Source organism: Furipterus horrens, unplaced genomic scaffold (assembly GCF_987537825.1).
Source record: "Furipterus horrens unplaced genomic scaffold, mFurHor1.1.pri manual_scaffold_2, whole genome shotgun sequence".
NCBI lineage: Eukaryota > Metazoa > Chordata > Mammalia > Chiroptera > Furipteridae > Furipterus > Furipterus horrens.
In genome coordinates, this window is record NW_028327172.1 from 194,530,167 (window position 1) to 194,674,345 (window position 144,179).

A 144,179-nucleotide genomic window follows, 5' to 3' on the forward strand; every position below is an offset into this window, starting at 1 on the left:
TGATTTTTCTCCCTAAGATTACCCTCCTTGTCATTAAAGGGGCTGCATTAGGTCCATTTTTAATTTATCCTGTTCCTTTGTATAAACACAACAACAGCAGAAAATGATCACTTATGATCTTTAGTTCCACTTTGCTGGAACTTACACAAGGAACATTTAGGGTGACCTTCAGTCTGCCCTTCAGGGCACAGAAGCAGAACCACATACCTGGCATTCAGCCTTGCCTGTAAACACCTGTCTTTTCCAAGTCCTTCTGGTTTTCTATTGTGCCTTAAGGTCCCTTCTAGCCATCTTTCAGGAAAACAACCTTCACTCCTTCCCTGGAAAGATTACCATAAACCGCACATCCAACCGAGGTACCAGGCCTTTTATCTCGTGGGCTTTTAATGCCTTTGAAAGTCAATCCCAGTTCCTCAGTGCTTTTTGGTAACAACCAGAGCCCAAGCATGTCTCCTTTAGGCATGACATTCCAGTCAAAGTCTTAGTCAAAAAAACCTCTATTAACAACTGGTCTTATTAGTTTTATGCAAAGAAACTTATGTCATTACTTACTTGTTTAGAATGCCAAACTCTGGAGGGATCGGATAGGGATAAAAATATATAGTGTGAAGGAAAATCCTTGTCCTTCTAATATTCACCGAACTTGCATTTCCATTCCTTATATTTTTATGTTTTCCCCCACTAAAATTTTGTTTGTTTTTCCATTACAGCTGTCCCACTTTTTCCCCCTCTTGCTTCCCTGCACCCGCCCCCCCTTCTCCCACATTCAGTCCCCACTCAGTTGTTCATGTCCATGGGTAATTTATACATGTTCTTTGACTAGACCCTTCCTCTTCTTACCCCCTTCTCTCCCTCCCATCTCCCCCTTTGTTACTGTTAGTTTATTCCTTGTTTACCTACCTCTGGTTTAATTTTGCTCATCTGTTTGTGTTGTTCATTAGTTTCCCGTAATAGGTGATAGCATAAGGTATTTTTCTTTCATTGCCTGGCTTATTTCGCTAAACATAATTCTCTCTAGTTCCATCCATGTTGTTGCAAATGGTAGAAGTTCCTTCTTTCTTTCAGTACTTATTCATTGTCATTTTCCCCCTTTGTACTCGTGTTCCTCTCTGCCTCTCTCTGTTTCTTCATCTTCTTAAAGCAGACCCTTTAGCATCTCTTGCAATGCTAGTTTGGTGGAGATTTATTCTTTTAGCCTTCTTTTGTCTTGGAAACTCCTTATTTCACCTTCCATTTTGAATGAGAGTCTTGCTGGGTAGAGTATTCCTGGTTGTAGGCCTTTGTTTTTCATTGCTTGGAATATTTTTTGCCATTCCCTTCTGGCTTGTAGTGTTTCTGCTGAGAAATCTGATGATAGCCTTATTGGAGCTCCCTTGTATGTTATTAGTTGTTTCTCTCTTGCTGCTTTTAGGATTCTCTCTTTGTCTTTGAATGTTGCCATTTTAATTATGATGTGTCTTGAAGTGGGCCTGTTGGGGTTCATCTTCATTGGGACCCTCTGTGCTTCCCGGACTTGTGTGACTCTTTCTCTCCTCATGTTAGGGAAGTTTTCTGTCATTAGTTTTTCAAACAGGTTTTCTATCCCTTGCTCTTCTTCTCCTTCTGGAATTCCTATGATATGGATATTATTACGATTCATGTTGTCCTGCAGCTGTCTTAGAGCCTCTTCAGTTTTGTTCAGTCTTTTTTCATTTTGTTGCACTATCTGGGAGTTTTTGTCTACATTGTCTTCCAGCTCGCTGATATGATCTTCTGCTTCCTCTAGCCTGCTTTTAATTCCTTCTATTGTGTTCTTCAATTCAGAGATCGTATTCTTCATTGCCTCCTGGCTCTTATTGATAGCTTCTATGTCCTTTTTCATGCTGGTGTAATTCTCAGTAAGTTTCTTGTAGTTTCCCTGGAGTTCTTTGTAGTTTCCACTGAGTTCATTGAGCTTCTCCATAATCCATGCTTTCAATTCCATATCTGATAGTTGGCTCCCCTCTATTTCATTTAGCACTCTTTCTGGGGATTCTACCTTTCCTTTTGATGGGGGGTTGTTTCTCTGTCTCCCCATTTTTGTGACTCCTATTGTTTGTTGGTGCTTCTTAGAATGATCTGCACTTCCTGGATCTGCCCCTGGTGGCATCAGATCCTGTACCAGTCTGGGCCTAGGCAGCCTGTTGGAGACTTCCAGGGATCTACTGCCTTTGTCTGACTTCTTTAGTTGTTAATCTATTCAATATATGATTAACTGTCAGGCTTAAGGACTGTGGGTGTGGCAGCTTAATTCCTGTAGGCTGGGCTTTTGCTTCCCCTTACGTTGACACCACTTGGTGGGGGGAGGGGAAGGTCTGCCTGCAGTACTGGGGATGGGTCAGCACTGGGACCCCGTTGGCTGCTTCCCCAGTTCTCCCCTCAAAGCCAACACACCAAACTCTCCTCAAGCATCTCTAGTCCTCTCTGCCTTCCCTCCGCTTGAGCCCAGGGTAAGTGGGGGCCAAAATATTTTAGTATGTGATCCGCTTAAGAGCTCTTTTTCTCCAGCTGTTTCTTTCCGGCAAGAAACCCTGTGGCTTTTCGCTTTTCACAGCTGGATACTATTTTACTTTCCACTCTGTTGCTGTAGTCTGGGAAGCTCAGCTGGGGGTTTAGACCCTGCCCTTCTCAGGGGGAACCCCCGGCTGTTTCTCAGTCCCTTCAGCTGCCACCCGTGTGAGCCCAGCCAGCCCTTCTGCGTCTCTGCACTCCCTACCAGTCACGTTGTGATGTAGCGGCCTTTTCTGTCTCTCCGTGGTTACCCTGCCCAGGCTCTGTAGCTTCAGCTTCACTGGAGAGGACACTCCAGCGTCATCGCAAGATGTCGATTCAACACGGGAGGAGACAGATACCGTGTCACTCCCGAGTCGGACTGCACAATCATTCTCGGCGGTGCAGATAGACTCTTAAGAAGCTACACCATCGTCTCTCGAGACGGACGGCTGCCGACGACGACGACGACGACGTGGTTATAAGACTTCTCTCCAGCTACTGTTCGGTTGGTTATTCCAGATGATTTCTCCAAATTAAGTTGTAAATCCAGACTAGTTCTGGGAGGAGGTTAGTGTAGCTTCCACTTACTCTTCCGCCATCTTGTTTCTCCCCTGTCATTCACTTTTAAAAGAATAATTATCTCTCTTATTCTTCTACATGTTTCTATTTTATTTTATGATTAAAATTTTGATATGCACTAAATGGGTGCAGTTAAGCTTAAAGCTTTGATTCTAGGAATCTAGCTTGTTTGCGATGATTAGTTTCTTTTACATTTCCTGTTAATGTCTACAAATCTATTGATGCTAAAAAATCTGATGTGAAGAAATTATACAAGTCTGTTCCTCTCTGCCCCATACATAAAAAGTCTAAAATTCCTGAAGAGGTAGAGCAACATTTTCATCAGTTAATCGTTTTCTAGACTTAATAACAGAAACATTTCAGAAAATTAAAATGCAAGTTAAAAAAAGGAATCTTTAATTGATTTTTCAAATAATTTTTTTCCAGATTGTAAATAAATTGCTTTGATGTTTTCTATTTGGCTGTTTCAGGAGATACACAAGTGAAATACACAACACAGACCAATGAAATGCCTGTATGGAACAAAGGCAGTCTGTTCTATCAGGGGAATAAAAACAAATGCAAAGGAGGGATTTTCCACAGTTGGAAAATTATGGGCTTTATTTGCCCTGGACAGAGCCACTGGGCAAGACATCCTGTGACCATGCCTGCAAGGATGTCTGAAATAGAAGCATCACACAGCACCCCCATCCAGAACGAGCATATGGAGTTCATGAAGAACAGGGCCCATTGGCAATGCCTCTCCTGGCCAAAGGCTCTTCCGAGCAGCCTCTCATGGATCAACATACCAGTCAGCCAACCCACACATCAGTATTTTCTGCCCCTTAGAAGCAATTATAGTGTTTGCTACTGGTGACTATGATCTGTGTATTCACAAAACAGTCTGACTAAACTATGTAGATTAAAAAATGCAGTCCTGGGGTCTACTGTGTTGAAATCCCTTTAATTTTCTATTTGAAGACTTCCAAGATTCGTAATTATGCTATGATGGATCAATGGTTATAAGAAGTCAATTTTAAACTAAATACTCTGTAGTATCGCCTTTCATATACATTTTCACCCCATATACAAAGATTGGGATAAAAAAGTTCAGAAAGGGTGGAAAAATAAAATACACTAAAGGGTAGAACATTTTAAACCATTAATTTCCCTTATTCTTCACATTTTTTGAGATTTAGTAAATTTATTAGTATTCTAACACAATTTAAGAATTATTATAAAGCCTCTTTCAGAATATCTGTCTTTATTGGGGTGCGATCATGTTCTTCTATTATGAGCATACAGTAGGAGCTCAATAAATGTTTATTTCAAAAAGGAACAACTCTAAAGAGATACTTATGTTCCCCTTTTACTATTATAGCTTAATCTATAAGTAGTGTCATCTTTGTCCATGACATTTCTGTAACAAAACTAAGTTAGGTAAATACAGTAAAGATTAAAATTAAAGAAAAACAAAGTAATGCTACAAGAATAGAAAATTTAAAGGTGGAAATTTAAAAGATTAAAAAAAAAGTCTAAGGTGTGCCTATGAATTTCTAAATATAGCATGCTTGACCAGGGAAATGGTAGTGAGTACTTGTGAATGAATTACAGATTAAAGAAAATTATCACTATAAAGCTGTGTACGTTTAAATTAACATGAAGAAAACACAATTTGCTGTAAAATAACCATATACACTAAGAGAAGTGATATTCTCTTTAAATTTGCATTTTCAGTACTGTCTGTGCAAAATTGCTTGTAGTGTCCTCAAATGGGTGCCTGTGGCCAGACGCATAGAAAGCATTGCCTTCAAAGATAAATCAATCAAAGCAACGTGGCCTGCTGTTTCCTCTTACTAGATGGAGTCCGGCCAGGTCATGGCTGTGCTTCTGAACAACTGGTCTGGATATGTGAAACCTGAAGAACAGGCAGCAGCAGCTGGAAGGCATCCTGGATGTATGTGGTGCTATTGCAGCCCTGTGAGGGAAGAAAAATGTCGTTCGAGGGTTGTTTTCATAGTTCAATTCTGACAATTCTTCCAATTTGACAATGTTCCCTCTCATCAAGCCCCACAATATTTTATAGTATTTTCCCTGTAACATTGGTGCTTAAAGCAAATGCAAAAACATTCCTTGGGATGGAGTGCGTCCAGCTCTTAATGATCTATACTAACAGAGAGAAGAACTCACTCAAAATGAGGGGAACCATTTCCATAAACTCTGTGCTTATTCATGACCCAATATGTCCAGTCTCATCTACCCCTTCCCAGATCAACCCCCTGTCCTGAAATAACACAAAAGCATACTATGAAGGGGGCTGTAGTTTGCCCTAACTTATAAATAAGTTAAGAATGATCGGCATAAAGCGAACTGGAAATACTGTGCAGTTATTCGTGGCAAACTTTGAATGCTAGCATCCTCTCATGAGCATTGGTACCTTACTTGGTTTGGATATTTGATGTTGTCTGGCATGTTTTGTGGTATCCCAGCATACAGCATTAGAGGGAGAGGCCATGTAAAGTTTCAGGTAACTGAAACATGAGAAAACTTCCACCGGGAGAATGAATAAACATTTGACCTCATATTCTCCATGGCTGACATGGTAAATTAATCTGCTAATGCCTTCTGGATGGCCAGGGGAGAGATTTTCTTGTTCCATATTCTGCCTCTGATTGCTTGGGTTTCCTCTTAACTGTGCCTGTTCCCTGAGAATGCCTTATCCATTCCGGCTGACTCTACATGTGGCTCTCTCCTATACAGTAACACTTGGTGCCACCACTTTGTTACTTTTTTTGTAATAGCTTGGTAGTTTTCCTTAATAGTAAGGCATGACTCCTAAAAATGTTGCTATATATATAATAGGTAGCCCTCCCTTACCTGAAGTTCTGTAATTCTCAAATTTTGCAATTGACACCTACTTCAGGCTGCAAGAAGCTACTGTCTATGCATTGCCCATGTTTAAACGTAATTTGTTAGTCCCTATGGCTTCAGCTGGGTGCCCTGTGGCTACAGATATGCCTGTTTCTTATCGTGTAGCCCCTAATGGAAGGCTCTCCCTCACCAACCACAGGCAGGGCACAGTGCCTTATGACTCAAGAATGTCCCTGAACTTCTCTTGCATCACTGTTTCTGGCAAAAACACTGAGGTGTCAGGGCAGTTTCCTATCTATGCTACGAAGTCCTGGTGACCAGACAGGCCATGGAGTGAATGGTTGCAGAGGATGGTGCCTCTGGTCACTGAACGGGCAGACTTGTCACTCTGACAGTCTGGAGCTTAGACCCAGCTAAACCAAAGATTTTTGGGAATGAAGGGACATGCCCATTTTTAGGAAAATCACAGTGGCAAATCTGGTGTCAAACTTGGCGACAGAAATCTGCCTCTCCCGGAGAAAACAGTGACAGGAATAGCATGCAAGCTTTGCGTTTCACTTTATAATCAGGAATTCTTGAAAATTACATATTGTTGCTTCCCCTGAGGATTTACAGCTGGTTGAACTCCACAAATGTACTCAAAAAAAGACTGTTGATGATTGACTTAGAATTGCAGTAACACCTGCTGCCTGGGGAAAAAATGTAGCTTTAACATTCACTTTGATTCAGAAGCACTTTCACCCCAGGGCACTTACCTCTAACAACACACTATTGATCATGGGGTTAAGGACCTCGGCCTTCTTGTCGCTCTGTGGAATCAAAAGGATGAAACTGACAGATTAGGTGCTCATACTACAAGGTTTGCCGCATGCAATGTCATACACTGACTTTGTTGAGGGATCTCTTAGAGAGGGAGGAGAGAAGTGGAAAGCTTACACTAGACCAAGCTTCAAATTTGCTGCTTCCCCTAGATGATCCCACTTAATTTTGATAGAAATCCTAGGAGGTAGGTAGGTAGGTAGGTACCATGATAACCCTAATTTAAAGATGGAAAAGCAGCAATCAGGAAGGTTGAGTAACTTGTTTCAGGTCACATAACTAGAAATGTAAACTCAGACCTTTTTAACTGTTGAAGACTTGTAGCAGGTCTGGGGGTAGGGTGAGTACAGTGAGGCTGAGTTGTAGCAGTGCAGGGTTGGGACCTGTCTCTCCCTCAAGTTGTTTGGCACTCATCTGGATTTTTAAAAATATTGCATTAAAATATTTATCTAGATAACTGATGCTGTTTCTTTGTCTTTTAGGGAAGCTCCGTTAAATTCTGCAGGGGTGTTAAGTACTTTTGTTGCCTACATTAGTCCCAAGCCTATTCATTAGTCTTTTTTTTTCCTTCTTCATTTAAATGAAAAATATTGATATTTGGTTATAGGGTGTTTCTTCCAAATCAGCAGAAAAATTAAAACAATCTTAAATATAACTTGCAAAAAGGTCTGCAGATCCCAGTTTTCAAAATGTAAATATATGTAAAGCACAGAATACAGAGCCTGATATAAAGTAGGTATTCAAAAAATGAGAACTAGTGTTAGTATCATCATTATTATCTCCACTATGGATTTATCCATCAACAGTCTTCCTATCTAAAGTGTTCAATCTATTTTAGACAATAAATAATTAAGGGGACTGGAAAGAGAGAGGGCAATCTTAGTAGATGGTTTTCCCTTACTGTACCCAGAAGACTTTATAGTAAACAAAAGTACAATATATAAATGAAATATATCTTCCCAGAACAGCCCACTTTTACTGACATTACTCTACTGGGAAAACTATAATAAAATTTTGGTGAAAAAAAAAAATCTTTAAAAGCCCAATCATTTTAGAAAGTAACCAGAAAATCCATTATGGTATTTGCTTTCAGGTTTACTTGATTATCAATAAACCTCTAAAATATAATCAAAATGAGGACAATAAGATGACATTGGCTTTCAGAATCAATGAGATGTGCAAGCAATTTTAATAGAGTCTGGAGAGCAATATACGCTCATTAACTTCAAGTTATGAATAATGGCTGTTTTAGAGAAGAGAAACAATGCCTTGATGTAAATGATTCATCACAGTACAAGATGAGGATTGTTGTGTCAAGACGGCATTTCAGTGATCTCTATTTGGACTTAGCTTTTTCTTTCTCCAAAATAATAACTTGCATGTTTCTGATGTTCTGCATGCAAACATTTGTACCCATGTGTATATATACAGTTGACCCTTGAACAATGTGGGGGTCAGGGGGTCTGAGCCCCCCACACCGTCAGAAATCTGTGGATAACTTTTGATGCCCTCAAAACTTAACTACTAATAGCCTACTGTTGACAGGAAGCCTTACCAATTACATAAACAGTCAATTAACACATACTTTGTATGTTATATGTATTATATACTGTATTCTTACAACAGATTAAGCCAGAGAAAAGAAAATATTAAGAAATCATAAGGAAGATACATTTACAGTGTTTGTTGGGAAAAAAACTGGCATACAAGTGGACCTGAGCAGTTCAAACCTATGTTGTTCAAGGGTCAACTATATACACACATATAAGCTCAAGTACAACACCTGTCTGCTGAGCTTTGCTACTCAAAATGTAGACTGGGGGTCAGAAACATTGTCATCATGCGGGAGCTTGTTAGAAATGCAGAATCTCAGTCCTTCATGCTACAGCGACTGAATCAGAATCTGCATTTTAACGAGATCTCCAGGCGATTTGCTTGCACATTCAGGCTCGAGAAGCACTGGGCTGGAATACCATTATGTGGAAAGGAATGGAAAGCAACGAGCTGTCTGAAAACGCACCCAACCTCTCAGAGGTCTGAGATGGCAGTATCAGGACTCAAACTCAGTGAGGTGAGAGCCCTGAGCTGCCTGTCTGTGCTTAGAGAAGGCGCTCTTGGCCTAGTCTTAGCCAACATCCTGGCAAAACTTCTGCTTTGTGAAGCCATCAAAGGAGGCCCTGAATCTTCTACTTTTCCTCAGAGCCCCCATAGACCCATCTCCCCTAAAAAGGTGAAAAGAATTAGTATTACAATCTTACCCCAACAGTGGTTAAGGAATTTGTGAACTTCTTTGATAAGGAGGCTACTTCATCACACATTGCAGTAGTTAATCTGAAATTTAAAAATATAGTGGTTTTCAATAAAATAAAACAATGTTAAGTATCAAGACAATTACTGATATCAATACCGTATTCCACTTAAAAGAATGGCACACAAGTTTGAAGATGCTCTGTAGGAATGTTTTTTCTCAATAATGTTCCATGATTCACAAGCACAGTTTAAGCTAATCCTGGTTTTCTTTGCATGCTTAATTGAAGAATAATCACCTAATTCAGCCTACTCTTCTTAGAATCAAAACCTCATGCAGAAGAATACCTACCAGTCTTGAACTCCACATGTAGAAGGATTAAGATTCTTGCCAATTAGCATTCCTCCAGCTTTTTGATCATTTTCAAATGATAGTGAGCATTCATTGAGATACTATGTTAAGTACTTTTGTATAAATAATCACATTTAATCCTCAGAGTGACCTTACGGTTAACATTATTATCCCCATTTTATAGATGAAGAAACTGACATTTAAGAAGGTTAAGTATTGATAACTTGCTTAGGACCTACAGCAGTAAGTGGTAGAGCTGGGGATTCAAACTCAGGTGTCTCTTGATCCTTGATTGTTTTTATTAGATGCCTGAAGATAAAGATCCTGTAGAATATGTTTTTAAGACATATCAAAACTCCAAGTTTATTTCAGCCATTCTACTTCTAAGACTTTACCTCAAGAAAACAATACAAAATGGACACAAATATTTCACTACAGCAATGCAGTGATGATGACAAAAACGGAAAATAATCTAATGCCTAACAACGTGGGTACTGTCTGATTTAAAAAAATAATATATATGACTTTTATGAATAGTGATTAAAATGCTATTAGAAAAGCAGTAACTCAAAGTTAAGAAAAGATCTAATGCAGTAAGTAGAAGTAAGCTTTGTTTTGAGAAATAGGGGTCCTTGTCTGAGCTATGTATTCTGGTTTATTGAGAAATATTCATATTCATTCATTCATCCATCCATCCATCCAACCCTCCCTCCACCCAAAACTTCTCTGCAGAAAGGGTCAGGAGTAAAGCTGGGAGATGGCCCATGAGCCATTCTGTCTATGTTCCTAGGCACGTGGGTGGAGAGGCACTTACTATACAGACAAATGTGAGGTCTGGTTCCCTTTTGCTGAGCAGTTTGCTAAGGATGGGACAATCAGGACTGGACTCAGAAGGAAGCTAAGAGCAAGGTCCTGCTACATGTACACATGTTGGAACTTCAGCCCTCCTTTTTCAAGTCAGTACAGCAAATCTAAAATAGTACTTAGTGTTTTAAGGTTTTCCTATTTCGCCTTTTCCTCTTCCTTCTACATATTTAAGTAAATAATATTCTTTCCTACTACCCTGGCTGGTTTGGCTCAGTGGATTGAGCGTCGGCCTGCGAGCTAAGTGTCGCTGGTTCGATCTTCCAGTCAGGGCACATCAGAGAAGGAAAACTCTGATTCCAAAAAACCTCTGCTGCCTTGCGGCATACCTCTTCAGGGGAAAGGCTAAGGGAGTAAACCCCGACAGAAAATTCGGAGCCGGAGTCCCTAAGGCGGTTTGACATTGTAGTCAACACCGGCAACTCCTGCGGCGCACCTGAAGCCAAGCTGTATTGACTCCGTCTTTCCCTTGGACCCTTCAGCTGCGAAGAGAGGGGGGTCTGCTGCATGGGCAACAGCAGACCCTCCATATCACCCTGCCCAGGCTCTGTAGCTTCAGCTTCACGGGAGAGGACACTCCAGCGTCATCGCAAGATGTTGATTCAACACGGGAGGAGACAGATACCGTGTCACTCCCAAGTCGGACTGCACAGCCATTCTCGGCGGTGCAGATAGACTCTTAAGAAGCTACACCATCGTCTCTCGAGACGGACGGCTGCCGACGATTCTTTCCTAGGTATATTAAAGGCAGGAGTGTACAGTTCCTATAACATCTTTGATTTTCACATGTTTAGATATGAAAATCTAGACTAGATGACACATCTCTACAAGTGAGGAAAAATGCCACTAATATTGACTTTTGGAAGGTCCTTCCACTAAAAATTTGCTCCCCAAACTACACTGCCAAATGCAGTAATAAGCAAAGCCTGGTTAGCTAGTGAAGTAATTGAGTGAATTATGTGTGTATATGTATCCACATATTTTTAGGAGGCTCTTATTTTGGCTCCTGTGCCTGTATAATAATGTGACACATATTTGGACCTGTGCTAATTTTCTCTACTACAACTCACAGTCATATGTATAAATTAAAAAATGGCTTATTTTTCCACTCCATGCCAACTATTTTAATGAACTCCATACCAACTATTTTCATGTATATAGAGTTACATATATACATTTTATTTCACTAAACTAATAATAACTTCTATTTATTGAAGAACATAACATATGACAGCACATATACACACACATGTACATGCAACCTACAGTGAACTGGCTTACTTTAGTGACCACCATTGGCAGAGTTCAGAATATTTAGAGCAGGTATAAATCCCTAGGTACAGTGGGGGTGTGTTTGCATGTTTTGGTGAAGCTTGCTGAGAAGTCACATTAAGGCTTCCTTTCAATATTTGTGTGGTACGTTGAAAATGTAATTATCCTCAAAGGTCTGTACTGCCAAGACTTATATCTATTAAAATAAACACTTACTTAGCTCTGAATGATTTAGGGTATCTTCCCTGAAATCTCTTCATAAATAATTCCTGAAATGTCTAATTAGCTATTATTATTCTTGCTAACATTATTCATTTCTTAAGACAGTCCTTGTTCCTTAAGATGACCATAAACACTAGAATTAGTTGACTTGAAATCTGAATCTTTAATAGCCTGTGTGTGTGTGTGTATTTGAATGGTGTATATGTGTAAAATTGGAAAAATAAGAATTTAAAATAACATTTACTTTATCAGAACTTTTGCTTGGTCCTGAGCTGGTTTTTCCTCTTCTTGTCCATGAAGAATTAATTCTGCTACTTTATGAAGCTGCTCGATACAGCGTGCTGTGACTTCTGCCAGACTTTCAATGGAAAGCATGTATACTTCCTGAGATGAGGAAATGCAAGTAAGAAAATTATTCATTGAGCAGACGCTTAAAAAAAAACTGTGCTATTAAAAATATATACATAATTCTTAAAAAAAATAAAAAAATAAAAAAGAACCCAAATATGACCTGAAAAAGTTTACCCAAAGACTCATGGGCATGTGTAAGACTTTCTAAGTGGAAATGCTGCCATACAATGGAAGTGCTGCCCGGTTTCCACAGACGTGGCAAGCCTTAGTCACAGCTCCGTCCCCAGTTCCCAGAGCAACACTGGGCACACAATAGGCAGGTGCTGAGGGAGGTGTGTGAAGGGGCGGTTGAATGGATAGGGCTCAAGAAACCTTTTTCTCAACATGAACTAATTTTAAAAATTACTTTCTCTAAAATTAAAATCCAATGTGAGAAGATGAAGTTATTGCAAACTCATTTTTGAACACAGGCAGGATATAAATTATGCACATATATATTTATTAAACTACAGAATCAAAACTAGCAATAAAATCTCTTTGAAAAACTTCAATTACCTCATTAATTATGAAGCATAAAGACATTTTATGATTTCAAATTTGTATAGAAGATGAAATTTCACCCTCAAGGTAAATCAACTATGTTCTTAAAGATCTTTTAAGTTGTGTTTGTAGAGCTATGGAGAAAAGCTATAATACCTATGTTAAGTCACAAGTTATCTTGGCATGGAGAAATTTTGGTGTTTATTATACTAATACTTATATTTCTCCAATAAAAATAAAATGGCTTTTTCTCACTTAAAATTAGGCTGCTAATAAAATTAACATAATATTATTGCTCTTCGGGTGGACAGTCTAAAATAAATTTACCTCCACTGTCTTAGTTTTCCTTTCTTCCTTTTTGTCTTCTTGGGGGTTTTCAAGTTTCTCTTCCTTTTCTTCCTGCTTAGTTTTTCCCTCTGACTCTTCTGCCACATCTACTGGCACAATGGTTTGATCATCTTCCACCCAGTCGTGAGCTTTTTTCATGGCCTGTGAGGGCCCCCAGCCAAAGCAAGACATTTATTGTACAAATATAGAGACTAAGAAATTCTAATCTCCAGACTAGGACCAAGTTTCTCTAAACCATCAAGGTGGGTTCTCTGTGTATTTAAAGAATGATGGGGCAATTCCATAAGCTCCTTAAAAACCCCTTGTTGTGGCTTTCGGGTGACCATGATGTAGGGAAAGGGGACACAATAGAAAGTATGGAGAGAACTATATACAAGGTTAGAGGATTTTTTTAAAAAGCACTCTAAAATGATACTCAGATAAGAAAAAGAAATGACAGTCACCTTGAAAGAGCGATAGTATATCTTTCACTGTCATGACCAACTGTAAAAGAATCACAGTACTTTTATAAGATATAGGTAACAGATTTAGCCAGGGTCATTGCTAAAGCAAATTTCCTCACACGATATGTCTCATGAAGCCAGGAAGATGAGAGATGACTCTTACCTTCTCTCATGGTGCTGCTGTGTCTTCTGACCTCACGGGGGAGGAGAGAAGGGCTTTTGGACAGACCAGGCACAGCTCTGTGACTGGTTTAATTTCACGGGAGTGCCTAAAAAGTTATGGCTAAATTGGACAAGCAGGAGCCATGCTTCCCTATCTGCTTTTCCTTGAATTTAGAAAGGGAGCTTTTATCATTCTATTTTAAATCGTGTGCTTAAGTGAGTGTTGTGCCTGAATTTATGCTAAACCTCTCATCTTAAAGCTTACATGTCAAAAGTTTAATATGTCAGGTGTTGAATGGCAAGTTAATGGTAAGAATATCTGGGGAGACAGAACCCAATAACACTAGCCCTGGTGCATCCTCATCGAGGAACCAAGGTTTACCTGACTATGTAAGTGAACCAGGGAGGCCCTGCACACTCTCCGAGCAGTGGCAGGCACTGCACGGAGATGGATGAGACAATTTCCCATTGTGTTCAGGTCACTGACCTGCCAGGATTGGTGACCTCTATCAGAGATAAAGAAATTACTCATTGTTCCCCCTCGCTGCCTCCTTCTGCCTTTCCTCACCCACCTTGATAAATGAGGGCCAACTACTGCTCGCTCAAGAGAAGAAAGGGAAAACAAAAGGAGAGAGAATAGGACAAATGACACAGCTTTAAGTAATTAATGATCAGTGTCCTTATTAAGAAGCTCCGCAGCAAGACCTTGCACTAACTTGCAGAACCTACTGTGGTACTATTAGAGGAACCTGGAAAGCTGCAGTGGGGATGTTCTGAGACATGATGCAGCACCAACATTCTAGGTGGGAGGGGGCAGGGGGGTGAGCTGGTGGGCCTGCTTCTCTCTGCCTAATTCTGGCCTGTCACTTTAACGGGGGAGGGAGATGGAATTTGAAAAAGCCCCTTGGTGATTTTTCTTCCCCCTATGCTGAGGATAACCCCTGCTTTGACATAAAATTCTATTTTGAGAAGAAGTGACTTGTTCAAGGTCATACGGTAATTACTACCGAAGTTGCAGCTAAAACCCAGGTCTCATGACACAGTCTAGCATGTTCTCTACCATCACATTTCATTATGCAGCCCTCCTCAAATCTTAATTACTGACCTCAGACTGCCCTCCACCCATGTGCCATTTGGGGTTTTTCTGTTTCAGGTGGATTTCTGGAATTTTATAAGTGAGACCTTCCTCTAAAAGACAAAAACTCCGACTCAGACGGTGCTGACCTTATTGAGCTTGTCAGGCGTGGCGGCAACATGTAATTCAAAGAGAAGCTCTGTAAGCATGCTAGCAAATTCCCCTCCCTTTTCTTCTGAGCCTAGAAACAGAAAATGAAAGAAGTAAGGAGCATGATTTATTTTTCATATTTCAGAATGTGGCAGCTCCCCCAACCTACAGCCTGCCCTCTGGCTGCCAGGCAAAGATGAGTTTTGCCCACTCATGACACCGCAGAGAGACAGCCTGCTGCTGCTGGGTGGGGGGCTGCTGGGTGAGGGGGCTGCTGCTCTAGCACTGGCTGGGACACCCCAGGCAGGTCTGGAGGCAACATGAGGACGGGAAGGAACTTACCCGTCTTATTTGCAGCTATAGGTGGTCAGTAGCTATTTGCTGAAAGAATGACTGAATGAACAAGTAAATGCCCTTTCTCAGGCCTGAGTGGCCTGGGAAGACACTGTATTTATGACTTAGAGTATTGTAATGCCTAGCACTGCAACCGCGATGACACCCAGGGTGCCCTTTCATGTCCACAGAACCACAGCCCAGAGGAAGCCGAATTAGCCTCAGTGGAGGAGGTGGTGGCTGAACTGAGTCTTCAAGAGTGAGAAGGCATTAGTCACACGGGCAAAGGGAGAGCTGGGAGTGGGTGAAGTCGGGGGACAGAGAGAGGGAGTTAATCAAAAGCTGAGGGTTTCTCTCTGCTGGGCCGAGATTGTGGTCTCATCCTCTCTAAGTAGGCAAAATGAAGGGGTCGGGGGCACGACTGAGCATCAACAAGCTCTCATTCCCAAATGGCCTGGTCCTTCTCATTCTGTAGGAGAAGGACCTACGTTCTGCAGTGTTACAGGGCAGAGAGACAGGGGCACCTCTGCTCATCACCTCCTTCCCAAACTGCCTGGTCCTTCTCATCCTGTAGGGGGCAGTGTTACAGGGCGGAAAGAGCCTGCACTGAGGCTTGGCAGGTGTAGGTTCTACCCCAACTCCAGCGTTTAACAGATCAGTGACATGGGGCCAGTCAGGGGCTTCTTAGCTTCCAAATCCTCCTCTGCACATTTAGGATAATAAAAACCACCCATTTCCTCTTTAGCAGTGTTGCAAGGCCCGAATAATATAACAAATGCAAAAGTATTTCGTAAGCACTAAAGTTTTATGTAAGTTTATTGCTAAGTGCTACAAAAATAAAACATGAGGAGATTAAAAATATTTAAGAGCAATCAACACTAAGCCAGGAATCAAGCATTTTGTGCAGCCCCAGCTTTTAAATGTTCATTCATTCTATGAAACAGGAAAATACACCAATAGCTTCTGCCAAATATTTTAGATAAAAATCAGAGAAAAATGGAAGTACACAAAAACAGATGATAAAAAAAATGTTGCAACAAAGAACACCTATTATTGCAACTCTTGGTCTGTGTATAAGGTGGGAAGACCTTCACCAAGGCTATAAGACCAGAAAATAGCCTTTTAAAATCTCTTCACAACAGTGGTAAACCAAATTAGAGACCCATTGCAGTGTGATAAAATTATACTCTGCTGGAAAGACAAACACATAAATCATTAGCTAACATTATAAAGTGCAAGGGAGCCTGATTATTCAACTTATCTAAAAATGACAGTTGATTATATTTTTGGAGACTGTCGAATGAATTATTTAGGTGTTAGGAAGCTTTTAGGAATGTAAGTGCTTACAAGAAAAAAATTTGATGACAATGTTCTAGTTTCTTCTCGAGTCTCGCTCCTGGGTTGTCTGCTCGTCCCCACTGATAAGCTGTAACACTCCATCAAAATTGGATGGATTAACGACAACCCTGCTATTTTTTTCTCCCAATTCTTCTTTAAGTGTTTAAATAACATTTTGTTATTAAATTAATTAAAATTAATAGTGGTTTGATAATCTGGAGAGGTCTTTTGGGAACATGGATATACTACAGGAGATTACATGTCTCTGTCACTTAAGGAGAGATGACAGATCTATGATTTCTTACCCATGCTATTCAGAACTTTAATTTTTTTTGTCATATTAAAAAAAACCCCTCAATTTACACTGAGACAGGGACACACTTTTTTCTACTGAACAGTATGGGATCAAATTTCCTCTCCCAGAAGTAGACTAGCTGAGAAAGCAATACTGTCTTAACATGCACTGGCAGAGATCTCTCTTTGATGTTATGGGAAATTTGGGATCCTCTTTCTATTCTTTCTGCATGACTCCCTAATAGGATCCTGGTCTACCTCAGGCATCAAGAAACTGAAGAGAAATAGCCTGGCTCTTTATGGTGATTGCTAATCTGAAAAATAGATGTCTATATTATTTCATCCTGAGTCCAGAACACATGACCTTCAACAGCTAGCATCTTCATTTCTTCATTATTAACCCAGAGACGAGGCTGTTGTCCTTCGTGACTTTGGAGAAACATACAAATGCTCAAAAACATAATTCTCCAACAGTCTCTTTGATATTGGCCTCTTTCTATGCTTTTGTATAATTGATTCTTCTATTTTGATGCAATGAGCATAAAACTCATTACACTGAAGGCGCATATGGTTAGTAAGTGGGGCTAAAGTGGGAGATGGTATTTAAATGACAGTTTGCAAATGCTCAGAATAATTTTGCCCTGAGCATCAAGGATGAAGCCTTGGGAGTGCCTGTGTTCAAGCTCTGATTAAAGGTGTGTAATACAGCTGGACACAAAACACTTCCAGAAACTCGACGGAATGAAGTCACTTTTATCACTCTTCTGTGTGTGGGTAATAACAAGGGCAACCATAAATAAAAGCCTCAACTTATTACACCTTTACTGTTTTCCTGGCATTGTGTGAGAACTTTAAATAATAACCACAGTGACCATTTTTGAGCGGTTCTGTGTGCCAGACACTGCGGTATATGTTTTTACGTATATTATCTAATTTTGATTCTCACAGTAGCCCTTGAAAATATGTATCCTCGTCACCATTTTACAGGTGAGATGCTGAGTTTCAGAAAGATTACATAACTTGTTCAAGGCTGTATAGCATGGAAACAGTGAAAATAATTCAAATGGGACTCTTTACGTGGTCCCAGAAGCCAGCTCTGTCTCGTCCGTGGCTGCTCAACCTCTCAACCTTTCAGCATAACCGCCTCGGACGCTGTGGTGGTAGTGCTTAGGGACAGTATGGGTGAAAAATCACTGTCCCTGCATGCAGCAAATGTTTTACTATATTCTGCTCCCAGACGGACAACTTGATCAGTACGCATGTCTACCTTTGAGGTCATTTTCCCCCCTCTCAAAGGAGCCTCGCTTCTCACAAAATAGGGCCCAGTGTGCTTGGGGTCATGTTCTTGTCTGGCTGGAGGATTATGGGGAGGGCACACCTGGCTCAGCTCAGGGGTTGACAACCTGACACAAAACACCGAAGTGCTCTGTGTGTCCTTGTATGAACTGTAATTTTTAGGTGGAGCAGAGGCCACTTACAAATATATCTGAACTCCTACACATATAAATTAAGAGAGGAAAAATATGAAAAGAAATCCATTGAAACAGCAGCCCACCCTCAACATCAATCACACCCAACCACCACATGCAGACAAAAGAATTAGACATCGGGGCCTATACTCCAGTCATCAGGCCCTGTTTGGTGTATGGCCTTCCTTTTCCATGTGGCCACACCTAGTCATTGCGTGTCTGTGAGGGGCCAGTGGTTGTGCTGGACACCGGAGAGGTAAAGATGCCTCCAGCAGGAGTTCCCGCCCAGCAAAAAAGGATCACAGACCAATGTGACCAGCTCCTGTGACCAGAGCAGACGCATGGAGCGTTTTGGAAGTGGGAAGGAGGAGAAGTGAGTGAGTTACATAATTCTGCCCTGTTCAAAGGGATGTGCTTATTACTAGCAGTGTCGTAAGGATTATAGCAACAGTTTGTCTTGCTATTAACTGATGATATTCCTTTACCTTGTTCTTCTTGATTCTCTTCATTCTCTAACTCTTTGGCTGCAAAGATGTCTTTAATGGAAATTAGGTCATTTTTTATGAGTTCCAGTTTCTCTCCATCAAATGATGCTAGAAATGACTGAACCTGAAAAAAAGAAATAGGTTAGCGTAACTGCCATCCTTTATCATAATAACATTACATGCAGGTGTCCCCAGTGCTCCCGGAACTGAGGTGATTCGTGGTGTGGGAGGTAACGCTGGGTTGAATTGACTATTAACTGTGAAACTTTGGGTAAGTTACGTAAGTTCCATAATTTCCCTTGGCCACAATTTTTAAATTTTTAAAGTGAGATTCACACTCACTGGTGTCCTCAGGGAGTACCAGAGATAACCAACGTGAAGTACGTTGCACAAGCACACACAGCAGGTGCTACATGGACCGTGGTGGTAGCTCTTCTGTGACAGGGTCCCAGACACACTTCTGTGTCAACCCTGCATTCAAGTACCAGCTCCTCATTTACTAAAGGATTGACCTTGGGTAATTTAATTAACTTTTCTATGCCTCAGCTTCCTTATCTGTAAAATGGGGACTAAATAGGATTTACCTTATAAGGGTGATTTGAAGGTTAAATGAAATAATGTAATTAAAAGTACTTAAGAGTGATGATTGAGAAGTTATACATACACACATGTAAATAAACACAAATAAATATTATAGAGATACATACACACTTGCTAGATGTGGGTTATTGCACTGGGATTGCAAAAATACACAAAACACATTTTTCTTCTCAGAGGTTTTATAGTCTAGAGGAGGGAGGCCCATGTTCACCAATAAAGAGGAGACAGTGGTGAGTGGAAGGACAGTGGGGGCACCAGGGAGGGAGCTGTCCATGCCCTGGGGAGGCGAGAGCGTGTGTAGGGAGACCTCACAGAGCTCTGATGTCCTCCCTGCCCATTGCCTGCAGATATCCTCTTTTGAAATGACCCTTTGTACACAATTAGAAATTACTTTTGCAGATGGCCAGTCATGCTCTGTGGGTCTGAAGATTGATTTCAATTTCCAAGATGGTCAAAGTGCACGGAGAACCATGTAAGAAGTGAAGTATGACTGTAGAATAGTAAGGTTTTTAATTTTTCATCCCGCAGGTCCAACACTTGCTCTGGAGGGAGAGCCAACGCAGGAGCCACCGTGCCCTTTAGAATATTTTAACGTTCATTGTGGTAGTGAATTCACACATCAGGATAAGTGAGAGAGATGGAGAGGGCATCGGGAGGCCAGGGCACCATCTTCCTAACGTTGCTAATGCAACCAGCGCCAAAGCTCTGGGCACAAGTCCTCACCACAAAACCCACTCACTGAGTTCAGCAGGTGAAAGCAAATGTGCCTTGCATGATGGCTGCTGCCCCTCCTTTTGGTCCTGACCCTTTCAGACTCTTTATTTCAGCTCATACACTCACGGTTAGGTCTCAGGGTCCTAGGTGTGCCCACGTCATATTCCTACACTTCAGATATATTTCCTAAACAGCAGTTTTCTAAGAGTGGAAAAAAAAAAAAGGTACTTGAATAAATGTCTTAGACTACAACACTTAGTGCAAATGTACACACTCATGAGGAACACCGTTGTTTTCCCGTGTCTTCTGGAGGGTAGCTGTCCTCTGGGAGTGACTGCAGTGGGGTTTTCTGCTTTGGGTATACCCTGGAAGGGGTTCTTTTAAGCAAAAGACTTTTGTCAGCATCTGTCTCCTATAGCAGCTTTTTTGCTTCCTCCTACTTAGTTCATTTGGTTATGCCAAGATAACGTGCATTGAATCTGTACTTCAAGCCAATAATAAAATATAAATAATTATGTACTCCTCAATAAATATTTGGGAATGCTGACTATATAATTGGCACTGTGCTTAAGTGCTGTCGGGAACACAAGGGTACAGTCTGCCTTACAAATCTTTTCTCTGAAACGGGGTTTGGGGTGCCATTTTGAAGATTCTTGTTTATTATTGGGTAGCCAAAAAATCCATTATGTTTTTTTTCAGTATGATGGCTCTAATAAGTTGTCTTTAACTTCATTCGAAATAATTTTGTTAGACTGTATGTATCATGACAGCTGTCATATGAGCTGTGCATTAAAAAAAATCTTATAAAAACTGGTGAATTTTTGTGCAGCCATTTTTAGTATTGAAGATGGAAGAAAATACACAACATTTTTGGCATTATTATTTCAAGAAAGTTAAAAATAAAACTGAGATGCAAAAGAAGATTTGTGCAGTTTATGGAGAAGCTGCTGTGACTGATGGAACATGTCAAAAGTGGTTTGTGAAGTTTCTTGGTACTATTGATATTTTTGCCAAATAATTCTCTGCTGTGAGGCTGTCTTATGCATTGAAAGACATTTAGCAGCACCCCTGGCCTCTACCCACTAGAATCCAATAGTGGGAGATAGCTGATATACTCAAAATATCCAAATCAATAAAGTTATTGGTGAAAATGAAAAATGTGTCTTTCATTTTATGGAAAACTACTAAAAGGCCAACCCAATTTTTGTTAAATATTGAGCATAATGGCAATACAATGATGACTTTTTCCTTAAAGATTTAGAGATTATACCACATTGCCATGCCAGCTGTCATCCTAGAATCAATCTAGTAGATAGTAATGATAATAAGGCCTTATATTTTATAATGTATTATAGTAGCCAGTGGAATGTTAGCAGAGGAGACAGAAATCATTTCTGGGTCAAGGCTTTTAAAATTGGGAGGGTCCCCTCTACACTTTCTCGCCTCACGCTGGTGGGATTAAGAAGACACTAGATGATGGTGAAAGCCAATACTCTAGACTTGGACACAGGGGAGTCCACAGGACCAAAAGGATGTGCCTGCCCAGGGCCCATATTCCCTCTTCTAGACCACCCTCCTCCAGCAGACTCTCCAAGTTCCCTTCCACGGCCTGAATGGACCTCTTCCCTAGACTGTGCTCCTTACAATGAGACTGTCTATTGGAGGGAGCACTCCTAGGTCCAAAGGATGACAAAGAGGTGGGTGTTGGCAGGGTGCGGGTGGAACTTGTACTAAGTCATCCTCACATGTGCACATGAGGCTCTGTGAGGTGAGGGGCAACTGGAGATAAAGGAGGGAGAGAGCAGGCAGAGGGGTGCAGTGGAAATCTGAGGAGTCTAGGAATTCTAAATGGGAACCTGACCTTCCAGGTCATTATGAAAGTGTATTTGTCAAGGGAGGATGACAGAACATATTTTCTTCAGCAGTCTGTTTCCAAAGGTTCTTTTACGTTTAAATATTTGGTTTGTGGAGGGTTGCCAAATAAAATATAAGGCATTTAGTTAAATTGGAATTCTGGATAAACAATGAATATTTTTGTAGTATAAATGTGTGTCCCAAATATTACACATTACATACTTATGCTAAAAAATTATTCATTTTTTTCTGAAGTTAAAATTTAACTAGTTATCTTGTATTTTGATTTGTTAAATCTGACAATCCCAGTATGGGTTTCCATCTGTATTCTTGCCAGAGGCCTATGAACATTAGGATGGGTCTAGTGGAGGCACAAGATGGACAGAGCCTGGCTGCTGGGTTCTTAAATGCAGGAAGGCTGCCTGCTGATCAGGCACCCCCACCTGATAGAACTGAGGATAACTCCTAACTAATGGTTTTGACCCATACATTTTTAGGACCCAGTAACTACCATTACTAAGCCAAGAAAAAATTCTGCCTTCCTTTCTATGAAAACTACAAAAATCTCCCAGTTGGGAAAAGAAAGCAGTGTGCAGACAGAGGGCAATGCATCTCTCCAAGGATCTAACCTCTCTCCTAGCAGCATTGGTACTTAGGGGCGCTTTTCTAGGGTCTTGAGGCCATTTCACAGCTGAGACCTGCAATGGAATGAGCCAGATTGAAATCTCTCTCTACCACCATGATAGCTTCAAGGGGCCATGCTTGCCTGTAATGCTTTTAGTAATAATAACAAATATATATAAGAATGTATATAAAAATAAAATGTTGATATATATATGTATATATATATATATACATATATATATATATAATGGCAGCTAACATTTATTGAGTGCTTGTTATGTATTAGGCATGCTGTGACTAACTTCACATGGGTTATCTCAATTATTTTAATACCCCTATGAAGTAGGTTTCATTATTATTCCCATTTACTAGATAAGGAGACTGAGGTAGGACAGGTCCAAAATCATACAGCTATTGAGTTATATTCGATCACGTAAAATTTGACGCAAAGCACAGTTTTTGTAAAGAAAACTCTGTGCTTTAGTGGGAAAATGCATTTTCTAAAGCACACCTTCCCAGATTACTGAATTCTGATTCTACGGGAGTAATTTTATAACTCTGGAAATCATAGATAGCCAATCTCAGAGCAAAACACTTCTTGTCCATGGACATGTGAATGAACTTTGCCCAGTGGAGGAACAGCCTCCTGTGGAAAAACCGGGCTTGTGTCCAGCTGCACATTCATTTCCAAATGGCTTTACTCCTTATAAATTTGTGCTCCTTTGGCTTTTCCTTTGCATCAGTTATAATAGCCCATTGGTTTCTTCATTTAATTAATGAGCTAAATAAGTTCTTTAATTCATGTTCATTTTGTATCTGTATAAGACTCATGATTTTGCTTAAAAAAGATACACCCGTTAACATTATAACCATAAGACTGTCACTGATGGCTCATGGATAACTAAAAAGGAAATAAACACAGATAGTAACTTGTAACTCAATAATCTTGTGAGTGGGGAGTGGGGATGTATGTCTCTACCTTATTTTGTTCTTGGTTGCCTATTAGGTGGCAATGTCATCTTCCCCTGACTAGGTGGCCATGAAGAATGTCTCAACCTCCTCAAAGTCCAAACATGAACGGAGAAGGCCTAGAGAGGGTCCAAGTCTTTTCTCCATTCTGAGACTCTTTTCCAAATTCAGCTTCCTGTCTGAGCACCTTTCTCTCCCCAGTGAATGGCCCACAGCTCCTCATAGCCCATAGCCTCTCCTGAGAGGTCCAGAGGTTACTACCCAGTGGCCTTCACTGGAAAAATACCCCAGTCATTCACACAAAAGAGCCGTATGTACAATTAAATGATTTAGTAGGTTTACTGTGCTTAGAATAGTGACCATATAGTGCCAGTGTGTTTGCTAGTGAAAGATACACACACACTCACACACACACACACACACACACACACACACAAAAGAAATCACCAAACCCTGCTGATTTTTGCTCTTCACGTTTGGTTTCTTGGGACCACAGCAGGGGAGATGTGACCATGCAGGGCTGCTGGGTAATTTATCAGGTTTCTGTTCAGGGGCATTCCCAAATACAACTCTAACTACCGGTAAGCAAATCCTGCCCTTCGTAGTTCAGGCAGTCTAACAAATGGGTGATTGAATACAATATATAAGCCATAACACTAAAAATATTAAAATTTTCATAGTCTCGAAGAAACAGCTGCTTTGTTTTCATTGGGTGAGAATGAAGAACGGCTTGGTAGGGCAGCTCTGATCTGGGTACTGTGTCACCAAAGGGAAGTGCAGGGCTAGGAGCCTGACAGATAAGCTTTTCGGTAGCCTTTTGCACCATCACATGAGTGGTGATGACTTATTGTGCTGGCCCTCTCGGGCACGAGGAGGAGCAATAGCTCGGCACAGCACAGAGAGGAAATAATATGGAGCACAGGCTGTACAGCATTTGTGACCTCATCATATAATGAGGCTCTGGAAATGAGCTGTTCTAATGGCAGATTTTCTAGTCTCTTTCCTGTTCAAGAAAACATATTGAGGAATATGTCATTTATAATGACCAGGGCAGACATACCTTGCTTTCACTTTCATTGGATAGAATTTCCAGAGCTTCCAGGTGTGACAAACCCTGATACTCATCAAACAGCAGCCCGTAGTGCGCAGTTCTCTCGGCCGTGAGCTGCTGCTGCGCCAGTCTCTGCTTCTCCTTCTCCTTGGCCTCCCTTAACATCTGCAGGAAGACATAACATTTGTACACTCTGTAACGCCTGAAAGCCCCATTTCCTGTCTAAGATGTACTGGGTGCTGAGGACGGACTTTGTATTGGTAGAGAAGGTTTCAGTCATTTTGGAGTTTATTACAAAATATGATCCTTTTGATTGATTCTACTGACAATTTTTACATACTATTCCACTGGAATTTTACATGTTCATTATGTACACAACAAAACAAAGCAAAAATTCAATGCCCAGGAACACGACTGGAAAGAAGCACAACAAAAGCTCAACAGTGGCTTCCACTGAAGTGTTTTTCAATGTGTGTGATTAATTTTCTTATTCTTTAAAATATCCACATTTTTTATAATGAGCAAATTTGTGTGCACCAGAGAAGTTTAATCTATTATGACAGAATTAATTGCAATGTCTGCACCTAGGAAGACTTGAAAGCAGAAATAAACAGACCTGATTTTATCTGTTACATTATTTAGAATTTTATGTGTATGTGATTATCAAATATCTTTGATTAAAAACTTAATAAAATATAAACTCATAATGTATTTCTTACTAGATACTGGATATAAATAAAAATGTTAGCTTATCAGTTCTTGGATTGATCATGAGAAATATGACTGTTAACTGAGTTCCTTTCCATTTTCTGTTGATTCACTAAAAAGACAACAAAATGAACCCAAATCCACCATCACTCCCAGGTTCCCACACTCACTTTCTTTGATTCTAAGCCTTGTTTTTTGTTTCCTTATCAAGTTTACTGGGGAATTAAATTTATAGTGCTTTGTAATATCTGTGAAGAGCACCATAAGTACACTGGCCACTATAAGGTCACAAAGGGAGGGTTATGGGAGAACAGATTTTATTTTTTATTATTTGTCAATAAAACAATCAGCTATTTTAGGTCCTGAGATTGTTGGCTGAACACCCACAGGGTCACAGACAGAATTCTCCCTCCTGTCTGTATTTAAGAGTGCAAGCTCTGAATTTTAAAGTTTTCAGAACAATCCCATTGAATCACTGGGAATTTTTGACACAATAAGATCTAGTGAAGAAGGGTGACAGAAAACATTGATTCATTTGAAATGTGGTGTCGGAGGAGATCTCTACAGGTGGACCCCCAGGAAGATGAGCAAGTGGGTCCCAGAGAAAATTAACCCTGAAACATCCCTGGAGGCAAAAATGACAAAACCGCAGCTGTCCTACTTTGGGCACATCATGAGAAGGCAGGGTTCTTTGGAAAAGAGAGCGATGCTGGGAAAACAGAAGGCAACAGAAAAGAAGAAGACCCAACAGGAGATGGATTGACACCATGAAAGAAGCCATCGGCGTGAGTCTACGGGAGCTGAGCGGGGCTGCTGAGCACAGGACATTGGGGACGTCATTCAGTCATAGGGTCACCAGGAGTCAGAGCTGATGAAACAGCACATAACACACGCGCCCCTCCCCACTCATCTCACTGGGTTGGTGGCAGTAAAATAAAATAAGCAAGTGATATTGAAATTGCTTCCTGTCTACATCAACTTCTATCTCTAAATATGTACTTTGGAATAGAGGTGGAAGGGCTGAAATGGAAGGTAAAGGGAAAACATCATCCTGGAATGAATTGAATTCACTCAGAAAAAAAAAAAAAAAAAAAAAATAGGAGAGTGCAGTTCAAGTTGCCTAAAGAAGAACTGGCTTTACCCAGGATGTTGGTTCCGTTTTCTCTCTGGAAAAGAAAAGGAGATGGATTTAAAGAGCAAGGAGTGATTCTGGGGTGGGATCCGAGAAATGTTCCTCAGAGTGTTTCGCTGGGACAGAACACGTGAGGAATTTAGGTTGTGCATGAATGAGCATTTCTGATTCCTGTAGTTACTTAGTGCAGACTAGGAAAAACCTAGTGGACTTCCCTGTCTCAGTCACTGGCATCTTCATCCGTCCAATTGCTCAGGACCAACACCTTGGAGGCATCCTTGCCTCCTCCTTTTAGCTCACGCCCTACATTCAACTCTTCAGGAAATCGGGGTAAGCCTTTGAACTCTGCCCAGAAGGTAGGCACTCGTGACTACCTTCATGGCCCCACACTCCTCCTGTTTAAGTCAGTGCAGTTGTCTCCTGTATCATTTGAATTTGAATCACGTGCTATCAAATGTCTCATAAAAAATGATATTTAAGAATGTATTTATTTTATTAACTGAAAGGAAAACTTGTGAAAGTATGTAATCCCACCTGAGATAAGGAAACAGTTCTTTCCATGAGCGTCTTGGTCCGCTTAAAGCCCGGGTCGCTTTCCGCAAGGACCGTCATGGTTTTCTTGCCTATGAATTCCAAAGCGTCAAGCCCACCTGTTAACACGCTTTTACCCTGCAGAGGAGATCATGGCAGGAGATCAGAGTTTTACGTTTTGCTCTTCCGCAGCCGTCAGCAACTCCTAGATGGCTCTATCTTCAAATATTAAAATCAATATAAAGTCACAATTTTTTTTTCATCAGGAGACTTATCATCCATTTAATCCTACTTTCTTTGTGTTCAAAGAGTATATGTCATATAATTTATAGGACATACAGTGTTACTTACAAAAGGATGGTTAGAGAAAAACCATATTTGGGATTAATTTTACCCAGCTCTGTGTGTATGAATAGATATGTCTCTGAGACATAAGATTAATAGGTGACCCAATTGCCACTTTTGCTCGAAAAAAATTTAATCTAAGTAAGAGTTTTTTTGGAGCAATCTATTAAAATGTCAAATACTCTGGCCAATTTAAGGAATTCTTTACTCTTGGGCCCTGGAGGGTAGGACCCTCAGGCTGTTTCAGATGGCTTGTGCATACTCTGAGAGGCTAGTAATAACTGCCTATAATTAGTATATTCATGAAATAAGACAGGCTGATTTCCATAAACTACTGGTTTTAGAAACTTCTATTATATAGTTATCCTTTTGCAAATCCCTTAGTCAGTCATTGTTTCCCTTAAAAAGAAAAAAGATGAAAACAATCAAGATTTACTCACATAAAATGTTCATATAAAGAGAACTGCTTCAATTCTTTGCAACTTATGTTCATATCCTTCAGCTACACAACTGCAATTGCAATATGCATATATCTGTGTTTTTTCCCATCTTACCTGAATTTTATACATTATACTTTATTATTATGTTATCACCTATATGCATTTTCCAATCTTCATCATTATCGCTTCAATAGTCATGTTTGATTTCACTGAGTTAGTTTACTTTATCTATCATTTCCATCTTGGACATTTAGACTTTGTTTTCATATGTGGGAGCCAACCATACCATAAAACAGATCTTAAAATACACATATGTTGGGAGGACTATGGAATATCAGCGATTCATACCTTTGCATAATTTGATTTCTTTTCTCCTAACATTCTATGGGGGATTGCTTCAGTAGAGAATAAAGTGGGAGAAGGAAAGTTGTAGGAATTTTGAGTAAGAGGAGACCTGCTGGGGGTGTCTGGAGCTTGGGAAAAAAGAATACAGTGCCCTCCAATCTGTGGTTCCACTTTCCATGGTTTCAGTTACCTGAGGTCAACTGCAGTTCAAAAATATTACATTGGAAAATTCCAGAAATAAACAATTTATAGTTGTGCGCCATTCCATGCAGTATAACAAAATCTCATGCCATCTTGCTCCGTCCCGCCCTGGATGTGACTAATCCCTTCATACGTTTGTCCAGCAGATCCGCACTGCATACGTTCCCTGCCCATTAGTCACTTGGTAGCTGTCTCAGTTATCAGATTGATTGTGGCGGTCTTATAGGGCTTATGTTCAAGTCACCTTTATTTTACTTAACGATGTCCCCAAAGCGCAAGACTAGTGATGTTGGCACTTCAGATATGCCAAAGAGAAGCCATAAAGGGCTTCCTTCAAGTGAAAAGGGGAATGTGTATAGGAAAAAACAAACAAATGATATATATAGGGTTCAGTGCTAGCTATGGTTTCAAGTATCCACTGGGGGTACTGAAACATAGCCCTTGCAGATAAAGGGGGAAATCCTATACCGGAAGATTGGAGAAATCCCAGAAAGGAATGTGAGGATGCTGAAGACAAACTTGGAGTGCCTTGTTCTACAGCTCAGGGAGACCATGAACTCATTTCTTATACCAGAGATATTGGAAGAGCTCCTCCCCACCCCAGCCCTATAAATTCCCCGGGGCATACTGGACTTGTATTGCTATTTGATACTGAAACACATGTGCTGCTGCTCATTCACCCTACTTAGCCTAGAGGTCCTCAGGAGTCAAGGAGAGGAGCAGCCATTTTCTATTTCTGGCATGTCCTGACCCCAAAGTCTGGGGGTGATGCCCTGTGTGTGTCCACAGCCCCCTCTCTTGCCATGGTGCTCTGTATTTGCCTGGTGAGTGGTCTGTCTCCCGGGATACTGTGCCCTCTTGTTTGTCAGCATATGCTCAGCATCTAGCATAGCTCCTGGTATATAATGAAGGCTAATCACCTTTTAAAAAAATGAATAAATTGAACATGAACCACATTTCTAGAAAAACTAGTTAGTTGGTTTTACATAGCAGAAAATAAATCTTTTCTTTTTGACCCTGAAGAGCAGCTAGCTGCCTCATCCTAGTTGGGGTGCCTCCCCTTTTTTTCATTGTTCATCTGTTTTGTTGCCAATAACAAGTTTCTTTAAGAGGTGGGCAGCTCCCCCAGCTGGGGGGGTCGGGGGGCATTGGGTAGGGTGTGGTGGGGGAAGCTTTGGGTTATTTGAGCAAGGGAGAGTGGAAATTGGGAGGTAGGAATGCAGGATGAATGTTGGTCTCTGTTATCTGGAAACACTTTAGAAACATCTTGGGGCTGTTGTTCCTGACCCTTTACCAGCATTTATTTTTACTTAAATGGCTTTATGATTTTTCGAATGGAAGGTCAAGGGCCACAGAGCACTGAGGGAAAACAGCTGTCCCAGCTCTAAGACAGAGCCCTCTCTCCCCCTAACCAGAGGCTGTCCTTGCAGCCATTGGAGGACACTGTTACATCAGACTGAAAAATGTGCCTTTTAAGCAGCTCCTTTCTTTTAAACATAAAATGCATTTCATTTTGCCCTTATTAGTTTGGTTCCAAGGTTACGCCTACTCTGCAGAAGAAAGCATAACAAAACCATTATCCAAAGTTGTGAGCAAGGCCATCTTTTCTCTGATGTATCTAGGTCACTGGTGAATAGAGATATCAGAAGAAGGTGCTGGGAGACCCCGGGGAGAATGGGGGGAGCAGCTGAGGACTTACTGTGTTGTGAACCGCATTGGTGATAGCTGACAGCATGCCCCGGGACCCCGATGACGGAGAAGTGGGGGGGCCTTCTGCAGGGCTCTGCTGTATGGCCGCATCGGCTATCAAAGAGAAAGGCATCCTTTCAGAGTTTATTTTGCTGATCTTAAATTCTTCTATTTGTGCATGTAGTGTAATACCACCCAAGTCCAATAAGCCCCCCAAATAAATACATCACTCACTTTGAGAGACGCTATTTTCAGTGTCCGTTTGGGCCCCTTCAGAAGAGCCGGCATCCCCACTATGAATCCGTAGAGTGGCCCCTGCTTTTTCCTTGACTGCTGTCAATCCATGACCTACCAGAAATAGAAATACGGTTCATGGGTACAATAGAAATCCATGGTCTGCAAATTCTACAGCTCACCTTCCAGTGTTGTGAGAAACACTGTTTACCTAGCAGCCTGGGATTCCAACTTGAAGATACTATCTGTGAATAGTGTCTCTGTCTTATTCTCTTCTCTCTTTTTCAGGTTCCTCCAGGCAGGTAAGCAACATTCAGTTTTTTGAGTCCTTGCAGGCCCAGCCCATTGCAGGTACTCCATTGTTATTTGGTGAGTTGAAATCAGTTGAGCTTTAACATGCTCTTTCAATATGTGAATTATTTCTTTAGTATGGACAGAGCGGGGTCCAGAGTTGATGTGTCAAAATCAAAAGGCAAGTCAATGGGAGAACCTGGAAGGGCACCCAACAGCTCTGACAGTTGTCTTAAGCAGTCACAGTCTAAACACAAGCTAAAAGAATAGTCAGCCAGCAGGAAGGGCATTGGTCTCACTCCATCTGCACAGGCACAAAACCTCTATCTCTTAGACCCAGGACAGTGGGTATTCAGTAACTACCCCTCAACACACACACACACACACACACACACACACACGCACACACACACACGCATGCACACACCCTTGGCTTAATAAATATCATTGTCTACATTTTATTCTGCAGGTTTTTTTCTTCTCCTTAGAGGCCCTCTTCTCGGAGTTCCCAAACTAAACAAAAAAGTTAACAGCCTGCTGGTGCTCCCAAGTGGCATTTGTCTTTGGAGAAGTGGCACAAGCTGCCATTATCCCAGCACTCACCTCTGCCTTTGCACTCTGGGGGAAAGTGGAAGATTTCACTGGGGATCTGGGCAACCTCAGGTTGCTAAACCCAAGGCCGCAGCAATATTAATACATGGGGGAAAAGTTGCAAGTCACAGCAGAATTTAGAGCCAAAGAGAAGTACCCGGTCTTACAAGGCTCTGCTAAAATGACCAGTTACCCACCTCCTGGATAAGAGAAAGACATGATGATTCCCAAACCCAAACTGTACTGAGTCAGCTGTAACGTCATCAGCGCTATCTTAACACAACTGGGACACTGACATTGACCAAACAGACATAGGACTAATTCTATCCAGTGAGAATCGCCTGTCACTATACATGATCTAGAAAACCCGAAACATTATTTATGCATACAACATTAATTACATACATAAACATACGTCTCTATTCATGTGCAGATCATTAAATACAGGTCAAATTCATTTTTGAGTAACTTGGGAAGAGAAGATACATGGTAACTGCTAACACTAATACTTGAATTAATTGTCTATAGCTTCCCATGAATTCCAAACATTTCAATGGGAACTTCTTGGAGTTGCAGGAACACATTTAAGTTACAGAACATAATCATCTAGCTTGTTTACACACTGAGTCCATACTGAGTCCATATTACTTGCCATCTTTTAAAAATGTATTTTTCAAAAGGAAATAATGTACATCCAGATCTGAATCTATGATTCTCACCTAGGTTTCTGAGAGCTAAAGTCAAGGAGTAAAAAGAGTTTGAGGAGGCTGGGAGATACCTGCCTCAGCTTCTTTGCATAAGCTGTAGAAGAAAGACGATTCCACATCCCTCTCTGAGACCACTCAGGGTTTATTTAACCCCATTGTGATGATCTCCTTTTTCATCTTCTCCACCCTTTGTGTCTGCCTAGGGAAGAACAGCTTCTCACCGTCTCAGAACACAAGTGATCACAGATAGGCATGCATAGGCTGCCTCTGGAAAAATCATTTTGTTTCTGAAGGAAATAACATTTTTATGTGCATATAAATGGGATGTGTCTGTTTAACAGACATGACAATAGGCTGCTACTCCAACTACACACACACACACACACACATGTACACACAGCTTTACTGATGTATAATTATATGTCAAGAATTGTACATATTTAAGGTTCCTCCAGTTATATATTCTGATAGTTCTTTTTTTCTGAATTCTTTTGTTGGTAAAAGTTCACCTTTGCCGCATTTGACTAGAAACCTAAAGCTATGGTTTTTCATACTAGGGTTTATACTGTATACCACACCCTACTTTGAAGAATAACTTCTAAAACTTTGCTTAGTGTGACATCTAGTGCTCAGAACAACGAAGTATAAATAAGGAGTCATTGTTGCCTTTTAACTGGGAGGGATTCATTCTCCAATATTGAGCAGTTCTACCAATAACAGAGAAAAACAACAAATACGAATAATACTATAGGGTAGAGTTCCTAGGTTAGTTTCTTGACGTGTCAGCACAAATCCTAAGTATCCTCAAAGAAATGAAAACCCTCCAATTTTCATGGTTCTGGAAATGGAATATCCTCTACTCCTTGACATATTGCAATATTGCCAAGAAGCTGAGAATGTTATATAAATGCTGTGATACTGTATAATTTTAAAACAAATGTTAAGTGATTGGCTGCTGTTTGATTTATCACGTATACTCTAGTGGAAAAGACCCTAAACTTAGGAGTCAGGTGTCTTGTGGAGGAATTTTGATTTCTTCATTTTTTAGCTCTGTGACCTTGGTGAGTTACTTAACCTCTCTTGAGTTTCTGCTCTTGTGTCTTCTCTGAAAGGAGGATTATAACATGTTCCTCCCATGGTTTTGTAAAGTCACGGAGAGGAAATATGAAGCTTTTGGTATGGTCTAATATTGAGCGTTAACTATGTCCCAGGCATGGGACTATTTTTATTTTTATTTGTTAATCCTCACTTGAGGATATATATTTATCAATTTTAGAGAGAGAGGAAGGGAAAGGGGGAGAGAGAGAGAGAGAGAGAGAGAGATTGATGTGAGAGAGAAATATTGATTGGTTGTCTCTTTATGCGTCCTGACAGGGGATTGAACCCACAGCCCAGATATGCGCCCTGACCTGGAATTGAACCTGAAACCTTTTGGTGTGTTGTATAGATGCTCCAACAAACTGAGCCACCCAGTCAGGGCGTGACTAAATATTTTTAGACCAGTAAATTATCTCACTGAATCTTCTCAACAAACTTATGAGAGAAGAGATATTGTTACACCCATGTAACAATTGAGAAAACTGAGACCTGGTGATGTGATGTCACTTGCCCAGGGTCCCAAAGACAATAAGTAACAGAGGCAGGATATGAACCTAATCCTTTTAACTCTAGAACTCACATGCTCGATCACTATGTTTGTTATATTAAAGTTTTACATGCCATTTATAGTTAATTAAATGCCATCTTAGTCCCATTTCTATAACTCCTTGGAAATTAGATCTTTGATTAGTAGCTTCCTCATTTCAAAAACATTGGTTTATGCTAAAATTAGCTTGATTTACCTCACCTTGACCAAACAGGAAAGTGAAGGTCATGCCTGCAGTGAAACTTTGGGGATCTAACCCCGCCCCTTTCAGCCATGCCTTGGACTGGCATAGCTCAATGTTTCAAGGATCAGGCTTGTGCTGGAGAGGCACAGATCACAAGACACTGTGATCTTATCCCTCCAGTTTAATTTTTCTTCTCAAAAAGCACTATGATTTCACCAAGCCCTCGTTTTGTCAGTTCCACTGAGATCAAACCCTATTGAAGGAGGCCTCCTCTTTATCTGGAGTATAAAAAGAATTTGCTGTAGGTGGGAGGGTCTCTCTGACCCAGAGGTAACTTTGGGGGTCAAGAGCAGTTCTAGACAGCACCCTGGATGCCTGGGTAGCTCTGTGGGTGCTCCCTACTGTTCCCATATGCTGAGTGAACCCCTAGGAGGGAACCAGCTAATTCACTCAGAGAATTCTCTAGTTTTAGATTGCTTTGATTTTTAATATAACATTCCTTCCTTTTCATCTCATATCTTTATTTTTTTTAAAAAAAATAAATATAAAAAAGAAAATTTGAAAAGATCCCATAATCTTACTTTCCTGATATATCTGATGGATTTTCAAAGTAAAAACATTAAAAACATTTGCAAATTAAAAGAGTATAGAAATATAGATGAGAGAAGGTTGTCTAGCCTCTTTCTCCCTAGAGAGAGTCCACTGGCATTATAGGTAATAGCGTCTATGTGGTGATAAGGGCCTATGGAAATATTTAAGGCCTGAAAAAATTATTGGTTATTGAAGACAAAAAAGGAAATTTCCAAATGAGAAATTGATTATTATTTCCTCAAGTGTATTCAAAGTGTATTATTAGGTCAACTGGTCAAATATTGTTCAAATAAATTCAATTCTTATATAATTACATGTAAATGATATAGTTAATAAGGGATATGGGCGCATTTTCTTATATTTGCTGCACTATATGAGGGACTTTCAAAAGGAGGGGTGTTTGGAGTTCTCAAAAGACTTAAAGTAGACCTGCCTTCCTAGCCTTTCCCCACATTTCCCTCTAATGATAACAACTCTAACATTGCTTCTTGTAATTCCTTTCAGGAAAAAAAAGTACGCGTAAGTGCTCTGCACTTGGCTGTTCCCACTTCACATTATACAATGGAGGTCTCAGCCATACAGATGATGGTGGAGGTTGTGTGCGGTGCTCGGCGTCACGGTGCTCGTTCTCCCGCTGCTGGGAGTGTTGTCCGCTGAGCGCCTCCGCTGAGCACTTCCCTGGCCCAAAGGGAACTGGACCCCCCCCTCCCCACAACTGTCCTACAATGACAGGTCCATGGGGGAGTCGGCAATACAAAGCCCTGGTCCTGTGCATTCATGTGGGACATCTCTGAAGAGTCGTCCCAACCCCCAGGCTCCTGATGGGATAGGCTGCGGTCTCCAGCGCAACTGCAGGGAAGGTCAGCTCCTTGCTTGGCGCTGCTCTGCTGCCCAAGCCCTCACTCCCTCGCACGGCCAACTGCTGAGAGTGCCGGACAGTGGAACTCGGCTAGCCCAGTAACCTCTGCCGCAGCCTCCTCCGGGCAGTTGACCTAGAATGCATAACTGCTTCATTCTTTCTAACAGTTGCACAGCGTTATCCCACTAGACTGGCTGTATCACATTTCCACATTCTCGGTAGGTGGACACTTGGGTTGTTTCAACGTTTTTGTATGTGTCTGCTTAACTCCCTCATCTCCTTCAAATCTTTCCTCAGTATGACTCCCTAAGGTCTATCTCTCACCACCATTTTTAAAGCCTTAACCTGTACTCCTGACCCCTCTTATCCTGCTGCACTTTATATTTTTGTAGACTTACCGCTTTCTAGCTCTGTACATAATCTTTCTATTCAATATGTGCATTGTTTATTGTCAGTCTCCTTCCCCTAGACTAGGGCTGGGGTCTTCGATGTATTTATTCACTGCTTTACCTCTAGTGCCTAGAATACTGTCTGGCATGGTAACTATTTGCTGAGCGAATTCCATATTGAACATTTTGTGCATATATATTAATGAATCTTTATGAAGGATCAACAGTAGAATTGCTGGGCTAGAAGTTATGTGCATTTAAAATTTTACAGATAGTGATAATTGTTCTTCTGAAAGTTACATCAATTTATACTCTTTTTTGTATGTGAGTTATTGAGAAATACAACAAATTCGAAAATATAGGGTGGGGCAAATGTAGGTTTACAGTTGTCATATGGAAAATAATACAATAATTAATAAATCATAATATAAGAACAAACCCAGTTTCGTGTACTTTCAACTGTAAACCTACTTTCGCCTCACCCTGTATTGACTGCATTTCAGACTCTTCTACCAATGAATTCAAGATGTTATAGAAAGTCGTAAGGAACAGTTGTTTAGAAAAACGCACAGATGGCATTGCTGTGCTCAACTACAGCAAACTTCAGAGCAGCAAAAAGAGGAGCGACCAGTCTTCCTTTGGAAAGCTCTCTCCTCTCCATGAGCATGTCTACTCTGTAACCAGACTGCCCTTGAGGGTCAAAATTGACAAGAAGTGTTTCTGAACTGATAGTGTTTGCTTAGCCATCAAATAGAAATTTATTAACCCCTGGGCCACATTCACAGATTGTCAAGGATTGTGATTCCTACTTTCTTTCATTTCTTTTTTATGTATTCATTTTTGAAAAAGAAAAATAAAGAAATGAATGATATCACAAAAGAAGGAAATGTCGTATTAAAAATTAAAGCAATCTGAAAAGGGGGAACCCCCTGAATGAGTTAGCTGGTGCCCTACTCGAGGGTCCTTTAGCACATGGGATCCATAGAAAGTGACCATTAATCAAATTCTAATCATGATTCTTGAGAATGCTTATCTCATCAGCAATGTTACATGAATTCATGGGACATGAATAGTGATTTACACAATTAAGAGTTCTCATTTTAGTATCATTTTGATAAGTTTGCCATTCTCTATAATAAATGCTGTCAATATTTCTGACAGTGCTGGTAGAAGGGTTTCGTTAGAATGTGCAGAAGGGAAAAAAAGGGCGTGTAATTTGGGAGAGGGTACAGAAGGGAACAATGGTAACTTTGAAAGGGAAACGTGCAGATCAACGTACCTCCCCCTCCTCAGGTCCTCCTGCAGAAGGTATTTAGACTCACAAAACTGCCAAAACTAGTATTTTAAATGAACACTTATGTCTTTTGTAGTATCTAGGAATATAGTGCTCTGTTCTACTATGGAACTTACTTTGGTATACATATTTGTATAGGTTTCAGCATTGTCGACTTTCATTCTGATTATTGGTCTGTCGCTCTTAGTATATTCTACAAACAAGTCAGGTCTCTCAGATGCTTGTGGGAGATCACATCTGGTTCTCACATCATCACTTTAAAATTGTCATGAAAATCTTTTTTTTTTTTTTTACATTTCACTTTTCCATTCTGGTTTCTAGATGGATCTTAAATAATAACCATTTTTTATGGAATTTTATGAACTTGTCCAAAGGCATTGGTGGCAGGTGATCAAGTCTCCTTAGAATGTGATGGCCTTGCAGCTGTGGGTGAAACTAATGCTAGAGTTATGGTTGTTCTAAAAATAATTGTTGGCTGAGAAATGTTTGATTTTAGAGAAGCATTGGGGAAGGTTGTTTTTTCTCATTTTTCTTTAACTTTGGGGTCAACATAGTGCGGCAAAGACAAAAGAGAAAAATACAGAGTAGCAAAAAGTCAGTCAATTTTCTGTCTTTCCCACTTAGCGCATTACTTACAAGTACCTTTCTCCTTCTATATACAGCTACAGAATAGGGAATCATCATATTCCAGAAGTCGGAAGGAATCTCAGAATTTGTCAAGCTCCCCCATCCCCAGTTTTCCAAATGGGAAAGCTGAGTCGCAGAGAGGGGAAGTGCATGATGTAGCTAGTTAGTGACAGTCCTTTGTGATCACAAGCTAGTAGCAGCCAGACCCTGGTCTCAGGTCGTATGCCTCCTGGTACAGTGCTCTTTCCAAGAGAGAACCACCTTTTAAGTGTTTCCGTTTTCCAATTACTCTCCTGCCAACTCTGAACAGTTCGAACTATTGTGACAGCAGTTTTTCAACACCGTAAGAGGTATTGCTTTCTCTTTCTAGTGCTGAATTGACAGCTCTGTGTTTTGTTACAGACTATGTGTTCTGCATTCCTGTCTGCAATTGGAATTACCCTGGGGGTAACATGATGTTACTGAAATCAATTGTAATGGAATACATGGTTATTTCCTTTCTTTATTTTCTACAGGCAATTTATAAACTTTCAAGAGCTTGTTTACTGCTCTGAGTGCTCTGTTTTCCAATAAGTTTCTTAGCCTTGTGATAATAAACTATTAATGCTGCAAAGGCCTGGTGGATATTATGCCTCTGTATAACAGAATGCGGGTCTCGCTTCCTTCTCTCGATTCCGAGGTAGCAGATCAATATAGAACACAATCCAGGATGTTACCCATAATTTTTCAAGCCTCTGTTCACAGATGGCTGAACCCTATTCCAACTCCGTTTCAGGCTGTGAGCCCAGCACTGGCACCTCTCCATATGTGGGACATTTGTGACCCCTATCATATTTTGGGACTCCACCACTACTTCCTATTTCCAGCTTTGGAACCCGTAATTTCAGCCTCCCCTTATGCTACATGTTTTAGTTCTCTATCAGGTCCCCAAAGATAGTTATCTAGTTTTAAAGTATACATTGGTGTCATTTTAGCTATGATTACTGTGTAAAATCACAGCACATCTGGACCAGAAATCTCCAAAATATGCCTCAGGGATAACTTACAGGTGGTATTCAGTTACATTGCTTTTGCGTGCATTGGGATTGTGGTGACCAGCGGCGATGAACCAGTTTGGTTCCTGTTTTTAGACTCTTAGGATGCGCATCAATGTTTCAAAATTTCTTTGATCTCCTTTATGTGCCCTTTGACCATTGTTGGTGCAAACAAGAGAAAACTGCCAAGATTCAAACGCTTTTCAAAATTCCATCATGTATCCAGAGCCATAAAATGGTACTAAGTTTCTAGAATTGGTGGTGTAACTGATGAGGATTTCAAACAGACAAGGGCAGTGACGTAGGCAGTCCTCAGAGATGGTCCCCAAGATTCTCGCCTGCAGGTGTACACACCCTGTGTAAACACCTCCCCATCTTGAGATTGTGGGCAGGGTTGTGAGTACAATGGGATTTTCTCTTCTGTGATTAGGTTACGTTAAATGGCAAAAATGAAGGGATTTTTCAAATGTGATTAGGGTCCTTAATCAGTTAGATTTGAGTTCATCAAAAGAGAAATCATCCTTGATGGGCCCGAACTAATCAGGTGAGTCTTTAACAGGAAATGGACTCTTCCTAAAGGGAGAAATTTAAAGTATGAGGGAGTGGGGACTCCAACAGGCCCTTCAGGTGGACTGGGAGTTCTCCCCTCCCCCTTACACCCCCCACCCCCTTACTCCCCCTTCCCCCTCCCCCCTCCCCCCTTCCCTTGCTCTTATGGGCCCATGAGTTGGACCGGGTGTTTCCCTTTTACCTCTAACCCCTTTTCTCCCTTCCCTCAATAAACCTAGCGTAAAGTCCTTAAAAAAATAAAAAATAAAAATAAAGTATGAGGGAGATTGTCCTCCTGGCTTTGAAGAAGGACTTGAGTGAAACTTCAAGGAGTTGAGAGTGACCCTTGGTTAAGAACCAGCAAGAAAACAGGGATATAAGTCCTACAACTGCAAGGAACTAAACTGTCAACATCTATATAACCCTGAAAGATGACCCTGAGCACAGGTGGGTGTGCAGTGGGCTGACACCTTGATTTCAGCCTGGTACGGCACTGAGCGGAGGACCTAGCTCTCTGGTGCCTGAACTCCTGCTCCACAGAAACCACAGGCTAACCAGTGTATGTTGTTTTAAGCCACTAAATGTGTGGTGACTTGTCACACAGCAATAGAAATGAATGCAAGAGGATACACCGAACACCATTTTGATATTTTGTAGGCCAATGTGCAAATGTCATACAACCTCGGAGAAATTGTATCTCCACCAACCGTGAGAGGGAAAGTGGCAACAGTGTCTGGCACAATGGTCATGCTGATTCATGGGCAGTTATCTCTTTAGGCTCTTCGGGATCAATTACTGCACAGGGCCCATATATGCTTTCTACCTGCATTTCTCTCTGTTTGTATTTGTATTTCAGTGCCCTGCTGATGAAGTATCTTTTATAGATACTTCCTAAGTGCCTTCTATAGATCCTTTTAGGGGATAGGTTAGTTGTAGATTTTAAAACATTTAAGTGGAATGATAAGCACAAAACTTTAGCAATATATTTTTAAAAGCCCAACTCTTATGTTTTAAGAGTCAATATAATATAGTTGCTTTTATATAAAAAGCCATACTACTTGGTTCTCAAGCCAGCTACTCCTGACTTTGGACAAGGTCTTTGCCTCTGTGATTTGGCTTCCTTTTCTGTAAAATGGAGAAAATAAGAGTACCTCCTTATAGGGTTATTTTGAGGAATAAATGTTTTAACATATAAGAAGCACTTATAACAGTAAGCACTGAAGATGATTATCATCCAATGGGCTAATGTTAAACTCTGTCAGCACATGGTATGACTGAACTATTATATCCGATTAGGCTTCTGAGCTTTATTTGTTCAAATGGAAGATGTAATGCTTACCTACTGTGGCAGATGCAGATGAGAGCAGAGATTTGCCCCAGGAGCCCCAGCCTGCCCATGCCCCTCCGCGTGGAGGGATATCCACAGCCTGTAGAGAAACAGATCAGCCACAAGGTCAGCAATTCATTTTAACCTTGAATGAAAAAATATGTATTGGCTTGAAACAAAGAGAGGTGTTTTGTTTTGTTTTGTTTTGTTTTTTAAATCACCAACAACCATGTTTCACTGGCTTCTAGTTTATAAGGGCCATAAAAAAATATATCAACCCATACTGCAATATGCACTTTGAAACTAAATTAATTAGTATTAGTGTTGGCTTCTGAGGGCTTGGCTAGAAGTGACAAGAATGGAGTTTGATGTTAACCAAGACCCAAATCTCCCATTACCTGGAAGACAGGGACAGGGCTGTAGGGGAAAAATGATTTAATATATTAGAGCACAAGAATGATTTGAAAAAGTTCAAGACAACCTTGACTCATGCAATTTATATAGAACTAAACAACTGTGCTCTTCAAGGCAGAGTTAACTTGCAAGTCTCGGGTGGTAGGAGGAGCTTTGCCATGAGTGATATAGGCCAAGTGTCTACAAAAGCATCAGTGAGCCTGGAGATGGTAGCAGCAAAAGGTAGCTTTTCAAGGTAGACACCTTGCAAAGTGTCCACTCCATTCACAATGACCTCTGTAACCATATCTCTCCTTGTCCGTGAGCTTAGTCGATTCAAACTTTTTTACTTAGGTATTTGAATTGGGGCTGAGAGACTCTGGTTGCTTGAGATGGTTGCTTGAATAGAAGAAGAAAACTAGGCAGTGTAGGGTCAACATATTCTATTTACCATGCAGACTAAGAAGAAGAGGAAGCAGAGTGAGCAGAACGAAGGAGATATATCAGAGAAGCTGTATGAATTCCTGATACCTTCTCAGCCCCTGGTACCTGTTTCTCTTCAAGGCTCTGCTGCTTTTCTATCTTTGGGTTCCATGAGATTCTTACATTGTGTTTGTGTGTGCGTGTGTGTGTAATGTGTTTCTTCTCTCCTCCTCTCCACTGATATGTCCCCAGAGCCAAGAAGAGCACATGGCATGTAATGAATACTTAATATATTTATTCATTGAGTAACTGAAACTCATCTGTTTTCTTAAATGTACAACAGTTTCTGTTCCTTGCAACCTATGTGTTCTGATCCGGTTAGTAAAATCTACCTTTCTCTTACTCTCTAGGAATACATTTGAGAAAAGGAGGCAAGAACACCTTAGGAATTGAAGAATCATAGCTCTTTCACTCCAAAAGAAAAAGAAAGGAAGTAGTTAAGGAAGAACTGAAAAGTTCCTACAAAGTTTGTATGTTCTATAACTTTTGACCCAACGCTGGCCCATCAGTCATCTCCAGCTCCCCTTTCCCTGCTGCCTGCCATGCTTGCACATAAGAGTGGACATGTGAAACAGTTTCAAACTAATGGGCTATAACAGGGAAACTTTTGCTTTCATAATATATTATACAGTTATGGCTGGTATCAGCTCTTTCTCCCTCCCTTTTTCCTGTCCTGAATGGGGACACAATGCTTGAAACAGAAGCAGCCATTTTAGTGCCATGAGAAAAAGGCCGGGGAGTCCCAGACGCTGGTCCTGGCACCGCTGAGCTACTAAACCAGCGTGAGCATCCGCCTATCTCCATTCTTTCTGTTAAGTGAGAAAAAAACAGATTGCTATTTTATAAGCTATATAAGTTGGATTTCAGTTACTTGCAACCAAATGCATTCCGAAATGATTAACCTAGTAAATATCAAACACCATTCATCAGTGCAGACTATTGATGAAGAGAAAAGGTTATGGGATTAAGTTGCTTGGGTTTGACTCCAGGCTCTGCCATTTTGGGCCACAAGTTGCCCAAGTCCTTTAAGCCACTGCTTACTTCATTACAGAACACAAGGTATGGTGGTATAAGAACCGAAAGTCTAAGAACCAATAGTCTCAGAGGTTTGTTGTGAATATCAAAAGAAGCAATTCTTATAAAGCTGCGAGCATAATGCCTGGCATTTAATAAATACTTCACAAATGTTAACTAATAGTAGTAATAATAATAATAAACAACTACATTTTTAATACTAGGACGTAAAAAGCTTTGAAAATTGAGCGACTTTTTTTCTGTTGGAAACAATGAGAAGCCTGTTAACACGAATGGAAATACTCATGATCCATGACTGTAAGCTTTCATTTTTGGTGTCTACGTTGATTTAGTTCACTTTGGCAATGGAAGCCAATGGCAATTTTATAGCCTTATGAAGACAGATGTAAGCTGATGATTAATATCATTCTTTTACAGGAAAAATCACTACCTATGTGATTAAGGAGAGTTAATACACTTAAGGGTGACAGCTTCTGACTCAAATTTATAATACTTAATATGCTCTGACAGCTGGTAATTGACTAGCAGATGGAAATAAGTATGAGATGAATCTAGAAGTTTTTGCAGTATAATAAGAGACAACTTCAGTTGATTTATTAATCAAGCTCCTTTGACACTGAGCTGTGACCTCCCGATCAGCTATAGAGAATATTTATCAGAGGCAAATACTCAAATGACTACATGTGCACATTTAATACAAAAACCATATAAAGTGAATGTTCAACATGAATTGTAAACCTATCTCATCATGAGTACTGTCTCCACTTTAAATGGCTTTAATGTTACACACTTATGAGACGATAAAGTAGGCAGAATGGATCTACTCAGACTTCCATCGTTAAACATGGTCGTTTTAAAGCTTTGTTTCACCTTCATGCCATGTATTCCCCACCTCCTTTATCAGACAGCTTCACATTCTATTTTACAGAGAAAACAGAAGTGGTCAGATGAGAACCCTCTAAACCCCTCCTTAGAAAACCTCAGAAGAATGACCTCATCTTGTACAGCGAATCAGATTTGGCTTGATCAAGAGGAATATCCAAAACTCAACTGGAGATCACTAAAACATCTATAACAAACGTCCCAGGTAATTCCAGGACACCACCAGATTTAGGAAGCACTGCCCTATATGGCTGAATGGCACCAGCATCCACCTGCTTGCTCAAGTCAAAACTGGACTCTCATCACGTAGAGCAGGCTCAAAAGGGGAAATAAACGAATTGGAGCCAACCCTACTCACTCACTGAGAGGCAAAAATCTGCTATCAACATGTCTTGGCCCGTGTTCTCTCTTCTTTGTCTCCTTCAACAGATTGTTTTAATTTAATTTAATTTAATATTTTATTCTCACCTGAAGACATCTTTTCATTGCTTTTTTATTTTTTATTTTTAGAGAGAGAGAGGAAGGAAGAAAGAAAAACACTGATGTGAGAGAGAATCATCGATTGGTGGCTTCCCATATGTGCCCTGACCAGGGATCAAATCCGCATCCTTTTGGTTACAAGATGACATTCCAACAAGCTGAATCACACTGGTCAGGACAACAGCAATTTTATAACTTAAGCATTCTGTGGTAGTCTGGTGGTAGTCTATGTTTTCCTTGGAGAGCACTTTCTGGAATTCTTTACCCTCATAATTGTCCTTATGCATTGGTGTTGAACAGTAGGGATGACATTTTTTTTTGCTTTGGATTGCATTTCTTGGTGTTAAGAATTTGGGAATGTTTGATCTAGATGAGATCTTTTAGGAGGTGATGGATTAGTGTGTAATAAGGTCCTACAAGATCTCTGGGAAGAAACGTCACTCCTGATTAGCACCCAAGGCAACCGTCTCTGAAAGGCTAAAGCCTTTCCTGACTCCTTAAGATCAAGTGTTCCATCTAAGGCTTCCCTTGTGCCTATACTATCTAGTACTGCAGAACATGCTACAATTGCTGTAAATAACACTGCCTTCCCCAACTAGCCTGCAGGCATCCTGAAGATAGCTGCACCACTCAGATACCTGGGCATAACACAGTGTCATGGGACTGATAGGGGCCTTCGAGAACCGAGTCCAACATGTCTCATGGATGCTGTGGATTCCTGCATGAAGCCTCAGCTCAACGGCTTCCAGTTTGTACATCTGAATGAATGGGAAGGAGAAGGAGCACCAGAAATAGCTTCTCTGAGTGCACAAACTGAATAGTGTGACCCTTCAAAGCAGAGACCCTTCAGTTGGCAGAACCACTGGTCTCTTCTTCTCTAGGGCCCTTCCTGGCCACACCCCCCTTCTCCCACCAAGTTATGGCCACTGTGCTGACTCAGACAGGTTTATACTTTCTCAAAGTTCATTATACCAGGTTTTTTTTGTTTGTTTGTTTATTTTATTGGGTAGGCATTTCCTCATAGAAGTTTTTTAAAGGATTATGAGATGTTTTTTGGCTCAGATATACCTGGGATCAAACAGGCTTTTGAGTTTGGCCATTCTCCTATAGGACCTGCCATTCCTTGGGGACCCGTGTTCAAGATCCAAATAGTCAACTTGTAAATAAACTTTTGATTCATGATTTTTTGTAGAGTTCATTCTCTTTTGGATCAGAAAAAGTTGTTTTCATCACTACAAGAGGACTTCTTGAAAGTGTCCCACAAAGGGTACATAAAATAGAGCCAACGCACAATGCTTGAAGATGAGGCACAAACGGACTTCTTCTACCATCAACTTAAGATAAAAGAATAGGTTACCAAAAGGGAGAGTAGAATCCCCTTTGCTGGTAATCCTTAAACAGAGACTCAACTTCAACCACCTAGAAGGGTTTAAACATGACCCAGGTGAAAATGATATCCTTTCCAAGCAGCCCTATCGGCTTTCTGCCTTTCCTGGAACAAACACATTCACAGATGTTCCTCTCACACCTTGGTTCTATCTGAGCTCCTGAAGGCAATGCCACACTCATACACCCAGAGCCACGGGCCCAACTCTGTGGCCAATATTTGCACTTCCATCCAGATAATTCTGTGATATTTCATTCTGGGGAAATGCTCACCTCCCCAAAGTCCTTGGAAGCTAACAGTGTTGTGCTGGGAGAGCAGGGGAGTGTCTGTCTGCCCATCAGCTCATCTTCATAGCATCAAGGAGATTTAAAAAGTGCTTTCAACAGCAGGATCCACTCAATTTGCTCAAAAAATTTAAGGAGGCCAATGTATAGGAACATACTGACTTTATTGTTTATCTTTATTAACAAACTTGTTATAATTATTAGAAGCCTGAAATTGAAATGTATAACTGAGGCATCAGGAGCACACATATTTTGAATTAGTGGAACTTGTGTAGTTTCTTTGTCATCTCAAGTCAGAATGGTGTGGCTAAGATATAGTTTTCTTAATGGGCAAAGGTATTTATTAACAGTGGCACTCATAATAAAAATTGGGAACCAATGTTCCCCACAATAGAAAGATAGTGTGGCAGGAAAATGGTTTCCGGAGTCAGTAAGTATAGGAGATATAAATAGGTATCTTATTGGTTCTGTTTCTCTGCAGAACCCAACCTAATACAGACCCTGGCATCAGCATTTTTTCAAAGCTTTCTCAGTTGTTGAGATGCTCAGCTGGAGTTAAGGACCTCTAGCCCGGGAGTTCTTAACCTCTCACAGGGTCCCTGGGTGGCTTCAAAGGGTCTGTGAACTCTGAATTCAGAAACAAAATTGTGCATTTGTGTGGGCCATATCTGACCCAGACTTCCAGCTGACATCACTGCTTGGTTTTGTTTGAGCATCACCAGTTTTGGAAAACAGCCTCTTCCCCAAGAAAGCCCACCTCATCTTAGAACAGTTCTAAGGAAACTAAGAAGCCAGTTTTGGGGGACTGTGTATAAAGGGGAAGGAATCGAGAAGTACAGATTGGCACTTACAAAGTAGCCACAGGGATGTGATGTACAGCATAGGAAATATAGTCAGTAATATTGTAATAACTGCATATGGTGCCAGGTGCATGCTGGAAATATCGGAGGAACACTTTGTAAAGTATGTGATTGTCTAACCACTATGCTGTACACTTGAAACTACTACAAAATAACATTGAATGTAAACTGTAATTGAAAAAAAGAAAAAATTAAAAGAGAAGCTAATTTTGAATAAAAGAATCATAAAACATTAGTCAGAAGGATATCAAGTGGTCTTCACGTGCAAATTTTTCATTTTATAAAGGGAAAAACTGAGGCACAGAGGAATTAGGTGTCTTGTCCAAATTGACAGACTTAATGATAGGTTGGACAATGAAAGGCCAGCCCCCACCTCAGTTTCCTGTTTAGTACCCTTCCCCTGCGGCAGGCAGCCAAGTCCCTTCAAGGATGTGATCTGGGTGGCATAGTTCAGGATGAGCAGGGCAGGGCCTGGCTGAGGGGTGACCCCCGTTCCCCCATCACTCCAGACGGCAGGATTGGAGGTGAGCAGCCGTCCTATTCCTTCCATGCTGGGGGCCTCCCTACCCCACCTGTCCCCACACGAATGGAGGTGAAGGTGCCAACAGAACCCAGCTTAATGGTTGTGTTGATGGGCACAAGGTTCCAAATGGGAGCCAGTGGTTCCTCTTTTCCCCCAGAGATCAGGGGCATTGAACATGCTCTGCCTCTGGTTCCCTGGATGGTGACCAGGTATATGATGATCTGAAGGTCTGAATGTGATCTGAATGTCTAAGATCTTCATAGTGGATTTGTAAATATGCATTAAAATTTAAGTGACATTAAAGAAACATTGACTTGGTTAGGGTGGAATCAGGCTCATTAATAATTTAGACTCATGTTCAATATTACAATATTTTCGACTTTACTACTGAGTAGCTTAAAACCTTACTGGGGTGTTTAAAATCTCTAAGCCTGGTTGCCTTGTCTATAAATTGATGTTACTAATATATAGCTTAGAACCTCTAAGAACTGTTGCATGGAGTGAACTACATAACACATCTGGTGGCCAGCAGAGTGCCTGGCACACCAGATATATCCAATTATTGGTGGCTGTTATTAATAACACAATTATCAAAATGCAAATATTATAATGACCAAATATTCCCAAGTATTCCTTTTCTCACCACACAACACAGTTTTGATGACAGAGGTGATATCACAGTATATTCTGAATGGCCAACCCCACCCACAGAATTTAGCACAAATCTGGGCCTATGGTAGGTTATCAGTAAGAAGTTAAATTGAACTGAATCAAATAAACCACTCCTACCGGATTAGTCTGTTCTTTCAGGGGTATTTCGGATCCAAGATCTGCCTCGAGGCTGACGGCGTCAATGCACTCGGCAAGCACATCCTCAGTCACTTCTCCATGGAGTGGGGTCTCCACGGCACTGGTGTCTTCAGGCGGCTCAGGGTGTCCAGTTTCAGCAGTCTCTGTACCCTGAATGGCTGCATTTTCATGCACCTCTCCTCTGGGGTCAGCCAGGGTTGGCTCATTGGAAATCATAGCCGATTCACAGGGCACCTCTGCATCTTTGGGTAAAGAATCACTGTTGGGTCTCTTGGGAATTTCTGCTTTGTCTCCAGTGGCTGAAGTGTTACCGGCATCATCAGACATTTTTAAAATTATCTGTCAACATGGTTACAAACAAAAACTTTCTGCTTTAATATGAATTGTTAAACTTTAATTCAAAGCCCTGAATAGTTAAATTACATCTGCTTGAGTAAACTTTTTCAACCAATAAGAAGCTCATGTAGCCTTGGGGTAGACTGAATCTATATCCCAAAGGCATCCATGTCCTAATCCCTGGAATCTGTGAATATTATCTTATATGGCAAAAGGGATTTTGCAGGTATGATCCAATTAAGGATCTTTTATAAGGGAGATTATCTTGGATTATCTGGGTGGGTCCTTATAGAGAGAAGCAGAGGGAGACTTGACTACAAAACGGAAAAGGTGGTGTGATGACAGGAGCAGACACTGAAGTGATGGCTTTGAAGACAAATGATGGGGCCACAAGCTAAGGAATACAGGTGACCACTGGAACCTGGAAAAATCAAGGAAACTATTCTCCTCTCAGAGACTCCAGAAGAAACCAGCCCTACCAACCATTAGCCCAATGAAACTGATTTTGGACTTCTAACCTCCATAACTGTGAGAGAATAAATTTGTGTTGTAATAAGCCATTAAGGTTGTTATAATTTGTTACAACAGCAATAGGAAACTAATAAAACCTACAGTGCTGGGAGAAGGGGTGGGCTGGGTGGGGGGTAGCAATGGGGAAAAAATGGAACAACTGTAATTGAAAAATCAAAAAATAAAATTAAAAAAATAAAAATAAAAATAAAATCTACAGTGCTATCTTTTACCTTTCATGGATCTCTTGCTTGGTATGCAGGGTTATGTATATGGTAACCAGGCATATTATTCATATCTGTGAAGTTTTTTAGTTAGCACGATTCTATTGATTGTATTTGTAGCAATAATGAGAATAAGCACAGAAAAAACCCGAGCTTATCAAAAAATATTTGATATTTATCTCTACCATGTTATCAGAGATTCACATTGAGAAGAAGACACATATACACCTAAGTGTGCTTTGTTGGGTACTAGCTGGTGAAGGCCGGGGCTCTGTTTGGACAATAGTTTAGAGAGGGACACACAAGAATGAAATGGGAAGAAGTGATGTATTAAGCCAAATGAGGAATGTAGCCATTACAGAACAACCTACAAAACAGAAAACTTGGTACCATGTGGATGTCATGTAGAACAGTGCAGCCCAACAGAACTTTCTGTGATGATGAAAATGTTTTATATCTGCACCGTCCAATGAGGTAGCTAACAGCCACATGCAGCCATTGAGCATATGAAATGTGGCTAGTGCCACATTAAAACTTTTAATTTTATGTAATTTAAATTTAAATTTTATATTCCTATGTATGGCTAGTGGCTACCTTACTGGATAACAGAGATCCAGAAGGCTAGTTCAGGACGATAATTTTTTTTTTTTGGATAAAATGAAGGCAGTGTTCTCACTACATAAGAAGCCAAGTTTCATGCAAATCAATGGGTATTTTTGTTGGCCTAGATGTTTACCAGTTGATCACATCTCAGGTTGCTGCTAAAACCATGGAATGTGAGAAGCCATTTAACATAATGGCCAACTGGTGGTGTAGGCTTAGGAAGAACTCAAGTGCACAAGCCAGCCCTCTTATTCCCTCAAATACCTGTTGTCCGGCTGTTTCCTTTTCCTGTTACACTCTGCCTCTTGGTGAATCACATTCCTGTTTTACACACCATTTTCATGTTGTCAGTCTCAAATATCCACCTCCAGTCCATAGAGACAGAAAGTAAATTAGTGGTTTCCAGAGACAGAAGGGAGGGGGAATGAGGAATGACTGCTAATGATACAGATTTCTTTCACGGGTGATGAAAATGTTCTAAAATTAGATAGTGATAATGGCTGTACAACAGTGTGAATATATTAAAAGCCACTGAACTGTGCACTTAAAAGAGTAAATTTTGCAGTGTGTCAATTTTATGGTATATGAATTACATCTTAATATACTAAGAATATATATGTAATACATCATCTTGTGTCTTAATAATGCTGTTATAAAAAAATGCTACCTCTGGAGACGTTCTAATGGTCAGTTCAACCTCTCTTCCTGTCCAAAAAGAAATCTGTAGACTTACAATTAATACTAGATCTTCCACTCAATTTTTGTGTTTCATTTAATGGCACCCACATTTCTCCAATAACCCACAATATTCAAGACTGGAGATGGTGTGTCAATGAGTATGGTCAGTGCCTAGTTGACACAGTAAAGAATGATGCAAGGCCCCTGTACAGAAAAGGGTAGTTACTGTGGTTCACGGGAGGGCAATGGGATTGAGGGAAGGTACTTGAAAAACTATTATCATTAGGAAACTTATAAAATCTCTGGGAAAACCTTGTCAGGATTGGCTTAGGATGAAGGTTGCCAAACTATAGCCTTCCGTCTGTTTTGGTACATTAAGTTTTATTGGAATACAGACATGCTCATTTGCTTATGCATTGTCTATGGCTTGAGTAGTTGTGATAGAGACCATATGGTCTACAAAGTCACAAAGCCTAAAATATTTACTATCTGGACCTTTACAGAAAATGTTTGCTGAAGCATGGCCTAGGACACTGCTTGATTGCTATGGCCTAGAGTTCCCTGTCCTCATTTATCCTATCCTAACTGGGTCCTCAGGACAGGGCCGTAAGGAGAATGGGTACCTGAGTAAATGATGCTGGGACATCACTTTTATTCCTATTTTTGGTTCATCAACAGCTGGTCATAGACATTGTGTATTTTAATTTCTCTGTAAGATAATTGAAAATTCTAATCATTAATCTGGATTTTTTAAGAAGCTCCAAACGATTTCACTTTTCTACAGTATAAGTAGGCACATAAACCTGGCTATGATAAACATTCACGGGCAAATAAAAAGCATTATGAACACCCTGTTGTGTGTGCTTTGCCCTAAATGTGTTATACCATTCATAATGCTAACATACAACACATAGCAGGTGACGTGTGTGGGTTGTCATTTATACCATGGAATGGTTGGTTAACATCTGAAGTGCCGTATTCAGGAACATGCTCTCCAGAGGTCTTTAGTTAGCATTTCAACATCTGTAACTGAGAGTTCACCTCTTGAGAGGGTTCAACTTCCACCCTCTCTGATAGGTACCTCAGGTTGTGCTAATTAGCATAGGAATATTAGAAATCACTCTTACTGATGAAATGGAAATGGGGCTTAAGATATGTGGACTGGCCAAAATAACATACAGGTTCTTTCTGCCCTCCCATTACCAGGGCATAAGAGCTTATTGAGTGCAGCAGCTTATTATGCGGTGGGGTAGAATTTTTCTAGTCCTTGTAGCTGATTGTGGGAGAACACCAAACTCTGAACCTGACAAGAAGGTTACCTGCATCCTCCCCAGAGGCCTGAAAGGACAGGGCTACGACTTCCTCAGTCTTACAGGGACAAGCTGTAAAATTGAACCTCATTGCTAGACTAGTGCAAGGGTGCAGCAGAACTCTTGGTAGGGAGGCTGCACGAGAGGAGACCTACAGCCCTCACCCATCTCTAGTGGCCCAAGAGCTGCAACAAAACTTCTCTTCTCTGCGGCTGCTCTGCATTCAACCAACAACACGAAGCCATTCCTTTGGAAATACCCAGGAAGTCATCTCTATGGTGTTGAACTGATACTGTTAAAAAATATTTGTGGACAACTTATACATTTCAGAAAGACTATATATTTTACATGTTTATATAGAAAAATGGTAACTATACTATTCAGCCCTACTTTAACTTCCAGTTATACATATCTCTAATCTATTTACTTCTGCCTGTTACAGGTCTACATCTTCCCCTAAACCAAAACAAGAGAGGTCTTCTTTGTTTTTTTGGTAAACCTTTACCTACTGTGGATTCTATTATGACAGGAGAGATATACTCATTTTGAAGACTGTGCCTTTTTGTCTGAAATCATCAGAAATTGTAGGTTCTAAATACACAGCCATTTCTGTTGGCGTCCACCAACACTGTTTCCTGGGACAGCCCCCATCTCTGCCTGGGTTTCCCATAGGCTGTCAGACTTCGACATCTCTCCTGATTTATGGTTTGCAACATTCATCACTGCAGCTAAGTCTGTGGCTTTCTGACGCTCGGGAGACTCAACCCACCGAAACAAGGAGGCTTCTTCAGTAAATTCCAAGGAGAGGAGGGGCGGCATATAATGAAGCCTTTGTGGGCTGGGACTAACATAGCTTTTTTCATGGGTAAATTCAGCCATACCCAAATGCTCTCAAAAATAATGTTAAAAAGAGAAGACATGATTACTATCCTTCAGGAAATGAATTATCTGTTTATATTTTATTCCTGGTCGGCGAAGGTGCAGGAAATGATTTCAGCTAACACGAGTTGGTTATATGATGTAAAACAGCATATCATATAAGGAAAAAATGAATAGACTGACCTCACGCAAGGGAGAACTTTGAAAATGACCTTGATATGGTTATTTAAGCATGATAGGATAAGAGTATATGCAAATGTCCAGCATCAGAAATAAATTCTAGATATTCAGGATGGACGTCTGTGTGGTTGGGCCGAGAGGCCACGTGGAGGAGTAGCAAGGGCAGGAAGGATGGTATTCTGAGGTGGAAAGAGCTGTGCTCTGGTCCCACCGTCTCTCTATGTGCATAGAACTTACTCACTTCCTCCTCTGTAGAGTAAGGATGGACAAAATGATATGAATACTTTGTTCTCAAACACCAGACTGCAGGACTGGGATGAGTCCATGATGGCAGAGAAAAATGAGGACAAGATAGCAAGTTTTTCATCAATCTAAATTTATTAAATGTAGAGGACTGCCTTCATCTTGCAAGTTTAGCCTTCATGCTTTTCTTGGTCCTAAAGTGTCTTTCATTTTTATGAAATAGTGGTGTAGTGGATAGATTTTTTTAAATGGCCTCATTTGGCAAAATAAGAATTTAGTAACACAATGCCCTGTGTGAAATAACTTCCCCCAATTAAAAAAAAAAAAAAGGTGCAGGTCAGTAAAGGACGGGGAATAAAAACTCTGGATGAGAGCTTCTTGATCAGTTAGTAAAAGTTCCTGTGGAACTTGACAAGGACACATGCCCAGCACCCAGGCTCTTTTTCCTCCAGGGTAGCCTCCACATGTCTGCCATCTTCTGAAACAGATGACAACTCTTTGTTTCCTGCTTAGAAGCCATTAGGTGTCGACACCTTTGCACAGCCTCTGTGGCCCCCATGATCTGACCCCAGTCTATCTCTCTGCCTCCTGCCCCTCTCATTACACCCTCCACTCCTGCCTCAGCAGACACCCCATCAGGGGTGCCCACACCTCCCTGCCTTTGCTCTGCTGGTTCCTCTACCCAGCTGCCCTGCCTCCACATGCCTCGCAAACTCCTATTTGTTTCTCAATGCCTAATGTCACTTTTTACTCGGAAATTTTCCTTAATTTGCCCTTCTCCTTCCGAAGAATAAAGTGGTGTCTCATGTATGTTTTTGCAGTACTTTTTGCGATAATTCTATTGCATTTATAAGGGGTATTTGTTTCTGTCATTGTCTCCTCCAGGACTATGCCCAGCAAGCACCTAGCTTGGTTTATTACCCTCAAATATTTACTGAACTGAAGTATATTGTTTGGTATTGATTAAAGAGAAACAACGTCTGATTTAGGCTGGTCTTATAAGTACAATAAATGACTACTTACATGGACTGAATCCATGAGATTCAGGAAGGCCCCCTCCTACCCTCAAATTCCTTTTGCACTGGCTCACTTGTGCCTCACATTCCACCCTGAAAGGTTCATTCCTTTACTTAAAGCTTGCAGTGTAAGGAGTTTATCAGATTTGGACGGAGGAAAGGAAGGCGAGAACACAGAAGGAACATAAGTGAGACAGGAAAGGGACCACCAGGAAGAAAAGAGGGCAGAACGAGGCCTCTCAGGAGAAAAGGTGGTCTCATCCTCAGTTTCCTCAGGTTGGCTGAGGTCTCCTGGAGCTCAAGACACATTGATTCTAAAAGTCACCTGTTTGTATCCCTCAAGATGTTTAGGATGATGACTGATGGGTTCAGTAGGGCATAGGTAGAGGCCTCACAGCCCACACAGACATGTCTTCCTACTCTGGAAAAAGTCAGTGATGTTCAGGTGCCTGATCTGAGACAGCTGGAAATACTCACCTGATTCCAGGGGAGACTAGGAGAACACTGGCGGGGAAGGGGGGAAGGAGGGACTGGGCTAGGGAGTGGAGTTCAAACCCAGGGCTGTGAATCAAGGTGGAACCAGCTTAGATGTTGGCTGGGGTGGAAGGCAGGATGTGGATTTGCAGGGGGAGGGATGATGAGCTACAGTTGGAGGTCAGGCCTGCATCGGTTTTCCAAGTTCAAAGGCAGGCGAACCCCAGGATGGAGGCCTCTGCCTTTCCAGGACCTGCTCCCTCTGTGCCCCTGGCTGCCTGGACCCTACAGCCTATCTCTGACTCTGACCTGGGACGTTGGGGAAACTTTTTTTAGACTTGCTTGGTGCTGGGCGCTCAAGGCAGGCTTCGCGGAGGTTCCCGCTGGCCGAGGGTGCAGACCCGGAGAGCGGGCGTGTGGGTGTGTGCATGAGCGTGGACCCGGAGCAACACACACTCACACACACACACTCACACGCCCACACCCACGCAGGGCCCTCGGCAGCGCCGGCCGCGCCTCCCCGGACCTTTACCCCCAAGCCCGGTCCTACCGGGTCCCACACCCGGTGACAACTCCTTGCCGAAGGTTTTGCACTAAGCAGCGGGCCGGATTCGGGGGCCAGGACAAGGAGCGACGGCGGGGTTTCCCCACCATCCCGCTGTCACCGCCCGCCCGAGAGAAGGGGACTGGGAGAGGGTGCCCCAGGATCTTACCGCTCAGGGTGGCGAGTGCGCGCAGGAGCGCCGGGCGGGTCCCGCCCCGCCACGTCTGCAAGGCCGGGGACGCGGCCGGAGGGCGGGCCTGGAGGGGGACACTGGGCCCAGCGCCCCGCCCCGCGGCCGGCCCGAGGTCGGGCTCCGCCCCGCGTGCACCCGGACCCAGCTCCAGAGCGTTGCTGCGGCGCCTGGCCACCCCCTCCCCCCTGGGCTGGGAGGGTCCCAGCGGTGCTTTTGACCCTCCCTGGGAAACTTGACTTTTCCAGTTCTGTGCCCGGGGCGAGAGAGTCGGAGAGGCGCCCACCCCACCCGGAACGGGGCTCGGGATTCGCAGGATTCCTTTTCTCCCTGTAATAAAAGTGCCCTGAAAAGTCCGCGGACAGTTACACCGGGAAGGAGTGGCTCCAGTTCAGCAAGAGTTTGCATCTGCAGATTGTGCGATTGTGCGTTAAGCAACTCTCTCTGACTCTGTGGGAGAGCGATCTGATTTAAAACCACCGGACAAAACACACAAAAGCGCTTTCTACAAGGCCTATTTGGAAATGTGGATCAAAATTCAAATACGTGATCTTTGGTCCAGGAATTCCACATCTGCGAATTTGTCCTAAGAGTGGAATGTACAAATATGTTCATTGTAGGTGTTTATGCCAGAGAAAACCGGAAACAACCTGTCCCACAATAAAGAGTTGGTGAAATAAACTGCAGTAATTTCCAACAGTCCGGTATACGGTAGCCATTAAAAATTATGTCTGTACGTCGAATTCATTGATATGGAAGGACTGCCATAGAGGCAGATTAAGTCGAGGGCAGGGCAAGTGTAGTAGAGTGCTTGCATAGTAGGAGCCTATTCTTGAAAATTATACGTGGGTATTTTATGTAATTTAAAAAACAGTTATTCTTTCTGAGCTCTGCAATTGCGAGTGTTAGTAAATTGTGTGGCTGGTGTGACAGAAGTCTTTTGATGCCCCATGACACAAACATCCCTGCCTGTGGGGCAGCTCGAACCTTTGCTGCACTTGCCCCGCCCCTGCTGTGCCAAAGGCCCAATCAGATCTTCCTTTTCACAGGGCTGGTTTCCTTTTCTCCTTTGACCCTAAACACACCCTTCCAACAAAAGAATATTAACCAAGCAAGCCTAGCAACGAGTTTTGTTGCCGGCTGTAAATTAGGCTCTTTTACTCAAATGCTGTTGTTTGCAACCCCACCAGGTTTTATTTCAAAACTTATATTTTTCTGCAACGTAAAAGATTTTTTTTATTCGTTTAAAAAATTCTGGAGTATTTAAAATATATAGAAAGGTAGAGAATAATATGACAAATCCTTATTTGTGTAAAAAAAGTAGAGCATATTATGATTATGCTTAGATTTAGCAATTTTTTGGCTTTAAAAGAAAAAATGTTGCATAAATGGTTGAAACCCTGTCTCTTTCATTTTCCACTTTCCTTGGAGGTAATGACCATCCTGAGGCTGTTGTATACCCTTCCCTCCCATATTTCTATATTTCACTGCACATATCTCTCCCATAAACACCATACAGAATGGGTTTTCAATGTTTTTCAATTTCACACTATACAGAATGGTTTTTCAATGTTTTCAAATTTCATAAATAACATCCTGTACACTTGTTTGCTCAACATCATGGTTTTGATAACCATTCATGTTCATGCATAGAGCTCTAGTATATTCATTTCAAAGCCTTTATAGAATTCCATTGTATGACTGTGCCACAGCTGATCCATTCCCCAACCAAGGGGCATTTAGTGTGTTTTATGTTTCACTGTTACGCACAGTGTTGCAATGGCCAGCCATCTTTGTATATGTTTTCTTGTATCCCACACTAGAAATGGAAGAGCCAGGTCACTGGATATTGTGAAACTGTCCACCAGTGTGCCTCTACTATTCATCCAACAAAACTTTTTTTTTTTCCTAGCATGTGTTATGTACTGAGAGCTGCTTTAGGTGCTGGGAATACAATAAGAAGCAAAGCAAAGCAAAATCCTACCATCAAAGAACTTTCATCCTATTGAAGGGGAAATAGGCCCTTCCTAGATCATATATCAGGTGGTGGAATAAAGCAGCGTATGGAGTCTACAGGGTCTAGATGTCTTGGGTGTTCCATATCAGAAAGATACTGAGGACTCAGCTGCAAGTGAGCAGGGATATTGGGAAGAAATGCCAGTGGTTTAGCAGAAAAACTGGGAGGGACGTGTGTGGAAGTGGGGGAGACTTTAGGGTTCCAGAAGCCAAGTAAGAAAACTTCTCATAATCTTTTAACTGTGTTAAATGCTGCTGCTAATACAGGTAAGATAAAAATTGAGAAATGACCCTTGGCAATGTGGAGGTCGTTGATAATCTTGACAAAAATGATTTTTCTGGAGTGGTGGACAAGGAAACCTAATTGGAGAGGGCTTGAGAGAATGTGAGGAAAATAATTGGAGACAGTGAATAAAACAAGTTTTTCAAGGAGTTCTGGTATAAAAAGGAGCAAAGAGGAAGAAGTTGTGGGTTCAAAGGAAAGGCTTTATTTTTAAATATGGGAAAATGGTAGCATCATATGCTGGCTGGAATCATACATCAGAGACAAATGATGATGCAGTAGAGAAGCTAATTGCAAGAGTGAGTTTCTTCAGTAGAGAGCAGGAATGGGATTAAGGGCTCAATGGGGAGGACTTGGCTCTTGACGCAGGGAGTTTATTCAGGAGCACACGTAGAACAGGTAGGCTGGTAGAGTTTTGGGGGAGGATGTGACTAAGATCATCCATAACCCCACATTCTAGTTACTATTTACAAAGCAAAAGTTGGACAGTGAAAAAGACTGATAGGAAAGATAAATAAATTTATTTGAAATATGGTGTTGGGTGAGAGGTCTGTGGATACCCTGGACTTTTAGGAAGGCAAACAAATGAGTCCTGGAGCAAATTAAGCCTGAAACATCCCTGGAGGCAAAAATGACAAAACTGAAGCTGTCCTACCTTGGGCACATCTTACTGCCCAGACAATAATGCTGGGAAAAACAGAAGGCAGAAAGGAAAGAGGAATACCCGGTAGGAGATGGATTGACTCCATGAAAGAAGCCATCGGCGTGAGTCTACAGGAGCTGAGCAGGGCTGCTGAGCACAGGACAGTGTAGACATCACTCAGTCGTAGTGTTGCCATAGTGTTGGAGTCAGAAGCGACTCAATGGCACGTAACACACATGTGGAAATGCTCTTCTGGTTGCATTTATTTTCTTTGTGAAAAGTGCAGCACCATCATCAGCTGGGAGTGAGGAGGGAAGGAGGGGTTAGAAGTGTAAGAGAGAGGAAGAGGTATAAGATAAGAGAGGGGGAGTCCACAGGTTAGGGAAGGGGAGTAGAACAGGTGATGCTGCTGCTCCCTGTTGAGGTTGGACCCAGTCATGAATTTTAAGTGTGACAGTGATCATGGGTGTGTATTTTTCCAACTACATTCAGCTGCTCAGGCTCTGTGTAGTCCAGTGGCAAACTGGATTTAAGCTGGGTTGAGGAGAGAAGAGTCAAGTAGCTCTGGGTGAATGCAGAGGGATGATTGAAAGGATGGATCATAATCTTTCAGCCCAGTGCATGGGTAAGGAATTGTTGGCACCAGTGGGAACGAGTTGGAGGTGGAAGCTGGAAAGTGGGATGCTGGCAATGAGATTTTGGAGAGGGTACAGCCATTGGTAATTATAATATCTAGGTTATAATAGGGGAATGCAAGGATGAGGTAGGTTGCAGGAAAAGATCATTAGGAGTGAGAATATAAAAAAACTAATTAGTCAGGAGGATGAAAGAATGTCTATAGAGCTATTGAAATCACTAAGTTATGGCAGGGGTGGTATTGAACTTAAACACCGAGCGGTGCTAAATTATGAAAGAGGTCGTGATGAGGCCCTGTGGACTGTGGCAACAAGGAGGGATAGGTTTCGAGGTTGGAGGGAGGAACAGCGATCCGGAAGTAGCTGCTGAGAGTTGAGGATACCTGTCTCACCTCCAGGCTATGAGGTGTGAAAGATGCAGTTGAGAAAATAGGGACCAGTAGAGGGCGATGTGCTCAAGACAGTTAGGTCTCCGAGTGCTCTGATCCTCACTGGGTAGGAATGGAAACAACTGAAGAGCTCTAAAAATAATATTGATGCCTGGCTCGCTCCCACATAATTTAAGTTAGAATCTTTGGACATGTTTGACAGCTGTTTTCTCACTTTGATATTATTAGATGGTTTAATTTTTTTGTCCATCTCAAGGGTGTACAATGGTGTCTCTTGGTTGTCTTAATTTGTACTTCCTATATTCTAATAAGGACCTTTTCCTTAACACAGGTTTGAGCTATTTCCATTTCCTTTTCTGTTATACATCTGTTTATATTCTTTGCTAACCCTCCCATTGGTCTTTTTAGGAATTTTTTTATTGGTTTGTAGAAATTCCTTACATATTATATTTTGTATGTTAATCCTTTGTGGTTATATGTATTACAAATATCTTTCCTGAACTGTGCCTCATCTCTTTTTTAATGCAACAGATGATTTTGGTTTTAATATCAATATTTAACATTAAGTTACCAATTTTGTTTTTTGTAGTTTGTGTATTTTGATAACTTTTTATATAATTTGTTTCAAAGCTATTGGCAGACACTAATATTTATTTATTTATTTCCAGGGAAAGAGAAAGGCAGCTTTTACCTCTGTTCATATTGGGCCAGTATATTTACTGGCCTTAGACTATATTATTTTACTTAGTCCACTATGATACTACTTCATTTTATAAAGTAAAAATGTATAAAATAGTAATGCATGTACATATTTAAAAAATTCAAACAGGGCAAAATAGCATAATAAAAATATGTCTTGCTTCTTCTGCTCAAAGCTAACAGTCTGAGTATCTTCTCAGAAAAACATCATGCATATATCAGCATTTGTATGTAGACCCTTGTGTTAGCTTCCTGTGTTGCCATAAGAAATTTCCACAAATTGGGTCGTTTAAAATAACAGAAATGTATTCTCTTAATAGTTTTAGAGGCCAGAAGTCCAAAACCAAGGTGTTGGCAGGGCTACTAGCTTCTGGGGGCTGCAGGTGCTTCTTGACTTGTGGCTGCAAAACTCCAATCTCTGCCTCTGTTTCCAGAATGGCCTGCTGATTTCTCTCTGTTTTTCCTTGTAAGAATGTGTCTTATAAGGACTCCTGGTGTCTTATAAGGCACCGCGGTGCAATCCTGAAGCACAGAGACATGGGGGATAGGTCGCAAACCCCAGCCCCACCACTGACCAGCAGTGCCACCTGGGACAGTTAACTACCTGCCCCCTCCTCCCCTGAGTGGGTGTAACGATAGTACTCGTCTCACGGCACCTTTATGAAGGCTGAGTTCATGCTTGTAAAGGACTCAAACAATGCCTGGCAAGAAGATCACCTATGCAGATGTCTTACCAACCAGATTTTGTAGAAATGCTCTCACACTCTCTACACCTGCTCTATACGTTGCTTTTCTTAATAGCATATCCTGAAGTCTTTCCACCTCAGCATATAAAAACGTAAGGCTTGTGTAGAATTCCAAAGCTCCTTACTATAATGACTTCTCTTCTGTGTCAGTCACTATTGCGGCCACTTTATATTCATTACCTTTCCTACAAATCACAAGTATTCCTATTTTGTGGGTGAATAAAAGGGGTTTCTGAGAGGTTGAGCAACTTGCCCAGCCTGGGACGCCCAGCTGGTACACGGCGCTGTGAATGTGGTCAGCCCAGTACTGCCTGTTTGTGAGCTGCGCTCTCTTGCACATTACCTGACTTTTGTCATCTTCTTAAAGACATTTATCAGAATTATAACAGCCACAAACAAGAATAGTCTCCTTGTTCCTCTAAACCAGCAGCATTATGCAATGCCCTAAAGAGTGTGTGCTAAAGTCACCGTGACCACATCAGCAGAGATATGTGCGTATGGGCCCAGATGTGCATATCTGCTTAAAGACTTTAGTCCAGTGTTCTTTGAAATTTCCTCAAGGCCACAGCTGGCCCCTCTCCCCTCTGCCTGTTTCTGGATACCCACTGCTCTCTTGCTGTCTCCTTTCTCTGGTCCAGCAGAGACCCACCTACTTGCTGATCCTCCTAAGGACCGAGAAGACTTCCTGTTATGTTTGGTGAGTAAGGATGAATAGTAAGAAGCTGGTCTTTCCCTTCCTTCTGAAAGCAGAAGTGATTCTTACCAGATGTCCAACTTTGTCATGGGTCAAACTGCAGGTCTTCACTTGCTTTTTTTTTTTTTTTTTTTTTGTAACAATGAGGTAAATGCCAGGCAGTGGGAATAATTACAGAACGATGGTTTAACTCTCACGTTCAGCTCTTTACAGAACCTTAATTAAGTGGAAAGTGTTAGGAATAGGGACTTCGGCTGCACGAAGTCTCTGGTTAACCAGACACCCTGTTTTTGTATCAACCCTTGTTTTTTATTGAGAAACAGACTGAAGAAATAAAATAGAGTCACTCTAGTCAAGCTGCTAAATTACTGAAATCAACTCGGTTTAGGCATGAGGAAACAAGTCTATTATTGTTCTAACTAGCCTGGGAACTTGGGGATTTTCTTTCTTCTTTGGAACAATTTTGGGTTTTTCTCCTCCCTGTGTTTCCAGTTTCTAAACACTAAGACCCTTGAATAAACCTTTATCATTTATTTCTAGCCAAAGCCTCCAGACTCCTTTTGAGTTCACTTAACAATATCATTCTGAAATGATTCTAAATTCCCATTAGAAAGCTGATTTTTAATTAGTCTTGTAGGATCTCAGTATTATTTATAATTCTAGAATCTAGAATTAAAGCTATCACACTAAATGTAGGTCAGAATGTGGGAAAACATAATGTAATTTCCCCCAGGTGTGGCTACACACAAGAGTACGTATCAACTACTAAACTTGTTGACTTGAAAAAAAATCTCAGACCTAAGCTTATTTTATTTTAACATATCTCATCCAGCTAAGATAATGCTCCAAAATTGCTTGATAAGGGTAGTTGCAATTATTTTGGAAATGTTAAGTATGGTGATAATAGAAAACAGGCAAAGTTCAATCACTTTCCACTCTGGTGACAATTTCATGTACAGGCTGCAAACTCTTACAGATAAATACTACCTTGGAAACAGTTTTCTTCACACTGAAATTGTCATAAGCTGCTTGCTCATATGAATTTAAAAATTTGATTACTGTTTTAGTCTGTAGTCCATAATACGTGCTGACTCATACGCTTTTTGCACTGTAACCTTGGAAAGGGAAATTCACACATAGGAGTAATTCCAGGAAGGTCCAATAGATGGCCTAAAACCGTTTCTATGGCATTGCTTTACTTAAACTAAGGACTTCCACTTCGTCAAGCACTTGTTTTTCTGCATTTAGAAGTCATTTTCTCTTCTTTTCAGAAAGAAATCTTGGTAAGTAAGCAGGCTTTTGTGGCTTTTTCAAATTATGACATAATTACTTCAAACAAGCAGGAAAATGCTAACGATTGTATTGAACATATATAACGTTTCTTAGACGTTTTTGCAAGGTGATTTTGTGTTTTTTTAAATGTTGCAAATGTCCTTTTAAATATACAAGAAAGACAAAGATATAATTATCATGAAAAGGTAATTGCACTTGTATCCATAGTTAAGGGAAAAACTAACTGATGATATTTATTTCTTCTGCTTTTGCCTACTACATTTTCTCTTTTCACCTTTTTCTAGTTCCTTTATTCAGTAACAAAGGAGTTTATGCCACTGATATGGTACCTATCGAATATTATGTATCTTTATAGTAGACAGGAGAATTTTATCTCCCCTGTCATGTGGTTTTGTAATTGCTTATTGGCATCTGTCACTAATATCAAGTATTTGGAAAGCAGGGACTATGCTGATGTTATTCATATTCGTATCCCCAGAACCTAACGCCCAGGAAAGTCCTGGCCCATAGTACACTCTGCATAAACAATTAGGAAATGAAGGAAGTGGCAGGGGCTGACCTAGGACCTGCCTTTCTCTGGCTCTCTCACCTAAGCTCTGACAAATATAACAATGTTTCTCTTGCACACTTGTTGATTTGAACATGGAATCACACTTACCTCTATGATTTTCTCATCTTCCCTTTCTTGCAGTTTTAATTTTCATAGTTCTTACCTGCTATGGCTTTTTTCCCTCGAAATAGAGCTTCTTCCATCTGTCTTTTTTTTCTCCCACTTTTCATTTGATGCATTAAAGAAAAAGAAAAAACAATTTTTTCCCTCTTTATCTCTTTTTACTTCCTTAAAAAAAAAGTTGTCAGCTCTCCAATCATCCACTCTCATCTACCTTTTTCCTCTCCTTTGTTTTTTCTTAAATATAAAAGCTCCTGGATGGTTTGTTCAGTGTATACACTAGGAACTGCTTGAAGGTGTAAATACCCGGAAGGAATATTATGTTTTGGTGACAGGGTGCGTTAAGGTGAGCTGATCAACTTTCCCACATGGTGGCTAAACTTCAGTCCCCTGAAAAAAGACACCATAGAGGGACCTGCAGGCAGGTTCTTGTTCATAAACGTCAGTTATCTGCATCATGTGGAAGAAATTCTCTCTATATACAATTAATATAAGCATGTTTCTTTAAATATAAAATATTTTTTACATTAGCTGTATTTTAAGACAAGCCATTTTAGACTTATAAAAGATGTTCAAAATTTGATATTTTGGAAATACACAAAAGCATAAGAAAGAAAATTAACTCTGTGACTCAGAGATCCAGAGGTCACTACTATTAGCATTTGATATATTTCTGCCCATTCTTTTTTCCCCTAGGCTTTGTGTATAAGTCAGGTTTCAATCATATTTTACAAAATTAGAGTCCTATCACATATGAAATTTTGTATTCTTTTCTTCATGTAACATTATATTGTAGACTGTATTCTTTCCCAAAAGTGCAATATTTGAGACTGCATGCTCTTCCATGTTATGAGTATGCCATAACTGATTAAACCATTTTCTACATTAGACGTTATCAGTTTTCCAACTTTTCATTATGTCATGAGCATTGTCATAGTAATATTTTTATTCATATCTCTGATAATTCCTTTAAAAGACTATTCTGAGAACTGGAATTGCTAAAATAAGAGTAAGTATATTTTTAAAGAATTTATATAAGTGACCAAATTGCCCTTCAGAAAGGTTATACTAATTTTTCATTTCTGCCAGTAATCAGTAAATGACAGTTCTTATTTCTGCTTCCCTCTTCCATGGGTAAGGACTCTTGTGATTATATTGAGCCCACCCTAATAATCCAGGATATTTTTCCTATTTTAGGGTCAGCTGGTTAGCAACCTTAACTCCAGCTGGAATGTTCATTCCCTTTTTCTATGTAACAGCATAGTCACAAGTTCTGGAATTAGGACGTGAACATCTGTGAAGCTAGTATTCTGTCTATCATAGTCCAATCTATTTGTGAATTTCAGAGACTTTTCTTGGTTTCACTTCCCTGAGAACTTCCCTTCTTGCTTTTACATGTGTGTATGATTTTTTCATCATTTGGGGGATTTAGGTAAGAGGAGGAGGCCGAGGCATGTGTACACCATCCTGTTGACTCTCATAACTGTAATTAAAAATGTGATTTTCTTGATCCAGAAGATATTTATAACATTTTAAAAAGTGATTTAAAAAGTTTATTTTTGTAGTGAGAAATCTGACTTTAATAATATTTGCCTTGGGGTATTTATTTAAAAAATTATTTGACCTAAGAAACAATTTTAGTAAATGCTCCATGAACACTGGGAATGTAGATATTCAATGTTCTCTTTTAGGAGGTACAAAGTTTATAATTTAAATCTTTATTAATTATTTTATTCAAATCCTTCATTATGTTTAATTTTTGCTAACTGACCTAACTATAACCCAGAGGAATACATTAAATAATTTCACTATCAATGTCTCCTTGTGTTTTTAGTATTTTTTACTCTGTAAATTTTGATGCAATATTATTCAGTGCATAAGTGTTCTTATCAGTTATAATTTCATTGTGAGTGATTTATTTTAAGTAGTATAAAGTAGTAGCTTCTCTTATCCTGTTGCCCAGTTCTCTGATACTTTGACGTAATGGAGTTTTATGTATACAAACTGTAATTCCTGATGAATACAGCTACCAGTGTTCTTATCTCCTCTCCCTTTTACAAGTATTGTATATAGCTCACATACCTTAGAATGCAATGTGCCTCCTCAAGTTCTTCCCTGCCCCGTTCTCTTTCTTCCAGCTTTATTGAGATGTAATTGACATATAACGTGTTGTAAATTTAAGGTCTACAATGTGAATACTTTGATAACATATATGTTGCAAAATGATTACCATAATAAGGTTAGTTAACACAGCAATACCTCACATAATTACTTTTTATGTGGTGAGAATATTTAAGATTTATTCTTTTAGCCACTTTCAAGTATATGATGTAATACTGTTAACTCTAGTCACTTGGCTGCACATGAGATCCCCAGAACTTATTTATCTTATAGCTAGAAATTTGTACCCTTTGACCAACAACTCCGCCTTTCCCCACCACCCAGCTCCTGGCAACCACCTTTCTACTCTCCATTTCTATGAGTTTGCCTTTTTTAGATTCCACATATAAGTGAGACCATACAGTATTTGTCTTTCTCGGACTAAATTTCACTTAGCATAATGCCATCCAGGTGTCAAGGTGATACACACACACACACACACACACACACACACAAGGTATGTCTGGGAAAAGTACAGCTACTGTTAACAAGAACAATTTGCATGACATTGATGTAACCTGGCAGCCAAGGAGAGTGGCCTGGAATATGCATGTGTGAACAATGACAACTTCACTGTACTAGTCAGTGGGGGCACTAGACACTGTTGAGTGAGCATGCGTACTGTGTGGCTGTTGCATTTAAAATGACTGAGAGAATAGAGCAACGAATCTACACCAGATTTTGCATTAAGCTTGAACATTCCTCCAAGAAAACTATTCAGATGATTGAGAAGGTTTTTGGGGCGTGATGCAATGAGTGCAGTGCAAATAAAAACACTTCAAAGATGGTCGAGAATCTGTTAAAAGTGATCCACGCTCTGGAAGGCCTGCAACAAGCAGAGCCCCTGAGATTGTTGAACATGCATGGGCTGCAATCAACAAAGATCAGTGACTGACAGTGCGAGAACTAGAGGCTGATCTGGGGATTCCAAAAACTACTGTGTCCAAGATTTTGATGCAGGACCTTGGCTTGAAACATGTCGTGGCAAAATTCATTCCACGGCTTCTGCTACCAGAGCAGGAGGAACACCGTGCTGCAGTTACTAATGACTTGACATATACATATGTATATCTCATTTTATTTACCCATTCATCCATCAATGGACACTTAGGTTGCTTCCATGTCTTATTGCGAGTAACGTGGCAACAAACATGGGGGTACTCCATCTTTGAGACAGTGATTTTATTTCCTTTAGATGTATACCTGGAAGTGGAATTGCTGGATCATATTGTAGTTCTATTTTTTATTTTTATTTTTTTCAGGAAACTCTTTATTATTTTCCATAGTGGCTGGACCGTGTTTTAATCAAATTACATGATTGTGTGTTTGCTTTTTCTGCTATTGGGTTATATGAGTTCCTTATATATTTTGGATATTAATCTTTTATCAGATAATATGGTTCATAAGTGTTTTCTCCCAATGTGTAGGTTGACTTTTCATTTTGTTGATTGTTTCTTCTGCTGTGCCAAAGTCTTACTTTGATATAGCCCCAAATTTTCATTTTTGTTTTTATAGCTTCTGTTTTTGGTGTCAGATCCAAAAAATCATTACCAACACCAATGTCAGGTCTTCTTCTAGGAGAAACTGACATTGTGTTTACTTCTAGAAGTTTTGTGGTTTTAGGTCTTATAATTAAGTTTTAAAACCATCTGGAGTAAATTTTTGTGAGTGGGGTAAGAGAGGGGTCAAACTTTATTCTTTTGCATGTGCACATACAGTTTTCCTGACCCCCTTTACTGAAGGGACTATCTTTTTCCCATTGAATATTTTTGACTCCATTGTCAAATATTAGTTGACACTTTATGCATGGGTTTATTTCTGGGGTCTCAATTCTGTCCCAGTGGTCCATGTGTCTGTTTTTATATGAACACCACGGTGTTTGGATTACTGTAGCTTTGGAGTATAGTTTGAAATCAGGACGTGTGATGCCTCCAAATTTGTTCTCTGTCTCAGAATTGGTTGGCTATTTGGGGTCTTTAGTGGTTCCATAGGAGTTTTAGAATTTTTTTCTATTTCTATGAAAAATATCATTGGAAATTTGATAGCTATTGTATCAAATCTATTGATGGCTTTGGGTAGTATGGACATTTTAACAATGTTATTTCTTCTGATCCATGAATGCAGGGTATCTTTCCATTTGTTTGTGTCTTCAATGTTTTATATGTTCAGTGTACAGGTCTTTCACCTCCCTGGTTGAATTTACTCCTAGATATTTTATTCTTTTTGATGCAGTTGTAAATGGGGTTGTTTTCTTTATTTCTTTTTCAGGTAGTTTGTTATTAGTGTATAAAGAAACAACTGATTTTGTTTTGTTTTGTATCCTGCAACTTTACTGAATTTGTATAGTAGCTCTGAAACTGTTTTTGGTGGACTCATTAGGATTCTCTACATGTAAACTCATATCATCTGGAAACAGAGATAACTTTACTTCTTCCTTCCCAATTTGGATGGTTTTTGTTTCTTTTTATTGCCTAATTACTCTGGTTAGGACTTCCATGTAGTATGTTGAATAGAAGTGATAAGAGTACTTCTTGCCCAGCTTTTACTTGCGAGTGCCTATCACTATGTGATGAGGAGTTGGAGGATGGTGGCCTGTAGAAGGAAAATTCAGTGCTGTGACCTGCCCACATCAGTGCCATTGGAGGAACAGAAATGCTACTTAATTACCTGGCTGTCACTCACCCTTGGTCTTTGAATTGGAGACAAGCACAGAGAGGGACAAAATGTGTTCATACTTTTTGTCAGGGAGTCTGTTTCCCTGAGACGAAGCTTGAGTACACTGGACTTTCCTTAATATAGCTCAGTTACTTTTTCATGAGTGTAGATGCTTTTGGATACTGCCATTAATTTTCCACCTTTCTTTATTTAAGGTGGCAAGTTGGGTTTTCAAGTGTTTCTGTGTTTTCTTGGGTATTTTGATGAACAATTGGGAGATGCTGTATGGGAGGACTGGTAAAGGACTTTTAACCACATGCCATTATTAAAAAATTGTATTAAAAAATTTCTTCATATGCCATTAAAAACATTGAAGTATTATTGGCCTTTTAAAAAAATATGCCATTTTGTGGGCAGAGGACTTGAATAGATAATTCTTCAAAGAGGCATACAGATGGCCTAGAGACATATGAAAAGATGTTCAATGTCATTAATCATCAGAGAGATGGAAATTAAAACCACAATGAGATGTTACCTCACACCTGTCAGAATGGTTATCATCAATAAATCAACAAATAAGTGTTGGCAAGGATGTGGAGAAAGGGGAACCCTTTTGCACTGCTGGTGGGAATGCAGACTGGTGCAGCCATCTTGGAAAACAGTATGCAGTTTCCTCAAAATATTAAAAATGGAATGCCTTATGCCCCAGCAGTTTCACCTCTGGGTATATATCTGAAGAAACCCAAAATAGTAATTCAAAAGGATATATGCATCCCATGTTTATTGCAGTGTTGTTTACAATAGCCAAGATACGGAAGCAACCCAAGTGCCCATCAATAGACAAGTGGATAAAGAAGCTGTCACACACACACACACACACGAATATTACTTGGCCATGAAGAAGAATGAAGTCTTACCATTTACAACAGCATGAATGAACCTAGAAGGTAATTATGCTAAGTGTAATAAGTCAGTCAGAGAAAGACAAATACCATGTGATTTCACTTATATGTGAAATCTAAAGAACAAAGTAAATGAACAAATAAAACAGAAACAGACTCATAGATACAGAGAACAGATTGATGGATATCAGAGGGGAGGGAGTTTGGGGGACTGGGTGAGAAAGGTAAAGGGAATAAGAAAAAAAGATTTTGGGCAACAAAAAAAAGAAAAGAAGTGGCATGGTCCACTTTTAACCATAGTTCTACCACATCATAAACTCCTTGAGATCAGGGACATAGTTTGTCACCAATGCCTAGAAGAGTGCCCAGCACATAGTAGACACTCAATACATATTTGTTTTATGTTTGTACATATTTAAATAATTTTATAATGAAAATAACCTTAAAGAAAATACATGCCATTTTGTAATGAAATATGCCCAACTCAGAAGAGTGTTTATTCTTCCAAAGAGTGGTTAATTGAAATCCTACTCATCTCTTAACTGTTTTACTATATCCAAATACCCTCATGTGATAAACAGTGGATCCTTTTGTTAATAAAACTGAACAACTAGTCAAAATCTACTCCCAATTATTCCTGCTACACAAGGCCCTACTTGTGTAGAAATGTTGTTGCCTGCTCTTGTTCCTTAAGGGGCTCCTAGATTTTTTTTTTTTAATCCTGAGTTTGGCTCATGAGCCTCAAATTTATAACTCTTTATTCGGTCACAAATATGGGGTCTGTGGGCTTCTGCACCTGCCTCCACCCCTCAGCCAGGTCATCTTCTTTCACTGATAGTCACAAACATCAGTGTCTATACTATGTACAGTGAGAGTTCCTGGCTATGGGAAACTGTTATACTTACACACAGCAGCTTCTGACTTCCTCTATGTACTTATTAATATTTATCCACCTTTTCCTACTTTATCAGTGTGTCAACTGTATGAACTTGTTTAAAGATGATTAAGTGCTGAATTCTGTCTCCTTGAATGTGTTGCTCCTGGTCTAATGTGAGTTGGAAAAACACATATCCATTTTTATGGGATTTGTACCAGAAATGAGATCCTGTGACTAAAATATTTCCTGTGACCAGAAAGAGTAGAATATATATGTTATCTCAACTCTCAACTACCACTTGGCGGTCTGTAAGAGCACTTTTAGCTTCTACCGGCAGGTGGTTCCAGGCAGGTGTGATTGTGGGCACTCAGGTTTAGGCCCAGGATGCTGCCCTGTGGCCATCACAGCTGCCATTGCTGATCACAGGATGTATAAAGGTGAATAAAGAAATAATTGAGATTTTGTGTTTAGTAAGTGGAGGTTTGAGAACAATCACCCCATCTTTATACATCTTAATGTATATTATATTTCTAGAATTTGGGTGCAAATCAAGATGCTCTGAAGAACAGCAACAATCCTTTGGGGGATAGCCACTTCAGCATCATGACCAAGGACAAAGAAACCATTGTCAGAAGCTTTCATTTTGTTTGTACAGTAACCTTAATAGTTGGAGCCATAATCCAGTTCTCTGAGGAAAGTGAATTTGCAGTAAACAAGTCAAATAAAGGCCTTACGCATGTCCCAAAAGGCCTGCCACCTGAAACCAAAGTCTTAGATATGTCTCATAACTATATATCTGAGCTTCACCTTGCTGACATCAGCTTTCTCTCAAGGCTGAAAGTTTTGAGGCTTTCCCATAATAAACTCAAGTGCCTTGATATCAGTATTTTCAAGTTCAACCAGGATTTGGAGTATTTGGATTTATCGCACAATCAGTTGCAGAAGATATCCTGCCATCCTATCACCAGTCTCAAGCATTTAGACCTCTCCTTCAATAATTTTGATGCCATGCCCCTATGTAAGGAATTCGGTAACTTGGCTCAACTGAATTTCTTGGGATTAAGTGCTAAAATGTTACAACGATCAGACCTGCTACCAATTGCTCACTTGCATCTAAGTTGCATCCTTCTGGATTTGGAAGGTTATTATGTGAAAGGACATGAGACAGAAAGTCTTCAAATTCTGAATACAAAAACACTTCACCTCATTTTTCACCCAAATAATTTCTTCTCTGTCCAAGCAAACATATCAGTTAATAGTTTGGGGTGCTTAAAACTGAGTAATATTATATTGAATGATGAGAACTGTCAAGTTTTCATTAAATTTGTATCACAACTAACTAGAGGTCCAAACTTACTGAATTTTACCCTCAACCATGTGGAAACAACTTGGAAATGTTTAGTTAGAGTTTTTCAATTCCTTTGGCCCAAACCTATAGAATACCTCAATATTTACAATTTAACAATTGTTGAAAGCATTGATGAAGAAGATTTTACTTATCCTGAAACATCATTGAAAGCATTGAAAATTGAACATGTTACAAACAGAGTTTTTCTTTATTCACAGACAGCGTTATATACCGTGTTTTCTGAGATGAACATTATGATGTTAACCATATCAGATACACATTTTATACACATGCTTTGTCCTCAAGCAATAAGCACATTTAAGTTTTTGAACTTTACTCAGAATGTTTTCACAGATAGCATTTTTCAAAAGTGCACCACTTTAGTTAGATTGGAGACACTGATCTTACAGAAGAATGAATTAAAAGACCTTTTCAAAGTAGGTCTCATGACTACGGATATGCCATCTTTGGAAATACTGGATGTGAGCTGGAATTCTTTGGAATATGATAGACGCGACCAAAATTGCACTTGGGTTGGGAGTATAGTGGTGTTAAATTTGTCTTCAAATAGACTTACTGACTCTGTTTTCAGTTGTTTACCTCCCAGGGTCAAGGTTCTTGATCTTCACAATAACAGAATAATGAGGATCCCTGAAGATGTCACCAGTCTGGAAGCTTTGCAAGAACTCAATGTTGCTTCCAATTCCTTAGCCCAACTTCCCGGATGTGGTACCTTTAGCAGCCTCTCTGTGCTGATCATTAACTACAATTCAATTTCCAACCCATCAGCTCATTTCTTCCAGAGTTGCCAGAAGATTAGGTCCATAAATGCAGGGGATAATCCATTCCAATGTACATGTGAGCTAAGAGAATTTATCCAAAGGATAGGCCAAGTATCAAGTGAAGTGGTAGAGGGTTGGCCTGACTCTTATAAGTGTGACTATCCAGGAAGCTATAAGGGAACCCTACTAAAGGATTTTCATGTGTCTCCCTTATCTTGCAACACAGCTCTGCTGATTGTCACTATTGGGGTCACTGGACTGGTGTTGGCTGTTACTGTGACTGTCCTCTGTATCTATTTTGATCTGCCCTGGTATCTCCGGATGGTGTGTCAGTGGACCCAGACCCGGCACAGGGCTAGGAACATACCTTTAGACAGACTCCAAAGAACTTTCCAGTTTCATGCTTTTATTTCATACAGTGAACATGATTCTGCCTGGGTGAAGAATGAACTGGTACCTTGTTTAGAAAAAGAAGACATACGTATTTGTCTCCATGAGAGAAACTTTGTTCCTGGCAAGAGCATTGTGGAAAATATCATAACATGTATTGAGAAAAGTTACAAGTCCATCTTTGTTTTGTCTCCTAACTTTGTTCAGAGCGAGTGGTGTCATTATGAACTCTACTTTGCCCACCACAATCTCTTTCATGAAGGATCTAATAACTTAATCCTGATCTTGCTGGAACCCATTCCACAGAACAACATTCCTAGCAAGTATCACAAGCTGAAGGCTCTCATGGCACAGAGGACTTATTTGGAATGGCCCAAGGAGAAGAGCAAACATGGACTTTTTTGGGCTAACGTTAGAGCTGCTTTTAATGTGAAATTAACACTCAACACTGAAAACAATGATGTGAAAGCCTAAAAAAAAGCTAGGAAATCCAACTTAAGAAGCCATCAAATACATGGATTCTAATGAACACCATAGTACTAAGTAATTGTCTAAACAATGCCCGCATTATCTGTATGTGCTCAAGAAAGATGGACTGACAGCCCCGTTCCACTGAGCTGGGGAAGCAGGCTGGGGCTGAAGTGGTGCGCAAACTTGCCAGTTACAGATAGCTCAGTCTCTTCTGGTTTATCCATTCTGCCATTCTGTTTGAAATTGAAATAGTCTCATTTGAGTAAATGCTCAGTCATTCAAAGACCTTTCCTCTCCCTTCGCCTTTCGCATATGGATTCTGTGTGAGCGGGAGTTTATGGGACTTCATGGCAGTAAGGAAAGAGTCAACCTTACAACTGGATGCAATGCTCCTTTGAGAGTCCCACGCATCCTCATTGGCCTCTGGGTGAGCTTTGTTATCCTGTTCAACTTTAGGGCATGGGGAAAACTTAGACCGGTTATGGAAAATAAACACACCTTTTTTCTTCACATCTGAATAATCATTCAATTTTTGACCTAGCTACACAAATATGCAGTAGCTTATGTATGTAAAAGGAAATATAGCCTTAATCATAGGCTGTTGAGGCCAAAGACATGGATTTACCTGCTTGCCAAAAAACAAAAACAAACAAAAACCCACAAAAAAAATAAAAACAACTCAGAGCCAAATTTATTTGTAACTGGTGATTGTATAGGACATGTTGGTGCGTTAGAATTTCGGAGACTGCCTCAAAGCTAACAAAAGGCACATTTTAAACAGAAATACTAGACATAGCTAGGCTGAAATTACTAAAAAGTAACAGAAAGAGACCAGTAATTATCAACCCATTTTACCATTTGCAGAAGATGAGATTCAAAAGGGTAATTAGAGAGTCATTAAGTAGAGATTCTAGACCTGTAGGGAGATGGCTTTGGATTTCTTCCAAAGGCAAATGAAAGGGGCTCTGAATGCAGTAGAAGAGTAGTCTGGCAGCCCACTCAGCCTGAAGGTTCGCTGGGTAATAGGAATGCACAGTCCAGGACAGCAGACAGGTGGGGTGAGAGCGCCTGGAAGGGCTTGATGAGTGTCTCCTAGAGTTTTGGTGGTGGGGTGGGCAGTGAATACAGAGACTGGTGAAAGGTGCTTTACACACATAAGTGCATGATAAATATTGAATGAATGAACAAGTGTTTCCCATCTGGAGAGTTCAGAAAGCAAAAGGTTGGCTTGGGCAGTCCCCAAACGGCAGGATGAGAAGAGAAAGGAAGAAGCAATAGTAATCTGCCCTTCCATTAGTCGGCATGGCAAATTTCCTGCGGGCCATATTGGCCATGGAAAGGGCAGCTGGGATAAAGTTGTCATGGTGGGACCTCAGCTATCCAGGCAGCCTGATGTGCAATAAAGGGACTATAGTGGTGAGGCCATGGGGCTAGGGGGAAGAGGTATAGTTGAAGGAGGGGCTGGCTTGTGGAGGTCAGCCAGAGAATGTGCCACTTGCATCAAGGAACCGTGCAATGTGGGATCTGCCCGAGGCTTCTGAGTAACCCACAGATGTATCGTGTGAAAGAGCCAACATCTTGACTCCGTCATCACAAGAGGTAGAGGCATGAGGGCCTGTCTACCTTATCCAATAATTAGCTTCAGGGAGATTTGCTCCTCTCTGTCTAACACACACTTTCCTTGCAGTAGCCTGGGGATGTCCAGAATATAGAGAAGACAGAGGAGATGGAGAAAGAATAAAGACATTGCCCGCACTCTTACCCCACCTCCCAGCAAGAAAGGCCTGAGCTAGGTCAGGCCAGGCAGACTTTTGAATTAGGTGTGAGGTTGGTGTTAAATTGGACAGGCCTGGACATTTTAATGCCCGAAATACAGGTGCAATTGCTAAAATGAGACTCGTCACTACAATCTAGGGCGTCTGTCCAAAATTCAGAATAGATCCTGACAGAGGGAGAGTCAACGAAACCTGGTTGTAAGGCAGCAGTTAAAGAGGAAAGGGAAGCCCTTTCCTTATGGACTTAACTCATTCAATAAACCAGTTTCATAATTAATACTTATAAGGAAATAAACCTTCATGGAATATTATTAGAGTAGTCTTCTTCCCTGCTCATCAGGGGAGCCCTGACTTTCCTGCACAGACCCACTCCCAAATAGCAAATTTTCCTCAGCCTCTGATGGACTGTTCCCTAAACTAAAAACCAGAAACACTAAAAACAAACAAATGAAAAACACTCCAGACAGCAAACAATAACAAAGTACGTCACACATTCTAAATGACCAAATATTTTTAAGTGGTTTCAATATGTTTCCCACGAAATATTGTTGATATTGAAAATACCAAATTTTGACATTTTAAGGCAGAAATAAATAAAACCTACATTTTGGTCCCATATGAAAACATCCACATGCTTCAGACATATGAAAGTTCTATCATAAGAGGCTGATTTTTTTTAAGATAAAGATTTTCTACCTGCTCTGTTTCCTTTGTTGAATTCCTCCAGATACCAACTTGAGAAAGAGGTTGCTTATTTCAAGGATACTGAGCGGTCTCACAGCCCACAGGCTGAGTTCCCAGGAAGTTTGGCTGCAGGAACAGTAAACTGCCCAAGCATCCTCTGTCTAATCTTTCTGCCCAGGCCCATAGGCTGTGATGAGCGTAAGGATGAGGAGCAAGGAATTGCCTGCCTCATGACCACTGTCCAGGAGGATGGCAGCATTCTTTGGGCTTCCATAGGAAAATACCACAGGCTGGTGGCTTAAACAGCAGAAATGTACTTCTCACAGTTCTGAAGCCTGGACGTCCCAAATCCAGGTGCCAGCAGGTTTGATTTCTTCTGAGACCTCTCTCCTTGGGTTTGTAGATGGCCTCAGATGGCTTTTTCTATGTGTGCCCATACTCGTGTGTCTTTTTCTTCTTATAAGAACACCATTCATATCGGATTAGGGCGCCACCCCTATGACCCCATTTAACTTTCATTATCACTTTTATGTCTCTATCTCTTAATACAGGCGTATGCTAAGTTACTGGGAGTTAGAGCTTCATTGTATGCATTTTGGAGAGGACACAATTCAGTCCATGACAGATGACTATGCAGATAAATTGAAATATGTTGTGACAGAGATTTGTAGTTACCACCAATATTCATTCTCCCTTTAGTTAATACCAGAATGTGTGAGCTTTATTAGGGCAACCTAGCTAGAGATTACATTTCCCAGCCTCCCTTGCAGCTTGATGGGGACATGTGACTAAATTCTGGGCAATAAGATGTAGCTGGAAGCTAAGTGCCACTCTGGGTCACATATCTAAGAAAAATGGGCTTTGTCTTTCCACCTGAAAAGAGGTAAGAATTGGAGGAACGATCTAGGCCCTGTTGACAAAAGCCTGTTGATGACACACACTCATTCTGCCACTTTGTTTGGCTCTCGTCAGAGTTTTTCACCATGTCTTGGACTGCTCACCTCTTAGTTGAGAGGAAGGAAACTTCCACCTTGTTTAAGCCACTATACTTTCAGGTCCCATCGATATAGCATCTTCATCTATACACACATGATGACAGATATTTACAGAAATTTACATTTACATTTACAGTACATGGGCAGTGGTACAGCTTTTGGCTACTTCCTGACTACGTTCATGAGGAAAGAGTGGGCATGTTTGCTCTGCAGCCTGAAGCAGAGCATCTGCCATCCTGACTGAGACACCAGTATCTCTCACCTGTATGACAACTGTAACCTCCCAACCAGCCTCCTGGCTTTAACTCTTGAGTCACACATTGTCCCAATAGCAGTCGGAGTGATTGTTTTTAAGGTGTAAATTATAGTAAATCATCCCCCTTGCAGCGAGAACAAAAGTCAAGCTCCTCCTCATGACCTGCTGCCATGGTCTGCCTTCCTTCCCCTCTGCATCTCTTTCCTCTCTCCCCCTTGCCCACCACAGTCTGGCCACAATTGCCTTCTGGCTGGTGCCCCCCTAATGCACCACATTGATTCCCAACTCTGCTACCTCTGCTCCTGGTACTTTGCACTGCAATTAGTCTTTCCCGGGAGCATACTTAGCTTGTTCTTGACCTTCGTGTCTCAGCTCAAATGTCACTTCCTCTGAGAGGCCTACCCGTGATTCCCAATCTAAAGGAACATTCCCTGCAGTCACTCTGTCACATCACTCCCCTTGGTTTTCTTTATAGCAGACATCACTCCCTGAAATTATTTTGTTTACTTGTTTTCTGTTTTCCCTCCACAAAAATATATACTTTGGGAGAATAAGATGCTTCCTTGCCTTGTCTGCTGCTTATCCCCAGTGCCGAGAACAGTGAGTAGACCATTGCAGATACTCGTTGGATGAAAAAATAGCTGTGAATGGTCACAAGCATGAAATGTCTTTAATTCCTTGCTTTTATCTGAAAAACCCATACAAGTAGAGCATCCCCTCCATTCATGTTTCTGCAGGGCCTTCACATACTCTCAATCTACTGCCATAATTCAAAAAGTTTGCCTTAATATGTTTTCAGTTATTAACACCCTGATCAGAATAAAAATTAGGTTCCTTAACAAGCTGACAGGTTAGAAGGAATGGGACATGGCAAAGATGATTAGGGAGGGCTGCCAGGATGATCCCTGCTAAAAAGGCCCTTTGGGCAACCCCAGGACAACATAAGGGTCCTGGGCCTGTGGCTGGGACGGCCTTTCAAAGAACCAGCATGATGGGTACAGAGTTGGAAGTAAAAGGGTGCATGAGCAAAGAAAGCATCAAACTGGTAGCTTTGCTGGCTGTTTGTTTTTTTATGGCTTCCATAGCAAATCACCACAAACTGAGTGGTTTAAAACACCGGAAATGGATTCTCTCACAGTTCAGGAGGCCAGAAGCCCAAAATCAAGGTGTTCACAGGGTAGGTCCCTTCTAGAGGCTCAGGGGGAGGAATGGCCAGTGCCTCTCTCCCAATTCCTGGTGGTTGCCAGCAATCCTTGGCATCGCTTGGCTTGTAGCTGCATCACGCCAATCTCTGCCCATGTCTTCCTGTGGCCTTCTCTTCTGAGTCTCTGTCTTCTTTTCTTCTGTCTTTTATAAGGACACTCTCATCGGATTTAGGGCCCTCTTTAATCCAGTATGATCTTGTCTTGATCCTTACTGTCATTATATTTGCAAAGACCTTATTTTCAAATAAGGTCACATTTTGTAGTTCTAAGTGGACATGAACTTTTTCAAGGGGTGGGGTGTTATTCAACCCACTGCCCTGGGGTTGGCATGTCTGTCTCTGATGACCTGGAGACTCAGCTGTATATGGCAACACTCACACACACAAATGTTATCTTGGGGGGAGAGAATATGAAAGAAGCTGCTTGGGAAGTCAGGGGTGCAGAAATGGGAATAATTGGCAAGGAGAGTACAGTGCATGGGTGTGAGAGAATGGGAGGCGGTGACTAGGATGTAAGTGGGAGAGAGTATGAGTTTAAGTGAGAAGGCGATCATAAGAAAACAGTACTAGGAAAGGGGGAAGATATTTTCTGCCTTGTTTTCTGGGGATTGATTTGATTAGAAAGGAATGAGAATAAATTACAAGCAGTGAAAGAGACTTGAAGGATTTCTAAAGTCCACAAGGATTTTTTGAAGGTTTTTAATTATAGTTAGTTTATGGGGAATCTCAACAGTGTGAAGTCTAAATTTAAAGCTGTTTTTATCTTCCTCCAGTCATTCCATTAACTGGATTCTGAAATTCTCCCCCTCTAATCTCTTAATGATATCTTGAGCAGACTTTCTACCTCTCCAGTTCTTTTGAGGTATTAATAGTGCAATCTAGTTTAATATGTTTAATCTCCAACTCCATTTAAACTCCTTGCCTTTCCCACATCAGAGGTTAGGCTCATTGCTCAATGCTGGTATGGGTGAGAGTGTGAGTCCTCAACCTGAGATAACCCTGGCCCCTCCTTTCCCCAGATCTAGCTTTCTGATGTGGAGACCAGGAATGAAAGGTAGGAGGGCTGATTTACTTTTCAATAATTGTGTTGGTTAAGGTAAAAGCTAAGCTACTGAACAAGGAAACCCCAAACACAGGGGCTTCAAAAAAATAGAAATTCCTTTCTTAAGTAATAGTCAGGAGGTCTCTGATAGGTAGCTGTCTGTATTCTACAAAGTTATTCACAAGTGCATGTTGACCAGTTGACTCTGTTTCTCATAGCTTGTCTTCTCTTCCGGTCTCCATTCTAAAGAAGTCCTCCTATGCTTTCTCTGAGTATGTGGACCAAGAAAAGATGAGGTGTAGATATCTACCTTTTCCAGGTGCATGAAACCACAGGGGGATGTTAAGAATAGTGTAGGAAAGGGAGAAGCCAAGGAACTTCCACGCATGACCCATACACATGAACTAAGGGGTGGGGGGCATTGCTGGAGGGAAGGGGTTGCTGAGTAGAGGGGAGCAAAAGTGGAAAAATTGGGACAACTAAAACAGCATAATCATTAAAATATACTTTAAAATAAATAAATAAGTCTGGTTACCAGTAAAATAAATATTTGAGGATGTATTTGAATTTCTTACAGATTGCCAATGAGACAGACGAGCAGATTGTTTTGGCAAGTGATATCTTTTTAAAACTATTATTCTATAGAAAAAAATAATTGTATAACCAGCATTTCTCACAAAATTCTCAGCCTCTATAATTAATTCCTGAGTGTTTTTCTAAGTAGGTTATTTCTGATATATACTTACTGTGGTTTGCATTAGTGTTTATTTATTGGTTCCTCATGCTAAGTCAGAGAAAGCGTTTCTTTGTGTGTGTGTGTTTGTTTTCTTGAATGATACCTCATGTCAAACAAGATTTGGTTGCAAGAAATATATTTGAATCAGGAGATGAGTATTTGGGTCACACACATTTTCTCAAGATTTTCTTATGGAGCTGCTAGCTGTTGGCTTCAGGTGGTATTGCTCTTCATACCACCCATGCAGTGATAACGCTGAGAAAAATGGGTCATGGGTGAATTACTGCCAGAGGCAGTGCTACCTTATGACTCCTCTGCTTTCATGGGCATGTTTATTTTAGTTTCTTTTCTGGGCTGTTTCCACAAGCTATTCTTTTGTTTTATCAGACCACTGAAACTAGTCTGTGGTGCTCCTGCTCAGGTGGAACTGCAAGTTTGAAAATGCTTCCCAGGCTTCACCCAATATGATAAAAAGAGTTGAAAGTGAGTGCATGTTTACAAAAAAAAAAAAAAAAAAAAAAAGTCACAAAACCACATAGGAAACAAAGCAGAAGAGCTCTTGAACTGGTTCCAACCCTTTCAACCTGCGGTTGATAGCTGGTTGATCTAGTGTGGAGAAGACTCACTTAGTGTTTGCGAACTGAAGTCAGTGGGCCTGGTAGACTGTGTGATCATCTGTTAAGACAAATCAAACTGCCGATTTGATGCTCCCAATGTCTCCAAACAAAGGCAATTCAAATGCATTGATGCATCATAATATATTTGGGGGGGGGGGGCTAAACTTACTATATCGCAGAAATTAACATAGAAATATCTAAAGATACTTTTATACTCCCCAATTAAAGCATCCATACCAATCAACTTAGCCAATAATTAATGCATTTGGTAGTAAAATAGTTTTGAGTTTCTAATATATATGAGATTTAGTGTTGGTTATTAGGACTTTGATTAAAAAACATTGATTTTCATTGATTTAGCGAATTTGGTACATATATAAATTTTAAAGATCTTGTAAGTACCTAAAACTCAGTTTCCCATATGTATAATACTTTGACTCCTTAATTAGAGAACAAAAGATGGGACTTCTGAGTACTTCAAATTAATTACTACAAATAAAAGGGCAAAATGGAAGTTGGGCAAATAGAAGATAGCTAAACCAATTAATGTTGCTAAATATAAAGCTGGAAGAGGCTCCCAACTGCCGGGTGTCCTAGGCTGCACTGTAGCTGCCTTTGCTGCTGCCTGCCGGGGCTGAAAAATTTCAACTTCCAGCCAAGATGGGGGCCTAGACAGACACACTGCATCTCCCTCCAAACTAAGAAGGAATACAAGTACCTCAAAACTAGAGATAACTAGAAGTTCCAGAAAAATGAGCTGCATGGAAATCCAACAAACAAAGATAAAGAAGAAATATTTATCCAGACAGGTATGAGTGCCAGAGAGGACATGGTGTGGTGGTAGCAGCAGTGGTGGCAGCAGCAGGCTGGTAGGAAGCGCAGTCACACATCTTAAAAAGTAGGAAGGGACACCTGAGGAGTTCACATAGCACCAGATGAGACCGCACAGCTCATGGTTCCAGCACCAGGGAAAATAAAGCCTCATTGCTTCTGACTGTGAAGACCAGTGGGGGTAAGGATGGAAGAAGAAACTGCCAATCTCTCAGCAGAGTCCACTTGTTTAAAGGGCCCCCAGGGTCCTAGAAAATCTGCATACCCACCCACTCTGGGAATGACAGCCAGAGCAACAGCTAGAGAGGTTTCAGTCCCATAGGGAAGTGGGAGAAGTGCCTGGAAAAGGGGTGAGTGCTGAACAAGTGGCATTGTTCCCTCTCAGATGCCTCCCGCACAAACAGTGCCACAATGTGGTGAAACTAGTCGCCCTGTACTGATGAGTACCTAAGGTTCTTCCCCTTACAACGTAACAGGTGCAACATCTCTACCTAAGACACAGAGGCAAACAAACACAGGAGCCTGTCAAGATGAAGACACAGAGAAGTATGGCCCAAAAGAGGGAAAGGATCAAGGTTACAGTGGGAGAATCAAGCGACAAGGAGATTGCCAACCTAATAGACAAGGAGATAGCCAACCTAACAGATGCAGAGTTCAAAGTACTGGTGATAAAGGTGCTCACAGGTTTGACAGGTATGCTTGAATATGACAAACGCATAAGAGAAGAAGTGAAGGCTATGTTTAATGAAACAAATGAAAACACAAAACCAATGATGAAAGAAAGGAAAGAAGGGTTCACATCAATGATTTGGAACATAAGAAAGAAAAAACAGTCAACCAGTACAGAATTGGGAAAGAAGAATTGAAACAAATGAGGAGAGGCTCAGGAACCTCTGGGACAACTTTAAATGTGCCAACATCTGAATCATAGGGGTGCCAGAAGGAGAAGAGGAAGAGCAAGAAATTGAAAGCTTATCTAAAAAAAAAAAAACCCGAAGGTGAACTTCCCAAATTTGGCAAGAAAAGTAGATATAGAAGTCCAGGAAGCAAAGAGAGTTTCAAACAAGCTAGATCCAAAGAGGACCATACCAAGACACATCACAATTAAAATGCCAAAGGTGAAAGATAAAGAGAGACTCTTAAAAGCAGCAAGAGAAAAGTAGAGAGTTACCTACAAAGGTGTGCCTATAAGACTCTCAGCGGATTTCTCAAAAGAAACTTTGTAGGCAAGAAGGGGTTGGCAAGAAGTATTCAAAGTAATGAAAAGCAGGGACCTACAACCAAGATTCCAGTATCCAGCAAAGATGTCATTTAGAATGGAAGGGCAGATGAAGTGCTTCCCAGACAAGGTCAAGCTAAAGGAGTTCATTATCACCAAGCCATTATTATATGAAATGTTAAAGGAATTTACTTAAGAAAAAAAAAGATCAAAACTATGAACATTAAAATGACAGCAAACTCACAACTATCAACTTCTGAATCTAAAAAATAAAAACAAAGTCCACCTAAGCAAACCAGAACAGGAACAGAATAATAGGTATGGGGATCATTTGGAGGGTTATCAGCTGGGAGGGGAAAGGGGGAGAAATGGGGAAATGGTGCAGGGAATAAGAAGCATAATTGGTTGGTACAAAATAGACAGGGGGAAGTTAAGAATAATATAGGAAAGGATGAAGCCAAAGAACTTATATGCAGGACCCATGGACATGAACTAAGGGGGCTGGAATTGCTGGAGGGAAAGAGGGTACTGGGTGGAAGGGAGCAAAGGTAAACAAAAAAAAATGGGACTATTGTAACAACATAATCAATGAAATATACTTAAAAAATACATAAAGCTGAAGCCAGGTTTTCATGACATGCTTGGGGACAGAGATTTTTATAAAGTTCAATCTTAGTGGTGATTGCTGTTGTTAATGGAATGAAAACAGCTTCGGTTCTACTTGTGGAGGGTTCACTGTGCACGGAGTCCTACTGTCCATTGTGCGTGCATGCGGTCTGGTCTCTGACCCTTGTCTCTCTGGTGACTCTCTGCATGTCATGCCTGACTATACTGCTTGCTGTTTTCTTGAACTCTGGAGTTGACCAGAAGGCAGAAAGATCCTCAGATTTGAATTCAGGCTTCGAATAAGTAAGGAACCTCATTTGAGCATTAAGTCCCAACCACTTTTATTTCTACCTACTTCTACCAGATAGTTCTGTTTTGAGATATTAGGCATTGGCCCAGGCAATAATTGAATATTATTTTTATCCTCCCTTAAGTACTTCTTTTTGTGCATCTCTTTCAGGAAGGCTGGGAGGAAGAACTGGGAAATTTCTGGGACTTTCAGTCAAATACAGTCAATGCCATAAAAATGCCATGTTTACTTTTAACATGCATTTTAATGCATGTGTCCTCTTCCTTGCAGAGTCTTCATGAGTGGTGATGGAGGGGGTGTTACTAGGCCTCTCTTATATTAAGAGAAATCGGGATAACAAGGCATCATTGGGCACCTCTACAAAAGGGTGAGTCCAAGCAATGTTTCAAAAACCAGATACATTTGCATGTCTACTTGGCGAACTTTTGTAATGCAGGGTTGTTTTTGGGACTTGAATTATAGTCAGCCTTTAGTATCTGTGGGAGATGGTTCAAGTACCTGCGTTGTATATTGAAATCCTCAGATGCTCAAGTCTCTTATATATTGTAAAATGACATAGTATTTGCATATAACCTAAGTACATCCTCCCATATACTTTAAATCATCTCTAGATTACTTTTAATACCTAATACAGTATAAATGCTATGTAACTAGTTATATTGTTGAGGGAGTAATGACAAGGAAATAAAAGCTTATTTATGTTCAGTAGAGATGGAACCATTTTAGGTTTAAGAACATAGTACACAACAGAAACAATATACTGTTTTTTAAAGAATATTTTTGATCTGAGGTGGGTCGAATCCGTGGATGCAGAATCCAGGAATAGAGAGGACAAACTGTATTTTAGGCCCTTCTGTGCTCACTAAGAGATGTGAGGGGATAGGAGAAGAGGAATTCGATTTTGTTGATATGGATGGCTTGCTTGTCTAATGCAGTCTTGGGGATTTTGAATAAGATCCTTGTAAGATTTCTATGGCCATGCAGCACCAGCTCAAAATGTCTCTGGGGGTGAGGGCTGTATCACTCTTTAGTGTTCATTCCAACACTACTCCCTTTGGTCTCATGTGCCATTAAAATGGTGGTAACAAAACAGTATCTGAGCTATCATGGTTTGATAACTAGAGCAATAAGCATAACCTGGAACAAAACACTTCATAAAGAATAAATACATATTGGATAGATGAGTTTTTAAAGTCCTCTAAGAGAGGAGAGGAAACTTCTCCCATCCTAAAAATCTTTCACTGCTCACTGCCCCCTCATCACTCTCAGAATCGAATCCCAGCTCCTGGCAATGATCTACACCCTGCACAGCCTTGGCTCTAACCCTGGCATCCTCGCTCACTCCATGCTGTAGCACTGACCTCCTCACCATGCCTCTGACAAGTCAGCCTCACTTCCATCTCAGGATCTTTCCACTTGCCTTTCTCTTCACCAGAAAGGCCCCCTCCTGCCCCAAGATCTTCATCCTGGTTTCTAACCCAATGCCATTTTTTTAGAAAGGCATTCTCTGACTAATCTATCTAAAAAGACCACCACCAACTGCTGTTACATACCTGCCATTACTCTTTTTTTTTTTTTTCAGATGTTTCTTTCTAATGAATTGACCATTACATTTCCTAAGTTCTGAAATGGCCAACAGACCATAGAAAGACATTTTTTTAGGCTCCTGCTTGAAACCAGCAGCTTCAGTAAACTGCTAGCCTTGATTCAGGGCCAAATTCTTTTTTTTTTTTAAACACAGATGCAGAGATTACATTTATTATGTTAAAAAATTCCTTAATGAGTTAGCAATTATTCATGTGAAGGAGAGTCCAGAAAACAGATTTATGACAGTATTAGACTTATCCCTGATTGGAGATATATTAATTATACAGAAAACATGATTCCCTAGAGTAGGTTACTGAAAGTCTAAGAGGCTGTGAACTTGGAAGAGCTTCTCCCTGTTTGTCTCGCTGCTCCAATAAGATCTCATGACTCAGTTATAAGGACAGACGTATTTTCTTCTTTTGAATTTAAAACTTTACAACAGTTCGGATGCTCTTTCCTGCATGCAACAGTTCAAAGGCTTTATTAATTTGGTCAAAAGACACTGTGAGTCACAAATTCATCGACTTTTATCTTTTTGGACATATATTCAGACACCAACTTTGGGATGCTTTCTACACTCTTCCATCCTCCAAAGGCTGTGCCTTTCCATGTGCAACCTGTCACCAGCTGGAATAGACAAGTGGTGATTTCTTCACCTGACCCAGTGACGCCAACCACCACGCTGACACCCCAGCCCTTGTGGCAGGCTTCCAACACTGCTCTCATGACCTTCACATGACCAATACACTCAAAGGAATAGTCCACTCCCCCATCAGTCATCTCAGTGATCACTTCCTGGGTGGGTTTACTGAAGTCCTGGGGATTGATATAGTCAGAAGCTCCAAACTCCTTGGCCCTTGCGAACTTATCTTTATTGATGTCCACACCAATGATCCGGAACGTGACAGCCACCTTACAGCCCATGATAACTGCCGATCCCACTCCTCCTAGGCCGAAGACTGCACGAGTAGAGCCAGGTTCCACCTTGGCAGTGTTCACAGCAGCTCCGTAACCAGTGGAAACGCCACAACCCAGGAGGCAGACTTTATCCAAAGGTGCTAACGGATCAATTTTAGCAACAGAGATATCAGCCGCAACCGTGTATTCAGAGAATGTGCTGGTTCCCATGTAATGTAAAATTGTCTTTCCTTTGCAAGTAAATCTGCTAGTGCCATCTGGCATTAATCCTTTTCCTTGAGTGACTTTTATCTTCTGGCAAAGGTTTGTTTTAGGATTCAAACAAAACTTGCATTCTCCACACTAAGGGATGTACCGTGGGATGACAGTGTCACCTGTCTTCAGCTTAGTAACTCCTTCACCAACACTTTCCACAATTCCAGCACCTTCGTGTCCCCAGATCACTGGAAAACTCCCTTCAGGATCAGTCCCACTCAGGGTATAGGCATCAGTGTGATGAACTGCAGTGGCAATAATCTTAATTTGAACTTCATGAGCCTTTGGGGTGCCATCTCTACCTCCTCTATGGAGAGAGGCTTTCCAGCCTCCCAGGCAACTGCAGCCTTGCACCTGATCACCTGGTTCTCCATACCCTCCGGTTCGGCTTCTCGAGGGTCCCTGCCATTATTCTTTTTTTTTTTTTCATTTCAAGTTTTTAATGAAAGTTGTATAGAAGATTACATTATTCCTGCATCTTCTCAATTGTTTCTTCCTTGTATTTGCCCTTTTCCTTTCCTACTTGGCGAAATTTGGCTTTACGTTCAAGGATCTTTTTGCGGTCTTTGTCCAGTTTTAGTCTGGTAATAACCACCTTGCTGGGGTGAATGCCCACGTGAACAGTTGTACCATTAGCTTTTTCCCGTTGTACTCGTTCAATGTAGATGACATATTTCTTTCTGTAAACCTGGACTACTTTGCCAATCTGCTGCCCTTTGTAATGTCCTCGTACAACCTGAACTTCATCATCCTTTCGGATGGGCATGGATCGAACATTGTACTTCTGTCTCAGCTCTTTGGAAAGAGGAGAAGACATAATCTTCCTGCGAATGTGGGAAGGTGCATTGAAATGCCTTTTACGGTTCTTGCTCCGGTCAGAAGTCACAAAGGGATTGAACTTCATTTTGACCGCTGGCGCCTCAACGATGGCCGCAAAAGGGAAGAGAGCCATTATTCTTGATTAACTCACCCTGTTTTATTTTTCTATGTAGCACTTATTGCTATATAATATTACATTTAGTCATTTAGTTGTTTATTTTCTGTCTCCCTACTAGGTAAACTCCTTGATAATTAGAATTTTACGCTGGTCACTCTTTTATCTCCGGTTCCTATAAGATGGCCAATAGACTGTCAGAAAATACTGATTGAATAAATGGATTTTCTGAAGGACCACTTATAGTGATCTAATTACCTTTGGAATAAACCAAAGTTAGGCACTAAACCATGTGTAGATAAAAAAGGTAATGTAATAAGGGTCTGACTTCAACCACACGGGAAGACAGCACTTAAGAGAGCCATAGGAAAGTATATGTGGAAGGCAGACAGTACACCAGCTGTGTACACCTAGCTCGAGCTCTAAGTGATCTTGGGAGGGTTGGGGTCAGAAGGCTATGTGAATACGTAAAACCATCCATGTTAGATTCCTGTGAATGCTGTAACAAATTACCATAAGTTTGGTAGCTTGAAACAACAAACATTTATTTTCTCATGGTCTTGGAGACCAGAAGTCCAAAATAAAGGTACCAGCAGGGTTGCCCTCTCTCTAGGGTTTCCGGTGGCTTCGTCATTCCTTGCCTTGTGGCTGTATCCCTCCAACTTCTGCTTCTGTCTTCATATGGCTTTCTCCTCTGTGTCTCTGCTGTCAAATACCCTTCTGCCTTTCTCTTATTAGAACACTTATCATTGGATTTAAGGACCACCTGGATAATCCAGGATGATCATCTCAAGATCCTTAATTATCTCTGCAAAGACCATGTTTTCCAAATAATGTAACATTTACAGTTTCTGGAGATTATGATATGGTTAGGAGGTGGACATATTTACTGGTGGGGGGCACCATTCAAGTCATTACATCATAGAGGTAGTAAAATTATATATCAATATGTGTATTTCCCTGGTTTTAGGTTATGTGACTCCAAGAATGTAACCTTTATTTTATGAGTCTCTAGTAAAAAAATGGTTAATGTCAGCCATGCCTAATTTTATGCAATCATTTAATATGGAATTTTTCTTTTTTTCTTTTTTTTAGGATCTGTATCAACATGCTCTGAAGAAAAGCACCTGTAATGTCCAGTGTTACAAAATGATTAAAACTAATTCTACCATCTTTCATTTTGCCATCATCTTCATGTTAATACTTGAGATCAAAACCCAATTATCTGATGAAAGTGAATTTTTAGTTGACAGATCAAAGAGAGGTCTCATCAATGTTCCCAGAGACATATCTCTGAAAACAACAATCTTAGATATATCACAAAACAATATATCTGAGCTTCGAACATCTGACATCCTATCACTATCAAAGCTGAAAATTTTGATAATTTCTCATAATAGAATCCAGTATCTTGACATCAGTGTTTTCAAATTTAACAAGGAATTGGAATACTTGGATTTGTCCAACAACAAGTTGAAGAAGATTTCTTGCCACCCTACTGTGAACCTCAAGCACTTAGACCTCTCATTTAATGCATTTGATGCCATGCCCATGTGCAAAGAGTTTGGCAACATGTCTCAACTAGAATTTCTGGGTTTGAGTGCCACACAGTTGCAAAAATCTAGTATGCTGCCAATTGCTCATTTGCATATCAATAAGGTTTTACTGGTCTTAGGGGACTTTTATGGGGAAAAAGAAGACCCTGAGAGCCTTCAAGACCTTAACATAGAGAGTCTGCACATTGTTTTCCCCACAAGAAAGGAATTCCACTTTGTTTTGGATCTGTCAGTCAGCACAGCAGTAAGTCTGGAACTGTCTAATATCAAATGCGTGCTATATAACAATGGATGTTATTATTTCCTGAACGTCCTATCAAAACTTCAAAAGAATTCAAGGTTATCAAATCTTACTTTAAACAACATTGAAACAACTTGGTATTGTTTCATTACAATGCTCCAGTTGGTTTGGCATTCAAACATAGAGTATTTCTCAATTTCAAATGTGAAACTACAAGGTAACATTAACCTCATCAATTTTAATTATTCTGACACTTCACTGAAGGCCTTGTCTGTACACCAAGTTGTCATTGATGTGTTCAGTTTTACACAAAGCTACATCTATAGAGTCTTTTCAAATATGAACATCCAGAATTTGACGATGTCTGGAACACACATGGTCCATATGCTTTGTCCATCCCAAATGAGCCCATTTATGCATTTGGATTTTTCCAATAATCTCTTGACAGATACAGTTTTTATGAATTGTGAAAATTTGGCTATATTGGAGACACTTAGTTTACAAATGAACCAATTAAAAAAACTTGTAAATATAGTTCATATGACCAAGGAGATGAAGTCTCTACAGCAATTAGATATTAGCCAGAATTCTCTAAGTTATGATGAAAATGAAGGATATTGCTCTTGGACTATGAGTTTATTAAGGTTAAATATGTCTTCAAATAGACTTACTGACTCTGTTTTCAGTTGTTTACCTCCCAGGGTCAAGGTTCTTGATCTTCACAATAACAGAATAACAAGGATCCCTGAAGATGTCACCAGTCTGGAAGCTTTGCAAGAACTCAATGTTGCTTCCAATTCCTTAGCCCACTTTCCCGGATGTGGTACCTTTAGCGGCCTCTCTGTGCTGATCATTAACTACAATTCAATCTCCAACCCATCAGCTCATTTTTTCCAGAGCTGCCAGGAGATTAGGTCCATAAACGCAGGGAATAATCCATTCCAATGTACATGTGAGCTAAGAGAATTTATCCAAAGGATAGGCCAAGTATCAAGTGACGTGGTAGAGGATTGGCCTGACTCTTATAAGTGTGACTATCCAGGAAGCTATAAGGGAACCCTACTAAAGGATTTTCATGTGTCTCCCTTATCCTGCAACACAGCTCTGCTGATTGTCACTATTGGGGTCACTGGACTGGTGTTGGCTGTTACTGTGACTGTCCTCTGTATCTATTTTGATCTGCCCTGGTATCTCCGGATGGTGTGTCAGTGGACCCAGACCCGGCACAGGGCTAGGAACATATCTTTAGACAGACTCCAAAGAACTCTCCAGTTTCATGCTTTTATTTCATACAGTGCACATGATTCTGCCTGGGTGAAGAGTGAATTACTACAAAACCTAGAAAAAGAAGACATACGTATTTGTCTCCATGAGAGAAACTTTGTTCCTGGCAAGAGCATTGTGGAAAATATCATAACATGTATTGAGAAAAGTTACAAGTCCATCTTTGTTTTGTCTCCTAACTTTGTTCAGAGTGAGTGGTGCCATTATGAACTCTACTTTGCCCACCACAATCTCTTTCATGAGGGATCTAATAACTTAATCTTGATCTTGCTGGAACCCATTCCAAAGTATTCTATTCCTAGCAGCTATCACAAACTCAAAACTCTCATGGCACAGAGGACTTACTTGGAATGGCCCAAGGAGAAGAGCAAACATGGACTTTTTTGGGCTAATCTAAGAGCATCCATTAATATTAAGTTGATGGAGCAAGCAAAAGAAATGGATCACACATGCATCTAAAAAATTCCCTTTTTCACTGTTGCTGCTTTTGGAAGTTCCAACAATGACTTTATTTTGGATCAGCATGAATCTAAACATGACTTTGAATATATGAAATAGATAAAAATGTGTAATTTCAGGCTTCAGTTTACCATTTATTTATGGTAATAAAAATGAATGAAATGATATAATTTTGACATGAAGAGTTAATTTCTAGCATATGAAGGATTCACTTATTTCTTTGCTAGGACTGAATTCTTTGAATTTATTATGTGATCAAGAGAAGCACCTGTTCAAACAACTCCAGTGATATATGTTCCTGTGTCCTGGGGTTAATGTTAGAAAACTCCATGCCTTTGATACCTGTAGATGGGTTTGTATAGCAGATTTCTATAGCTGTTGGTGCATTTTTCATTTCCATTCAGCATTTGGCTCTATATGTTGAAAGCTGCTTATTGTTAATGCTGGGGATGCTTTGCCTAAAGGGCTTTCTTTCTGGCCATGAGAACTTACATGGCCCACAAAATTGGCACTTCAGAAGTGCTGGAGATTATCCTTGGAAGCAGCCTTTAACCGATGTCACAAAGAGAACTGGCAGATAAATATCCCAACGTTTTTGCCCATTTTGGGGGATAAATCTGGGGGTGTACTTTATGCTGTTCCTGAGTTACCCAGTATGATAGAATTCTGACTCTCCATGGTAGAAAACAACTTGATAAAGCATTTTTTTATTGGGTTTCTTTTTATTATCTCATATCCTCATTCCTCCAAGGGTGTTTTCTAGGATCAGCTCTGAAGTAAATGACTTGTGGTTGAATACTTGTCTTAGGGAATGCATCTAGGAAATCCAGATCAAGAGTATGTTACATCACAAGCCAAATGGAAATTCTGAGTCTGGTTTTCTGTGGCTGGAGATCTTGCTGAGACTCTAATTGTCTGACCTGGCATGCACAAGAGCCTTTGCTCTTTAGATCAGAGGAAGAATGTAGTCAATGTGTACTGCTTCTATACATATCATCCCTGTTTTGGGGGAACTATTAAAACAGGATATGGGCAGATTAAAGCAATGCAAGAAATAAGCTTTATCAGATACTTTTCCAGATTTATTTTATCAGATATTTCTCATACTCATCAAATATTCTGTCTATCCTTTGATTGTGGCCTGACAGTACCTTGTCAGAGCTGCCCCATATATCTCTCACTTTATACCATGTGGCTTCACTAATACCATGGCACAGGATGTTTTTAAAAGCTTGTTCAACCGTTCTGGTACATGCACAAACTTAGAATTGCCATAGATATCCCCCGAGGAGATCCTTGACCATTTAGATATTCTTCTCTTTTATTTTGGGGGTAAAAAAATGAGTCATAGTCCAGGGATGCATTTTAGCTAGCCTTATTGTGGTGATCATTTCACAATATATACATATATCAAATCATTATGTTGTACCCCTGAAACTAATATAATATGTCAATTATATTTAAATTCTTTTAAAATGTCCACAACAACAACAAAGAAAAAAAAAGAGAAAGAAAAGAAAGAAAGAAAGAAAGGAAGGAAGGAAGAAAGAAAGAAAGAAAAAGAAAGAAAGAAAAGAAAAGGAAAAAACAAGGCATAATCTGCATCATTCCCCAAAGATTCCTTGAAAGGACTGAGCCTTACCCATAGGGGTAACCAGATCAAGAACTCACTCTTGGATCGGCTTAACTTTTCTCTTGTTTCATTCTTCTTAGTTCCCTTACTCTAAAGCCCTAAGATTATATCTTCAAACAAACAAATGATCTTCACATAAACCCCTTGTCTCAGTTTCCACTTCTGGGAAGAGAAACTATATATATTGCTTCTTGCCCTAAGAAACTTAGGGCCAGTCAGAGGGTATGCATGTATTCAGATAACTAAAATAAAAATCAATGAAACAAAAACATACAACTGAAGTTCAGAGACCACTTAGATTGAGTGAAGAAAATCTTAGAAATAATAGTTTTTCCACTTGGCCTTGAAGGAAGACTTTGACTTTGGATTTTTCAGTGTGTAATGAAGAATAGAAAGGCCATTCTAAATAGAGAGATGAAGAGGAAAAAGGCAGGAATACCCAGGCCTATTCTGGGTTGGTGTCCCAGTTTGACTGAACCATGAAGTTTATGAAAAATGACAGTGAGACATAAGCATGGAAAGTTAGATTAAGATTATATTGTCAAGGATCTTGAATTTCAAGCTATGAAGTTAAAATCTGGGAATATATAAAAGTCATTATTTAAAGTTCTATGATGAATAATAGTGGAAAGAAAATTAAAAACCATGAGGTATATGATAAAAAATATATGAAAGCACTTGTTCTGTAATGGAAGTTGCAAACAGAACTGGATTTTCCTGTTTTCTCTAGGATGATTGTGCTTCCTGTATTGAATGTCAAGATTTCATAACCAAGTTTCAGTTGCTCAGCACTACTGGGTGTTAGTTTGATAGGACTGATATACTGAAGTACTGCCACCTAAGTAACCAAAACAACAGAAATGTATTGGCTGATAGTTCTGGAGGCTAGAAGTCCAATCTCAAGGTGTTGGCAGGGTTGGTTCCTTCTGAGTGGAAGGGAAGATCTGTTTCTCATTGGCTTATTGGAGGGCTGTTTTTCCCTATATGTCTTTACATTATCTTCCTGCTATACCTGTCTGTCTTCAAATTTCCCTTTTTTATAAGGACAGCAGTCATTGCATTAGAGGTCATCCTAGTGACTTAATTATAACTAATAACAACCACAATAATTATATTTCCAAAAGGTCACATTCTTAGGTATTGGGTTTAAGAATTCAACAAATAAATTTTGAGGGACAGAGTTCAACTCATTCCATTTTCAAGTCTAAAAAATATCCTTAAGTGGAGGCATAAAGTCAAATGAAGTTTACCTAACAAACTCAAGATTTTGAGAAGTTATATTAATCATATTTATAAATATCCAATCTTGGAAGTGGTCTTAAGAAGGCTGGAAGGAAGTTGAAATTGTATTGGTATAATCTCCTTTCAAAGAGTTCAAGCTGGGCGATGAAGAGGTCAGGACAAAGTATGGACAAATATATAGTAATGAAAATAAAGTTTTCACAGATAAATTAGAGGAAATATTGCAGGATGAGTAAGTATGCAGTCTCTGATACTGAAGTCTGAGTTTTAGTTCTAGCTCCATCACTTATTTGTGAATGACTTTGGACAATTACTTAAACTTTCTAAACCTAGATTTCATTAATTGCAAAATGTACCTTAGAGTAGCTAGACAAAACCTTAAAATTTCCAGGTATAAATTAAAGACTAGTGTCAGTATGTCTCCCAAACTGCAGAGTTCACATGGCAAGCTTTCTACGTGGTTCTGTTGAAGTCTCTCTTCCTACAATTGAGGTGAGGAACACACATACTTCCACCCAGTCTTGTACCATTGTTAAGAGAATTAAATGAGTTAATATATGTAATGTGCATAACACAGTGCCTGGCACAAAACAAAAACAAATGTTTGCTATTATGATGATAATGACGATGTCATTATTACTGTTACTATTATTATTATCATATTATTATTATCATCTTCATTATCTTATGCCACCACGTGTGGGACTGGAGCTGAGCTTCTAATCACATTCAGTATAGATTGTCCTGGACTTTCTAAGATTAAATAAAATCAGAAAAGAGACAAAATTTTACTAAATAAAACTGGAAGCAGCTCTATGTTAAAATAAACAAGCGAATGAGCAAGCAAACAGATATTTGCCCTTGCAAAATGGCAAATGAGGAAGTGATTAATTGAGAAGTAAACTGGTAGCAAATATCACAGACAAAATTCTATTTTCCTTTTTTATATAAAGAACTAATTGCCTAAAACAGAAAAGCACTAAGATCTCAACTGAAATAATATCCATGAGAGGGACAGTTCAAAGCAGGAAACACATGAAAAATTTCAACCTAATGAAGGCCACATGAGTGTCACCAAAGTTTCTAGTCTGCGGGTTACCATTTTCTTTTATTTTCAGGTAGACCCATTTGAGTCCCCAGTCCATGTGGTTATGTGAACGTGTCCCTCCAGAGGATTTCAGCAGTGTGCTGAATTTCCTGATAACCTGTCATGTTCTCTCTCTGAATTGTTTATTCCCATGGCCGCCCAACACTTTGGACAGCTCATCACTGCCTTCCCTGGCCGTTTCAGAGCTCTCTGATGGACTTCATCCTCCCACCAGGACACAGTCGCTTTTTGAATCCCCACGTTAACACCCCCACACAAGAGGATGACAACCTTTAATAAACATCTATTGTCAAAGTTAATCCATGAGGTCCCAGGCACTGTGCCTTTGAGAGTCAGGGAACAGGAGTGCTGCACGGTGGTGGTGATGCAGTCTCAGGCGGGCTGTGAGTGTTTCCCTCTCTTCCAAGACAACTTAAGGATACTTCTTAGAACTTAAGCCTGACAGTCCCCTCCCCCAAAGAAATCGAAGATCGGAAAATATGCTAAGGGAATTTCTAAAGAACTGGAACAAAAAATTGTCAGTGCAAGAGAAAAAATAAGAACCTAAGTTGGGAGGTCCACATCTATCTAATGGGTGTTCCAGAAAGAGAGAATGGAGGGCAAGACATTATCAAATAAATGAAACAAAGCCTGGCTGGCATGGCTGAGTTGGTTGGGCATCAGCCCACAAGCCGAAAGGTTGCTGGTTCAATTCCTGGTCAGGGGACAGGGCAGGGTTTTGGGTTCAGTCCTCAGTTAGGGCACATACAGAAGGCAGCCAATCGATGTTTCTCTCTCACTCTTTCTCCTTCCTTTCCCTTCTCTCTAAAATAAAAAGTAAACAAAGAAATTCCACTGAGGATTAAGTCTCTTAACTGTGTCCAGAAAAATTAATGGTACAAGGTACCTTCTCCTGACATTTTAGAACACCAAGCAGAATGATCCTAAAAGCTTACACACAGAGAAAAGCACATACAAAGAATCAGAATGGTGTTGCACCTCTCAATACAATACTAGAAACTAGAAAATAATAGAGCAATATATTCAAAATTGTGTGGAAAATTATTTGCTACTTAGAAATTTAGATTCTGCCAAACGATTGCTCAAATATGGGGTAGGACATTTAAGTTCCAGCTTCAAATTGAAATCAAAACACTTTCTTCAGAAACTACTGGAGGATGTGTGCCCCTGCAGCAGGTGAAAACCAAGAGAGGAGATGCTATGCCTTCCAGGAAACAGGTGAGCTATTGTCAGAGAGGAGCAAGGCCTTTTCAGGGTGGCAGTAACTCATGGGCAGAGGGTGTCAGCTCTGTAGCTATCCTAGAGAATATCCAGTCCATACCTGAGCAGGATCATTTAAAAAAGTTGACTTGAGAGATAGTTGAGAATTGGGAGAAAATTATCATAGACACAGAGAAAACAAACAAAATAAAATACAAAGCAATTATTAATTAGAGAAAAACTGAGAAGTGTAATCATTGAGTGTAACCATAGTACATAATGTAGTTCTGAGTGGTGCCCCAATATTTACATAGGCCATATAATAGAAACACTGCACAACATTTAACCAAAAGTAGGAGAGAGCTCTTTAGAAAAGTGAATGCTGAGTTAGAGATATACATTTTTAAAGATATAAATGACACCAGATATAGCTGGTGTGTTAATGAGTATTTAATATTGATCCTCAAAAAAAAAAGGCTCTATGACAAAGAATTAACATTTTCTCCATTACTTCTATAAGTCTAGAAAAATTAACTAAACAATAAAGTCCTGATTTACAGTGTTTACCAATTTCATAGTGTAAATACTTCTACTGTGGTCAATGTTGCCCATGTCTCTAAAGGAGGAGTTTGAAGTAGTTGCACCAGTAATGTATCATTGTATAGTGTTCCCACCATAAAGATACAATAGACAGAAATAATCTCAAGAGCATAATAATAGTAAAATAATTAGGAAGTGCTGAGTTTTGAGTACCTACCACTTTTGTTTTTAATATAGTTAATTGAATGTATATGTAATTTTATTTGTAATAGTGGTTGTTTTGTAACAACTGGCTCACAAAATTATTGAAAATTAAAAATTGGCTCTCAGGAGCTGCCCTGAGCTGGCGGTAGCAGACCACCGGATGTATTGGAAGATATCAAAACAGGCATGATTCAGTGGGTAGCTTTTTCATATTGAGTCTAAACAATGGCATGTGGCTTGGAGGCAAACAAGGACGTCCAGGGAGATTCCTCATGCTGGTGTGTCTTAAAGGATCAAGTTTCTCACTCAGTCTAAGATAAACACCAAGCAACTCGTTAATAAAGTTTTGTTGGTAAAGTTATTGGCACCTGCATGAGAAATCCAGACTTTCTCTCCTTTCCTTTTTTCTTTTTCCTTTTCTACTCCCTGTTTAGCCTATACATTTTTTTAATGTTTTTTATTGATTATATTGTTACAACAGTTCCAATTTTCTCCCCCTTGCTCCCCTCCACCCAGCTCCCCCCTCCCCCAGCAATCCCCCCCAAGTCCACAGCCTATACATTTTTTCTTCCTTTTGTTGCCATTCCTCTTCTCTCCCTTCCTTGCCTTTCATCCTAATTTTCTCCATCTTCTTGGTCCCCTTTCTTCTCCTATGCTTTTACTTTCTCTTTTTGATCTGCGATCCTTTTTGCATTTCAAAACGTTTCATTTTCTCTCTTCCTCTTTAATCTTTCTTTATTATTTGTTTATCCTTCCTCTTCTCTCCTCCATTCCACTTCTAATAATATACATTTTTTCTTTCTTGTCCCTAAAGCCTTTGGGATAATTTCTGAGGACACAGGTCCTGATAATTGCCTCTACAGCACGATCATTCACAAAGTGAGCAGGTTCAGTTAACAAAGGGCGCAGGAGCTGGAATCAGGAGTGGTAAGGAAATGAGAGAGATTAACATTTGGCATCACTGGGGAAAATTTTGTGGGTGAATTAGAGTTCAAGTTTGTTGGCTAATTGTAGGATGGTCATTTATTAACTTAAGGCTCTAGCTCTATCTGTCCAACATGATAGCCATTAGCCTTATGTGGCTACTGAGCACTTGAAATATGGTAAGTCTGAATTGTGCGGTAACACATGCAAGATTTCTAAGACATTATATGAAAGAAGAATGTAAAATATCTTAATAGTTTTTATATTGAATACACGTAAATATTTTATGTAACGGATATGGATTAAATAAGTAAAATGAAGATTTTGTACAGATTAACTGAAACAGAATATTATTAAAATCAATCTCACCTATTTCTTTTTGCATGTTTTAATATGGTTACTAGGTATTTTAAAGTTACTCATGTGGCTTGCATTATTTCTGTATTCTATAGACAGTGCTGCTCTAGTTCTTGATAATTATGTAGTATTTACCAAACCTCTGCAGTCTTTCATTATGTCGCATTACATATTCAAAATGATTTAATTTATTTGTTCAAACTAAATTTTTCTCCCCTCCTTATACTCATCAAGTGTAGTAAAACTATTTTAATTTCCTAACCACGTGAAAATTTTGTTATCTTTTATTTATTTTCAAAAATATAATTCAGAAAAATAACCTGTGCCACTATTTTCTCTTACTGATATTTATAATAGAACCAGAGGAGCTTTACTCAATGAGCACATGCTTCACACTAAACTGTGAGCTGGCTTGCAGTGGCTGGGGGAGAAAGTACCTCAGGCCCTCTCTTCCACGCAGCAGGCAGCCTGGAGTTGTGTGACTTTCCCACCTGCCTGGATCAGGGACCTGCACCTTATTAAAGGCAAGACATAAAATAGGCCAGAAGACTCTCCGGTAGTCCATGGGTCCTGAGCCCAGTAGGGATGCTCCAGTTTGGTTAGTGAGACAAGGACCCAATCCGATTTCTTATCTTGGGGGAAATGTCCTGAGGACAAGCCTCTGCTCTACCCATAAGCCAACACTGAGAAAAGGCTGTAGAAGCAAAGGCAGCCACCAAAAGAAGCTAAGAGTAGAAAGAGAAGCAGATTGAGAAGGAGGAAGAGCCAAAGAGAAGTCAGATCATAACCAGAATGGAGACTAGCTGCTGCCCACTTTGGAGGGTACAACAAGAAGGCCAGGTGGTAGGCACTGTCCCAGGCTACCATTGTTTCAGGGCTCTGTGAGGACTGGCAGTGCGCTGCTGTGCTGCACCATTGCTTCCTGTAGTGTCTTTAAAATAAGTCTTTGTCCACTTGTGGTAACCCAAGGCTCATAGCAATGGTATGAGGAAGAAATGTGGCAGGCAGAATTATGAAATCAGGGAAAGGCATAAGGGGAAAGTGTGTGTGTGTGTGTGTGTGTGTGTGTGTCTGGGGGGGGGGAGGAGAGAGAGAGAGAGAGAGAGAGAGAGAGAGAATTATCATTACAGATATCTCTAAAGCCCAGAGTAAGAAGAGAGAAAGAAAAAAAAAAAAAAGAAAAGAAAAGACATAGAAACAGAAAAAAGGGAAGAGGAAAGATTTTTGACAGGAATAAAAAAAATGCATTTCAAAGTCATCAACACATGATTCTGAGCTTCCTAGTCTTATCACTAATTGCAAACAAGGATTTAAAAAGTTTAGAAATTATAAGTGAAGATGGGGAGAATAGTACATAAGCCCTTGGGTACCTGGAGTGGTAAAACATTGTGGGCTTTGGATCCAGACAGACTTGGTTTTGAATCTGAACTCCATGTCTTACTGGATAGTGACCTTAGCAAGTTTCCTGTTCTCGCTGATCTAGTTTCATTATCTGTCAAAAGGGAATTATATATAACTTCTGTGTAGTCCGTTGCAAGGATTAGCCAGTATCTTGTATGTGATTCTCCCTGACTTAAGAAGTAAAGGCAAGCTGAGGTGGTAATAATGATGATAACACAGAATACTACTTTCTAACTTGGCTCAACTCAGTTTTGGTAAATACATTTAAAAAGAGGTAAAAAAAAATGTCTCCATTCACTGACAGTGTAAAGTGCTTAAACATGTTGGGCTCTGGGAAAAAGATTATATTTTTGGACATAAAAAATCCAAAGTGATTATTTTTCCTTGAGAGGGCAATATTGAATGTGAATGTGCTGACCACAGTGGTTTGAGAATTTCTGAGATAAAAAGGATTTTAGAGCTTAGTTCATCAGATAAGCTAGGGTACCCTCTCCAACATTCCTGATGGGTGTGTATCTGGCTCCTGTTTCCATGTGTATGTAGACATGTTTGTATATGTTTACGTGGGCAGCAGACCATTTTTGTTTATTGTTTTTCTTTATACAGGTTTTCATGGTATTATTTTCCCTTAAAATATATGTAGAAATAGACTTATTACATTTTTACTTAAAAACATTATTGCAAAAGATTCTTGTTGTAACAATGCACCTCTCTCCAGTTTCACAGTTACATAAGCCAATTTTATCATTCATTTAAAAACTGACCCTTCTGCCCTGGCCGCTGTGGCTCAGTGGGTTGGGCGTCGGCCTGTGAGCCAAGTGTCGCTGGTTCGATTCCCAGTCAGGGCACATGACTAGGTTGCACGTCAGGTCCCCAGTTGGGGGAGTGAGTGAGAGGCAACCACACAGTGATGTTTCTCTCCCTCTCTTTCTCCTTTGCCTTCTCTAAAAATAAGTAAATAAACAAACAAATAAATAAATAATTAAAAACAAAAAACAAAAAATAAATACTGACCCTTCTGCCTATGGACAAATCTGTTTGGAAATATTCATCTTCACTAGTAGTTTCCAGCACTGTCAACTAAATTTTAAGTATAAATAAAATCTCAAAAAGTGTTGCTTTGAAAAAAACTGATCTGCACTCTGCAGTCTACGTAAATTATACCATGCGTATCTTACCACTTTATTCCAAGACAAATCCTCACTCTAACCCTTTCCCACCCTCTTCTAGTCAGATTTCTAAAATTATGGAAGCACCATTCCTATTCTTTCTCTGCACCACTTGGTCATCCCACCCAGTCTGATGGGTGAGGTAACTGTTCTGAACCTTAAAGTGAGGTAACATCAAAGTGCTCTAAGATGCTGTGGGAAACAGGATGGCAGGTCTACAAAAAATTAAACGTAGACTTGCTATGTGACCCAGCAACTCCACTTCTAAGTATTTTCCCAAAAGAACTGAAAGCAGAGGCTTGAACAGACATTCATACACCTACGTTCATAGCAGCATTATTCACAATAGCCAAAAGGTGAAAACAATTCAAATGTCAATGGATGGGTGAATGGATAAATACCAGGAAGTACATACACACAATGGAATATTATTCAGCCTTAAGAAAGAAGAAAATTCTGATTTCCTTCATGCTACAATGTGGCATAAAAACATTATGCTAAATGAAATAAGACAATTACAAAAGGAAAAATAGTGGACGATTCTATTTATATGAGGTAATGAGAAATGTCAAATTTATAGAGACAGAAAGTGGAATATTGTTTGCCAGAGGCTGGGGGGGGGGTGGGAATCAGGAGTCATTGTTTAATGGGTATAGAGTTTCAGCTGGGGAAGACGAAAAAGATCTGGAGATGGATGATGGTGAGGATGGGAGCACAACAACGTGAAATGTACTTGGTGGCGCTACCCAAGTGGTTAAAATGATAACTTTTATGTATCTGTATTTTACTGTATTTTTTAAAGAAAGTGCTCTGAGATTATAACCAATTTTTATGCAACGTGTAATACCACAGGAATGCAGTAGAGGGCAAAGGAGTTTTAGTGCCACAGAAAAGCTTGATTCAATCACTTCTACAGCCAGTTCTGGCCCGGTCCGTGATTCACCCACACCTGCAGCACAGACGGAGCCACTGCAAGCGTGGGAGTGAGAACTGTTAGCTTCGTTTGATGTGACACTCATGAAAAGGCAATGAGGGTTGCATGGGTCTGTCCTAAAGAAGAGACCATCTGAACTCATGTATGAGGGAATAAAGAAGCCTTATCCAGATTTTTAGTATTTAATATTTTGCCTACATTACCCTGAGGATTAATGACTAGTGAATGACCTTGGAGCTATTGATCTGAGGAATTGTCTTGAAGATGCTTGGGGGTTTGAGTTTCCTTTCACTGGTTGCTGATTAAACCTGGTCCCAGACACTGTGGTGAGTTTTCTCCCGCTTTAATTTTCCTGTAATGCATGTTAATGACATCTGTTGTTTGGCCATTTAAAGCATATTTGTAGTTCTTTTACAGTTTAAAAGTTCTGCATGTGTGTTGTATGCCTAAACGTAGGGGCACATCTGATGGATTTTGTTCAATGTAGCTCTTGCTCAGTTCCCTTCAAAAGTCCAAAGTGACCAAAGGTGGCCATGTGGCTGCTGTAGAGGATGATTAGGAGCATCTGGGCATTTTTCAAGGGCCAGAGTTCTTAGATCTAGGAGTTTAAAGTAAGTGACCACAGACTGAAGTATTTCGTGAGATGATAATGTTAAAAACAGCTTGGTCAGCTTAATGACTGTAACTGCCAGTGTCCTGCCATACCATTCTGTGGCCGGAGACAAAAGGAAAAATCAGTAATACGGATCCTGTCTCTATGAAAAATTTTTATATTTTATTCATCATGAATTGCCACATTAATTTTAATTTAAAAAACATTTCATTAAACATCATTTATCTTGATTAATGAGTTTCTTGATGTCTTTTAGAATTTGTGCCTGAAATCACCCTCATCTTGGCCCTGATAAGTGCTACCATTTGTAATATGCTAGCAATGATAACAAGTGATTTATATACATTATCTCTTTTACGTCTCTTCCCAAAACATACTTTACAGATGAGAAATTGGAACCTTTCAGCAGTTAAATAGATGGTTTAAGCTAACACAGCCAGTGAGTAGCTAAGATTGGACTTGAACACAGATCAATCAATTCCTAACATTAAACTCATTCCTTTTTTTAAAGTATATTTTATTGATTATGTTGTTACAGTTGTCCCGATTTCTTTTCCCTTTTCTTCCCTCTGCCCAGTACCCCTCTTTCTTTCAGCAATCCCACCCACCCTTAGTTCATGTCCATGGGTCCTGCATATAAGTTCCTTGGCTTCACTCTTTCCTATACTATTCTTAACTTCCCCTGTCTATTTTGTACCATCCAATTATGCTTCTTAATCCCTGAACCATTTCCCCATTTCTCCCTCTTCCCCTTCCCAGCTGATAACCCTCCAAATGATCCCCATACCTATTATTCTGTTCCTATTCTGGTTTGCTTAGTTGGATTTTGTTTTTATTTTTTAGACTCAGTTGTTGATAGTTGTGAATTTATCATTTTAATATTCATAGTTTTGATTTTCTTTTTCTTAAGTAAATCCCTTTAACATTTCATATAATAATGACTTGGTGATGATGAACTCCTTTAGCTTTACCTTGTCTGGGAAGCACTTTATCTGCCCTTCCATTACTAAACTCATTCTTGAACCATCATGCACTACATCATACCAGGAATTCACAACACAAGTTTATTCATTCAACATATTTTTTGAGAGCATGTTGTGTACCACCTTGTGCTAAAAATACAAAATTTAAATCCTTTATTCATTCATATATACATTTTAAAAAGTATTTACTGAACATGTGCTATGTGCCAAGCTCTATTCTATGTGCTGGGGATATGGAAGTGAACAACACTTTCAGCTCTCTTCTCTCATGGGTGTGAGAGGTTGGGGAGATAATCAATAAACAAATAAATGAAAAAAGTTTTAGATAGCATTAAGTGCTGTGTTTTGTAGAGGAATAAAATAAGATGATATGAGCTAAGAGCAAGTTGGCCACTTTAGATTAGGTGGTCAAATCAGATCTCTTAGAGGGGATAAATTTTTAGCCAAGACCTAAATGACAAGAAAAATCTAACCAACGAAGGACCGGGGGAAGAACATGCCAACCATAGTGGAAAGGCTAGTGTCAAGGCTCTCAGGCTGGAGCAAGCGTGGTGTAGCCAAAGAACAAAAGAGGGGCCAGTACGACTGGAGTGCAGAGGACAGGAGAAGGGTAGTATGAAGTGAGGTCCAAGAAGGAAGCAAGAGCAGCTCGTGGAGGTGTTGTAGTCTGGTATTAGAGGTTTGGGTTTTATTTTAACTGTGATAGTACGTTACTTAGGACATCAGCTGGCTGCTGTGACAAAATACAGTGGCTTAAACAAGACAGTGCTCAACGAATTGGCTCAATCCATGTCCTTGTAAGTAATTGACATAAAACCTCAGTTGGGTGACATTTGCAGACTTATTCATTAAGTTCCTTGGACGGTGTATTAGGAAACTTTAAAGAATCAATACAACCTATTGAGATATAATTTCATTGTGATTAATGTAGTATAATACATTCTGAAAACAAACTTACCTTGACCGCCCTAGAGTGGCTAAGAGCCCAGGCTCTGGACTCACTGTATTAACTCTGTGACTGTGAGGCAATGATGTGACCACCACCTTCCATAGCTGTAAAGGGTGCCTAGTGAGAGCACTTAGCTAACAAGGTGGCTGCTGTAGGATCAACCCACAGAAAGTTAGCATTACTTAGCTCAGTGAATGCTAGCTGTTGTTACCCCCAAAGACATCACGTGACCACTGTCTCATTTGCATGACAGAGTCAACGTGGAGTGGAGATGCTACCAGATTCATCAGACAGAATGAGTCACTCAGTTCCTCTTAAATGTGGGTAATAGATTAAAATTATGGTACGGAAACCAATTTATTTTGCTGGATTCCTGAAATCTGGAAAATTGCCATGGACATAAAATTGCATCCTAGAGGCTCTCTTTTTATATTCATAACTGTTCTTATATTGATCGTCAGAAAACATATTAAATATTATATGAAAAGGAGATGACCAAAGACTGCCTTGGATGGACTGGAAGAAATGAAAATGGAGGAAATATCTCAATGGGAAGGTGAAAACCCTAGGCCAGTTCCAGGCTACCATCTCCTCAATCCCATCCCCACCTGGAGCCTTTCATGCCCTCTTTCCACTGAGCACACAACGGACAAGGAATATCAAAATCAAAGTTTTCTCTTCAGTCATGCCACTAGGTGGTTGAGCATTTCTGTGTCTAGTTTCCTACTTTCTGTGCAATGGTTTTATATAGTATTTTCATTTTTAACTTACTTAGGGAACTATCCACATGTTTTCTAGAATTTCTTCACTTCAACAACAACAACAACAACAAATAAAAAACTCAAATTTGACTGGGTTCCAGAGAAAGAAAAATCCAGATGAGAGGGAGGTAATAGTTTAGGTGACCTGTTGTGTTAGTTCTGCTAGTTTGGCTCCCTCATGACACCTGCATGGGTGCGTGGATGTACACACACACACACACACAGCTTCTCACAGCAACGGTCCGCTGTTCCTCCTGCTTGTCTATGGGAGTAACCAGTCCAGGGTTAGGCTAAGGGTCAGGGGATTTGGGATAGTACATGCAAGTTGAAGCAGGAAAACTCACACCACTGCTAACTGCCTTCCCTTGGTGTTTTCCGAGTGCCTGGTGTGGGAGGACATAAAGTCGAAGACTTTACTAATTTAATATTTCAATCTAACCACTTTTCACCACCCACCCCCACCTCCTCTTTTCTTGCATGAATTACTCGATAGTGTCCCAGGGGATCTTTCCTGTCAGACTTGTGCTCTTCCAGTCATTTCCACCCAACAAGCAGAGGACTCTTTAAAATGTACATTAGAACCTGTGACCTTTCTGTCCTAATTCCTCCACTGATTTCTCATTTCAACCACAGGAAAATCCAGAGTCCTTACAAAATCTGACTGACCTTTCAATTCACTCCCCCAACTCCAATCTAGCAGCTCCCCACGTTTTCCAAGCATGCTCTCCCCCAGGTCTTTGAATTGGTACTTGCACTTCCCTCTCTCTCTCTCGAATACTTCTTTCCCCAGACAAGTGGCTTGCTCCCTCACTCCCTTTAGATCTCCACACGAAGGCCACCATATCAGAGGGACATTTTCTCAGTGCCCTATACAAAATATCACCCTCCAGTTGCTCTCTGTCCCCCTTACTTTAAAGTTATTTTTCTTTCTAGTTCTTATCACCACCTCAGATATAAATATTATTTTGCTTATAGTCTCCCTTTTCTTATCCCTTACTAGAATGTAAGCTGTGTAGGAACAGAAGTTCTGTCTGTCCTATTCACTGGTATATCCTCAGAGCCTAGAAAAGTTTTTTGCAAAGTAGGTACTTATAAATGTCTTGAATAATGAATACTGTGAACATCTTAGTTCTCCAACCACCTCTGTTCTGTGTCTAATCAAACAACTTGAAGCTGGACTCTTCTCAAAGTCCTCAGAATTCTGCATCTATATGTTTGCTCATTTGTAAAATGCAAGAAATAGTACTCCCTCAGAGTTTTGTGATAAATAAGTGAGATGATATATGAAGGGTCCAGTATATATCTTGGCACATAGAAAGCCTCCAATAAGAGGAAAATATTTTTATTATCATTATCATTATTGTTTGGCAGTAATCCAGATTGCGTTTGCACCAACCTGAAGATGTATAAAGGCATAAGGACAGAAACCATTCTGTTTATTTCTATGCTTTGGACCTTCCAAGTATATTGGTAAGTGTTGTTGAAAGGCAGATATTAGCTCCAGGAACTCTCTATGTCCATAAATGCAAAAATTGAGAAATACCTCATAACAGTAATTTAGGGGCCTACAGTATTAGGTGATAAAAAAATTACTTTCATTGAGGATGTACGTCCACACTCAAACCTGCACACAGATGTTTATAGCAGTTTTATTCATAACTGCCAAAACTTTGAGGTCATCAAGATGCCCTTTAGAAGGTGAACGAATACACTGTGGTATATCTGGACAATGGAATTCTATTCAGCACTGAAAAAAGAAAGAGCTATCAAGCCATGCAAAGACATGGAGAGAACAAGTGCAGATAACTAAGTGAAAGAAGCCAATGTGAAAAAGATGCCTATGGTATGATTCAACTATATATTCTGGAAATGACAAAACTATGGAGACAATAAAATGTCAGTGGTTGCCTACGGGTGTGTGTGTGTGTAAGTGTAAGAGAGAGAGAGAGAGAGCACAGAGGATTTTTTTAGGGTGGTGAAAATGCTCTATGTGATACTATAATGATGGATACATGTCATCATACATTTGTCCAAACTCACAGAATGTACAAGAGTGAACCATAACATAAACTATGGACTTCAGGCGACTGTGATGAGTCCGTGTAGGTCTATCAGTTGTAGTGAATGTATCACTCTGGTGGAGGGTGTTGACAACCAAGGAGGCTATGCATGTGTGGGGGCGGGGGATATGAAAAAAATCTCTGTACCTTCCCATCAATTTTGCTGTGACCCTTAACTTGCTCTAAAAAATCTCTTCTAAAAATTACTTTTGATTTTCTGAAAGCCTTCAGGATGTCAAAAGGGAATGTGAGAGGGGGTATTGGGTGTTTTGGCAATAAAGTTTCTAAGCCGAACAAAGAGAGAGGCACTTCTGCCAACTATTATATTCTCCCTTTTGGGAATCCTGACTTGCCTCCATGATGAACATATGACACAGTAACTGGCTTGGAAATCTATGAGCCAAACTTGTGGGTCAAGTTCAAAGACTCATTATACATGTTGGGACCCCATTTCAAACTCTTGGTGAATATAGTCATATATTGTCATTAAAAAAACTTAAAGTCCTACAGGATTTAACAAACCACATAACCATATAATATTATTTGCTATCTTTCTAGGATTTTGAACTCCTCTTCATCATCCATGTGAGAGAACCAGTGATAAAGTTGTCTGAATTACAATGAGATATATCAGAAACATGTATGTGTTTTGTGGTATTGTCATGTCAGTGCATGGCTGGGTTTCAGAGCTGCCAGAAGAAAGGGAATTGACTACCAACTGCTCCAACATGTCTCTAAGAAAGGTTCCTGCAGACTTGACCCCAACCACAACCACACTGGATTTATCCTACAACCTCCTTTTTGAACTCCAGAGTTCAGATTTTAGTTCTGTCTCTAAATTGAAAGTTTTGATTCTGTGCCATAACAGAATCCAAGAGCTGGATATCAAGACCTTTGAATTTAACAAGGAGTTAATATATTTAGACCTGTCTTATAACAGACTGAAGACTGTGACGTGGTATTCACTGGCAGGTCTTAGACATTTAGATCTTTCTTTCAATGACTTTGACACCATGCCTGTCTGTGAGGAGATTAGCAACATGTCTCACCTGGAAGTCTTAGGCTTGAGTGGGGCAAAAATACAAAAATCAGATTTCCAGAAAATCGCTTCTTTGCATTTAAATACTGTTTTTTTAGGATTAAGTACTCTTTCTCATTATGAAGAAGGCAGCCTGCCCATCTTAAATACAACAAAACTTCACATTGTCTTACCAACGAACACAAATTTCTGGGTTCTTCTGCGTGATGGAATCAAGACTTCAAAAATATTAGAAATGGTAAATATAGATGGCAAAAGCCAATTTGCAAGTTATGAAACTCAAAAGAATCTTACTTTAGAGAATTCCAAGACGTCCATTCTGTTACTTAATAACATTGATTTACTTTGGGATGACCTTCTCCTTATCTTTCAATTTGTTTGGCATACATCAGTAGAATATTTTCAAATTGAACATGTGACTTTTGGAGGTACGGTTTATCTTGATCACAAGTCATTTGACTACTCAAATACTGTAATGAGAACTATAAAATTGGAGCATGTACATTTCAGAATTTTTTACATTCCACAGGAAAGTGTCTACTTGCTTTTTACCAAAATGGATATAGAAAACCTGACAATATCAGATGCACAGATGCCTCACATGCTATTCCCTATTTATCCTACAAGATTCCGCTATTTAAATTTTGCTAATAATATCTTAACAGATGAAATATTCAGAAACCCTATCCAACTGCCTCATTTGAAAACTCTCGTTTTGAAGGGCAACAAATTGGAGACAATATCCTTAGTGAGCTGCTTTGCTAAGAACACATCCTTGCAGTTCTTAGATCTAAGCCAAAATCTGTTACAATATGAAAATAATGAAAATTGCTTTTGGCCAGAAACCTTGATCACCATGAATCTATCATTCAATAAATTTGCTGATTCTGTTTTCAGGTGCTTGCCCACAAGTATTCAAATACTTGACCTGAATAATAACCAAATTCAAACAGTCCCTAAAGAGATTATTCATCTGAAGTCTCTGCAAGAGCTAAATCTTGCATTTAATTTCCTAACTGATCTTCCTGGGTGCAGTCATTTCAAAAAACTTTCAGTTCTAAACATTCAAATGAACTTAATTCTCAGCCCCTCCCTGGATTTTTTTCAGAGCTGCCACAAAGTTAAGACTCTAAATGCAGGCAGAAATCCATTCTGGTGTACTTGTGAATTAAGAGATTTCATTCAGCTTGAAAAATACTCAAAGGGCATGATGGTTGGATGGTCAGATTCATACATCTGTGAATACCCTTTGAATCTAAAGGGGACTCAGTTAAAGGATGTTTACCTTCCTGAATTATCCTGCAACACAGCTCTGTTGATTGTTACTATTGTGGTCATCATGCTAGCTATGGGGATGGCTGTGGCCTTCTGCTGCCGCTACTTTGATCTGCTCTGGTATCTCAGGATGCTAGGTCAATGGACACAGACATGGCACAGGGTTAGGAAGACAACCCAGGAACTCAAGAAAAATGTCCAATTCCATTTGTTTATTTCATACAGTGAACATGATTCTGCCTGGGTGAAATATGAATTGATCCCTCATCTAGAGAAAGAAGATGGTTCTGTCTTGATTTGCCTTCCTGAGGGAAACTTTGACCCTGATAAGGCAGTTACTGAAAATATCTTAAACTGCATTGAGAAAAGCTATAAGTCCATCTTGGTTTTGTCTCCCAACTTTGTCCAGAGTGAGTGGTGTCATTATGAACTCTATTTTGCCCACCACACTCTCCTTGATGAAATTTCTCATAGCATAATTCTTATCTTACTGGAACCTGTTCCACTCTACTGCATTCCTACGAGGTATCCAAAGCTGAAAGCTCTCATGGAAGAGAAAGCATACTTGGAATGGCCCAAGGATAGGCGTAAATGTGGACTTTTTTGGGCAAATCTTCGAGCTACTATTAATGTTAATTTGTGTGGACTACAGACACTCAGAGAGCTGGATGAAGAGTCTTCAGGTTCTGCAATCTCTCTGGTAAGAACAGACTGCCTATAAAACCCCATCCTCCCTTAGAGAGATGGGGGCGCACATACATGGTTGGGCTATAAGTCGATACACCTTTATGATGACAACTTGATAATATATATTAAAATAAAAAATGACTGTTCCCTCATGTTAATTCCATAAACGTTTTCTAAGAATGTGTCCTACAGAAACACAGGTTTGCAAAGGTTTATGTAAAAAGGTGTTTGTCTGCTGGTTCGATTCCTAATCAGGTCATGTGCCTGGGTTGTGGGCCAGGTCCCAGTTGCAGGTGTGCAAGAGGAAACTAATCAATGTTTCTCTCACACATAGATGTTTTTCTTCCACTTTCTCGATTACTTCCCCTTTCTCTAAAAATAAATAAAATCTTTCAAAAAAAAAAAAAAAGGTGTTTGTCTCAGCATTGTTTATAATCATGAAAAATAGAAAACAGTTCATTTGCCCACAAAATAAGAATTGATCCCATAAATTATAATACATTAATGCAACAGAATATTACACAGGCATTTAAAATAAATGAGATAGCTCTATATTTACTGGTATGGTGAAAATTCTACTAATATGGTGGTTTATACATTGAAATGAAAGTCTAAAGGACTCTATACCAGTACTTTGAGACATAATAGCGGTTTGAGTTGGGAGACTGGATCACAAGGAGCATTTGGTTTCTATGTTGCATATTTCTATAATCTTGGAGTTGCTTCAAATGAATCTGTATTTCTTGAATCAGTGGGAAAAAACAATAAAGATAATTTTTAAAGCCTAGTCATTCTACTCATTTTGTTTGATTCTTCCCTTCCAGTCTCATAGATCTTTGAAGGAAAACCGGCTTTCTTGAATTTTGCAAAATTACATTTCAAAACACGTTACTTCCCTGATTAGAAAAATTTCTGCGGCTCACCCACATGATAAAGGAAGAAAATGTCAAGCTCCCATGAGCTCTGACACCAACGTCCTCTCACCTCCTTGCACCCTATCAGTGAGCCCTACCAATTTACCAATCCTTACCTAGAACATTCTGTCTTCTTTCAGGCCCCTGAGCCCTAGCCTTGGGTATCTTGACCGCCTGTAATACCTTCCCCTTGGTTCATTCAGGAAATCTTACATACACTTCAAGGCACAATCTAAATGTCAACTCTGTTTTTGAACCCTTCCTCACTTCTTCCTCTAAGCATGATGCTACTAGATTAACAGTTGATTTTGACACTTTGGACATACTTCTGTCACCAAAGTGATAATATATGTTTTTAAAGTTTTCGATTCTCACTGGACTCAAAGGCTAGGACAGACTTCCCCCTCTGCCCTTGTATCAGCAGCAGTTTGCTCAGTCCCTGGGTCAGAGGTATTCAGTGAATGTGTATGAAATGGGTGTTGGGTTAACTGGAGGAACTTAATGGGGACTCAACAGACTTCAGGACGGATAGTGGAATTTGAAGGCAAATTCCGAGGAGCTGGCCAGGAAAATCAAGAATAGGTTGAAGCCAGGTGAGAAGGCAGAGAATCCAGAATTGAAAGATTCTCGAGGACAGCTTGAATCATGTAAAATTGCCAACATTTGGTTGCTCTTGATCTACAAAAACATGTTTTATCTCATTCCATCTAATAAAACTAATCTCCTAAGCAGGGTGAAATTGAGTTCTACATCTGCTTTCTTTCCTTAGAGTTGTGGCCTCATGAATTCCTTGGATTAGTAAGTCATTTGAAAAACTGTACTGAACACAGCCAACCTGGAAGTATAGCGAGAGGGCTGGGTGTCCATCTAGAAGCCAGGTTGAGCTACCATTTGTCCAATGACCAGTCTATTCTGAGGAGCTTAAGTCCAGAAACCTTGAGGCTGAGTGTCTCTCTTCTTCCTTCCTGCCAAGCCCAAAGTCTGCTAGGCAGACAGGAAAGCCCAAGGAAACCACAGGGGGCTGAGGGCAGAGAAGAGGGAGAAGGCCTTTCCTCCCAGGCTCTCAGCGGCCAGGCTGCTGATAGTACTGTGGTGTGATTTGTGACCTCTGGAGGAGTCGTCCAGATACTGCATGTGGATCTTGTAAATCCCGAGTATGGTACTCAGTGTGAGATTTGCGCCTTTAAAGATTAGTTGGCAAACATGCAAAGTAGGTAACATTCACCTTAAAGTCACCAGTAGTATTCCATAGTAGAATCCTCAGTTTAGAAATATAGTTTTTAAAATAGAAATATTTTTATTACAACTAAAAAACAACACATTAGGCTTAGCTCTCAGCAACTTCTTGTTTCAGTAGCTGGACTACCCTTAAATCTTACCTATCAGGTCATTATACTCTTCCTTCCTCAGAAACTTTGACACCATCCATTTCCTAATGTGCTTGGTTTTGACTTCTATGGCTCTGAAGAGTCATGTCCTTGTGATTAATTAGAGCACTGGTAGTATTTTCTCCTGGTGGGACATGTAAAATTAACCAGGAAGAGTACAATGGACAAGATAATGCCCAGAGATATGGTTCCTGGATTTGAAAAGGGAGAGATGGTGCTTGGACCCTACCCATAATCTTTCAGTGCACTCACTGAACAATAAAAAATGCAGAAGGCATTCGTCTTTATGCATCTCCATTAATAAGTCACTGAACTTCACATATATCCATGTATTTGGAAACAATTTAAAATCGAATTATTTATAGAAACAGAAGCCCTGTATGGCCAAAATTATTTTTCTGGGGACCTGTATCTCTTAGAGCAGCTCTGAGAAGGAGACTATCCTGGTTTGCACAGCCAGAACAAACCTGGCTTCTTATTTCTTGGTGGTACAACAACTTGTTTCAGTTCCAGAGTAAGTCACTGGCAGCAGGACAGTTGGTCTCGAGTGTTAGTTAATGGGTGACGTGGGGAAATTTGAGGGTTAAATTGATGGGACTGACAGACTGATGGAAGACAGAGAGGAGGGGCGTTGGGGTGGAAAAGTGAAGGGATTAAGAAGTACAAATTGGTAGTGACAAAATAGTCAGGGGGATGTAAAGTAGAGCATGGGGGATACAGTCAGTAATATTATAATAACTGTGTATGGTGCCAGGTGGGTGCTAGAAGGGGAGACCATGTTGTAAATTATATGATTGTGTAACCACCACGCTGTACACCTGAAGCCAATACAAAATAATATTGAATGTAAACTGTAATTGCAAAATTAAGTTAAATTAAAATTTGGTGGGTCTGACAGGTTGGAACAGGCAGATTCTAGTACCACAGTATTATAAGGTTATTGGAAATTCCTCTTGTGGCTTTAAGAAAAAAATGAAAGGAGAAGAGGTATTTTTTATTTTATATCACGACGTGTTAAAGCACCATATTATGAAGTTCTGTTCTCTGCAGAGAGGAAGTGAGATCCTTAGTTGTGTCTGGGAACTTTCTAAACCTAACGCCCTGAAGTGTCTGACTTCCTGCAGAAGTACCTTTGGCCCTGGGAAAGAAATCAGAAAAAGGTGCCAGAAGTAGCTGTACTAGGTTAGCTCTACTAGTCCATTAGGAACAACTTCTTTTCAATCCTACACTCCCTAGCCCTGAGGCCATGCAACGACCCATCAGCCCCCAACCTCCTCCTAGTTCTTTTGTTTCTGAAAAAAAGTTAAATTTCTCTCCTCAGTGCTGTTTTTCATATCCTGGCCTTGTGTGTAACAATATAAATCACTAACCCTTCTTGAAGATTCCATGTGCCAGTCACTGTGCTATGGCTGTCATGAGTTAAACTTGGTAATTCTCATGACTGTGGCTTAAATTTTATTCTTCTTCTCGGGTAACAGAGAAGGTAACTAAGGAACCCAGAAGTTAAGGTTTTCATAGCTAATAAATGACAGAAATCCCAGGTTATAGAGCCTGCTTTCATATCTGCCCTGTTATGCTGTCTCCCAAGAGCTTCGTAATTAACTACTGGTTTCTTTCATACTTATAATCACGCTGGAAATACTTGTTCCTGCTAAAACCTACTCTTGGGTGGAGGTACTTTGTGGAGAGCCATCCTCATCAGTGTGTAACCCAAATGCTGCCAGTCCTCACCAGCCTGTGGCTACAAGGAAGGCACATCAACATCAATGACCCCAAAATCTCGTCTTTGCCCCACCTGCTGAAGCAGAACTTTTGGCTCTCCTGCAAAGGTCCCCATGAATATTTCTCTAAGATCCAAAGGAGCCTCGCTAGTGCTCACATGCTACACTGTCAGCTACACTCACCACGTGGTGCCACCATAGTTCATTTCACTCTCGTTATCTCAGGTGGCTAGACCTGGGACCTTGCAAGCTCCCTGAAAGAGTCTTGCGCTCTTGACATTGGCCAAATGAAGGTGCCTTCTAGATGATGCAAATATCCGTGCTAATGGTGCCTTCTCTCAGTAATCCCAAATTTATTCATCCTTGAGATGAGGAGCCATGCTAAGTTCCATATAGTGGTAGGTTTAATACCTTTCTTCTCAAAACGAATGTTAACATCTCAGCATTCTAAAGCTGCCGTGCTAAGATCGAGAATCTCATTGAATCAGCATGCTTAGCATCACTGGTCATCAGGGAAATGCAAATCAGAACCAAAACGGGATACCACTTCATACCTGCTAAAATGACTAGTATCAAAAAGGCAAGCAATAACAAGTGTTGGTGAGGATGTGAAGAAAAAGGAACTCTTGTGCACTGTTGGTGGGAATGGAAATTGGTGCATCCACTAGGGAAAGGAGTAGGGAGATTACTCAACAAAATTAAAACTAGGACTACCATATGATCCAACAAATCCACTTCTGGGTATTTATCCAAAGGAAACAAAAACACTAATTCAAAAAGAAATGTACACCCACATGTCATTGCACCATTATTTATAATAACCAAGCTATAGAAATAACCTAAGTTGTCCATCAGTGGGTGAATGGATAAAAAGGATGTATTACATATATACAATAGAATATGACTCAGACATAAAAAAGAATAAAATCTTGCCATTTGTGACCACATGGATGGGCCCTGAGGACATCATGCTAAGTGAAACAAATCAGACAAAGACAAGCCCATATGACCTCACTTATATGTAGAACCAAAAACCAAACAACCAACCAACCAAACCAACTCTCAAAACCAAGCTCATAGATACAGAGAACAGATTGGTGGTTGCCAGAGGTGAGAAGTGGTGTGTGTGTGTGTGTGTGTGTGTGTGTGTGTGTGTGAGTGAAATGATGAAGGGGGTCAAAAGATACAAACTTCCAGTTATAAAATAAACAAGTCATGGGAGTGTGACACACAGCACGGAGACTACAGTTAATAATATTGTAGGGTATATTTGGAAGTTGTTAAGAGAGTAGATCTTAAAAGTTCTCATCACAAGAAAAAAAAATTGTGAGCTGGAGAGAAGTCTTATAACCACTGAGAGACAGAAAAGGCCACTTCATCACAACGTGACTGAATATAACAAGGATGCCAGCCTGTTAAACCGAACACGCCGTTGTCCGGGGACAGCCAACTGACCTGGAGTCTGCACGATCCTTCCCCATGTGGGAAAGCCACCCTCCCCTCCACACCCTGACTCTTATTAGGGATTTCTGGACCCAAGGGTAGGTAGGACGACGAACATGTCCAGCTTGAAGCAGTTAGAGGAGCATGAGACCATCGCCCATTGTCCTTTATAAGATTATAAAGGGTCTTAAGTCTGAGAGGAGGGAATTGCTACAGAGCGGGGGTCCCCCCCCCAAAATAACTAAATAAATAAATTTCTAAAAGTTGTGTAACTATGTATGGTGACATATGTTATGGAGACTTATTGTGGCAATCAGTTTGCAATATATATATATATATATAGAATAATTATGTTGTACACCTGAAATTAACATAATGTATGTCAATTATGCCTCAATTAAAAAAAAACCTGAGGGAAAAATAAGACAATCTTACCAGTGCTCAAAGATTATTTTTAAATGAGTAAAAATTCAAAATCTAATGTCATATTAAATGACTCTATTAGAAAATAAAGAAACAAACCTTCAAAAACAAAACTAGAAATTATTATTTAAGTGGATGCACATAAATATACATTATATACCACCAAATCTATAAACTAATGGCCAAGTAAGTTTGTAAATATACAGTCTTAGAAACCTTCATAATTAGAGGCACCAAGTAAAGCAGGAAAACACTGCATATTCATTCTAATAATAATAGTACTGCGAGTAGGCATAATCTACCTAATGAGGTGGTGAAATTTTTCTGTAACTATTACAACATGAACATTTAAAGTCCTGTTCATTTTTAAAACTGTACAACATTCATTTAGGCTCTTTTTTATAATATCTTTTCTGTAAAGTGAAAGTGAAGAAAATCACTAAATCTTTTGATGCTTAATAATAAATTTATGAGGATGAAATTGTGAATCATTAGCTAATTGGGCAAAAATAAATTTTTGTCTTTTGCTCTTTCCCTTTCCAGTTTTTGCACATTGTCATCCCAGGCTTCATAATTATGCAAAGACCATAAAATTGTGTCATATTTCTTAGTCTCTACAATTTTTATAGTCAATTTCAAAACTTTGTTATTTTTTTAAAAGTTCAGAAAATCAGCTCCCCCAAGCCAAGTACATTGTTTATATAATCAAGACAAATAGTTGAACTACATGTGCTATATAAGATTTAAAACAAACGAACAAACAAAACAAAAAACCAACCCTCTCCACAAAACTGGGTGCCACCATCTCAGCATTCCAAGGCCTCAGTGCTGGGACCCAGAGTGTCACTGAGTCATGAAATCACTGCCACCCTTCATGGGAGCTCGAAACTACTGCAGGGGGGTGGGAGGGGGGAAGCCCAAGGATAAAAATTAGCCCCCCATCCCTTCCATTGTCCTTATTCCTTCCCACCTCTCCTTTGCAACCGTGACAATACCTCCCTCCTCTTTTGCCTACGCATATCAATTTATGCATATAAATTAAGGGGAGTGAACCTCACCCAAACAGCTGAACTTTTATTCCAAGTTTGGGTTCAGCTAGGATACTCTGTAAGTTGGACGGGGAGGTTTCCCCGCTAAGGAGGCCCAGGAGAGAATGGAGGTGGGAACTTAACTCCACCGTCAGACCTTAGAGATCTTAGAGTTGGTATCTTCCTTAGCCTTTACAAGCGGGGAGCTGAATAACCTTTACATTGAACTGATATACTAGATAAAAATGGAATAGGTATTCTGTTTTTAATTAAAAAATATCTCTGTCCTAACCTCAGCTTCAGGCCCAAGAATGAACACAACACAAATGATATATGAAGATCATTAAAAAGTTAAAAACCAAACAGGAAAAAGAAAAAGGACCAAGAGAAAAGAAACGCAGCAGGAGTCACCCATACCAAAACTTCTCATTTTGCATAGTGCATCTGACCTTAAAGCAAGGACCCGGGACAGGTCAAACGCCCAGCAAAGGGGTGTGAAGCAGTTTCATTTCACTGATTGCTCCCCACCAGCCCTTCTGGCTGTGGAAAGCGGAACTTCGTGGTATTAAAATAGATGCTATTGTGCAAGCAAGAATAAGGCCGCCAGCAAAGCGTCTCTTCCTGTTCGTCCACTTCTTCAATTCTCAGGGTGGCTCTTTGCATTTATATGGACTCTACCAGAAGCCCTGCCTTGGCTTTGGGTGGAAGCTATGGAGTGCTTACTGAAGCATTTAGTCACTTAAGTGTTTTGTAAATTCTGCAACAAAGCCCTTTAAAGAATCCTTGTGTCAGAGAAAGAATGTACAGGGAAGAACTGTCCGATCTCTGCACTCACCTTGACCGGGGTCACCCGCTCTGTCACAGCCCTACTTCAGAAGACGGAGCTGCCAGAGACACCTGGGATTGGAGCGTTAAAAGAAAGTTGCCCTGGTTTTGATTTTGCTGCTTCTTGTTTTCTTTCTTCTTCTTCTTCACTTGCTCCAAAAGGCATCGAATGAGGCCACTTTTCAGGCTACTTAATTCCTACTCTTGTCCCAAATCAGAAACCACTGGGGAAAAAAATAACAACAAAAAACAGATGAAAATGATGTGAAAATTGCTGAAAACTAGAATCTTGCGGCAGTATAGGTATCACCTGAAAGTTTGTTAGAAATGCAGAATTTAGGCTCCATCCCAGATCTACCAAATTAGAATCTGCATTTTAACAAGACCCCCCCAGCTGATTCGTTTGCACAGTAAGGTTTGAGAAGCACTGGAAAAGAATGCATTAAAAAATTAACTAAGGATCAAAAAGCTGTGGTACATTTACACAATAGAATACTACTTGGCCATAAAAAAGAAGGAAATCTTACCTGTAGAGTATTATGCTAAGTGAACTAAGCCTGTCAGAGAAAGACAAATACCATATGATCTCACTTATATGAGGAATCTAATGAACAAAGTGAACTAACAAACAAAATAGAAACAAACTCAAATGCAGAGAACAGACTGGCAGCTGTCAGAGGGGAGAGAGGTTGGGGGCTGGGTGAAACTGTGAAGGGATTAAGAAAAACCTCATAGACACAGACAACAGTGTGGTGATTACCAGAGGGAAAGGGTGATGGGGGGCAGTAGGAGAGGGTAAAGAGGGAATAAATGGTGATGGAAGGGAGACTTGGAGTGGTGAACACACAATACAGTATACAGATGATGTATTAAAGAATTACGCACTTTAAACTTATATAATTTTATTAACCAATGACACCCCCAATAAGTTCAATAGAAAAATAAAATAAATAAAAATGGACTGAGGTGTAAAAAAAGAATGAGCTGAGATCTTGCCCCCAAGGGCGGGTCCTTGAGTGGAATTTGGGGCTGCAGCGACACCTGGTGGTTACTTTAGCAGTTGCTGTTGAGCTTTCTGGTGGGCAAGCTGAGCGTGAGAGCACAGCAGTTAGTCCCCCCATCGCTGAAGGAAACAGATGACCCTTGTCCTAGTGTCCAGAGCTCTCTGAGTTGGCTTTTCTCCACTACATTGTCAATTGAGGAAATGCTGGCCCTCTTCCAAGGATGCCTCCTTCCGGGGCTTAGGGCAGTTAATAAGCTGAGCCCTTGTCTGGTTTAGAAACAATAGGATCATCAGATCTCAAAGAATTTCTTTCCTTTTCACAAGATTTTTCACAAAATTTATAAGACTATTAAAACTCAGAGGCACAGGGGTCATTTTAGAGATTATCTAGATGAGTGGTCCCCACCTTTCAAGGATGGGGGTCATCTTATAATGGTTGATATTTATCAAACATTTACTTTGTTTTAAGCACTGTTTAAGCACCTATATGCATTTAGTCACTTAAACCTCATAACAATTCAGTCGTCGTCGTCGGCAGCCGTCCGTCTCGAGAGACGATGGTGTAGCTTCTTAAGAGTCTATCTGCACCGCCGAGAATGGCTGTGCAGTCCGACTCGGGAGTGACACGGTATCTGTCTCCTCCCGTGTTGAATCGACATCTTCCGATGAAGCTACAGAGCCTGGGCAGGGTGATATGGAGGGTCTGCTGTTGCCCATGCAGCAGACCCCCCCTCTCTTCGCAGCTGAAGGATCCAAGGGAAAGACGGAGTCAATACAGCTTGGCTTCAGGTGCGCCGCAGGAGTTGCCGGTGTTGACTACAACGTCAAACCGCCTTAGGGACTCCGGCTCCGGATTTTCTGTCGGGGTTTACTCCCTTAGCCTTTCCCCTGAAGAGGTATGCCGCAAGGCAGCGGAGGTTTTTTGGAATCAGAGTTTTCCTTCTCTGATGTGCCCTGACTGGAAGATCGAGCCAGCGACACTTAGCTCGCAGGCCGACGCTCAATCCACTGAGCCAAACCAGACAGTAACAATTCAGTGAGACAGGTGTATTAGCTCTGACTTGCAGATCCCCATCTGACAGTAATTTCATCTGTTGTATTTGCTGGTTGAGAAAAATCTGTACTAACAAGAAACTATTACTATGAATCCAGCAACTCTTGAAAATGAATTTACATTGAATTAAACCCAATCACTTCTAAACCTATTTAGGGAAGAGTAGTGCAGGCATGTAAGATATGTTATCTACCCAGCCTCAGACTGCGGTTGGGACATATATAGACTTGGGGCCTCTTGCAACAGATCCCAGGCTCTCCGAAGGATTCAGAGCGTGCAGTCTGGGAACCTCGCATGGAGAAGCACACCCCTAAGGCTTTATTGATGCCATATGCACAATTCTGAACACACCTGATCTCATCTGGTCTCTGGCGTTTAGTGGCATCAGGCCTGTCATGGCCTTGGGTGAGAGACTTTTCCGGAAAGGGAAACTGACTTCAAAGAAGTCGCCCATGGAACCCTTCTAGTTTGAAAAGCTGTACTATAAAAAACAAGCAGACTCCACAGCCAATTTCTCCTCTCTGTTCTTCAACCTGCACTCCCTAAGAAGAATATTTTTCCTAAAACTCAGTTCTCTTTGGGTTATTCCTCAACTCAGAATTACCTCCAAGTATGTCCAACTGGTTATGTAAGATAAAGCCTATTTGGACTACCTAGGTTTTCAAAGCAAAATCTAACACTGACCAACCTGCTTGTTGCTACTCCCTTTACGACCCCCGTGCTCTGTCTAGACTATTTCTCTTGTCCTCTGTGCTGCCAGTGGAGCATGGTGGCCTCAGAGAAGACCTCTAGGAGGCCAATTAGTGGCTAAAGTGACCCTCTCTGGGAAGCATTCCATTGACTAAGTCACTTGGAATGCAGAGTTAAGTCCTCCATAGACACAGGAAAACAATTCTGGCAAATAACAGTTAGAGGGCCTTCTCTCAAGACCAAACACGAGCTTACTGTGAAAAACATAATCACTGCGTTGACCAAATAAGCACACGTGCTGGTGGGTAGTAACTTCTACAGCCCCCTGTTGGAAGCTTGCTTCACCAGCATAAGTCTTGGCCATACTTTTTGTTTCAACCTGCCTAGTATCCATCTCCTCTCCCTAGAAACATGCCATATTCTTCTGAGGCATTTTTTTCTTCCCACTGGATATATTCTTGGAGACAAGTCCAGCACTCTCTAGTTAGTAGAGCAGTGGCTCAATCCTCTAGAACAGTTGCATGCTCTCTTACTGGTATTTGAATCTTGACCAGAGTATCAAAGAAATAGAAAACAATTCTACTCTGTCCCAGAAGTGGTGCCCTGGCCTTTGACAGACTGTTTTTAGACTTCTTGGTGGTCTTTGAATCCGGTCCTCCAGAAATATTCTAGTTTCTGCCTGTTTCCAAGCCTGAACCTCTTATTGATTCTGTGAGCCCCCAACATCCTTCAAAAAAATCTTTTGATTACATTAATATGTTAGTCAACTATTGTTAGAATACATTATATTAAAACTCCCCTAAAAATCTCAGCGGTTAATACCAACAAGTTTTTTTTTTCCTAACTCACAGGCCCACTGGTCGGCTGGGCAGTTCTGTTTCAGACTTCAGGTGTGGATAGGTCTGCTCCAGGCACCTCTCATTGGAAGACAGTCACTCAGAGCACGCTCTTTTCATGACAGATGGTAGAGGGCAAGGTAAACCACATTCAAAATCTCTGGTTGACTTTTCTCCTGCCATCTTGGAGCCTGGGGAGGCCTGCTGGGAACAGGACTTCTATAACCACAAATATGTCTGCAATGCTGTGGTCCAAGGCCATCTTTGCCAGCTACAGGCAGGGTCTCTGGAACCTGAGGAAGCATACAGCTCTTTGTAAAATTGAAGGTGTTTATGCTCGAGATGAAACTGAATTCCATCTAGACAAAAGACGTGCTCACATGTACAGAGCAAAGAATAGCACAGTGACTCCTGGTGGCAAACAGAACAGAGCCAGAATGACCTGGGGAAAGGAAGGTCAAGCTCATGGAAACAGTGGCTGGTTTGTGCTAAATTACAAAGCAGCCTTCCTTCTAAGGCCATTGGACACAGAATCTGTGTAACGCTGTACCCCTGAAGGAATGAAACATAATGAAAAGTAAATAAGTAAAATGAATTTGTTCTTCTGTCAAAAAAAAACAAAACAAAAACCCTCTAGTTGAATATCATATATGTTATTCTACATTCCATTGGCCAAAATAAGTCCCATAGTCAAGCTCAAACTCAATTATATGGAGATCTGTATCCTGTCCACTCTCAAGCAGGTATTCCAAGTCACCATAGAAAGGGCATTGCTGAGAGAGTCAGGGGTCCAATTTTGAGGTTTTGATAATGGTGGCCCAATTGCCCCAGCATTTTACAAAAAATAATTCATCCTATTCCTGCTGACCTGTAATGCCACCTTTGTCATGTATCAAGTTTCCATATACGCAGAAGTGTCTCTCTGGACTCTAGCCTATTTCATTATTCTATTCATCAACCTTTGTGCTCGCATTGCACTTCTCAATTATTTACTCTTTAATTTTCATTTGGAATCAACTTGTCAAATTCCACATATACACACACAAAAATATCAATCAGTATTTTGTTTGCAATTTCTTTGGATTAAAAATTAATATGGGGGAAAAAGGTCTTCAAGATAATGAATCTTCCTCTCCATGAACATGAAATATCTCTCCATTTATTTAGGTCATCTGTTACTACATTCAATAAAATGTAATGATTTTCTTCTTAAAGGTTATATGCATCATTTGTTAGATTTAGTCCTAGATATTTTATTTTCATGCTGTTACAAATGATATAAATGTGTTCTTTAAAAAATTACACTTTCAACTATTTTTGGCAGTGTATAGAATATAATCAATTTTTGTATATTGATCTCAGTGCAGCAACCTGTATGATAAATAGCTAACATTTATATAATCCTCACCTGTGCCAAGCACTCTACTAAGTCTTTTATAGAAATAGATTTCAATCTCACAATGACTCTATAACAGAGTTACTATTATTGTAACTATTTACAGATGAGGTAACTGAAGTCCAGAGAAGTTCAGAGAGGTCAAATAAATTGTTCAAGATCATAAGTGGTAGAGCCAGAATCCAAATTCATTGTCTAATATTCAGGGCGATTACCACAGCACTATATTCACCTGTTAACCCTTGTTAACCTCTTGCATTAAATCTAATCATTTGCCTGTCTCTGCTCTTAGGTTTCCTATGCAAACAACAACAAAAATAAACAATTTGAAAATCAACTAGAAAACACATCGTTAAGGCCCTATTAAAGCAGGGCAAAGAGAGAGAGAGAGAGAGAGAGAGAGAGAGAGAGAGAGAGAGAGAGAGAGAGAGAGAGAGAGAGAGAGAGAGAGAGAGAGAGAGAGAGACAGTGTGTCTGTGTCTGTGTGTGTGTGTTGGAAACTTCATGAAGAGCATCTTTTTCAATACAAACAGAGTTCACAAACCCTTGGGATTGTGGGTATCGTTCCTCAGGAGCAAGGAATTTCAGGCATCGCAGTTCCAGCTGAGTCAGGGCATCCTCAGAGACCCCTAAGCTCCCAGGAGGCCTGAATGGGGAAAGAGGCTCAGGGCCAAGCCCAACAAAGTGTCAGATGACAAGCCTGCCCCTTCCCACCCTGTACCCCAAGGTTTGGGCTGAATCAAAGGGCCATTCAGGCCCCTCCCTTTCACAGACTGAGACTGCTGGGGCCATCCCCTTAGGCTGAAATGCTAGTCCCACCGGCTTTTGCTCCAAACAGGCTTGTGTTTGAAACCACGATATACTTGGCTCTGGTTTTACACACATTACTTTCCTGGTGCAGGGGGAAAAAAAAAAGGAATCAGAAGAATGAAAGTGAGAGGTCTTCAGGGATGGGAATTCTTTTCCCAGTCTAGTGAATGAGGTTAATAAGTGGAAAAATAAAACTACTCTCCATGAAGGTCTTTGGAAGGGTTAGCAGGCCACAATTAAAAGGTTTTATCATTCATTCAGCCTCAGTTGCTTCTCTCAGCCCTGACAGACTGAGTATACTTCAGGGCAGTGGGGGAGAAGAGGGAGGACTTTGTTTCCCAGAGCTGGGGTAGTAGTGATTAAGAAGTAAGGGTACGGTGTTTCTCTCTGTGGCATCCCAAATGCTAATTAATGAATTAGGGAATTGATTTAGGGATAATCTCCCAAAACCTCACTACAAATTGGACAGTTGTTGACACATTTCAAGGGAATGATTTCTAGTGCTTTACATAGTATAAAAACAAAACAAAACAAAGCCAAAAAACAAAAAACAAAAGAACAAAACCAGCAAAAACCAACCAACCAACCTTGGGTTTGGGTCGTCTCGAATGAGTCACTTAAATCTGTCCGGCTGTTCGTTTCCTCTCTGTAAAACAAAGTTGCAAACTAGATCAGTTTTCTCCTAACATTGCTCTCCTGAGTCCTCTCTGAAGCCGGGAACAGGTAGAAGAAATGTAAATGGAAATACGAACTTGTGCAATTTAGCCCATGTCTGCTTCTGTTATCTCTGATCTCCCACCGTTTTCAACACAACCTGGCTGAGCAGTTAATTCTAACGACCCTATTTGGTGGACATGCTAATTCTGTCAACAATTCGGGTTGACTCCAGAGGTCAGGGCCACCGCCTCTGCACTGGTTGGGTCCACGTTGCCACCTTGTAGGAGGTGTGAAAGGTTCTTGCTAGCATCATGTCTTTCTCAAGGAGGCTGAGGAGGACTTGGGACCACCCATCCGGGAGGTGGGTGCCCACAGGATCTGGGCTCATGGCTTCAGGAGGTAGCCTTGGAGCCTTGGTGGCAGCAGGATCCCTCAGATCTGCATCTCTATTTTCACAAAGGCAGGTAAGATTTTGCACCAAATTCTGCAACAATTTCGCTGTGAAACCTTTCTTGTGATCCAAAGCTGGGTTAGGATGACATTTCTGTATTTTTCAAAGCACCCTGGTTATTCGCCACCCTAGAACTTACCATTGTGGGTATGGATGCCCGCTCCCCGGGTCTTCCTTCATGCACCCTTTCTCTGGTCTGGAGCTCAGCAACCAGGCTTTTCACTAGCAAGTCTCAGGACCTAGCAAAGTCCCTACGATACAAAAGTGATTGCATTTTCCAGAAATAGCAACAGCATTATTTCCAGTTTCAAGTGTTCTTCCACAAATTCTCCACTCCCCATCAGGAGGCAGAATCTACTTCCCCTCTCCTGAGATCCAGGGTGGGGGGAGGGCCGACTTGGTGACTGCTTCAGTGAACAGATGCCGCGGAATGCTTGACTTCCAAGGCTAGGTTACAAAAAGCAGCAAGGCTTTCTGCGTGATGCTCTCTCCCTTGGGACTGTTGGCTTTAAACAGACAGCCAGACAGACATTTTTTTTCTGGCAAAATGAGTTTATTCAGAAATAACAAAGAATTTAAATTCAGGACATGCAGTCTAATGGTGAACCACACGCAAGTCCAGAGAAACAAAAGAGGGGAATGCTCTTTCTATGGACTTGGGAGGGACCGCTGTACATGAAGAGTCCACTGGAGAAAACTGAAGGTTCTAGTTGTATAGTGACTTTCCATCGGCTGAGCGATGGCAGTCTCTTGATGGCTGAGCTGTTACCGGCAAGAGGGAATCCTTTCTTCCTCGCTCTGAGGTAGTGAATTAGTGTCACTTCCTGTGGGAGGTGCAAGGTAGGTCTCTTCCTGCTGGGGACAGCAGTATGCTTTGAGTGAGGGACCTGGTTAAGAGTTCTGTCTTCTAGCCTCCCGACTCCATTAAAAAACTTTTTTATCCTCACCTGAGGATATTTTTTCATTTCTTTTTAGACAGAGAGGAAGGGAGAGAGAGAAACATGGCATTGATGCAAGAGAGAAGCATTGATTGGCTGCCTCCCGCATGCTCCTGGACTGGGATTGCATGCACCCTGACCGGAATCGAACCTGCAACCTTTCGGTTGCGGGACAACACTCCAACCAGCTGAGCCACACTGGCCAGGGCCTGACTCCATTTTAAGTGAGGTTTCTGTTCATTGATTTTCACAAGATTGTTCAACCTTGAAATCAGCCACCAGATTGTGAGGAAGCCTAAACTAAACCATGTGGGGAACAAGTGCTGCCCCCAGCTGGCAGCCAGCTTCCACCACCAGTGGTGAAGGAGCCTTCAGAGTATTCCATCCTCCAGCTTTCAAGTCTTCCAGCTGAGGCCTCAGACACTGTAGGCAGAGACAAGGTATCCCAAACTCTTGGCCCACAGCATCTGTGAGCATAATAAATAATGTCGATACTCCCCCACTAACAATTGGGTTATGCAAACATCGTAATTTGAACAGCAGTCAATGACAGACACTAAATGCATGAAGTGGATGGTCCGCCATGGCTTCTGTCAGATCCCTGGACCCTCTAGAATATGGAAAGAGAAGAACTCTTCTAGAAAATGGGTGGAAGCGTATTGCATTTCTCTGAAGTTTTAAAATATAAATATATATTCTATAGTAGATATGCTAAGACTCCTTTAAAAATCAAACCATGAAAAGATGTGGAAGAAATTCAAATGCATACTAATTACTGAAGGAAAGAAGCCCATCTGAATAGCTCAAAGATTGTGTGAATACAACTAGTATGACTTTCTGAAAAGGGTGAAATAATGGAAAAAGTAAAAAATACCATATGTTGCCAGGGGCCAGGGAGGAGGGGATGAAAAGGCAGACCACAGGGGATTTTTAGGGCACTGAGACTATTCCATATGATACTGTAAGGTGGATACATGGTGTCATACATTTGCTCAGACCTGTAGAATGTACAGCACTGAGGGTGGATGATAATGTAAACTACAGGCTTTGAGTGATAATGACGTGTCCACATTAGTTCATAGATTGTAACATATGTACCACTCTGGTAATGATGATGAGGAACCTTTGCTTGTGTGGGCACAGGGGCTATATGGGACATCTCTGTGCTTTCTACTCATTTATTTTTCTTCTTACCCAAATTTACTGTGAATCTAAAACTTTTCTTAAAAATAAAGGCTATTTTTTAAAAAGGCTCACTTAAATATGGTCATATTTGTTTAAGAGCCTTAGGGATTCCTCCTTCCCGCTCCCCAACCTGCTCACAAATCAGCTGTGCAATCGTGGGTGCAGTTTTTTGGGTTTGCTTCTCTGCATTGAAGCTTGAGAGTAAAGTTTGACCATGTACATTAGGGGTTAATTCTTTCCTTCCTTTCTTTCTTTGGTGGAAGCCTGTTATCTGGGAGCTGATCTGTTCCTAACATAATTTAAGGAGTCTTCTGTTTTTGCCTTGAGTGACAGTGAAAAAAATTCAACGTTAAAAGGCACAGAACTAAAAGAATGGTTTAAGATGAGATTAAAACAAGGACTCCAGGGCAGTTGGAATAATGAATTAAGCATTCATTATTCTTCGTTTCTCTCTCTAGCATTTATTAATTAGCAACCGTTTTCCGTAAAAATATCAGGAGGATCGTCATCCTTAGAACTGACCAAAATAAATGTGATGTTTAAGTTTGCACTTTAATTAAAACTAGATGTTAAAAAAAAAAAAAAAACTAGATGTTGTAACTGGGCTTACTATGTTTTATTTGTTTAATATGTTTCTCCTCAGAAAATACAGCAGGAGACCACATAGTTCCCAGAGGGATTATTTGGATGGAAAATGATTGCACAGGGCTTTCATAGTTTTCAAAATGTTTGTAATGACCATTATTTGGTTCAGTGTCTTTAATCTGATTTATATGCATGTGGCTGTGCGCACACACTTGCTAAATATCTTGGAAGAAAAGTGGTTGTCAGTCTGTGCCACAGATGACCTTCCAACTGCCATGAAAGGGGAATGTGATGGCAGATTTGTTGGGCTGGGGATCTGCAGGACAGGGACATGTGTCGCCGAAAGCCTAGTCTGGCGAGAGGAAAGTCTGTGAGCTGCTTTCTGTGAGGTTTCTTCTCCCATTGAAATGATTGTAACAGGTAGATTCTTTTTATGAATTAAAAATAATTTATTGTAAATATGCATTTGTTAATTCATTTTTTGGTCTCATCAACGTCCAGTGTGTACAAAGATCAACAGATCAAATGGTTTTATAAGGCTTCTATTGAAAGCCAGCAGATGCCTACTTACCTTTTCCAACCTTGATTTCCTCTCCATAGGGGCAGGTACTTCTTTTTCTTAAAGCATTTTCTTATGGAGTTTGTCTCCATATTTCAAAATTATATGCTTATATTGCTATTTTTCATATCCTTATTTGTAAAGTGAGTTTAAAAACCTCAAAGTTTGGTATGAGCATTAAAGGGAATTAATTCAGAAAAAGCACTTAAAAGTGCCTGGCGCTGTTGTTATATTAACTTTTCAGTTTTAGTTATTATTTATTAGTTATTATCTGTAATCTAGTTATTATCTATAGTCTTCCTACTAGAAAAACACTGTTACAATACCCCCTTTACACACACACACACACACACACACACACATTTCCCCTCCTGCTATCTGGCCAATATTTTTCTATCATGAATTTTTAAGATCAATATTTAGTGTTTATATTATTTTAACCTTGAAAACCTATAGCTGAGCCATATGAAATATTCTGATTATATTTTCTTCTTCATTGGAGTTAATCATTATCTCCTTATTTATTTTTCCTTGTTTGTTTGCTTGGTATGATTCTAACACTAATTCCAATAGGTGTGTTTTTTCTATACCACCAAGCAATCTCTGGCACCAGCTGGATGTACTACAATTCAACTCGATTCTGGCACTATTTATCTGGAGGTAGCATCAGATTCCACAGGGTTCAGTCCTACAAGACTGCCCCCTACCCACCCCACTTCAGATGCCAGTCACAAGCCCAGGTTGTCACCTGTTCTCCTGAATGACTGGCTATAAAATCAGAGGTTCCCACAACCCCTTCCTTGGTAATTAACTTTCTAGAGCAGCTTAAAGAACTCAGAAACATCTTACCTACTAGATTACCAGTTTATTATAAAAGGATATAACTCAGGAACAGTTAGATGGAAGAGAACATAGGGCAAGGTACGGGGAATGGGCACATAGCTTCTATGTGCTATTGAGTGGGCCTATCTCCCCATCTCTCCACGTATCCACCAACCTGGAAACTCTCTGGACCATGTCTTTTTGTTTTTTATGGATGTTTCATTACATAATGATAATTGATTAAATCATTGACCATTGGCAATTGATTCAACCCCTAGCCCCTCTCTCCTCCCCAGAGGTCAGGGGATAGGTTTGAAAGTTCTAACCCCTTAATCACATGGTTGTTTCCCCTGGCAACCAGCCCCCATCTTTAGATGACTTGGAGGCTTCCCAAAAGTTGCCTCATTAACATAGCAAAAGACACCTTTATCATTCAGATCACTTAGGAAATTCCAAGGTTTGGGATAAAGACCAAATATAGTATATTCCTTACTATAAATCACAATATCACACTTAGCTTTCTATGTACCAACTACTTAAATCATCCTCAAACTCTACACCAGAAATGTAAATTTCCTCTTGATATGTTGTAATGGTGTAAACTTATTGAAAAAAGACACCCTTGCCAGAGCTCTCTCTCCTACTGCAATCTGGACTGGCTATTCTGCTGACAGCTGTCACCCTGGGGTGTCATTTTACTATCATCCTCAGAAGTCCTTAATATTCTTTTCTATATTGGATCTTTTTTTTCTCCCACAAAATCCTCTTTCTTGCTTTAAATTTTCATTTTGAGTGTGTTCATTCTTTATTAGCTTCCAGATCATGAATGTCTAAAAAATTATTTCACTTTTATACATAATTGATAGTAGGGCTAGGTATAGAATTCTAAGTTACAAATATTTTTTTCTTAGAAATTTGAAGGCATTGATCTTCTAGCTTCCAGGGCAGCTATTGAGAGTCTGCTAGTTTATCTTTAGAGGGCTTATTTTTAATCTTTGGATGTGTTTAGAATTTTCTCTTTGTCTTTGGAATGCCAAAATTTTATGATGATGTGTCTTGATGTGAGACTTTAAACTGATTATTCAGGGGACTCAGTGAGATTTCTCAACATGAAAACTCATGTCCTTTAGTTCTGAGGAATTCACATTCTCTATTCTCCCTTTCTGGAACTCCTATTTCCTTGGAATAATAGAATTCTTGATCTGGTCTCCAAATTTTCTTCATTTTCTCTTATATTTTTCATCTTTGATATTTCTTCTGCTTTCCAACATTTCTGTTGTATTTTGCATGTTTGTTGCCATAGTTTTAATTTCCAAGAGCTCAATTTTTGGTCTTTCAATTAGTTTTTTTTTTTTTTTAGGAAACCTTTACTTTTTATCATATTTTATTGATTATGCTATTACAGTTGTCCTGATTTTTTCCCCCTTTGCCTCCTTCCATCCAGCACCCCTGACTCCCTCAGAGAATCCCCACACCATTGTTTATGTTCATGGGTCATGTGTATAAGTTCTTTGGCTACTCCATTTCCTATACTGTACTTTACATCCCCATGGCTATTCTGTAACTACCTATTTGTACTTCTTAATCCCCTCACCTCCTCACCCGTTCCCCCACATCTCCCTCCCATCTGGCAACCATCAAAATGCTCTCTGTATCTATGAGTCTGTCTCTGTTCTTCTTGATTGCTTAGTTTGTTTTTCAGATTCAATTGTTGATAGATATGTATTTTTGCCATTTTATTGTTCATTGTTTTGATCTTCTTTTCTTAAATAAGTCCCTTTAACACTTCATATAATAATGGTTTGGTGATAATGAACTCCTTTAGTTTTTTTTTTTTTTTTGTCTGGGAAGCTCTTTAACTGCCCTTTGATTCTAAATGATAACTTTGCTGGGTAGAGCAATCTTGGTTGTAGGTCTCTGCTGTTCATGACTTTGAATATTTCTTGCCCATCCCTTCTAGCCTGCAATGTTTCTTTTGAGAAATCAGCTGACTGTCTTATGGGAAATCCCCTTTAGGTAACTAACAGCTTTTCTCTTGCTGCTTTTAAGATTCTCTCTTTATCTTTACCCTTTGGCATTTTAATTATGATGTGTCTTGGAATAGGCCTCTTTGCACCCATCTTGTTGGGACTCTGTGCTTCCTGGACTTGTATGTATATTTCCTTCACTAAATCAAAAAGTTTTCTTTAATTATTTTTTCAAATAGATTTCCAATTTGTTGCTCTTTCTATTCTCCTTCTGGCACCCCTATGATGCAAATGTTGAACCTCTTGTAGTTGTCCTAGAGGCTGCTTATATAATTCTCACTTGTTTGGATTCTTTTTTTCTTCTTGTTGTTCTGACTGTTTTATTTTTATTTTCTTTTTCTTCCTTATGTTCCATATCATTGGTTTGATTTTCTGCTTCATTCATTCTACTGCTGTCTGTAAATTGTTCTTTATTTCAATTAGTGTATCCTTTTTTTCTGACTGGATCTTTTTTATGCTTTTGAGGTCATCACTAAGTTTCTCTAGCATCCTTATAACCAGTGTTTTGAACTCTGCATCTGATAGAGTGCTGATCACCATTTTGTTTAGTTCTTTTTCTGGAGTTTTGATCTGTTTTTTCATTTGTGCCATGTTTCTTTGTCTCCTCATTTTGGCAGCCTCCCTGTGTTTGTTTCTGTGTATTAGGTAGAGCTACTTTGACTCCATGTCTTGGTAGTGTGGCTTAATGTAGTAGGTGTCCTGTAGGGTCCAGTAGCACAGCCTTCCCTATCACCCAAGCTGGGTATTTGAGGTGTGCCTTTCATGTGGGCTGAGTACACCTTCCTCTTATAGTTGAGCCTTGGTTGCTGTTGGCAGAACAATGGGAGAGATTTATCCAGGCAAGTCAGCTGCAAGGACTGGCTATGACCACTTACAACCAACCTCTGCCCTCCATGAAGGTCACCTGTGGTGGTGCTCTAATGTAGTCTGTAGCAGTCCACTGGGTGCACTGGCCCTGGGGTTTCCCGTGTGGTGCAGGCCAACGTCAGCCCCCACCTGTGTTTTGCCCGGGGCACCCTACATGAGCTATAAAACAAGCTAAGATGGCTGCTACTTGTGCTGGGCTTGGAGATTCCCAAGCAAAGCCCAGCTGTGACTCTAGGCTGGCTGCTGGTAGTGACAGGTCTGTGGCTCACTGAAGCCAGCTGTTGCTTGTTTGAGAGGATTTAAGAAGTTGCTCAGTATTAGCTAAAACCAGCCATTCATTTAGAAAAGAAGCCTGGGTAGGTCTGTTTTTGGGTGGAGCGGAGTCTCTGGGGATTGCCAAAGCAGGTCAAACAGTGTTAGCCAGGTTGATGGAGTCTCAGCTATGGCACCAGTTTGCTGGCTCTGTGGCTCTGTTGGGGAGGGTTTAAAAAGAGACAATGGCCTCTGCTGGCCTTGGTGCCAGTCTACTTCAGTTTCTTTCAAGCTGCTACCCCAGTGCTGGAGCTCAGAGGGAATGCGTCTGAGTAGGTGAGTCCATGCGTGGGTTCTTTAAGAGGAACTGCTTGGGGTTCTAGCAGTTTCATCCACCAACTCAATCCCTGCTGGTTTTTGCAGCCGGAAGTTATGGGGACGTATCTTCTGGCACTGGAATCCTGGGCTGGGGAAGCGTGGTATGGGTCTGGGACTCCTCACTCCTGAGATATTCCTCACAAATTTTTATCTACCACACATGGATGTGGGACCAGTCCATTCCATATCTGCACCTCTCCTACCAGTCTGGCTGGATGTGGTTTATTTAATTCCATAGTGGTCAGACTTCCATTCAACTTGATTTCTGATAGTTTTGAGTGATGGTTGTTCTATATTTTAGTCGTAATTTTGATGTGGTTGTGCGAAGAGGCGAGCTATGTCTGTCTATACTGCCATCTTGACTGGGAGTCTCAATGAGCTTTTATATAATTTCCTAAATTCCTTCTCTTTTTTCTTCTGAGCATCTTAATTATAGATTGTGGAACTTTCTTATGCTACATGCAGTGTTTCTCTTTTTATGAAGCTCTTTAAAAAAGTATTGTTTTAATCTTAGTTTTTTTTAATTAAAATGTATTCTCAGATGTTTGGCCATCCTTAGTGACCATCTTATACTTACGAGTGAAACACTTAAAAAATAATTGCAAGCTGTGGTATGTGTATGCACACACCAGACTGTGGGTTCTTCATTAGAATAGACTGCCTGAGCTGTTTCTTAACCAAAAATAATACATATACTACACTGTATACAGAGGTTGAAAAAAGTAGGTTTACAGTTGTGAGTACGTGAAACAGTTTATTCTTGTATTATTTATTTATTAATATTTGTATTATTTGTCTTATTATTATTATTTTGTATCCTTACTGATCAGTTATCTTTTAGGTAATTATGGCTGGTAATTTAACCTACTTTTGCCCACCCTGTATATGGAAGTATTTAAAAGTAAATTGTAGACATTAAAAGAACCATCTCTGCACATTTTAATTAATGGCCTGAAAAGAATTATTCAACACATGGGTTGTTGGGTCAATGAAATTAAATAATGTATGTAAAGTACTAAAAATTATGTCTTACATACTAAAAGCAACTAATAAGTGGAAGCTCCTACTATAACTAAGTACTGTATGCCACTGTACATCTTCCAGTTACCCCTCCAAAACCCTGGCTCTCTGTCCACATTGTGGTAAAAATGAAGAGATGGAACTGAGGTCAACCTGGGCATACTGGGTGTTACCACATAACAGGGGCTGCATGGCCACAATGAAATGGCAGGCCCTCAGCTTACAAACAAGAAAAATGCTTTTCTTCAGTATTTGCAGAGGTGACTCTTGATAATCAAGATCAGTAAAGACTGATGTAGAAATCAAACTTTCAATTATAAATCATAATGAAAAATATAGCTGCTGAGTACACTGGATATTTAAGTTCCTGGAAGCAAATGATAATTTCTTTAGTAGGGGTTCATTTTATGCACGGGTTGCATTCCTGAAGACTTTGCATTATTCAAGACTCATGAAATTCAAAGCAAATTTTCCCATATTAATATATTTCGAGTATGGTGGAGTATGTTCCCAGAGCACATAAATCTACAACCATTGGCGTGTAACTTCCTTTTAATAGTGCTTTTCATTTCCTCAGCATGATCTCTGGTATTTTGCAGAAATGAATCTGCTAAACTGCTAGCATATTATATCGTAATGGCTGTTAAGTCTTCTCCAGGACCTTTTAATGAACACTTAAAGTCTCAAATAAATGTATTGCTCTTGGTGTTTTTCTGAACTACCACATTATCAATGCTCAGATGACAATGGTCATAGGACCTTTAAGATGTATTTTAAAATGATAATAACTGTACTATTGTCACCAAAATTACTTGATGAAGTTCTGAGCCATGTGGATAGCAGTATAGTTCACGAGGGAGGGAGAGAGAGAGAGAGAGAGACAGAGAATCAATTTCTGTTTTAGAACTAAAGTGACACAATTTGCAATTCACTTGTCTAAGCAATTCTGGGATTGAACTTTTTTAATTTGGGGAGACTTGCCTGATTTCTCATTTTGAGCACAAAATGAGACTTGGTGAACATTTTGCACTGCACAGTTGAACTAGATCAAGCAAAGAGAAAATGTATGACTTATATAATCAAACTATGGAAATGGCAGGTCAGGAATGAATAGCCTTAAGGATCCAGGAACTTGTAAGCTATAAAATCTCTTTCTCTTACTCTGCTCTTCTCTGCATGCTGCCTTCATTCTTCTGGTTGTTTCTGTGAGGCTGCAGGGATGTTGCTAGACAACTCCACACTTCCATCCTTACAGTCTTGCAATTGGAGAATTAAGAGCCTTCTTTGTTTGTTAGAGAAGGATGCTAATAGGCTCTCCTTGGATCACATGATTTCCCCATATCCAACCTCTGATTCTAAGGAGAGGTGGAAATATGATTGGGCCCACCTGGGGCATGTGCCCATCTCTAGCCAATGGATCTGCGGATACTGGGACTGGCAAGGTTGAAATTGGAGAGTAGAAGTTCCCCAAAGAAGAGAACAAGACAACCAAGGCTTATCACAGAAGGATTTTGGGCATGTTTGCAGCTTGAGGTACCCCTGAAAGTTTGGCTTCCTGCAAACTTGCCTGGGGGCTAACGTCCACTGTGGAGCTCTGATGGGAGGTTTTTGCCCTATTCTGGAATCTCATGTTCCTAGTTGTTGAAAATGGTGGTGGCAGGGACTCCTCTGCTCTACCAAACTTATTTCCTTTTTTTCCTGAGCATAGACTGAACTAAATTTTGCAGCCTCCCTTGCAGTATTGGTGACGCAATGGAGCTGTAGCCAAAGGAATATGATTGGAAGGAAGGTGTGCCACTTCCCAGTATGACCCATGAGACCTCCCACCCTCCACGCTCTTTCTCTTACTGCCAGCATGCTGAAGATGGGCATGGCAGCTGGAGGTCACACACTGAAGGTGGGGGGACCCCAAGATGGAAAGAGTACAGGCTCCTGAATCCCTGCTTGGAAGAGAATCATCTATTCATCAGGAAATCCATTTTAGACTTTATGTGAGGGAGAAATAAGTTTCTCTTGTTAGAGTGATTTTCAATTTCACAGTTTGTTACAGCAACGAGTGCTACCCTAACCAACTGGTAGACTTTTCCTGCATTGTTCATCTCCACCATTCCTATTTTCCCAAATAGATGCAGGTGAACACTGGAACCTCCAGAGCTGGGGTTGAATCCCAGCTCTGCTACTTACCAGCAATGTTCCTTCACAGAGGTCACCCAACCTCTTTGCAGTGCACTTTTCTTATCTGTAGAATAATCATGCCTACTTTACAAGGCTCAGGTGAAGTCTGAACTATACAGGGTATCTAAAGATGCTCTAACTGCAGATTCTAGGTGTTGATAGTTTTTTTTGCCCCAAACTGCCACAAAGTAGCTTTATCCAAAATGACTTCCCACTGGTTCTGGCAGCTTCAAAAAATGTCAGCTAGGCGATTCTTCATTCTTGAAAAAATAAGCCTTCCTGACTCAGAACCTAAATTACATCCTTGGGCTGTGACAAACTGATATTGCTATTGATCCTTTTTCTACTAGGAGACAAATGCATTAGACCCTAGGCTCTCATTCTGCCCCTCTCGAACTCGTCAGGTAGGAATAATTCTCAGCTCCAGGCACATGGCCCTGTGCTTTCGTGTTCATTTACTCATTCATTCATTTATTCATTATTCATTAATTAATTCATTCACTCATTTATTCATCTATTGATACACATGTCCCTCTGCCTATCCATTTATCCCTACAGCAAATATGTATCACATGCCACTCCTGTGCTGGAGATACAGAAATGAAAAGGACAGGCACACCATCACTCCCACAAAGCTCCCATTCTAAAGAGAGGTCAGAGAAGAGAGTGACAGGTGCAGGGGCCAGTGCAGGGGGCGTGGAGACTTGGGTGAAGCGTTCCACAAGTAATGATGCCAAGCACAAGTTTTTCCAGGCCAAAGGATGACAAAGCTTTTTCTACCACAACTATCTGCTGTCCTGGAAATCAAGCTATTGGGGTCTTCCACTCGTTGACAACGTCATTTAGATACATCATCACTAGCAGCACCACCACCAGCACCTCTAAGTCTAAGCCCTGCCCTGCCCTGCCCAACCTCCAAACTTCTATGTAGCAGCAAAGCTTTCAAAACCTCTTTCATGCCTAGCTCCCTTCCCATGGCCACTAATGTGGCACTCAAAGGGCCATAAATGTCTTTAAGGCATTATGTGTTTATGTATGTATATACGTATGTATGATCTTAAAAATGTTCAGTATATGTATGCAAATGCCTTGAAATGTAATATATAGGCATATATGTTCGCATACATACCTACAAAGCATATATAGATATACATATGTATAACTTAGAATTTCCAAGGAAACAAATTGTTCAGTTGGTGGTTACCTGTTGTTACCTCAGACACTAAACCTTATTACACTTCCCCCAAAACAGAAGTAAAAGACAGCCTGCTGCTTCTTATGTTTCTTACTTTGCAATCATAGAAAGCCAACAGACCCAACAAACTTTGGAGGTGTCTGGCTCAGAGAGAATTATTCTACCTTTTTCCTTTGAGAAATCTTTATTGTTGAAATGTCACTAACAATTACTTTCTTTCCTTTGCTGCTTAGAATAACATGTCCCTGTGATACATGCCAAAGTGTGGATGATTGACAGTAATTGAAGATTTACTGAGGGGTGGGATGGGGGATATATTTTACATAAATTGTCATTTACATCCTGCCCCCTCCTAGTGGTATCTACCTGTTAACGACTCCCAAGTTGTTAGGATTTTTGATGGTCCTGTGTGACCCTTAAAGTTGAGAGAGAGAAAGGAAGATTTTTCTTAGATTTTATTAATAATAATGATGCTGGCATTAATAATAGCAGTAATCAACACATATAATTAGGTAATTATAATTAACCATTATAATACTTATTTACGCATACTCATTTATTTCTCAGTGCTTGATATGTTGCTTCATTTATGTCTTATAACTGCTCTATGTGATAGGTTCTAATATTATCATCCTAATATTACAGATGAGGAAGGTGAGGCACAGAGAGGCTTAATGACCTATCCAAAGTCACACAGCAGTGGCAGAGACAGGATTTGAACCCAGGCAGTCTGGCTCTACAGTTCACCCTCTTCACCACTAAGTCATGTTACTTTGAACTACTCTTATGCAACCCAGTCCTGGAAGAGCCAACTAAGAGGAACAGGTGATGTTCTAAGAACCCTCAAAAAACACGTAGCTCTGAACTCAAGGCCCCACATTTTTTGGTCCCCTTCTCAGTAGAGGGCGCTCATAGTCCACATTTTCTGGGTTCCCTCAGAACCACAGATGCTTTGGCTACTGAGATCCAGAACTCCTGACCTTCCTTAGGAAAAGCCCTGATCTTAAAACTTTGTGTATATTCTTGAGGCATTTGTAGTGTACTAATCAAGGGATTTATCCAACTTATGGAAATAATCAAGTGAATGATCCAGTACATTTCTTGGAGGACCTGCAATGGGTATTGATAAGCATGATCCCAATGAACTTGCCTAGGGCCCAGCTGATAGCAGCACTTCCTGATTCCAGATAAACCACAGGGCCATCAGAGGCACGGATTTTTCTTACCATGCTCAGAAAGCATAACATCCAGACTAGATCAGTCCTCTTACCTGGTTCACAAGGTTATGGGGCCCCTGCTAGACTCACTGCATTGTCCCTTTGGAACTTGTGCTGAGGTGTTTTCTCTCTAGAGACCTTTGTCACATCCTTCACAGGAAATTAGTTTGGAGGAGCAACCCAGAAGACCAAACTTCAACCTGCACCACAGACAGAAATGTAGGAGACCAAGTTTGGCAGAATTTGTATCTTTCACAGTGGCGGGAGGAGGAGAACAGCTCCATGAGTTGTCTCCAGATCCTCCCTCCACACTTGTAATACTCCACAATAAAGATGGGGTGAAGGGCCTAATATGTATGTATGTATGTATTTATCATGGGGCCTCTCACACCCAGAGCAACAACAGAGTTGGTTGCCTGGCAATGCATGTTCCTCCAACACGCTATCCATTCCTCAGCTACACTGTGGGACCCTAGCAGGCTTTGGAGCACCCTCATCCCCTCCCCCAGTGATCCCTTTTCTGAGTATACATTAGTATAAGAAATACGATTCAATATTAAATGAGAGGAAAAACAGAGAGGGAGGGACTAATGAAGATTGCCTGGCTTCAGATTCTAGTTCTGCCTTGTATGGGCTGAGTAGCCCCCGGTGCAGGTTAATTATCTCTGTACCACGGTTTTCCTGTGGGTAAAGCGAAGGTAGTAAAACCCACCCCAGAAAGCCATGGAGCACAGCCAATGACTTAACTTGTGTATAGCTTTGAGCACGGTGCTGGGCACTTGGGGGCACTCACTGAATGTCGGCTGCTGTGATTAAGCTTATTCGTGCAGGCCAGCACTCTGTGGAGAAGAATTCCTTCCCTCTCTCGCTATTGCTTTGTTGACACCAGGGTGGGTTACTTCACTCTGGGTGACAGTGGCCTACTTCTGTCTCCCCCTGGAGATCAGGATAGCCCTCTCAACTCACCTTCTACCTACAAAAACTCCCTCCTTCCAGGTAGTTGACTAGACGCCATGCGGAAGTGTTCTGTCCTGGAGTCAGCTCCCTGGGCCTTGATCTCCATGATGAACTGGCTTGGAGTTGAGGTCAGCTGAAGTTCAAGAGGGCCTCAGATCTGACTTTTGCTCTGTTTATTGATTCGTGGCATTTATAAGCCAAAGCACTGGGCCTCCAGGGCCAAGACTGCAGGCGCAACAATGCAGCCCTTCTCCAGTGTCCCTGTTTACCTTCCGGGAGCAGCAGGGTGTGGCCAGAACTTCTGGGGTGGCAAGAGCACCAGGGTGTGGTGAGAACACTGGGCGTGGCTGCCCAGGACAGGCCTCGGAGAAGGCAGCCGAGAAAGAAGCCACGGTGGCCTAGGTCTGAATGCTGTATGGTTCCTGCTCTGTTGTGGAGCAGCGGGGGGAACTCAGGTTTCTCTGCTCCTTGAACACACAATAGCAATAACAACAATAATAGCAAACCTTTACTGAGTACTTACTAGTACTCCACAGCTCTTAATTGTCAAGACCATGGGCTCTGTGTGAGTCCTGGCACCACCACTCACAAGCTGTGTGAACTTAGGGACTCTACTTAACCTCTCTATTCTTCCACATCTTCATCTGTAAGTGGGGTGGTTAAAAGCACCTCCCTGAGGGCAGGCCTGTAAGTACCCACTTGATCTCATGGTTAAGGGGCAGAAGCACTGGCAGGGGAAAGGAGAAATAGATTATGTGATGTCGGAGTAGGGGGACTAATCCTTATGACCTTAGGATACTGGCCCTATGTGGAGCTAAGAATTCAAGAAAGAATTACTAGAGAAGAAATTAAAAATAAGATTTTATGTGAATGTACCCAGCAGCAATTAAGTGTTCTTCATCATAGAAACCCAAAATATAACTAATTGAAGTCAGTTTGAACAAAGCCAAGATCAGCTACACAAAACATTTTATGTACCATAAGAAGGCTTCCAATCAAGTAAATAAAATATGGTATGCGTTAGTTGTAAAACAAACAAATAGAAAACCAAAAAAGAAAATGCAACTTCCTTTTCAGGTTGTGGGAGGTTTAATTGCAAAAGCCCCAGAATGCTTTCTGGCCTGAGGTAATGTTGAATACATCTTATTAGTTTCTAACGTAGATTTCACATGCATGATTTCAAGCCATTCTCATAACAATCCTGTGAAACAGGTCCTCTGCAGAGTGGAGGCTTCAGGCACACTGAAAGACACAAGAAAAGCTGGGATTTGAACCTCAAATTCTGGACCCCAAATCATTGTGCCTTACTGCCTTTCATTTACCAGCTTCACTTAAAGAAACATTGATGGAGTGCCTCACTGAGCTGAGCTGTTGTGACTTTATTTAACTCATTGAAAGTTCCAATTTAACTCACTTCATAAGCCTTTATGAGCTCTTCCAGCTGCGTGCTGGATCGGGTCCTGAATCCAAGGAGGAGGATGTTGGTCTTGCCCACAGGGAGCTCACAGGCTCACGGACCAAACTGCCAACAAAGAAAAGCCCCTGGGCTGGGATTGAGCACTTTTATAAGCCTAATGATTCTTTCTGCTTGAAACTCCATTGGGTTTATTTATTTATTTTTTGTTTGTTTGTTTATTTATAGGGAGGGAGAAACAGAGAGAGAAACATTGATGCATGAGAGAAACATTGATCAGTTGCCTCTTGCACACACCCCCAACTGGGGACCTGGCCCATAACCCAGGCATGTGCCCTGACTGGGAATCAAACTGGCTACCTTTCAGTTTATAGGCCAGGGCTCAACCCGCTGTGCCACACCAGCCAGGGAAGGACAATTTCTTCAACTTCCTTAACTCTTTTGAAGACCTTAACTAAAGACATCTACCACGTTTTGCTTGAAATTCCCATTTCTAGGTTGAGGTTTAAAGTAGATTGTTAAATAAGAAGAAAGGAAGGAAGGGAGGGAAGGAGTGCAGGAGGGAGGGAGAAGAGACATTTATCAGTAGTTTGTCCTTAAAAAACTAGAACAATTTGATAAGGAGGAAAGGAAAGCTCCTTCCCCCAGGGTACACACGGCTGGGGGGAAGGGCCTCCTTTAAGTAGTGGACTTTGGAAAATTGCTTCCAGATTCTAGAAAGAGAGCAGAAAAATGTCAGTCGCTGAGAAATTAGGAAGAAAGTAGTTAATAAGATGGGCTATCTGCAGGTGTAACCATAATGTGCTTTAGATTGCTGCCCAGGGAAACTTGGACAGCCAAAATGAAACCCATGCATTTGTGAAATAGATATGTATGGAATACACTGTAGGCATTATGCTGAACAGTGGGGTTTAAAATAAAACAAACTCCAGCCCCTGCGCCCAGGTGCCTCAGAGTATAATCTGGGACTAAATGTAAACAAAGGAAAGTGTCACCTAATCAACTGAATTAACCTGAGTGTTCAAAACCTTGGTGTGACAGTAAAAACATGTGGCTATTGAGTCCTGGAAAGGAGGCATTTGAGCCCACTTCCTTAGTGTTTATGCACCCCCTCCCCCAGAAGGACCCAGTTCCAATCTGAGGTGTGAGCTGTCTGAGCCAGAGAAAGTGTTTTTGGACTCTCCATACCTGGCAATTTTGCCCCCTTAGTACTTACAGAGGCTTCCTCTGTGCCCAAGGTTGTTCTAAGCACCTAACACCTGATGGTCCATTTAATCCTCACAATAAATCCATGGCATAGATGTACTGTCCCCACAGCAATTTCAGAAAATGATACCTTGAGAGGTGAGGTCATTTATTCAAGGTGGGTATCTCATACAGCTAGTGAGGTGGAATAGGAGGGCGACCTGGAGCTGGGGCCGCTGGCCTTAGCACATACCACTAGTTCTACAGGTACCGAAACAGCCTTTCCACGAGTGATGTGGGTTCCTTGGTCACTTGAGCCTGGGCAAGTAGGACCCAATTCAGGCATGCCTCTCATTGCAATTTAATCATGTGGCATTGAGCTTATACCCTAGTGTCATGGAAGTGTGGGCCTCCTGGGTCAGTTTTCGTGAGCCTGATAGCCTCAGGGTACTCAAGGAAAATAAAATTCCCTACTAGGGTTGTCCAAGGACTAAAACCCAAAACAACTGAGTCAGAGTCCCATCAGAAAACTGCTGGTCCAAGGTCACACAGCAGCAGGACTATGACTAGAACTCAGTTTCCTTGGCTTCAGTATTGGTACTTTATATGTACTTGGAAAGGAAAGGAAAGAGGGACTTGAAATGCACAGGAATAAAGTTTTGAGGGCATCAAGCCACATTACAAACATACTTTTAAATTATCCCTAAATTGAACACTTCAATGGGTATCATGTCGTTTTTTTATTTCCTTCACTCGTGGGGCACAGGCTCCCTCAGGGTGGCGGCTTTGTGGATCCCTAGATGGGGTGGAAGTCCAGGCCCAGTAGAATCGGGGAGGTGGGCCCAGAGGCCAGGAATGAGACAAGTCTGGCTTTTTGTTTAAGAGCAGGTGGGCTTGAGGAGGCTGCAGGGCTTTGGAGAGATTGTGAAATGGGTTGAGTTAAACAGAAACTGGACACCTGATAGGGTCCCAGAGTATGCATTCTTAAAGTGTTTCTGTTAGAGTCTCAGGACTTTCTGTGGTTAGGGAGACAAGGGCCGAGGGCCTTAGGGGTGTTGGCTCGGGTGTGGCCTGGGAGTTTAGAGGGTTGAAGATAAGGTTCCCAGGCAGCCCCACCCACATTCAAGCCCTAGAGGTATTAGAGCACCATGTAGAGAATGCAATTCTAGTTAGAAAAGAGCTTGGGTTTCAGGCTGTTGACCAAGTCTTATGGAAACAAGGCCTGGAGGAGAAGGGAGGGGAAGGTGCCTCTGGAATCCAGGAAGTCTGAAAGAGCTGGAAAGCAGGCAGTTTCAATACAACTCAACTCAACTCAACTCACCAAATTCAACTCAACACGACTGTGTACCAGGCAGGGTTATGGAAGTCAAGAATACAACAAGGAACAAATTAACTAAACTCTCTCTGCCTGCAGGGAGTTTGTAGTCTAAAGGTAAAGACAGATAAAAATCACAATTAAATCAACATTTAATTACACCAGAAGTGCACGCCATGAGACAGCTGGGACGGAGAGTAAAGGATGGGTCCTTGCCGGATGAGGAGCCCCTGGGAGAAAGTGCCCAACAATTAGCAGCTGAGCTTCCTGCATTTCTCCCTTCTGCAGATTCAGGCCCTTTTTCACCCCCCACTGCTTCATCCAGCCCTCTGAAACTTTTTGCAATAAGAACAATTTTTTAAATTATTGCATCTTCCGCTGTACGCTATTCCATTGTACATAGAAGTGAGAGTCACATGACTGACTTTCATGCATTTTTCTCTCCCCTTTCCAACTATGTGACATGCACAAATACAATATCTTTATAACAATAAATGTAAAAGAATAGGCGTAGATGGAGTGAACTGTGACAGTTCTCTTTGACCCCCTTTCCACAATATTCTGCCCACAGGTAACTGTTAAGGGCGAAGCCTTCTCCATGGGTAGCTGTGACGCTCCTGGTCTCTGTGTGCCTCACGTTTTCTGCAGAGGCCAGGCGAGGAAGGGAGTAGCTTACCCGAGCCTGTGAATTGGGGAGCATTACTGGACATGCTCAGCTCTGGTTTTCCCTTTCTTCCTCCTATGAGTGAGTTGTATGCAAGAAACACAAGTTCTCCCCTGCTCTGGGTCACCAGCACATCCCCACCTCCTCCCTCTCCCCCAAGGTGCATACCTACAGGGCAGCTGGTTAGTATGTGAAGTTCTCTAACCAGAAACCCATAGTTAAGTTATAAACTTTAAGTTGTATCATCTACCTAGATTCATTTGAGTCATTGGAATTTCACCAGGAAAACCTAACAGCTGTTGTGTCATCAAATGAGCTGAGATCAGTTTGTAACAGATCCCTAGAAATTAGCTGTGTCATCTAAATTTTGGAAAGCACTATCAAAATCCTTTGTGAAAGGTCTTTATCAATCTTCCTATAAACAGTGGTGGAGAATGTCCTCTTCCTGTATCCTCAGCAACTCTGGGGTCTTCTTTTTGTTTGCATGACTTCCTTATTCATTCTGAAAGCACAAATAGGAGTATAGTGAACACCATAGCTATGATTTATTCAGCAAAGTGCTACATTGCACTAAGCAGTTTACAAACACTATCTCACTTAAGTCTGACAGCCCTTCCCTATAGATATGAACAGCCCCTGTTTTACAGACCAGGCAACAGTAGTTGAGAGAGGTTAAAAAGCCCACCAGGGCCCTGGCTGGCGTGGCTCAGTGGATTGAGTGCCTGTCTGCAAACCAAAAGGTCGCTGGTTCGATTTCCAGTAGGGCACATGCCTGGGGTGCAGGCCAGGTCCCCGGTTGGGAGCGTACAAGAGGCAACCACACATTAAAGTTCCTCTCCCTCTCTTCTCTTTCAAAAAATAAATAAATAAAATATTTAAAAAAAGAACATTAAAAAATTTAAAAAGAAAAAAAGCTTGCCAGAGCTTCTGAATGGTAAAGGACAATGCAGACTGTGAATGAAGGCAAAAACTGTTCTGAAGCCTGCCTATGTAGGAGCAGAAGAGTTTTTATAAAAAAAGGAAAAGAAAGAAAGAGACAGATTTCATGACAGAGGTTGTTACTGTTTTAAAAATAGAATTTAATTGGTATTTGATAATTCAAATGGTATTGTAACAGAACCCCTGGGTTGCTACGATTGAAAAAGAACCCACAGGCCATTTAGTTAGGGGCCCAATTGCCCGCCACCAGAATTACAACTCTCAGTACTAGAGTTTAGTGAGAAGAAAAATAACTGTTTATTTAATAGTTAAATAGATTTAGATTATTTGCAGATTTCTGCTGTTGAGTCTAATGTTCTTTAAAATACCTACAAACACATAGTTCTGCCTACCCCTACCAAACCAGACAAGCCTTAGAAGTCAGAAACACCGTTTCCCTACTTCTTAGGCACAGTTCAGCTTTACCAGTGGCTGCCAATCACTCAAATCTGATTGGGGAGGTCCTTTCTGCGCCGTGGTGCCCTCCAGCTCTCAATGCAGGACCGCCTGGATTCTCAGCCTCCTTGCAAACTGCCTTCTTCCTGCAAACCGCGTGGATCTCCTCTCCTCAAAACCACATGGCAAGAGACTCTTAAAGCAGCCTGGAGAGCTCTCTCAAAACTGCATGGAGAACTCAGCTTCTTTAATTCGCATGGAGAAGGCACCTTCACCAAGCCGCATGGAGGGGGCGTGAGAGAGAGAGTGAGTGAGAGAGAGAGGGAGAGCGCGAGACCGAGAGAGCCAGAGAGAGCGTGAGACCCATCTAAAATGTCCGCAGCTGCTTATCTATCCCTGACTGCATCCTGTGACGCAGTGGGTGTTGCAACCAGTTCTGATCATTCACAGAACCCTATGCAGGCTCTGTAGGCTCCTTCCATACATCCCACAATGCAAGACTCCTCTCATCTTCTTGGGCCTTGGAAGTATCAAACCCATTTTGCATAACAAAGATACTAGCAACTAGCCCCAGGCATGCAAAGGCGTCTTAAAAGCTGCTTCCTTTTTCCCATCCC

At 40.6% G+C, this 144,179-nt stretch overlaps 4 protein-coding genes, 1 non-coding gene and 3 pseudogenes across 6 annotated transcripts; 4 read left to right on the forward strand and 4 right to left on the reverse strand.

The window, feature by feature from the left end:
- Positions 1-3,463: 3,463 nt before the first annotated feature.
- FAM114A1 (family with sequence similarity 114 member A1) lies at positions 3,464-54,605 on the reverse strand. Its single transcript, XM_090266985.1, has 14 exons — positions 54,533-54,605; positions 47,346-47,705; positions 40,242-40,329; positions 30,142-30,255; positions 29,918-30,021; positions 26,891-27,025; positions 24,526-24,681; positions 18,705-18,828; positions 14,785-14,876; positions 12,935-13,096; positions 11,961-12,100; positions 9,018-9,090; positions 6,696-6,749; positions 3,464-5,047 (listed from the first exon to the last, which is right to left on the reverse strand). The coding sequence occupies exons 2-14, from the start codon at positions 47,691-47,693 to the stop codon at positions 4,946-4,948; spliced, it is 1,692 nt and encodes a 563-aa protein (XP_090123111.1). The 5' UTR covers positions 47,694-47,705; positions 54,533-54,605; the 3' UTR covers positions 3,464-4,945.
- Positions 54,606-61,874: 7,269 nt separating this feature from the next.
- TLR1 (toll like receptor 1) lies at positions 61,875-89,830 on the forward strand. Its single transcript, XM_090266986.1, has 3 exons — positions 61,875-61,941; positions 82,752-82,848; positions 87,271-89,830. Exon 3 carries the CDS (start codon positions 87,325-87,327, stop codon positions 89,713-89,715), a length of 2,391 nt encoding a protein of 796 aa, XP_090123112.1. The 5' UTR covers positions 61,875-61,941; positions 82,752-82,848; positions 87,271-87,324; the 3' UTR covers positions 89,716-89,830.
- On the forward strand, positions 61,888-72,716 carry TLR6 (toll like receptor 6). The gene is made up of 2 exons (XM_090266987.1): positions 61,888-61,941; positions 69,750-72,716. The coding sequence occupies exon 2, from the start codon at positions 69,819-69,821 to the stop codon at positions 72,207-72,209; it is 2,391 nt and encodes a 796-aa protein (XP_090123113.1). The 5' UTR covers positions 61,888-61,941; positions 69,750-69,818; the 3' UTR covers positions 72,210-72,716.
- On the reverse strand, positions 84,062-84,198 carry LOC150020240 (small nucleolar RNA SNORA2/SNORA34 family). Its single transcript, XR_016509521.1, has one exon. It is a non-coding gene; the product is annotated as a small nucleolar RNA SNORA2/SNORA34 family (small nucleolar RNA).
- On the reverse strand, positions 84,221-85,634 carry LOC150020241 (alcohol dehydrogenase class-3 pseudogene; annotated as a pseudogene).
- On the reverse strand, positions 85,678-86,160 carry LOC150020242 (large ribosomal subunit protein uL24 pseudogene; annotated as a pseudogene).
- Positions 89,831-100,414: 10,584 nt separating the features above from the next.
- On the forward strand, positions 100,415-109,581 carry TLR10 (toll like receptor 10). 2 transcript variants are annotated; one of them, XM_090268193.1, is made up of 3 exons: positions 100,415-100,753; positions 105,105-105,203; positions 106,352-109,581. In XM_090268193.1, exon 3 carries the CDS (start codon positions 106,414-106,416, stop codon positions 108,826-108,828), a length of 2,415 nt encoding a protein of 804 aa, XP_090124319.1. In that variant the 5' UTR covers positions 100,415-100,753; positions 105,105-105,203; positions 106,352-106,413; the 3' UTR covers positions 108,829-109,581. The 2 variants fall into 2 exon arrangements, with proteins under 2 accessions (XP_090124319.1, XP_090124320.1); XM_090268194.1 differs by lacking the exon at positions 105,105-105,203.
- A 10,771-nt stretch (positions 109,582-120,352) lies between these two features.
- On the forward strand, positions 120,353-120,675 carry LOC150020244 (large ribosomal subunit protein eL33 pseudogene; annotated as a pseudogene).
- The last annotated feature ends 23,504 nt before the right edge of the window (positions 120,676-144,179 follow it).

What these genes read in the sequence shown, in the direction of transcription:
- FAM114A1 (XM_090266985.1), bottom strand. Translation starts at nt 47,693, where the DNA reads ATGTCTGATGATGCCGGTAACACTTCAGCCACTGGAGACAAAGCAGAA. An exon ending in GAACTGTTTCCTTATCTCAG is followed by an intron (nt 24,682 to 26,890) that starts GTGGGATTACAT and finishes GTCTTCCTGCAG; the next exon opens with ATGTTAAGGGAGGCCAAGGA. An exon ending in TCAATAGTGTGTTGTTAGAG is followed by an intron (nt 5,048 to 6,695) that starts GTAAGTGCCCTG and finishes CTTCCCTCACAG; the next exon opens with GGCTGCAATAGCACCACATA.
- TLR6 (XM_090266987.1), top strand. Translation starts at nt 69,819, where the DNA reads ATGACCAAGGACAAAGAAACCATTGTCAGAAGCTTTCATTTTGTTTGT.
- TLR1 (XM_090266986.1), top strand. Translation starts at nt 87,325, where the DNA reads ATGATTAAAACTAATTCTACCATCTTTCATTTTGCCATCATCTTCATG.
- TLR10 (XM_090268193.1), top strand. Translation starts at nt 106,414, where the DNA reads ATGAGATATATCAGAAACATGTATGTGTTTTGTGGTATTGTCATGTCA.